The following is a 144,179-nucleotide window of genomic DNA, read 5'->3' as shown; positions in this document are numbered from 1 at the left end:
ATCAAGGACTCATTGGGCGAATCGCTCTGGAACTGAAATCGGAACGCTCACTGACATTTCCCCTATCTGAAAGTCTGATATACGCCGGAAAAATGACTAAGTCCAAAAAAAATAATTTTTTCAACTTTTTTCAATTTTACCCCCGTGGGATATATATTCTACCCACACACCTTTGGAACTCTCCTGGGGTTCCCTCACACATATTATTCTCTCATTTAGTGGATATTTTCCCAAAAAAGTGAAATTTTCAAAAATCCAAAATATTGGCTGAAAACGACTAAATATCAAGGATTCATTGGGCGAATCGCTCTGGAACTGAAATCGAAATGCTCACTGACATTTCCCCTATCTGAAAGTCTGATAAACGCCGGAAAAATGACTAAGTCCAAAAAAATAAATTTTTCAACTTTTTTCAATTTTACCCCCGTGGGATATATATTCTACCCACACACATTTGGAACTCTCCTGGGGTACCCTCACACATATTATTACCTCATTTAGTGGATATTTTCACAAAAAAGTGAAATTTTCAAAAATCCAGAAAATTGGCTGAAAACGACTAAATATCAAGGAGTCATTGGGCGAATCGCTCTGGAACTGAAATCGGAATGCTCACTGACATTTCCCCTATCTGAAAGTCTGATAAACGCGGGAAAAATGACTAAGTCCAAAAAAATAAATTTTTCAACTTTTTTCAATTTTACCCCCGTGGGATATATATTCTACCCACACACATTTGGAACTCTCCTGGGGTACCCTCACACATATTATTCCCTCGTTTAGTGGATATTTTCACAAAAAAGTGAAATTTTCAAAAATCCAAAATATTGGCTGAAAACGACTAAATATCAAGGACTCATTGGGCGAATCACTCTGGAACTCAAATCGGAATGCTCACTGACATTTCCCCTAGCTGAAAGTCTGATAAACGCCGGAAAAATGACTAAGTCCAAAAAAAATTTTTTCCAACTTTTTTCAATTTTACCCCCGTGGGATATATATTCTACCCACACACATTTGGAACTCTCCTGGGGTACCCTCACACATATTATTACCTCATTTAGTGGATATTCGCACAAAAAAGTAAAATTTTCAAAAATCCAAAAAATTGGCTGAAAACGACTAAATAAAAAGGACTCATTGGGCGAATCGCTCTGGAACTGAAATCGGAACGCTCACTGACATTTTCCCTATCTGAAAGTCTGATAAACGCCGGAAAAATGACTAAGTCCAAAAAAAATAATTTTTTCAACTTTTTTCAATTTTACCCCCGTGGGATATATTTTCTACCCACACACCTTTGGAACTCTCCTGGGGTTCCCTCACACATATTATTCTCTCATTTAGTGGATATTTTCACAAAAAAGTGAAATTTTCAAAAATCCAAAATATTGGCTGAAAACGACTAAATATCAAGGACTCATTGGGCGAATCGCTCTGGAACTGAAATCAGAATGCTCACTGACATTTCCCCTATCTGAAAGTCTGATATACGCCGGAAAAATGACTAAGTCCCAAAAAATAAATTTTTCAACTTTTTTCAATTTTACCCCCGTGGGATATATATTCTACCCACACACATTTGGAACTCTCCTGGGGTACCCTCACACATATTATTCCCTCATTTAGTGGATATTTTCGCAAAAAAGTGAAATTTTCAAAAATCCAGAAAATTGGCTGAAAACGACTAAATATCAAGGACTCATTGGGCGAATCGCTCTGGAACTGAAGTCGGAATGCTCACTGACATTTTCCCTATCTGAAAGTCTGATAAACGCCGAAAAATGACTAAGTCCAAAAAAAATAATTTTTTCAACTTTTTTCAATTTTACCCCCGTGGGATATATATTCTACCCACACACATTTGGAACTTTCCTGGGGTACCCTCACACATATTATTCCCTCATTTAGTGGATATTTTCACAAAAAAGTGAAATTTTCAAAAATCCAGAAAATTGGCTGAAAACGACTAAATATCAAGGACTCATTGGGCGAATCGCTCTGGAACTGAAATCAGAATGCTCACTGACATTTCCCCTATCTGAAAGTCTGATATACGCCGGAAAAATGACTAAGTTGAAAAAAAATTTTTTTCAACTTTTTTCAATTTTACCCCCGTGGGATATATATTCTACCCACACACATTTGGAACTCTCCTGGGGTACCCTCACACATATTATTACCTCATTTAGTGGATATTTTCACAAAAAAGTGAAATTTTCAAAAATACAGAAAATTGGCTGAAAACGACTAAATATCAAGGACTCATTGGGCGAATCGATCTGGAACTGAAATCGGAATGCTCACTGACATTTCCCCTATCTGAAAGTCTGATAAACGCCGGAAAAATGACTAAGTCCAAAAAAATAAATTTTTCAACTTTTTTCAATTTTACCCCCGTGGGATATATATTCTACCCACACACATTTGGAACTCTCCTGGGGTACCCTCACACATATTATTACCTCATTTAGTGGATATTTTCACAAAAAAAGTGAAATTTTTAAAAATCCAGAAAATTGGCTGAAAACGACTAAATATCAAGGACTCATTGGGCGAATCGCTCTGGAACTGAAATCGGAACGCTCACTGACATTTTCCCTATCTGAAAGTCTGATAAACGCCGGAAAAATGACTAAGTCCAAAAAAATAAATTTTTTAACTTTTTTCAATTTTACCCCCGTGGGATATATATTCTACCCACACACATTTGGAACTCTCCTGGGGTTTTCTCACACATATTATTCCCTCATTTAGTGGATATTTTCACAAAAAAGTGAAATTTTCAAAAATCCAGAAAATTGGCTGAAAACGACTAAATATCAAGGACTCATTGGGCGAATCGCTCTGGAACTGAAGTCGGAACGCTCACTGACATTTTCCCTATCTGAAAGTCTGATAAACGCCGAAAAATGACTAAGTCCAAAAAAAATAATTTTTTCAACTTTTTTCAATTTTACCCCCGTGGGATATATATTCTACCCACACACATTTGGAACTTTCCTGGGGTACCCTCACACATATTATTCCCTCATTTAGTGGATATTTTCACAAAAAAGTGAAATTTTCAAAAATCCAGAAAATTGGCTGAAAACGACTAAATATCAAGGACTCATTGGGCGAATCGCTCTGGAACTGAAATCAGAATGCTCACTGACATTTCCCCTATCTGAAAGTCTGATATACGCCGGAAAAATGACTAAGTTGAAAAAAAAATTTTTTCAACTTTTTTCAATTTTACCCCCGTGGGATATATATTCTACCCACACACATTTGGAACTCTCCTGGGGTACCCTCACACATATTATTACCTCATTTAGTGGATATTTTCACAAAAAAGTGAAATTTTCAAAAATACAGAAAATTGGCTGAAAACGACTAAATATCAAGGACTCATTGGGCGAATCGATCTGGAACTGAAATCGGAATGCTCACTGACATTTCCCCTATCTGAAAGTCTGATAAACGCCGGAAAAATGACTAAGTCCAAAAAAATAAATTTTTCAACTTTTTTCAATTTTACCCCCGTGGGATATATATTCTACCCACACACATTTGGAACTCTCCTGGGGTACCCTCACACATATTATTACCTCATTTAGTGGATATTTTCACAAAAAAAGTGAAATTTTTAAAAATCCAGAAAATTGGCTGAAAACGACTAAATATCAAGGACTCATTGGGCGAATCGCTCTGGAACTGAAATCGGAACGCTCACTGACATTTTCCCTATCTGAAAGTCTGATAAACGCCGGAAAAATGACTAAGTCCAAAAAAATAAATTTTTTAACTTTTTTCAATTTTACCCCCGTGGGATATATATTCTACCCACACACATTTGGAACTCTCCTGGGGTACCCTCACACATATTATTCCCTCATTTAGTGGATATTTTCGCAAAAAAGTGAAATTTTCAAAAATCCAGAAAATTGGCTGAAAACGACTAAATATCAAGGACTCATTGGGCGAATCGCTCTGGAACTGAAGTCGGAACGCTCACTGACATTTTCCCTATCTGAAAGTCTGATAAACGCCGAAAAATGACTAAGTCCAAAAAAAATAATTTTTTCAACTTTTTTCAATTTTACCCCCGTGGGATATATATTCTACCCACACACATTTGGAACTTTCCTGGGGTACCCTCACACATATTATTCCCTCATTTAGTGGATATTTTCACAAAAAAGTGAAATTTTCAAAAATCCAGAAAATTGGCTGAAAACGACTAAATATCAAGGACTCATTGGGCGAATCGCTCTGGAACTGAAATCAGAATGCTCACTGACATTTCCCCTATCTGAAAGTCTGATATACGCCGGAAAAATGACTAAGTTGAAAAAAAATTTTTTTCAACTTTTTTCAATTTTACCCCCGTGGGATATATATTCTACCCACACACATTTGGAACTCTCCTGGGGTACCCTCACACATATTATTACCTCATTTAGTGGATATTTTCACAAAAAAGTGAAATTTTCAAAAATACAGAAAATTGGCTGAAAACGACTAAATATCAAGGACTCATTGGGCGAATCGATCTGGAACTGAAATCGGAATGCTCACTGACATTTCCCCTATCTGAAAGTCTGATAAACGCCGGAAAAATGACTAAGTCCAAAAAAATAAATTTTTCAACTTTTTTCAATTTTACCCCCGTGGGATATATATTCTACCCACACACATTTGGAACTCTCCTGGGGTACCCTCACACATATTATTACCTCATTTAGTGGATATTTTCACAAAAAAAGTGAAATTTTTAAAAATCCAGAAAATTGGCTGAAAACGACTAAATATCAAGGACTCATTGGGCGAATCGCTCTGGAACTGAAATCGGAACGCTCACTTACATTTTCCCTATCTGAAAGTCTGATAAACGCCGGAAAAATGACTAAGTCCAAAAAAATAAATTTTTTAACTTTTTTCAATTTTACCCCCGTGGGATATATATTCTACCCACACACATTTGGAACTCTCCTGGGGTTTTCTCACACATATTATTCCCTCATTTAGTGGATATTTTCACAAAAAAGTGAAATTTTCAAAAATCCAGAAAATTGGCTGAAAACGACTAAATATCAAGGACTCATTGGGCGAATCGCTCTGGAACTGAAGTCGGAACGCTCACTGACATTTTCCCTATCTGAAAGTCTGATAAACGCCGAAAAATGACTAAGTCCAAAAAAAATAATTTTTTCAACTTTTTTCAATTTTACCCCCGTGGGATATATATTCTACCCACACACATTTGGAACTTTCCTGGGGTACCCTCACACATATTATTCCCTCATTTAGTGGATATTTTCACAAAAAAGTGAAATTTTCAAAAATCCAGAAAATTGGCTGAAAACGACTAAATATCAAGGACTCATTGGGCGAATCGCTCTGGAACTGAAATCAGAATGCTCACTGACATTTCCCCTATCTGAAAGTCTGATATACGCCGGAAAAATGACTAAGTTGAAAAAAAATTTTTTTCAACTTTTTTCAATTTTACCCCCGTGGGATATATATTCTACCCACACACATTTGGAACTCTCCTGGGGTACCCTCACACATATTATTACCTCATTTAGTGGATATTTTCACAAAAAAGTGAAATTTTCAAAAATACAGAAAATTGGCTGAAAACGACTAAATATCAAGGACTCATTGGGCGAATCGATCTGGAACTGAAATCGGAATGCTCACTGACATTTCCCCTATCTGAAAGTCTGATAAACGCCGGAAAAATGACTAAGTCCAAAAAAATAAATTTTTCAACTTTTTTCAATTTTACCCCCGTGGGATATATATTCTACCCACACACATTTGGAACTCTCCTGGGGTACCCTCACACATATTATTACCTCATTTAGTGGATATTTTCACAAAAAAAGTGAAATTTTTAAAAATCCAGAAAATTGGCTGAAAACGACTAAATATCAAGGACTCATTGGGCGAATCGCTCTGGAACTGAAATCGGAACGCTCACTTACATTTTCCCTATCTGAAAGTCTGATAAACGCCGGAAAAATGACTAAGTCCAAAAAAATAAATTTTTTAACTTTTTTCAATTTTACCCCCGTGGGATATATATTCTACCCACACACATTTGGAACTCTCCTGGGGTTTTCTCACACATATTATTCCCTCATTTAGTGGATATTTTCACAAAAAAGTGAAATTTTCAAAAATCCAGAAAATTGGCTGAAAACGACTAAATATCAAGGACTCATTGGGCGAATCGCTCTGGAACTGAAGTCGGAACGCTCACTGACATTTTCCCTATCTGAAAGTCTGATAAACGCCGAAAAATGACTAAGTCCAAAAAAAATAATTTTTTCAACTTTTTTCAATTTTACCCCCGTGGGATATATATTCTACCCACACACATTTGGAACTTTCCTGGGGTACCCTCACACATATTATTCCCTCATTTAGTGGATATTTTCACAAAAAAGTGAAATTTTCAAAAATCCAGAAAATTGGCTGAAAACGACTAAATATCAAGGACTCATTGGGCGAATCGCTCTGGAACTGAAATCAGAATGCTCACTGACATTTCCCCTATCTGAAAGTCTGATATACGCCGGAAAAATGACTAAGTTGAAAAAAAAATTTTTTCAACTTTTTTCAATTTTACCCCCGTGGGATATATATTCTACCCACACACATTTGGAACTCTCCTGGGGTACCCTCACACATATTATTACCTCATTTAGTGGATATTTTCACAAAAAAGTGAAATTTTCAAAAATACAGAAAATTGGCTGAAAACGACTAAATATCAAGGACTCATTGGGCGAATCGATCTGGAACTGAAATCGGAATGCTCACTGACATTTCCCCTATCTGAAAGTCTGATAAACGCCGGAAAAATGACTAAGTCCAAAAAAATAAATTTTTCAACTTTTTTCAATTTTACCCCCGTGGGATATATATTCTACCCACACACATTTGGAACTCTCCTGGGGTACCCTCACACATATTATTACCTCATTTAGTGGATATTTTCACAAAAAAAGTGAAATTTTTAAAAATCCAGAAAATTGGCTGAAAACGACTAAATATCAAGGACTCATTGGGCGAATCGCTCTGGAACTGAAATCGGAACGCTCACTGACATTTTCCCTATCTGAAAGTCTGATAAACGCCGGAAAAATGACTAAGTCCAAAAAAATAAATTTTTTAACTTTTTTCAATTTTACCCCCGTGGGATATATATTCTACCCACACACATTTGGAACTCTCCTGGGGTTCCCTCACACATATTATTCTCTCATTTAGTGGATATTTTCCAAAAAAAGTGAAATTTTCAAAAATCCAAAATATTGGCTGAAAACGACTAAATATCAAGGACTCATTGGGCGAATCGCTCTGGAACTGAAATCGGAATGCTCACTGACATTTCCCCTATCTGAAAGTCTGATAAACGCCGGAAAAATGACTAAGTCCAAAAAAATAAATTTTTCAACTTTTTTCAATTTTACCCCCGTGGGATATATATTCTACCCACACACATTTGGAACTCTCCTGGGGTACCCTCACACATATTATTACCTCATTTAGTGGATATTTTCACAAAAAAGTGAAATTTTCAAAAATCCAGAAAATTGGCTGAAAACGACTAAATATCAAGGAGTCATTGGGCGAATCGCTCTGGAACTGAAATCGGAATGCTCACTGACATTTCCCCTATCTGAAAGTCTGATAAACGCGGGAAAAATGGCTAAGTCCAAAAAAATAAATTTTTCAACTTTTTTCAATTTTACCCCCGTGGGATATATATTTTACCCACACACATTTGGAACTCTCCTGGGGTACTCTCACACATATTATTCCCTCATTTAGTGGATATTTTCACAGAAAAGTGAAATTTTCAAAAATCCAAAATATTGGCTGAAAACGACTAAATATCAAGGACTCATTGGGCGAATCACTCTGGAACTGAAATCGGAATGCTCACTGACATTTTCCCTATCTGAAAGTCTGATAAACGCCGAAAAATGACTAAGTCCAAAAAAAATAATTTTTTCAACTTTTTTAAATTTTACCCCCGTGGGATATATATTCTACCCACACACATTTGGAACTCTCCTGGGGTACCCTCACACATATTATTCCCTCATTTAGTGGATATTTTCACAAAAAAGTGAAATTTTCAAAAATCCAGAAAATTGGCTGAAAACGACTAAATATCAAGGACTCATTGGGCGAATCGCTCTGGAACTGAAATCGGAACGTTCACTGACATTTTCCCTATGTGAAAGTCTGATAAACGCCGGAAAAATGACTAAGTCCAAAAAAAACAATTTTTTCAACTTTTTTCAATTTTACCCCCGTGGGATATATATTCTACCCACACACATTTGGAACTCTCTTGGGGTACCCTCACACATATTGTTCCCTCGTTTAGTGGATATTTTCACAAAAAAGTGAAATTTTCAAAAATCCAAAATATTGACTGAAAACGACTAAATATCAAGGACTCATTGGGCGAATCACTCTGGAACTGAAATCGGAATGCTCACTGACATTTCCCCTATCTGAAAGTCTGATAAACGCCGGAAAAATGACTAAGTCCAAAAAAAATAATTTTTTCAACTTTTTTCAATTTTACCCCCGTGGGATATATTTTCTACCCACACACCTTTGGAACTCTCCTGGGGTTCCCTCACACATATTATTCTCTCATTTAGTGGATATTTTCACAAAAAAGTGAAATTTTCAAAAATCCAAAATATTGGCTGAAAACGACTAAATATCAAGGACTCATTGGGCGAATCGCTCTGGAACTGAAATCAGAATGCTCACTGACATTTCCCCTATCTGAAAGTCTGATATACGCCGGAAAAATGACTAAGTCCCAAAAAATAAATTTTTCAACTTTTTTCAATTTTACCCCCGTGGGATATATATTCTACCCACACACATTTGGAACTCTCCTGGGGTACCCTCACACATATTATTCCCTCATTTAGTGGATATTTTCGCAAAAAAAGTGAAATTTTCAAAAATCCAGAAAATTGGCTGAAAACGACTAAATATCAAGGACTCATTGGGCGAATCGCTCTGGAACTGAAGTCGGAACGCTCACTGACATTTTCCCGATCTGAAAGTCTGATAAACGCCGAAAAATGACTAAGTCCAAAAAAAATAATTTTTTCAACTTTTTTCAATTTTACCCCCGTGGGATATATATTCTACCCACACACATTTGGAACTCTCCTGGGGTACCCTCACACATATTATTCCCTCATTTAGTGGATATTTTCACAAAAAAGTGAAATTTTCAAAAATCCAGAAAATTGGCTGAAAACGACTAAATATCAAGGACTCATTGGGCGAATCGCTCTGGAACTGAAATCAGAATGCTCACTGACATTTCCCCTATCTGAAAGTCTGATATACGCCGGAAAAATGACTAAGTTGAAAAAAAATTTTTTTCAACTTTTTTCAATTTTACCCCCGTGGGATATATATTCTACCCACACACATTTGGAACTCTCCTGGGGTACCCTCACACATATTATTACCTCATTTAGTGGATATTTTCACAAAAAAGTGAAATTTTCAAAAATACAGAAAATTGGCTGAAAACGACTAAATATCAAGGACTCATTGGGCGAATCGATCTGGAACTGAAATCGGAATGCTCACTGACATTTCCCCTATCTGAAAGTCTGATAAACGCCGGAAAAATGACTAAGTCCAAAAAAATAAATTTTTCAACTTTTTTCAATTTTACCCCCGTGGGATATATATTCTACCCACACACATTTGGAACTCTCCTGGGGTACCCTCACACATATTATTCCCTCATTTAGTGGATATTTTCACAAAAAAAGTGAAATTTTCAAAAATCCAGAAAATTGGCTGAAAACGACTAAATATCAAGGACTCATTGGGCGAATCGCTCTGGAACTAAAATCGGAACGCTCACTGACATTTTCCCTATCTGAAAGTCTGATAAACGCCGGAAAAATGACTAAGTCCAAAAAAATAAATTTTTTAACTTTTTTCAATTTTACCCCCGTGGGATATATATTCTACCCACACACATTTGGAACTCTCCTGGGGTTTTCTCACACATATTATTCTCTCATTTAGTGGATATTTTCACAAAAAAGTGAAATTTTCAAAAATCCAAAATATTGGCTGAAAACGACTAAATATCAAGGACTCATTGGGCGAATCGCTCTGGAACTGAAATCGGAATGCTCACTGACATTTCCCCTATCTGAAAGTCTGATAAACGCCGGAAAAATGACTAAGTCCAAAAAAATAAATTTTTCAACTTTTTTCAATTTTACCCCCGTGGGATATATATTCTACCCACACACATTTGGAAATCTCCTGGGGTACCCTCACACATATTATTCCCTCAGTTAGTGGATATTTTCACAAAAAAGTGAAATTTTCAAAAATCCAGAAAATTGGCTGAAAACGACTAAATATCAAGGACTCATTGGGCGAATCGCTCTGGAACTGAAATCGGAACGCTCACTGACATTTCCCCTATCTGAAAGTCTGATATACGCCGGAAAAATGACTAAGTCCAAAAAAAATAATTTTTTCAACTTTTTTCAATTTTACCCCCGTGGGATATATATTCTACCCAAACACCTTTGGAACTCTCCTGGGGTTCCCTCACACATATTATTCTCTCATTTAGTGGATATTTTCCCAAAAAAGTGAAATTTTCAAAAATCCAAAATATTGGCTGAAAACGACTAAATATCAAGGACTCATTGGGCGAATCGCTCTGGAACTGAAATCGAAATGCTCACTGACATTTCCCCTATCTGAAAGTCTGATAAACGCCGGAAAAATGACTAAGTCCAAAAAAATAAATTTTTCAACTTTTTTCAATTTTACCCCCGTGGGATATATATTCTACCCACACACATTTGGAACTCTCCTGGGGTACCCTCACACATATTATTACCTCATTTAGTGGATATTTTCACAAAAAAGAGAAATTTTCAAAAATCCAGAAAATTGGCTGAAAACGACTAAATATCAAGGAGTCATTGGGCGAATCGCTCTGGAACTGAAATCGGAATGCTCACTGACATTTCCCCTATCTGAAAGTCTGATAAACGCGGGAAAAATGACTAAGTCCAAAAAAATAAATTTTTCAACTTTTTTCAATTTTACCCCCGTGGGATATATATTCTACCCACACACATTTGGAACTCTCCTGGGGTACCCTCACACATATTATTCCCTCGTTTAGTGGATATTTTCACAAAAAAGTGAAATTTTCAAAAATCCAAAATATTGGCTGAAAACGACTAAATATCAAGGACTCATTGGGCGAATCACTCTGGAACTCAAATCGGAATGCTCACTGACATTTCCCCTATCTGAAAGTCTGATAAACGCCGGAAAAATGACTAAGTCCAAAAAAAATTTTTTCCAACTTTTTTCAATTTTACCCCCGTGGGATATATATTCTACCCACACACATTTGGAACTCTCCTGGGGTACCCTCACACATATTATTACCTCATTTAGTGGATATTCGCACAAAAAAGTAAAATTTTCAAAAATCCAAAAAATTGGCTGAAAACGACTAAATAAAAAGGACTCATTGGGCGAATCGCTCTGGAACTGAAATCGGAACGCTCACTGACATTTTCCCTATCTGAAAGTCTGATAAATGCCGGAAAAATGACTAAGTCCAAAAAAAATAATTTTTTCAACTTTTTTCAATTTTACCCCCGTGGGATATATTTTCTACCCACACACCTTTGGAACTCTCCTGGGGTTCCCTCACACATATTATTCTCTCATTTAGTGGATATTTTCACAAAAAAGTGAAATTTTCAAAAATCCAAAATATTGGCTGAAAACGACTAAATATCAAGGACTCATTGGGCGAATCGCTCTGGAACTGAAATCAGAATGCTCACTGACATTTCCCCTATCTGAAAGTCTGATATACGCCGGAAAAATGACTAAGTCCCAAAAAATAAATTTTTCAACTTTTTTCAATTTTACCCCCGTGGGATATATATTCTACCCACACACATTTGGAACTCTCCTGGGGTACCCTCACACATATTATTCCCTCATTTAGTGGATATTTTCGCAAAAAAGTGAAATTTTCAAAAATCCAGAAAATTGGCTGAAAACGACTAAATATCAAGGACTCATTGGGCGAATCGCTCTGGAACTGAAGTCGGAACGCTCACTGACATTTTCCCTATCTGAAAGTCTGATAAACGCCGAAAAATGACTAAGTCCAAAAAAAATAATTTTTTCAACTTTTTTCAATTTTACCCCCGTGGGATATATATTCTACCCACACACATTTGGAACTTTCCTGGGGTACCCTCACACATATTATTCCCTCATTTAGTGGATATTTTCACAAAAAAGTGAAATTTTCAAAAATCCAGAAAATTGGCTGAAAACGACTAAATATCAAGGACTCATTGGGCGAATCGCTCTGGAACTGAAATCAGAATGCTCACTGACATTTCCCCTATCTGAAAGTCTGATATACGCCGGAAAAATGACTAAGTTGAAAAAAAAATTTTTTCAACTTTTTTCAATTTTACCCCCGTGGGATATATATTCTACCCACACACATTTGGAACTCTCCTGGTGTACCCTCACACATATTATTACCTCATTTAGTGGATATTTTCACAAAAAAGTGAAATTTTCAAAAATCCAGAAAATTGGCTGAAAACGACTAAATATCAAGGACTGATTGGGCGAATCGCTCTGGAACTGAAATCGGAACGCTCACTGACATTTCCCCTATCTGAAAGTCTGATATACGCCGGAAAAATGACTAAGTCCAAAAAAAATAATTTTTTCAACTTTTTTCAATTTTACCCCCGTGGTATATATATATTCTACCCACACACCTTTGGAACTCTCCTGGGGTTCTCTCACACATATTATTCTCTCATTTAGTGGATATTTTCACAAAAAAGTGAAATTTTCAAAAATCCAAAATATTGGCTGAAAACGACTAAATATCAAGGACTCATTGGGCGAATCGCTCTGGAACTGAAATCGGAATGCTCACTGACATTTCCCCTATCTGAAAGTCTGATAAACGCCGGAAAAATGACTAAGTCCAAAAAAATAAATTTTTCAACTTTTTTCAATTTTACCCCCGTGGGATATATATTCTACCCACACACATTTGGAAATCTCCTGGGGTACCCTCACACATATTATTCCCTCATTTAGTGGATATTTTCACAAAAAAGTGAAATTTTCAAAAATCCAGAAAATTGGCTGAAAACGACTAAATATCAAGGACTCATTGGGCGAATCGCTCTGGAACTGAAATCGGAACGCTCACTGACATTTCCCCTATCTGAAAGTCTGATATACGCCGGAAAAATGACTAAGTCCAAAAAAAATAATTTTTTCAACTTTTTTCAATTTTACCCCCGTGGGATATATATTCTACCCACACACCTTTGGAACTCTCCTGGGGTTCCCTCACACATATTATTCTCTCATTTAGTGGATATTTTCCCAAAAAAGTGAAATTTTCAAAAATCCAAAATATTGGCTGAAAACGACTAAATATCAAGGACTCATTGGGCGAATCGCTCTGGAACTGAAATCGGAATGCTCACTGACATTTCCCCTATCTGAAAGTCTGATAAACGCCGGAAAAATGACTAAGTCCAAAAAAATAAATTTTTCAACTTTTTTCAATTTTACCCCCGTGGGATATATATTCTACCCACACACATTTGGAACTCTCCTGGGGTACCCTCACACATATTATTACCTCATTTAGTGGATATTTTCACAAAAAAGTGAAATTTTCAAAAATCCAGAAAATTGGCTGAAAACGACTAAATATCAAGGAGTCATTGGGCGAATCGCTCTGGAACTGAAATCGGAATGCTCACTGACATTTCCCCTATCTGAAAGTCTGATAAACGCGGGAAAAATGACTAAGTCCAAAAAAATAAATTTTTCAACTTTTTTCAATTTTACCCCCGTGGGATATATATTTTACCCACACACATTTGGAACTCTCCTGGGGTACTCTCACACATATTATTCCCTCATTTAGTGGATATTTTCACAGAAAAGTGAAATTTTCAAAAATCCAAAATATTGGCTGAAAACGACTAAATATCAAGGACTCATTGGGCGAATCGCTCTGGAACTGAAATCGGAACGCTCACTGACATTTCCCCTATCTGAAAGTCTGATTTACGCCGGAAAAATGACGAAGTCCAAAAAATTTTTTTTTCAACTTTTTTCAATTTTACCCCCGTGGGATATATATTCTACCCACACACATTTGGAACTCTCGTGGGGTACCCTCACACATATTATTCCCTCACTTAGTGGATATTTTCACAAAAAAGTGAAATTTTCAAAAATCCAGAAAATTGGCTGAAAATGACTAAATATCAAGGACTCATTGGGCGAATCGCTCTGGAACTGAAATCGGAACGCTCACTGACATTTCCCCTATCTGAAAGTCTGATAAACGCCGAAAAATGACAGTCCAAAAAAAATAATTTTTTCAACTTTTTTCAATTTTACCCCCGTGGGATATATATTCTACCCACACACATTTGGAACTCTCCTGGAGTACCCTCACACATATTATTCCCTCATTTAGTGGATATTTTCACAAAAAAGTGAAATTTTCAAAAATCCAGAAAATTGGCTGAAAACGACTAAATATGAAGGACTCATTGGGCGAATCGCTCTGGAACTGAAATCGGAACGCTCACTGACATTTCCCCTATCTGAAAGTCTGATAAACGCCGGAAAAATGACTAAGTCCAAAAAAATAAATTTTTCAACTTTTTTCAATTTTACCACCGTGGGATATATATTCTACCCACACACATTTGGAACTCTCCTGGGGTACCCTCACACATATTATTTCCTCGTTTAGTGGATATTTCACAAAAAAGTGAAATTTTCAAAAATCCAAAATATTTCCTGAAAACGACTAAATATCAAGGACTCATTGGGCGAATCACTCTGGAACTGAAATCGGAATGCTCACTTACATTTCCCCTATCTGAAAGTCTGATAAACGCGGGAAAAATGACTAAGTCCAAAAAAATAAATTTTTCAACTTTTTTCAATTTTACCCCCGTGGGATATATATTCTACCCACACACATTTGAAACTCTCCTGGGGTACCCTCACACATATTGTTCCCTCGTTTAGTGGATATTTTCACAAAAAAGTGAAATTTTCAAAAATCCAAAATATTGGCTGAAAATGACTAAATATCAAGGACTCATTGGGCGAATCACTCTGGAACTGAAATCGGAATGCTCACTGACATTTCCCCTATCTGAAAGTCTGATAAACGCCGGAAAAATGACTAAGTCCAAAAAAATAAATTTTTTAACTTTTTTCAATTTTACCCCCGTGGGATATATATTCTACCCACACACATTTGGAACTCTCCTGGGGTACCCTCACACATATTATTCCCTCGTTTAGTGGATATTTTCACAAAAAAGTGAAATTTTCAAAAATCCAAAATATTGTCTGAAAACGACTAAATATCAAGGACTCATTGGGCGAATCACTCTGGAACTGAAATCGGAATGCTCACTGACATTTCCCCTATCTGAAAGTCTGATAAACGCCGGAAAAATGACTAAGTCCAAAAAAAATAATTTTTTCAACTTTTTTCAATTTTACCCCTGTGGGATATATATTCTACCCACACACATTTGGAACTCTCCTGGGGTACCCTCACACATATTATTCCCTCATTTAGTGGATATTTTCACAAAAAAGTGAAATTTTCAAAAATCCAGAAAATTGGCTGAAAACGACTAAATATCAAGGACTCATTGGGCGAATCGCTCTGGAACTGAAATCGGAACGCTCACTGACATTTTCCCTATCTGAAAGTCTGATAAACGCCGGAAAAATGACTAAGTCCAAAAAAAATAATTTTTTCAACTTTTTTCAATTTTACCCCCGTGGGATATATATTCTACCCAAACACATTTGGAACTCTCCTGGGGTACCCTCACACATATTATTCCCTCATTTAGTGGATATTTTCACAAAAAAGTGAAATTTTCAAAAATCCAGAAAATTGGCTGAAAACAACTAAATATCAAGGACTCATTGGGCGAATTGCTCTGGAGCTGAAATCGGAATGCTCACTGACATTTTCCCTATCTGAAAGTCTGATAAACGCCGGAAAAATGACTAAGTCCAAAAAAATTTATTTTTTCAACTTTTTTCAATTTTACCCCCTTGGGATATATATTCTACCCAAACACATTTGGAACTCTCCTGGGGTACCCTCACACATATTATTCCCTCATTTAGTGGATATTTTCACAAAAAAGTGAAATTTTCAAAAATCCAGAAAATTGGCTGAAAACGACTAAATATCAAGGACGCATTGGGCGAATCACTCTGGAACTGAAATCGGAACGCTCACTGACATTTTCCCTATCTGAAAGTCTGATAAACGCCGGAAAAATGACTAAGTCCAAAAAAATAAATTTTTTTACTTTTTTCAATTTTACCACCGTGGGATATATATTCTACCCACACACATTTGGAACTCTCCTGGGGTACCCTCACACATATTATTTCCTCGTTTAGTGGATATTTCACAAAAAAGTGAAATTTTCAAAAATCCAAAATATTTCCTGAAAACGACTAAATATCAAGGACTCATTGGGCGAATCACTCTGGAACTGAAATCGGAATGCTCACTTACATTTCCCCTATCTGAAAGTCTGATAAACGCGGGAAAAATGACTAAGTCCAAAAAAATAAATTTTTCAACTTTTTTCAATTTTACCCCCGTGGGATATATATTCTACCCACACACATTTGAAACTCTCCTGGGGTACCCTCACACATATTGTTCCCTCGTTTAGTGGATATTTTCACAAAAAAGTGAAATTTTCAAAAATCCAAAATATTGGCTGAAAATGACTAAATATCAAGGACTCATTGGGCGAATCACTCTGGAACTGAAATCGGAATGCTCACTGACATTTCCCCTATCTGAAAGTCTGATAAACGCCGGAAAAATGACTAAGTCCAAAAAAATAAATTTTTTAACTTTTTTCAATTTTACCCCCGTGGGATATATATTCTACCCACACACATTTGGAACTCTCCTGGGGTACCCTCACACATATTATTCCCTCGTTTAGTGGATATTTTCACAAAAAAGTGAAATTTTCAAAAATCCAAAATATTGTCTGAAAACGACTAAATATCAAGGACTCATTGGGCGAATCACTCTGGAACTGAAATCGGAATGCTCACTGACATTTCCCCTATCTGAAAGTCTGATAAACGCCGGAAAAATGACTAAGTCCAAAAAAAATAATTTTTTCAACTTTTTTCAATTTTACCCCCGTGGGATATATATTCTACCCACACACATTTGGAACTCTCCTGGGGTACCCTCACACATATTATTCCCTCATTTAGTGGATATTTTCACAAAAAAGTGAAATTTTCAAAAATCCAGAAAATTGGCTGAAAACGACTAAATATCAAGGACTCATTGGGCGAATCGCTCTGGAACTGAAATCGGAACGCTCACTGACATTTTCCCTATCTGAAAGTCTGATAAACGCCGGAAAAATGACTAAGTCCAAAAAAAATAATTTTTTCAACTTTTTTCAATTTTACCCCCGTGGGATATATATTCTACCCAAACACATTTGGAACTCTCCTGGGGTACCCTCACACATATTATTCCCTCATTTAGTGGATATTTTCACAAAAAAGTGAAATTTTCAAAAATCCAGAAAATTGGCTGAAAACAACTAAATATCAAGGACTCATTGGGCGAATTGCTCTGGAGCTGAAATCGGAATGCTCACTGACATTTTCCCTATCTGAAAGTCTGATAAACGCCGGAAAAATGACTAAGTCCAAAAAAATTTATTTTTTCAACTTTTTTCAATTTTACCCCCTTGGGATATATATTCTACCCAAACACATTTGGAACTCTCCTGGGGTACCCTCACACATATTATTCCCTCATTTAGTGGATATTTTCACAAAAAAGTGAAATTTTCAAAAATCCAGAAAATTGGCTGAAAACGACTAAATATCAAGGACTCATTGGGCGAATCACTCTGGAACTGAAATCGGAACGCTCACTGACATTTTCCCTATCTGAAAGTCTGATAAACGCCGGAAAAATGACTAAGTCCAAAAAAATAAATTTTTTTACTTTTTTCAATTTTACCCCCGTGGGATATATATTCTACCCACACACATTTGAAACTCTCCTGGGGTACCCTCACACATATTGTTCCCTCGTTTAGTGGATATTTTCACAAAAAAGTGAAATTTTCAAAAATCCAAAATATTGGCTGAAAATGACTAAATATCAAGGACTCATTGGGCGAATCACTCTGGAACTGAAATCGGAATGCTCACTGACATTTCCCCTATCTGAAAGTCTGATAAACGCCGGAAAAATGACTAAGTCCAAAAAAATAAGTTTTTTAACTTTTTTCAATTTTACCCCCGTGGGATATATATTCTACCCACACACATTTGGAACTCTCCTGGGGTACCCTCACACATATTATTCCCTCGTTTAGTGGATATTTTCACAAAAAAGTGAAATTTTCAAAAATCCAAAATATTGGCTGAAAACGACTAAATATCAAGGACTCATTGGGCGAATCACTCTGGAACTGAAATCGGAATGCTCACTGACATTTCCCCTATCTGAAAGTCTGATAAACGCCGGAAAAATGACTAAGTCCAAAAAAAATAATTTTTTCAACTTTTTTCAATTTTACCCCCGTGGGATATATATTCTACCCACACACATTTGGAACTCTCCTGGGGTACCCTCACACATATTATTCCCTCATTTAGTGGATATTTTCACAAAAAAGTGAAATTTTCAAAAATCCAGAAAATTGGCTGAAAACGACTAAATATCAAGGAATCATTGGGCGAATCGCTCTGGAACTGAAATCGGAACGCTCACTGACATTTTCCCTATCTGAAAGTCTGATAAACGCCGGAAAAATGACTAAGTCCAAAAAAAATAATTTTTTCAACTTTTTTCAATTTTACCCCCGTGGGATATATATTCTACCCAAACACATTTGGAACTCTCCTGGGGTACCCTCACACATATTATTCCCTCATTTAGTGGATATTTTCACAAAAAAGTGAAATTTTCAAAAATCCAGAAAATTGGCTGAAAACGACTAAATATCAAGGACTCATTGGGCGAATTGCTCTGGAGCTGAAATCGGAATGCTCACTGACATTTTCCCTATCTGAAAGTCTGATAAATGCCGGAAAAATGACTAAGTCCAAAAAAATTTATTTTTTCAACTTTTTTCAATTTTACCCCCTTGGGATATATATTCTACCCAAACACATTTGGAACTCTCCTGGGGTACCCTCACACATATTATTCCCTCATTTAGTGGATATTTTCACAAAAAAGTGAAATTTTCAAAAATCCAGAAAATTGGCTGAAAACGACTAAATATCAAGGACTCATTGGGCGAATCACTCTGGAACTGAAATCGGAACGCTCACTGACATTTTCCCTATCTGAAAGTCTGATAAACGCCGGAAAAATGACTAAGTCCAAAAAAATAAATTTTTTTACTTTTTTCAATTTTACCCCCGTGGGATATATATTCTACCCACACACATTTGGAACTCTCCTGGGGTACCCTCACACATATTATTCCCTCGTTTAGTGGATATTTTCACAAAAAAGTGAAATTTTCAAAAATCCAAAAAATTGGCTGAAAACGACTAAATTAAAAGGACTCATTGGGCGAATCGCTCTGGAACTGAAATCGGAACACTCACTGACATTTTCCCTATCTGAAAGTCTGATAAACGCCGGAAAAATGACTAAGTCCAAAAAAAATAATTTTTTCAACTTTTTTCAATTTTACCCCCGTGGGATATATTTTCTACCCACACACCTTTGGAACTCTCCTGGGGTTCCCTCACACATATTATTCTCTCATTTAGTGGATATTTTCACAAAAAAGTGAAATTTTCAAAAATCCAAAATATTGGCTGAAAACGACTAAATATCAAGGACTCATTGGGCGAATCGCTCTGGAACTGAAATCGGAATGCTCACTGACATTTCCCCTATCTGAAAGTCTGATAAACGCCGGAAAAATGACTAAGTTCCAAAAAATAAATTTTTCAACTTATTTCAATTTTACCCCCGTGGGATGTATATTCTACCCACACACATTTGGAACTCTCCTGGGGTACCCTCACACATATTATTCCCTCATTTAGTGGATATTTTCACAAAAAAGGGAAATTTTCAAAAATCCAGAAAATTGGCTGAAAACGACTAAATATCAAGGACTCATTGGGCAAATCGCTCTGGAACGGAAATCGGAACGCTCACTGACATTTTCCCTATCTGAAAGTCTGATAAACACCGTAAAAATGACTAAGTCCAAAAAAAATAATTTTTTCAACTTTTTTCAATTTTACCCCCGTGGGATATATATTCTACCCACACACATTTGGAACTCTCCTGGGATACCCTCACACATATTATTCCCTCATTTAGTGGATATTTTCACAAAAAAGTGAAATTTTCAAAAATCCAGAAAATTGGCTGAAAACGACTAAATATCAAGGACTCATTGGGCGAATCGCTCTGGAACTGAAATCGGAACGCTCACTGACATTTTCCCTATCTGAAAGTCTGATAAACGCCGGAAAAATGACTAAGTCCAAAAAAAATAATTTTTTCAACTTTTTTCAATTTTACCCCCGTGGGATATATATTCTACCCAAACACATTTGGAACTCTCCTGGGGTACCCTCACACATATTATTCCCTCATTTAGTGGATATTTTCACAAAAAAGTGAGATTTTCAAAAATCCAGAAAATTGGCTGAAAACGACTAAATATCAAGGACTCATTGGGCGAATTGCTCTGGAGCTGAAATCGGAATGCTCACTGACATTTTCCCTATCTGAAAGTCTGATAAATGCCGGAAAAATGACTAAGTCCAAAAAAATTTATTTTTTCAACTTTTTTCAATTTTACCCCCTTGGGATATATATTCTACCCAAACACATTTGGAACTCTCCTGGGGTACCCTCACACATATTATTCCCTCATTTAGTGGATATTTTCACAAAAAAGTGAAATTTTCAAAAATCCAGAAAATTGGCTGAAAACGACTAAATATCAAGGACTCATTGGGCGAATCGCTCTGGAACTGAAATCGGAACGCTCACTGACATTTTCCCTATCTGAAAGTCTGATAAACGCCGGAAAAATGACTAAGTCCAAAAAAAATAATTTTTTCAACTTTTTTCAATTTTACCCCCGTGGGATATATATTCTACCCAAACACATTTGGAACTCTCCTGGGGTACCCTCACACATATTATTCCCTCATTTAGTGGATATTTTCACAAAAAAGTGAAATTTTCAAAAATCCAGAAAATTGGCTGAAAACGACTAAATATCAAGGACTCATTGGGCGAATTGCTCTGGAGCTGAAATCGGAATGCTCACTGACATTTTCCCTATCTGAAAGTCTGATAAATGCCGGAAAAATGACTAAGTCCAAAAAAATTTATTTTTTCCACTTTTTTCAATTTTACCCCCTTGGGATATATATTCTACCCAAACACATTTGGAACTCTCCTGGGGTACCCTCACACATATTATTCCCTCATTTAGTGGATATTTTCACAAAAAAGTGAAATTTTCAAAAATCCAGAAAATTGGCTGAAAACGACTAAATATCAAGGACTCATTGGGCGAATCACTCTGGAACTGAAATCGGAACGCTCACTGACATTTTCCCTATCTGAAAGTCTGATAAACGCCGGAAAAATGACTAAGTCCAAAAAAATAATTTTTTTTACTTTTTTCAATTTTACCCCCGTGGGATATATATTCTACCCACACACATTTGGAACTCTCCTGGGGTACCCTCACACATATTATTCCCTCGTTTAGTGGATATTTTCACAAAAAAAGTGAAATTTTCAAAAATCCAAAAAATTGGCTGAAAACGACTAAATTAAAAGGACTCATTGGGCGAATCGCTCTGGAACTGAAATCGGAACACTCACTGACATTTTCCCTATCTGAGAGTCTGATAAACGCCGGAAAAATGACTAAGTCCAAAAAAAATAATTTTTTCAACTTTTTTCAATTTTACCCCCGTGGGATATATTTTCTACCCACACACCTTTGGAACTCTCCTGGGGTTCCCTCACACATATTATTCTCTCATTTAGTGGATATTTTCACAAAAAAGTGAAATTTTCAAAAATCCAAAATATTGGCTGAAAACGACTAAATATCAAGGACTCATTGGGCGAATCGCTCTGGAACTGAAATCGGAATGCTCACTGACATTTCCCCTATCTGAAAGTCTGATAAACGCCGGAAAAATGACTAAGTCCCAAAAAATAAATTTTTCAACTTATTTCAATTTTACCCCCGTGGGATGTATATTCTACCCACACACATTTGGAACTCTCCTGGGGTACCCTCACACATATTATTCCCTCATTTAGTGGATATTTTCACAAAAAAGGGAAATTTTCAAAAATCCAGAAAATTGGCTGAAAACGACTAAATATCAAGGACTCATTGGGCAAATCGCTCTGGAACGGAAATCGGAACGCTCACTGACATTTTCCCTATCTGAAAGTCTGATAAACACCGTAAAAATGACTAAGTCCAAAAAAAATAATTTTTTCAACTTTTTTCAATTTTACCCCCGTGGGATATATATTCTACCCACACACATTTGGAACTCTCCTGGGATACCCTCACACATATTATTCCCTCATTTAGTGGATATTTTCACAAAAAAGTGAAATTTTCAAAAATCCAGAAAATTGGCTGAAAACGACTAAATATCAAGGACTCATTGGGCGAATCGCTCTGGAACTGAAATCGGAATGCTCACTGACATTTTCCCTATCTGAAAGTCTGATTTACGCCGGAAAAATGACGAAGTCCAAAAAATTTTTTTTTCAACTTTTTTCAATTTTACCCCCGTGGCATATATATTCTACCCACACACATTTGGAACTCTCGTGGGGTACCCTCACACATATTATTCCCTCATTTAGTGGATATTTTCACAAAAAAGTGAAATTTTCAAAAATCCAGAAAATTGGCTGAAAATGACTAAATATCAAGGACTCATTGGGCGAATCGCTCTGGAACTGAAATCGGAACGCTCACTGACATTTCCCCTATCTGAAAGTCTGATAAATGCCGAAAAATGACAGTCCAAAAAAAATAATTTTTTCAACTTTTTTCAATTTTACCCCCGTGGGATATATATTCTACCCACACACATTTGGAACTCTCCTGGAGTACCCTCACACATATTATTCCCTCATTTAGTGGATATTTTCACAAAAAAGTGAAATTTTCAAAAATCCAGAAAATTGGCTGAAAACGACTAAATATGAAGGACTCATTGGGCGAATCGCTCTGGAACTGAAATCGGAATGCTCACTGACATTTCCCCTATCTGAAAGTCTGATAAACGCGGGAAAAATGACTAAGTCCAAAAAAATAAATTTTTCAACTTTTTTCAATTTTACCCCCGTGGGATATATATTCTACCCACACACATTTGGAACTCTCCTGGGGTACCCTCACACATATTATTACCTCATTTAGTGGATATTTTCACAAAAAAGTGAAATTTTCAAAAATCCAGAAAATTGGCTGAAAACGACTAAATATCAAGGACTCATTGGGCGAATCGCTCTGGAACTGAAATCGGAATGCTCACTGACATTTTCCCTATCTGAAAGTCTGATAAACGCCGGAAAAATGACTAAGTCCAAAAAAATTCATTTTTTCAACTTTTTTCAATTTTACCCCCGTGGGATATATATTCTACCCACACACATTTGGAACTCTCCTGGGGTACCCTCACACATATTATTCCCTCATTTAGTGGATATTTTCACAAAAAAGTCAAATTTTCAAAAATCCAGAAAATTGGCTGAAAACGACTAAATATCAAGGACTCATTGGGCGAATCGCTCTGGAACTGAAATCGTAACGCTCACTGACATTTTCCCTATCTGAAAGTCTGATAAACGCCGGAAAAATGACTAAGTCCAAAAAAATTAATTTTTTCAACTTTTTTCAATTTTACCCCCGTGGGATATATATTCTACCCACACACATTTGGAACTCTCCTGGGGTCCCCTCACACATATTATTCCCTCATTTAGTGGATATTTTCACAAAAAAGTGAAATTTTCAAAAATCCAGAAAATTGGCTGAAAACGACTAAATATCAAGGACTCATTGGGCGAATCGCTCTGGAACTGAAAAAGTAACGCTCACTGACATTTTCCCTATCTGAAAGTCTGATAAACGCCGGAAAAATGACTAAGTCCAAAAAAATTAATTTTTTCAACTTTTTTCAATTTTACCCCCGTGGGATATATATTCTACCCACACACATTTGGAACTCTCCTGGGGTCCCCTCACACATATTATTCCCTCATTTAGTGGATATTTTCACAAAAAAGTGAAATTTTCAAAAATCCAGAAAATTGGCTGAAAACGACTAAATATCAAGGACTCATTGGGCGAATCGCTCTGGAACTGAAATCGGAATGCTCACTGACATTTCCCCTATCTGAAAGTCTGATAAACGCCGGAAAAATGACTAAGTCCAAAAAAATAAATTTTTTTTCTTTTTTCAATTTTACCCCCGTGGGATATATATTCTACCCACACACATTTGGAACTCTCCTGGGGTACCCTCACACATATTATTCCCTCATTTAGTGGATATTTTCACAAAAAAGTGAAATTTTCAAAAATCCAGAAAATTGGCTGAAAACGACTAAATATCAAGGACTCATTGGGCGAATCGCTCTGGAACTGAAATCGGAACGCTCACTGACATTTTCCCTATCTGAAAGTCTGATAAACGCCGGAAAAATGACTAAGTCCAAAAAAATAAATTTTTTTACTTTTTTCAATTTTACCCCCGTGGGATATATATTCTACCCACACACATTTGGAACGCTCCTGGGGTACCCTCACACATATTATTCCCTCATTTAGTTGATATTTTCACAAAAAAGTGAAATTTTCAATAATCCACAAAATTGACTGAAAACGACTAAATATCAAGGAGTCATTGGGCGAATCGCTCTGGAACTGAAATCGGAATGCTCACTTACATTTCCCCTATCTGAAAGTCTGATAAACGCGGGAAAAATGACTAAGTCCAAAAAAATAAATTTTTCAACTTTTTTCAATTTTACCCCCGTGGGATGTATATTCTACCCACACACATTTGGAACTCTCCTGGGGTACCCTCATACATATTATTCCCTCATTTAGTGGATATTTTCACAAAAAAGGGAAATTTTCAAAAATCCAGAAAATTGGCTGAAAACGACTAAATATCAAGGACTCATTGGGCAAATCGCTCTGGAACTGAAATCGGAACGCTCACTGACATTTTCCCTATCTGAAAGTCTGATAAACACCGTAAAAATGACTAAGTCCAAAAAAATTAATTTTTTCAACTTTTTTCAATTTTACCCCCGTGGGATATATATTCTACCCACACACATTTGGAACTCTCCTGGGGTACCCTCACACATATTATTCCCTCATTTAGTGGATATTTTCACAAAAAAGTGAAATTTTCAAAAATCCAGAAAATTGGCTGAAAACGACTAAATATCAAGGACTCATTGGGCGAATCGCTCTGGAACTGAAATCGGAATGCTCACTGACATTTCCCCTATCTGAAAGTCTGATAAACGCCGGAAAAATGACTAAGTCCAAAAAAATAAATTTTTTTTCTTTTTTCAATTTTACCCCCGTGGGATATATATTCTACCCACACACATTTGGAACTCTCCTGGGGTACCCTCACACATATTATTCCCTCATTTAGTGGATATTTTCACAAAAAAGTGAAATTTTCAAAAATCCAGAAAATTGGCTGAAAACGACTAAATATCAAGGACTCATTGGGCGAATCGCTCTGGAACTGAAATCGGAACGCTCACTGACATTTTCCCTATCTGAAAGTCTGATAAACGCCGGAAAAATGACTAAGTCCAAAAAAATAAATTTTTTTACTTTTTTCAATTTTACCCCCGTGGGATATATATTCTACCCACACACATTTGGAACTCTCCTGGGGTACCCTCACACATATTATTCCCTCATTTAGTGGATATTTTCACAAAAAAGTGAAATTTTCAAAAATCCAGAAAATTGGCTGAAAACGACTAAATAAAAATGACTCATTGGGCGAATCGCTCTAGAACTGAAATCGGAACGCTCACTGACATCTCCCCTATCTGAAAGTCTGATAAATGCCGGAAAAATGACTAAGTCCAAAAAAATTTTTTTTCAACTTTTTTCAATTTTACCCCCGTGGGATATATATTCTACCCACACACATTTGGAACGCTCCTGGGGTACCCTCACACATATTATTCCCTCATTTAGTTGATATTTTCACAAAAAAGTGAAATTTTCAATAATCCACAAAATTGGCTGAAAACGACTAAATATCAAGGAGTCATTGGGCGAATCGCTCTGGAACTGAAATCGGAATGCTCACTTACATTTCCCCTATCTGAAAGTCTGATAAACGCGGGAAAAATGACTAAGTCCAAAAAAATAAATTTTTCAACTTTTTTCAATTTTACCCCCGTGGGATGTATATTCTACCCACACACATTTGGAACTCTCCTGGGGTACCCTCATACATATTATTCCCTCATTTAGTGGATATTTTCACAAAAAAGGGAAATTTTCAAAAATCCAGAAAATTGGCTGAAAACGACTAAATATCAAGGACTCATTGGGCAAATCGCTCTGGAACTGAAATCGGAACGCTCACTGACATTTTCCCTATCTGAAAGTCTGATAAACACCGTAAAAATGACTAAGTCCAAAAAAATTAATTTTTTCAACTTTTTTCAATTTTACCCCCGTGGGATATATATTCTACCCACACACATTTGGAACTCTCCTGGGGTACCCTCACACATATTATTCCCTCATTTAGTGGATATTTTCACAAAAAAGTGAAATTTTCAAAAATCCAGAAAATTGGCTGAAAACGACTAAATATCAAGGACTCATTGGGCAAATCGCTCTGGAACTGAAATCGGAACGCTCACTGACATTTTCCCTATTTGAAAGTCTGATAAACACCGTAAAAATGACTAAGTCCAAAAAAATTAATTTTTTCAACTTTTTTCAATTTTACCCCCGTGGGATATATATTCTACCCACACACATTTGGAACTCTCCTGGGGTACCCTCACACATATTATTACCTCATTTAGTGGATATTTTCACAAAAAAGTGAAATTTTCAAAAATCCAGAAAATTGGCTGAAAACGACTAAATATCAAGGACTCATTGGGCGATTCACTCTGGAACTGAAATCGGAATGCTCACTGACATTTTCCCTATCTGAAAGTCTGATAAACGCCGGAAAAATGACTAAGTCCAAAAAAATTAATTTTTTCAACTTTTTTCAATTTTACCCCCGTGGGATATATATTCTACCCACACACATTTGGAACTCTCCTGGGGTACCCTCACACATATTATTCCCTCATTTAGTGGATATTTTCACAAAAAAGTCAAATTTTCAAAAATCCAGAAAATTGGCTGAAAACGACTAAATATCAAGGACTCATTGGGCGAATCGCTCTGGAACTGAAATCGTAACGCTCACTGACATTTTCCCTATCTGAAAGTCTGATAAACGCCGGAAAAATGACTAAGTCCAAAAAAATTAATTTTTTCAACTTTTTTCAATTTTACCCCCGTGGGATATATATTCTACCCACACACATTTGGAACTCTCCTGGGGTCCCCTCACACATATTATTCCCTCATTTAGTGGATATTTTCACAAAAAAGTGAAATTTTCAAAAATCCAGAAAATTGGCTGAAAACGACTAAATATCAAGGACTCATTGGGCGAATCGCTCTGGAACTGAAATCGTAACGCTCACTGACATTTTCCCTATCTGAAAGTCTGATAAACGCCTAAAAAATGACTAAGTCCAAAAAAATTAATTTTTTCAACTTTTTTCAATTTTACCCCCGTGGGATATATATTCTACCCACACACATTTGGAACTCTCCTGGGGTCCCCTCACACATATTATTCCCTCATTTAGTGGATATTTTCACAAAAAAGTGAAATTTTCAAAAATCCAGAAAATTGGCTGAAAACGACTAAATATCAAGGACTCATTGGGCAAATCGCTCTGGAACTGAAATCGGAATGCTCACTGACATTTTCCCTATCTGAAAGTCTGATAAACACCGTAAAAATGACTAAGTCCAAAAAAATTAATTTTTTCAACTTTTTTCAATTTTACCCCCGTGGGATATATATTCTACCCACACACATTTGGAACTCTCCTGGGGTACCCTCACACATATTATTCCCTCATTTAGTGGATATTTTCACAAAAAAGTCAAATTTTCAAAAATCCAGAAAATTGGCTGAAAACGACTAAATATCAAGGACTCATTGGGCGAATCGCTCTGGAACTGAAATCGTAACGCTCACTGACATTTTCCCTATCTGAAAGTCTGATAAACGCCGGAAAAATGACTAAGTCCAAAAAAATTAATTTTTTCAACTTTTTTCAATTTTACCCCCGTGGGATATATATTCTACCCACACACATTTGGAACTCTCCTGGGGTACCCTCACACATATTATTCCCTCATTTAGTGGATATTTTCACAAAAAAGTGAAATTTTCAAAAATCCTGAAAATTGGCTGAAAACGACTAAATATCAAGGACTCATTGGGTGAATCGCTCTGGAACTGAAATCGGAATGCTCACTGACATTTCCCCTATCTGAAAGTCTGATAAACGCCGGAAAAATGACTAAGTCCAAAAAAATAAATTTTTCAACTTTTTTCAATTTTACCCCCGTGGGATGTATATTCTACCCACACACATTTGGAACTCTCCTGGGGTACCCTCACACATATTATTCCCTCATTTAGTGGATATTTTCACAAAAAAGTGAAATTTTCAAAAATCCAGAAAATTGGCTGAAAACGACTAAATATCAAGGACTCATTGGGCAAATCGCTCTGGAACTGAAATCGGAACGCTCACTGACATTTTCCCTATCTGAAAGTCTGATAAACACCGTAAAAATGACTAAGTCCAAAAAAATTAATTTTTTCAACTTTTTTCAATTTTACCCCCGTGGGATATATATTCTACCCACACACATTTGGAACTCTCCTGGGGTACCCTCACACATATTATTCCCTCATTTAGTGGATATTTTCACAAAAAAGTGAAATTTTCAAAAATCCAGAAAATTGGCTAAAAACTACTAAATATCAAGGACTCATTGGGCGAATCGCTCTGGAACTGAAATCGGAATGCTCACTGACATTTCCCCTATCTGAAAGTCTGATAAACGCCGGAAAAATGACTAAGTCCAAAAAAATAAATTTTTTTACTTTTTTCAATTTTACCCCCGTGGGATATATATTCTACCCACACACATTTGGAACTCTCCTGGGGTACCCTCACACATATTATTCCCTCATTTAGTGGATATTTTCACAAAAAAGTGAAATTTTCAAAAATCCAGAAAATTGGCTGAAAACGACTAAATATCAAGGACTCATTGGGCGAATCGCTCTGGAACTGAAATCGGAATGCTCACTGACATTTCCCCTATCTGAAAGTCTGATAAACGCCGGAAAAATGACTAAGTCCAAAAAAATAAATTTTTTAACTTTTTTCAATTTTACCCCCGTGGGATATATATTCTACCCACACACATTTGGAACTCTCCTGGGGTACCCTCACACATATTATTCCCTCATTTAGTGGATATTTTCACAAAAAAGTGAAATTTTCAAAAATCCAGAAAATTGGCTGAAAACGACTAAATATCAAGGACTCATTGGGCGAATCGCTCTGGAACTGAAATCGGAATGCTCACTGACATTTCCCTATCTGAAAGTCTGATAAACGCCGGAAAAATGACTAAGTCCAAAAAAATAAATTTTTCAACCTTTTTCAATTTTACCCCCGTGGGATGTATATTCTACCCACACACATTTGGAACTCTCCTGGGGTACCCTCACACATATTATTCCCTCATTTAGTGGATATTTTCACAAAAAAGTGAAATTTTCAAAAATCCAGAAAATTGGCTGAAAACGACTAAATATCAAGGACTCATTGGGCAAATCGCTCTGGAACTGAAATCGGAACGCTCACTGACATTTTCCCTATCTGAAAGTCTGATAAACACCGTAAAAATGACTAAGTCCAAAAAAATTAATTTTTTCAACTTTTTTCAATTTTACCCCCGTGGGATATATATTCTACCCACACACATTTGGAACTCTCCTGGGGTACCCTCACACATATTATTCCCTCATTTAGTGGATATTTTCACAAAAAAGTCAAATTTTCAAAAATCCAGAAAATTGGCTGAAAACGACTAAATATCAAGGACTCATTGGGCGAATCGCTCTGGAACTGAAATCGGAACGCTCACTGACATTTTCCCTATCTGAAAGTCTGATAAACGCCGGAAAAATGACTAAGTCCAAAAAAATTAATTTTTTCAACTTTTTTCAATTTTACCCCCGTGGGATATATATTCTACCCACACACATTTGGAACTCTCCTGGGGTACCCTCACACATATTATTCCCTCATTTAGTGGATATTTTCACAAAAAAGTCAAATTTTCAAAAATCCAGAAAATTGGCTGAAAACGACTAAAATATCAAGGACTCATTGGGCGAATCGCTCTGGAACTGAAATCGTAACGCTCACTGACATTTTCCCTATCTGAAAGTCTGATAAACGCCGGAAAAATGACTAAGTCCAAAAAAATTAATTTTTTCAACTTTTTTCAATTTTACCCCGTGGGATATATATTCTACCCACACACATTTGGAACTCTCCTGGGGTACCCTCACACATATTATTCCCTCATTTAGTGGATATTTTCACAAAAAGTGAAATTTTCAAAAATCCTGAAAATTGGCTGAAAACGACTAAATATCAAGGACTCATTGGGTGAATCGCTCTGGAACTGAAATCGGAATGCTCACTGACATTTCCCCTATCTGAAAGTCTGATAAACGCCGGAAAAATGACTAAGTCCAAAAAAATAAATTTTTCAACTTTTTTCAATTTTACCCCCGTGGGATGTATATTCTACCCACACACATTTGGAACTCTCCTGGGGTACCCTCACACATATTATTCCCTCATTTAGTGGATATTTTCACAAAAAAGTGAAATTTTCAAAAATCCAGAAAATTGGCTGAAAACGACTAAATATCAAGGACTCATTGGGCAAATCGCTCTGGAACTGAAATCGGAACGCTCACTGACATTTTCCTATCTGAAAGTCTGATAAACACCGTAAAAATGACTAAGTTCAAAAAAATTAATTTTTTCAACTTTTTTCAATTTTACCCCCGTGGGATATATATTCTACCCACACACATTTGGAACTCTCCTGGGGTACCCTCACACATATTATTCCCTCATTTAGTGGATATTTTCACAAAAAAGTGAAATTTTCAAAAATCCAGAAAATTGGCTGAAAACGACTAAATATCAAGGACTCATTGGGCGAATCACTCTGGAACAGAAATCGGAACGCTCACTGACATTTTCCCTCTCTGAAAGTCTGATAAACGCCGGAAAAATGACTAAGTCCAAAAAAATAAATTTTTTTACTTTTTTCAATTTTACCCCCGTGGGATATATATTCTACCCACACACATTTGGAACTCTCCTGGGGTACCCTCACACATATTATTCCCTCATTTAGTGGATATTTTCACAAAAAAGTGAAATTTTCAAAAATCCTGAAAATTGGCTGAAAACGACTAAATATCAAGGACTCATTGGGCGAATCGCTCTGGAACTGAAATCGGAATGCTCACTGACATTTCCCCTATCTGAAAGTCTGATAAACGCCGGAAAAATGACTAAGTCCAAAAAAATAAATTTTTTAACTTTTTTCAATTTTACCCCCGTGGGATATATATTCTAACCACACACATTTGGAACTCTCCTGGGGTACCCTCACACATATTATTCCCTCATTTAGTTGATATTTTCACAAAAAAGTGAAATTTTCAAAAATCCAGAAAATTGGCTGAAAACGACTAAATATCAAGGACTCATTGGGCGAATCGCTCTGGAACTGAAATCAGAACGCTCACTGACATTTTCCCTATCTGAAAGTCTGATAAACGCCGGAAAAATGACTAAGTCCAAAAAAAAATAATTTTTTCAACTTTTTTCAATTTACCCCCGTGGGATATATATTCTACCCACACACATTTGGAACTCTCCTGGGGTACCCTCACACATATTATTCCCTCATTTAGTGGATATTTTCACAAAAAAGTGAAATTTTCAAAAATCCAGAAAATTGGCTGAAAACGACTAAATATCAAGGACTCATTTTGCGAATCGCTCTGGAACTGAAATCGGAATGCTCACTGACATTTCCCCTATCTGAAAGTCTGATAAATGCCGGAAAAATGACTAAGTCCAAAAAAATAAATTTTTCAACTTTTTCAATTTTACCCCCGTGGGATGTATATTCTACCCACACACATTTGGAACTCTCCTGGGGTACCCTCACACATATTATTCCCTCATTTAGTGGATATTTTCACAAAAAAGTGAAATTTTCAAAAATCCAGAAAATTGGCTGAAAACGACTAAATATCAAGGACTCATTGGGCGAATCGCTCTGGAACTGAAATTGGAACGCTCACTGACATTTTCCCTATCTGAAAGTCTGATAAACGCCGGAAAAATGACTAAGTCCAAAAAAATTAATTTTTTCAACTTTTTTCAATTTTACCCCCGTGGGATATATATTCTACCCACACACATTTGGAACTCTCCTGGGGTACCCTCACACATATTATTCCCTCATTTAGTGGATATTTTCACAAAAAAGTGAAATTTTCAAAAATCCAGAAAATTGGCTGAAAACGACTAAATATCAAGGACTCATTGGGCGAATCGCTCTGGAACTGAAATCGGAATGGTCACTGACATTTCCCCTATCTGAAAGTCTGATAAACGCCGGAAAAATGACTAAGTCCAAAAAAATAAATTTTTTTACTTTTTCAATTTTACCCCCGTGGGATATATATTCTACCCACACACATTTGGAACTCTCCTGGGGTACCCTCACACATATTATTCCCTCATTTAGTGGATATTCTCACAAAAAAGTGAAATTTTCAAAAATCCAGAAAATTGGCTGAAAACGACTAAATATCAAGGACTCATTGGGCGAATCGCTCTGGAACTGAAATCGGAACGCTCACTGACATTTTCCCTATCTGAAAGTCTGATAAACGCCGGAAAAATGACTAAGTCCAAAAAAATAAATTTTTTTACTTTTTTCAATTTTACCCCCGTGGGATATATATTCTACCCACACACATTTGGAACTCTCCTGGGGTACCCTCACACATATTATTCCCTCATTTAGTGGATATTTTCACAAAAAAGTGAAATTTTCAAAAATCCTGAAAATTGGCTGAAAACGACTAAATATCAAGGACTCATTGGGCGAATCGCTCTGGAACTGAAATCGGAATGCTCACTGACATTTCCCCTATCTGAAAGTCTGATAAACGCCGGAAAAATGACTAAGTCCAAAAAAATAAATTTTTTAACTTTTTTCAATTTTACCCCCGTGGGATATATATTCTACCCACACACATTTGGAACTCTCCTGGGGTACCCTCACACATATTATTCCCTCATTTAGTTGATATTTTCACAAAAAAGTGAAATTTTCAAAAATCCAGAAAATTGGCTGAAAACGACTAAATATCAAGGACTCATTGGGCGAATCGCTCTGGAACTGAAATCAGAACGCTCACTGACATTTTCCCTATCTGAAAGTCTGATAAACGCCGGAAAAATGACTAAGTCCAAAAAAAATAATTTTTTCAACTTTTTTCAATTTTACCCCCGTGGGATGTATATTCTACCCACACACATTTGGAACTCTCCTGGGGTACCCTCACACATATTATTCCCTCATTTAGTGGATATTTTCACAAAAAAGTGAAATTTTCAAAAATCCAGAAAATTGGCTGAAAACGACTAAATATCAAGGACTCATTGGGCGAATCGCTCTGGAACTGAAATCGGAATGCTCACTGACATTTCCCCTATCTGAAAGTCTGATAAACGCCGGAAAAATGACTAAGTCCAAAAAAATAAATTTTTTTACTTTTTTCAATTTTACCCCCGTGGGATATATATTCTAACCACACACATTTGGAACTCTCCTGGGGTACCCTCACACATATTATTCCCTCATTTAGTGGATATTTTCACAAAAAAGTGAAATTTTCAAAAATCCAGAAAATTGGCTGAAAACGACTAAATATCAAGGACTCATTGGGCAAATCGCTCTGGAACTGAAATCGGAATGCTCACTGACATTTCCCCTATCTGAAAGTCTGATAAACGCCGGAAAAATGACTAAGTCCAAAAAAATAAATTTTTTTACTTTTTTCAATTTTACCCCCGTGGGATATATATTCTACCCACACACATTTGGAACTCTCCTGGGGTACCCTCACACATATTATTCCCTCATTTAGTGGATATTTTCACAAAAAAGTGAAATTTTCAAAAATCCAGAAAATTGGCTGAAAACGACTAAATATCAAGGTCTCATTGGGCGAATCGCTCTGGAACTGAAATCGGAACGCTCACTGACATTTTCCCTATCTGAAAGTCTGATAAACGCCGGAAAAATGACTAAGTCCAAAAAAATAATTTTTTTTACTTTTTTCAATTTTACCCCCGTGGGATATATATTCTACCCACACACATTTGGAACTCTACTGGGGTACCCTCACACATATTATTCCCTCATTTAGTGGATATTTTCACAAAAAAGTGAAATTTTCAAAAATCCTGAAAATTGGCTGAAAACGACTAAATATCAAGGACTCATTGGGCGAATCGCTCTGGAACTGAAATCGGAATGCTCACTGACATTTCCCCTATCTGAAAGTCTGATAAACGCCGGATAAATGACTAAGTCCAAAAAAAATAATTTTTTCAACTTTTTCCAATTTTACCCCCGTGGGATATATATTCTATCCACACACATTTGGAACTCTCCTGGGGTACCCTCACACATATTATTCCCTCATTTAGTGGATATTTTCACAAAAAAGTGAAATTTTCAAAAATCCAGAAAATTGGCTGAAAACGACTAAATATCAAGGACTCATTTTGCGAATCGCTCTGGAACTGAAATCGGAATGCTCACTGACATTTCCCCTATCTGAAAGTCTGATAAATGCCGGAAAAATGACTAAGTCCAAAAAAATAAATTTTTCAACTTTTTTCAATTTTACCCCCGTGGGATATATATTCTACCCACACACATTTGGAACTCTCCTGGGGTACCCTCACACATATTATTCCCTCATTTAGTGGATATTTTCACAAAAAAGTGAAATTTTGAAAAATCCAGAAAATTGGCTGAAAACGACTAAATATCAAGGACTCATTGGGCGAATCGCTCTGGAACTGAAATCGGAATGCTCACTGACATTTCTCCTATCTGAAAGTCTGATAAACGCCGGAAAAATGACTAAGTCCAAAAAAATATTTTTTTTTACTTTTTTCAATTTTACCCCCGTGGGATATATATTCTACCCACACACATTTGGAACTCTCCTGGGGTACCCTCACACATATTATTCCCTCATTTAGTGGATATTTTCACAAAAAAGTGAAATTTTCAAAAATCCTGAAAATTGGCTGAAAACGACTAAATATCAAGGACTCATTGGGCGAATCGCTCTGGAACTGAAATCGGAATGCTCACTGACATTTCCCCTATCTGATAGTCTGATAAATGCCGGAAAAATGACTAAGTCCAAAAAAATAAATTTTTCAACTTTTTTCAATTTTACCCCCGTGGGATATATATTCTACCCACACACATTTGGAACTCTCCTGGGGTACCCTCACACATATTATTCCCTCATTTAGTGGATATTTTCACAAAAAAGTGAAATTTTCAAAAATCCAGAAAATTGGCTGAAAACGACTAAATATCAAGGACTCATTGGGCGAATCGCTCTGGAACTGAAATCGGAACGCTCACTAACATTTTCCCTATCTGAAAGTCTGATAAACGCCGAAAAATAACTAAGTCCAAAAAAAATAATTTTTTCAACTTTTTTCAATTTTACCCCCGCGGGATATATATTCTACCCACACACATTTGGAACTCTCCTGGGGTACCCTCACACATATTATTCCCTCATTTAGTGGATATTTTCACAAAAAAGTGAAATTTTGAAAAATCCAGAAAATTGGCTGAAAACGACTAAATATCAAGGACTCATTGGGCGAATCGCTCTGGAACTGAAATCGGAATGCTCACTGACATTTCTCCTATCTGAAAGTCTGATAAACGCCGGAAAAATGACTAAGTCCAAAAAAATAATTTTTTTTACTTTTTTCAATTTTACCCCCGTGGGATATATATTCTACCCACACACATTTGGAACTCTCCTGGGGTACCCTCACACATATTATTCCCTCATTTAGTGGATATTTTCACAAAAAAGTGAAATTTTCAAAAATCCAGAAAATTGGCTGAAAACGACTAAATATCAAGGACTCATTGGGCGAATCGCTCTGGAACTGAAATCGGAATGCTCACTGACATTTCTCCTATCTGAAAGTCTGATAAACGCCGGAAAAATGACTAAGTCCAAAAAAATAATTTTTTTTACTTTTTTCAATTTTACCCCCGTGGGATATATATTCTACCCACACACATTTGGAACTCTCCTGGGGTACCCTCACACATATTATTCCCTCATTTAGTGGATATTTTCACAAAAAAGTGAAATTTTCAAAAATCCAGAAAATTGGCTGAAAACGACTAAATATCAAGGACTCATTGGGCGAATCGCTCTGGAACTGAAATCGGAATGCTCACTGACATTTCCCCTATCTGAAAGTCTGATAAACGCCGGAAAAATGACTAAGTCCAAAAAAATAAATTTTTTAACTTTTTTCACTTTTACCCCCGTGGGATATATATTCTACATACACACATTTGGAACTCTCCTGGGGTACCCTCAAACATATTATTCCCTCATTTAGTGGATATTTTCACAAAAAAGTGAAATTTTCAAAAATCCAGAAAATTGGCTGAAAACGACTAAATATCAAGGACTCATTGGGCGAATCGCTCTGGAACTGAAATCGGAACGCTCACTGACATTTTCCCTATCTGAAAGTCTGATAAACGCCGGAAAAATGACTAAGTCCAAAAAAATAAATTTTTTTACTTTTTTCAATTTTACCCCCGTGGGATATATATTCTACCCACACACATTTGGAACTCTCCTGGGGTACCCTCACACATATTATTCCCTCATTTAGTGGATATTTTCACAAAAAAGTGAAATTTTCAAAAATCCTGAAAATTGGCTGAAAACGACTAAATATCAAGGACTCATTGGGCGAATCGCTCTGGAACTGAAATCGGAATGCTCACTGACATTTCCCCTATCTGAAAGTCTGATAAACGCCGGAAAAATGACTAAGTCCAAAAAAATAAATTTTTTAACTTTTTTCAATTTTACCCCCGTGGGATATATATTCTACCCACACACATTTGGAACTCTCCTGGGGTACCCTCACACATTTTATTCCCTCATTTAGTTGATATTTTCACAAAAAAGTGAAATTTTCAAAAATCCAGAAAATTGGCTGAAAACGACTAAATATCAAGGACTCATTGGGCGAATCGCTCTGGAACTGAAATCAGAACGCTCACTGACATTTTCCCTATCTGAAAGTCTGATAAACGCCGGAAAAATGACTAAGTCCAAAAAAAATAATTTTTTCAACTTTTTTCAATTTTACCCCCGTGGGATATATATTCTACCCACACACATTTGGAACTCTCCTGGGGTACCCTCACACATATTATTCCCTCATTTAGTGGATATTTTCACAAAAAAGTGAAATTTTGAAAAATCCAGAAAATTGGCTGAAAACGACTAAATATCAAGGACTCATTGGGCGAATCGCTCTGGAACTGAAATCGGAATGCTCACTGACATTTCTCCTATCTGAAAGTCTGATAAACGCCGGAAAAATGACTAAGTCCAAAAAAATAAATTTTTTTACTTTTTTCAATTTTACCCCCGTGGGATATATATTCTACCCACACACATTTGGAACTCTCCTGGGGTACACTCAAACATATTATTCCCTCATTTAGTGGATATTTTCACAAAAAAGTGAAATTTTCAAAAATCCAGAAAATTGGCTGAAAACGACTAAATATCAAGGACTCATTGGGCGAATCGCTCTGGAACTGAAATCGGAACGCTCACTGACATTTTCCCTATCTGAAAGTCTGATAAACGCCGGAAAAATGACTAAGTCCAAAAAAATAAATTTTTTTACTTTTTTCAATTTTACCCCCGTGGGATATATATTCTACCCACACACATTTGGAACTCTCCTGGGGTACCCTCACACATATTATTCCCTCATTTATTGGATATTTTCACAAAAAAGTGAAATTTTCAAAAATCCTGAAAATTGGCTGAAAACGACTAAATATCAAGGACTCATTGGGCGAATCGCTCTGGAACTGAAATCGGAATGCTCACTGACATTTCCCCTATCTGAAAGTCTGATAAACGCCGGAAAAATGACTAAGTCCAAAAAAATAAATTTTTTAACTTTTTTCAATTTTACCCCCGTGGGATATATATTCTACCCACACACATTTGGAACTCTCCTGGGGTACCCTCACACATATTATTCCCTCATTTAGTTGATATTTTCACAAAAAAGTGAAATTTTCAAAAATCCAGAAAATTGGCTGAAAACGACTAAATATCAAGGACTCATTGGGCGAATCGCTCTGGAACTGAAATCAGAACGCTCACTGACATTTTCCCTATCTGAAAGTCTGATAAACGCCGGAAAAATGACTAAGTCCAAAAAAAATAATTTTTTCAACTTTTTTCAATTTTACCCCCGTGGGATATATATTCTAGCCACACACATTTGGAACTCTCCTGGGGTACCCTCACACATATTATTCCCTCATTTAGTGGATATTTTCACAAAAAAGTGAAATTTTCAAAAATCCTGAAAATTGGCTGAAAACGACTAAATATCAAGGACTCATTGGGCGAATCGCTCTGGAACTGAAATCGGAATGCTCACTGACATTTCCCCTATCTGAAAGTCTGATAAACGCCGGAAAAATGACTAAGTCCAAAAAAATTAATTTTTTAACTTTTTTCAATTTTACCCCCGTGGGATATATTTTCTACCCACACACATTTGGAACTCTCCTGGGGTACCCTCACACATATTATTCCCTCATTTAGTGGATATTTTCACAAAAAAAGTGAAATTTTCAAAAATCCAGAAAATTGGCTGAAAACGACTAAATATCAAGGACTCATTGGGCGAATCGCTCTGGAACTGAAATCGGAATGCTCACTGACATTTTCCCTATCTGAAAGTCTGATAAACGCCGGAAAAATGACTAAGTCCAAAAAAATTAATTTTTTCAACTTTTTTCAATTTTACCCCCGTGGGATATATATTCTACCCACACACATTTGGAACTCTCCTGGGGTACCCTCACACATATTATTACCTCATTTAGCGGATATTTTCACAAAAAAGTGAAATTTTCAAAAATCCAGATAATTGGCTGAAAACGACTAAATATCAAGGACTCATTGGGCGAATCGCTCTGGAACTGAAATCGGAATGCTCACTGACATTTTCCCTATCTGAAAGTCTGATAAACGCCGGAAAAATGACTAAGTCCAAAAAAATAAATTTTTTCAACTTTTTTCAATTTTACCCCCGTGGGATATATATTCTACCCACACACATTTGGAACTCTCCTGGGGTACCCTCACACATATTATTCCCTCATTTAGTGGATATTTTCACAAAAAAGTGAAATTTTCAAAAATCCAGAAAATTGGCTGAAAACGACTAAATATCAAGGACTCATTGTGCGAATCGCTCTGGAACTGAAATCGGAACGCTCACTGCCATTTTCCCTATCTGAAAGTCTGATAAACGCCGGAAAAATGACTAAGTCCAAAAAAAATAATTTTTTCAACTTTTTTCAATTTTACCCCCGTGGGATATATATTCTACCCACACACATTTGGAACTCTCCTGGGGTACCCTCACTCATATTATTCCCTCATTTAGTGGATATTTTCACAAAAAAGTGAAATTTTCAAAAATCCAGAAAATTGGCTGAAAACGACTAAATATCAAGGACTCATTGGGCGAATCGCTCTGGAACTGAAATCGGAATGCTCACTGACATTTTCCCTATCTGAAAGTCTGATAAACGCCGGAAAAATGACTAAGTCCAAAAAAATTAATTTTTTTACTTTTTTCAATTTTACCCCCGTGGGATATATATTCTACCCACACACATTTGGAACTCTCCTGGGGTACCCTCACACATATTATTCCCTCATTTAGTGGATATTTTCACAAAAAAGTGAAATTTTCAAAAATCCAGAAAATTGGCTGAAAACGACTAAATATCAAGGACTCATTGGGCGAATCGCTCTGGAACTGAAATCGGAACGCTCACTGACATTTTCCCTATCTGAAAGTCTGATAAACGCCGGAAAAATGACTAAGTCCAAAAAAAATAATTTTTTCAACTTTTTTCAATTTTACCCCCGTGGGATATATATTCTACCCACACACATTTGGAACTCTCCTGGGGTACCCTCACACATATTATTCCCTCATTTAGTGGATATTTTCACAAAAAAGTGAAATTTTCAAAAATCCAGAAAATTGGCTGAAAACGACTAAATATCAAGGACTCATTGGGCGAATCGCTCTGGAACTGAAATCGGAACGCTCACTGACATTTTCCCTATCTGAAAGTCTGATAAACGCCGGAAAAATGACTAAGTCCAAAAAAATAAATTTTTTTACTTTTTTCAATTTTACCCCCGTGGGATATATATTCTACCCACACACATTTGGAAGTCTCCTGGGGTACCCTCACACCTATTATTCCCTCATTTAGTGGATATTTTCACAAAAAAGTGAAATTTTCAAAAATCCTGAAAATTGGCTGAAAACGACTAAATATCAAGGACTCATTGGGCGAATCGCTCTGGAACTGAAATCGGAATGCTCACTGACATTTCCCCTATCTGAAAGTCTGATAAACGACGGAAAAATGACTAAGTCCAAAAAAATAAATTTTTTAACTTTTTTCAATTTTACCCCCGTGGGATATATATTCTACCCACACACATTTGGAACTCTCCTGGGGTACCCTCACACATATTATTCCCTCATTTAGTGGATATTTTCACAAAAAAGTGAAATTTTCAAAAATCCAGAAAATTGGCTGAAAACGACTAAATATCAAGGACTCATTGGGCGAATCACTCTGGAACTGAAATCGGAATGCTCACTGACATTTCCCCTATCTGAAAGTCTGATAAACGCCGGAAAAATGACTAAGTCCAAAAAAATAAATTTTTTTACTTTTTTCAATTTTACCCCCGTGGGATATATATTCTACCCACACACATTTGGAACTCTCCTGGGGTACCCTCACACATATTATTCCCTCATTTAGCGGATATTTTCACAAAAAAGTGAAATTTTCAAAAATCCAGATAATTGGCTGAAAACGACTAAATATCAAGGACTCATTGGGCGAATCGCTCTGGAACTGAAATCGGAATGCTCACTGACATTTTCCCTATCTGAAAGTCTGATAAACGCCGGAAAAATGACTAAGTCCAAAAAAATAAATTTTTTCAACTTTTTTCAATTTTACCCCCGTGGGATATATATTCTACCCACACACATTTGGAACTCTCCTGGGGTACCCTCACACATATTATTCCCTCATTTAGTGGATATTTTCACAAAAAAGTGAAATTTTCAAAAATCCAGAAAATTGGCTGAAAACGACTAAATATCAAGGACTCATTGTGCGAATCGCTCTGGAACTGAAATCGGAACGCTCACTGCCATTTTCCCTATCTGAAAGTCTGATAAACGCCGGAAAAATGACTAAGTCCAAAAAAAATAATTTTTTCAACTTTTTTCAATTTTACCCCCGTGGGATATATATTCTACCCACACACATTTGGAACTCTCCTGGGGTACCCTCACTCATATTATTCCCTCATTTAGTGGATATTTTCACAAAAAAGTGAAATTTTCAAAAATCCAGAAAATTGGCTGAAAACGACTAAATATCAAGGACTCATTGGGCGAATCGCTCTGGAACTGAAATCGGAATGCTCACTGACATTTTCCCTATCTGAAAGTCTGATAAACGCCGGAAAAATGACTAAGTCCAAAAAAATTAATTTTTTTACTTTTTTCAATTTTACCCCCGTGGGATATATATTCTACCCACACACATTTGGAACTCTCCTGGGGTACCCTCACACATATTATTCCCTCATTTAGTGGATATTTTCACAAAAAAGTGAAATTTTCAAAAATCCAGAAAATTGGCTGAAAACGACTAAATATCAAGGACTCATTGGGCGAATCGCTCTGGAACTGAAATCGGAACGCTCACTGACATTTTCCCTATCTGAAAGTCTGATAAACGCCGGAAAAATGACTAAGTCCAAAAAAAATAATTTTTTCAACTTTTTTCAATTTTACCCCCGTGGGATATATATTCTACCCACACACATTTGGAACTCTCCTGGGGTACCCTCACACATATTATTCCCTCATTTAGTGGATATTTTCACAAAAAAGTGAAATTTTCAAAAATCCAGAAAATTGGCTGAAAACGACTAAATATCAAGGACTCATTGGGCGAATCGCTCTGGAACTGAAATCGGAACGCTCACTGACATTTTCCCTATCTGAAAGTCTGATAAACGCCGGAAAAATGACTAAGTCCAAAAAAATAAATTTTTTTACTTTTTTCAATTTTACCCCCGTGGGATATATATTCTACCCACACACATTTGGAAGTCTCCTGGGGTACCCTCACACCTATTATTCCCTCATTTAGTGGATATTTTCACAAAAAAGTGAAATTTTCAAAAATCCTGAAAATTGGCTGAAAACGACTAAATATCAAGGACTCATTGGGCGAATCGCTCTGGAACTGAAATCGGAATGCTCACTGACATTTCCCCTATCTGAAAGTCTGATAAACGACGGAAAAATGACTAAGTCCAAAAAAATAAATTTTTTAACTTTTTTCAATTTTACCCCCGTGGGATATATATTCTACCCACACACATTTGGAACTCTCCTGGGGTACCCTCACACATATTATTCCCTCATTTAGTGGATATTTTCACAAAAAAGTGAAATTTTCAAAAATCCAGAAAATTGGCTGAAAACGACTAAATATCAAGGACTCATTGGGCGAATCACTCTGGAACTGAAATCGGAATGCTCACTGACATTTCCCCTATCTGAAAGTCTGATAAACGCCGGAAAAATGACTAAGTCCAAAAAAATAAATTTTTTTACTTTTTTCAATTTTACCCCCGTGGGATATATATTCTACCCACACACATTTGGAACTCTCCTGGGGTACCCTCACACATATTATTCCCTCATTTAGCGGATATTTTCACAAAAAAGTGAAATTTTCAAAAATCCAGATAATTGGCTGAAAACGACTAAATATCAAGGACTCATTGGGCGAATCGCTCTGGAACTGAAATCGGAATGCTCACTGACATTTTCCCTATCTGAAAGTCTGATAAACGCCGGAAAAATGACTAAGTCCAAAAAAATTAATTTTTTCAACTTTTTTCAATTTTACTCCCGTGGGATATATATTCTACCCACACACATTTGGAACTCTCCTGGGGTACCCTCACACATATTATTCCCTCATTTAGCGGATATTTTCACAAAAAAGTGAAATTTTCAAAAATCCAGATAATTGGCTGAAAACGACTAAATATCAAGGACTCATTGGGCGAATCGCTCTGGAACTGAAATCGGAATGCTCACTGACATTTTCCCTATCTGAAAGTCTGATAAACGCCGTAAAAATGACTAAGTCCAAAAAAATTAATTTTTTCAACTTTTTTCAATTTTACCCCCGTGGGATATATATTCTACCCACACACATTTGGAAGTCTCCTGGGGTACCCTCACACATATTATTCCCTCATTTAGTGGATATTTTCACAAAAAAGTGAAATTTTCAAAAATCCAGAAAATTGGCTGAAAACGACTAAATATCAAGGACTCATTGTGCGAATCGCTCTGGAACTGAAATCGGAACGCTCACTGCCATTTTCCCTATCTGAAAGTCTGATAAACGCCGGAAAAATGACTAAGTCCAAAAAAAATAATTTTTTCAACTTTTTTCAATTTTACCCCCGTGGGATATATATTCTACCCACACACATTTGGAACTCTCCTGGGGTACCCTCACACATATTATTCCCTCATTTAGTGGATATTTTCACAAAAAAGTGAAATTTTCAAAAATCCAGAAAATTGGCTGAAAACGACTAAATATCAAGGACTCATTGGGCGAATCGCTCTGGAACTGAAATCGGAACGCTCACTGACATTTTCCCTATCTGAAAGTCTGATAAACACCGGAAAAATGACTAAGTCCAAAAAAATAAATTTTTTTACTTTTTTCAATTTTACCCCCGTGGGATATATATTCTACCCACACACATTTGGAACTCTCCTGGGGTACCCTCACACATATTATTCCCTCATTTAGTGGATATTTTCACAAAAAAGTGAAATTTTCAAAAATCCAGAAAATTGGCTGAAAACGACTAAATATCAAGGACTCATTGGGCGAATTGCTCTGGAACTGAAATCGGAATGCTCACTGACATTTCCCCTATCTGAAAGTCTGATAAACGCCGGAAAAATGACTAAGTCCAAAAAAATAAATTTTTTAACTTTTTTCAATTTTACCCCCGTGGGATATATATTCTACCCACACACATTTGGAACTCTCCTGGGGTACCCTCACACATATTATTCCCTCATTTAGTGGATATTTTCACAAAAAAGTGAAATTTTCAAAAATCCAGAAAATTGGCTGAAAACGACTAAATATCAAGGACTCATTGGGCGAATCGCTCTGGAACTGAAATCGGAACGCTCACTGACATTTTCCCTATCTGAAAGTCTGATAAACGCCGGAAAAATGACTAAGTCCAAAAAAAATAATTTTTTCAACTTTTTTCAATTTTACCCCCGTGGGATATATATTCTACCCACACACATTTGGAACTCTCCTGGGGTACCCTCACACATATTATTCCCTCATTTAGTGGATATTTTCACAAAAAAGTGAAATTTTCAAAAATCCAGAAAATTGGCTGAAAACGACTAAATATCAAGGACTCATTGGGCGAATCGCTCTGGAACTGAAATCGGAACGCTCACTGACATTTTCCCTATCTGAAAGTCTGATAAACACCGGAAAAATGACTAAGTCCAAAAAAATAAATTTTTTTACTTTTTTCAATTTTACCCCCGTGGGATATATATTCTACCCACACACATTTGGAACTCTCCTGGGGTACCCTCACACATATTATTCCCTCATTTAGTGGATATTTTCACAAAAAAGTGAAATTTTCAAAAATCCAGAAAATTGGCTGAAAACGACTAAATATCAAGGACTCATTGGGCGAATTGCTCTGGAACTGAAATCGGAATGCTCACTGACATTTCCCCTATCTGAAAGTCTGATAAACGCCGGAAAAATGACTAAGTCCAAAAAAATAAATTTTTTTACTTTTTTCAATTTTACCCCCGTGGGATATATATTCTACCCACACACATTTGGAACTCTCCTGGGGTACCCTCACACATATTATTCCCTCATTTAGCGGATATTTTCACAAAAAAGTGAAATTTTCAAAAATCCTGAAAATTGGCTGAAAACGACTAAATATCAAGGACTCATTGGGCGAATCGCTCTGGAACTGAAATCGGAATGCTCACTGACATTTCCCCTATCTGAAAGTCTGATAAACGCCGGAAAAATGACTAAGTCCAAAAAAATAAATTTTTTAACTTTTTTCAATTTTACCCCCGTGGGATATATATTCTACCCACACACATTTGGAACTCTCCTGGGGTACCCTCACACATATTATTCCCTCATTTAGTGGATATTTTCACAAAAAAGTGAAATTTTCAAAAATCCAGAAAATTGGCTGAAAACGACTAAATATCAAGGACTCATTGGGCGAATCGCTCTGGAACTGAAATCGGAACGCTCACTGACATTTTCCCTATCTGAAAGTCTGATAAACGCCGAAAAATAACTAAGTCCAAAAAAAATAATTTTTTCAACTTTTTTCAATTTTACCCCCGCGGGATATATATTCTACCCACACACATTTGGAACTCTCCTGGGGTACCCTCACACATATTATTCCCTCATTTAGTGGATATTTTCACAAAAAAGTGAAATTTTCAAAAATCCAGATAATTGGCTGAAAACGACTAAATATCAAGGACTCATTGGGCGAATCGCTCTGGAACTGAAATCGGAATGCTCACTGACATTTCCCCTATCTGAAAGTCTGATAAACGCCGGAAAAATGACTAAGTCCAAAAAAATAAATTTTTTAACTTTTTTCAATTTTACCCCCGTGGGATATATATTCTACCCACACACATTTGGAACTCTCCTGGGGTACCCTCACACATATTATTCCCTCATTTAGTGGATATTTTCACAAAAAAGTGAAATTTTCAAAAATCCTGAAAATTGGCTGAAAACGACTAAATATCAAGGACTCATTGGGCGAATCACTCTGGAACTGAAATCGGAATGCTCACTGACATTTCCCCTATCTGAAAGTCTGATAAACGCCGGAAAAATGACTAAGTCCAAAAAAATAAATTTTTTAACTTTTTTCAATTTTACCCCCGTGGGATATATATTCTACCCACACACATTTGGAACTCTCCTGGGGTACCCTCACACATATTATTCCCTCATTTAGCGGATATTTTCACAAAAAAGTGAAATTTTCAAAAATCCAGAAAATTGGCTGAAAACGACTAAATATCAAGGACTCATTGGGCGAATCGCTCTGGAACTGAAATCGGAACGCTCACTGACATTTTCCCTATCTGAAAGTCTGATAAACGCCGAAAAATAACTAAGTCCAAAAAAAATAATTTTTTCAACTTTTTTCAATTTTACCCCCGCGGGATATATATTCTACCCACACACATTTGGAACTCTCCTGGGGTACCCTCACACATATTATTCCCTCATTTAGTGGATATTTTCACAAAAAAGTGAAATTTTCAAAAATCCAGATAATTGGCTGAAAACGACTAAATATCAAGGACTCATTGGGCGAATCGCTCTGGAACTGAAATCGGAATGCTCACTGACATTTCCCCTATCTGAAAGTCTGATAAACGCCGGAAAAATGACTAAGTCCAAAAAAATAAATTTTTTAACTTTTTTCAATTTTACCCCCGTGGGATATATATTCTACCCACACACATTTGGAACTCTCCTGGGGTACCCTCACACATATTATTCCCTCATTTAGTGGATATTTTCACAAAAAAGTGAAATTTTCAAAAATCCAGAAAATTGGCTGAAAACGACTAAATATCAAGGACTCATTGGGCGAATCACTCTGGAACTGAAATCGGAATGCTCACTGACATTTCCCCTATCTGAAAGTCTGATAAACGCCGGAAAAATGACTAAGTCCAAAAAAATAAATTTTTTTACTTTTTTCAATTTTACCCCCGTGGGATATATATTCTACCCACACACATTTGGAACTCTCCTGGGGTACCCTCACACATATTATTCCCTCATTTAGCGGATATTTTCACAAAAAAGTGAAATTTTCAAAAATCCAGATAATTGGCTGAAAACGACTAAATATCAAGGACTCATTGGGCGAATCGCTCTGGAACTGAAATCGGAACGCTCACTGACATTTTCCCTATCTGAAAGTCTGATAAACGCCGAAAAATAACTAAGTCCAAAAAAAATAATTTTTTCAACTTTTTTCAATTTTACCCCCGCGGGATATATATTCTACCCACACACATTTGGAACTCTCCTGGGGTACCCTCACACATATTATTCCCTCATTTAGTGGATATTTTCACAAAAAAGTGAAATTTTCAAAAATCCAGAAAATTGGCTGAAAACGACTAAATATCAAGGACTCATTGGGCGAATCGCTCTGGAACTGAAATCGGAATGCTCACTGACATTTCCCCTATCTGAAAGTCTGATAAACGCCGGAAAAATGACTAAGTCCAAAAAAATAAATTTTTTTACTTTTTTCAATTTTACCCCCGTGGGATATATATTCTACCCACACACATTTGGAACTCTCCTGGGGTACCCTCACACATATTATTCCCTCATTTAGTGGATATTTTCACAAAAAAGTGAAATTTTCAAAAATCCTGAAAATTGGCTGAAAACGACTAAATATCAAGGACTCATTGGGCGAATCGCTCTGGAACTGAAATCGGAATGCTCACTGACATTTCCCCTATCTGAAAGTCTGATAAACGCCGGAAAAATGACTAAGTCCAAAAAAATAAATTTTTTAACTTTTTTCAATTTTACCCCCGTGGGATATATATTCTACCCACACACATTTGGAACTCTCCTGGGGTACCCTCACACATATTATTCCCTCATTTAGTGGATATTTTCACAAAAAAGTGAAATTTTCAAAAATCCAGAAAATTGGCTGAAAACGACTAAATATCAAGGACTCATTGGGCGAATCACTCTGGAACTGAAATCGGAATGCTCACTGACATTTCCCCTATCTGAAAGTCTGATAAACGCCGGAAAAATGACTAAGTCCAAAAAAATAAATTTTTTTACTTTTTTCAATTTTACCCCCGTGGGATATATATTCTACCCACACACATTTGGAACTCTCCTGGGGTACCCTCACACATATTATTCCCTCATTTAGCGGATATTTTCACAAAAAAGTGAAATTTTCAAAAATCCAGATAATTGGCTGAAAACGACTAAATATCAAGGACTCATTGGGCGAATCGCTCTGGAACTGAAATCGGAACGCTCACTGACATTTTCCCTATCTGAAAGTCTGATAAACGCCGAAAAATAACTAAGTCCAAAAAAAATAATTTTTTCAACTTTTTTCAATTTTACCCCCGCGGGATATATATTCTACCCACACACATTTGGAACTCTCCTGGGGTACCCTCACACATATTATTCCCTCATTTAGTGGATATTTTCACAAAAAAGTGAAATTTTCAAAAATCCAGAAAATTGGCTGAAAACGACTAAATATCAAGGACTCATTGGGCGAATCGCTCTGGAACTGAAATCGGAATGCTCACTGACATTTCCCCTATCTGAAAGTCTGATAAACGCCGGAAAAATGACTAAGTCCAAAAAAATAAATTTTTTTACTTTTTTCAATTTTACCCCCGTGGGATATATATTCTACCCACACACATTTGGAACTCTCCTGGGGTACCCTCACACATATTATTCCCTCATTTAGTGGATATTTTCACAAAAAAGTGAAATTTTCAAAAATCCTGAAAATTGGCTGAAAACGACTAAATATCAAGGACTCATTGGGCGAATCGCTCTGGAACTGAAATCGGAATGCTCACTGACATTTCCCCTATCTGAAAGTCTGATAAACGCCGGAAAAATGACTAAGTCCAAAAAAATAAATTTTTTAACTTTTTTCAATTTTACCCCCGTGGGATATATATTCTACCCACACACATTTGGAACTCTCCTGGGGTACCCTCACACATATTATTCCCTCATTTAGTGGATATTTTCACAAAAAAAGTGAAATTTTCAAAAATCCAGAAAATTGGCTGAAAACGACTAAATATCAAGGACTCATTGGGCGAATCGCTCTGGAACTGAAATCGGAATGCTCACTGACATTTCCCCTATCTGAAAGTCTGATAAACGCCGGAAAAATGACTAAGTCCAAAAAAATAAATTTTTTAACTTTTTTCAATTTTACCCCCGTGGGATATATATTCTACCCACACACATTTGGAACTCTCCTGGGGTACCCTCACACATATTATTCCCTCATTTAGTGGATATTTTCACAAAAAAGTGAAATTTTCAAAAATCCAGAAAATTGGCTGAAAACGACTAAATATCAAGGACTCATTGGGCGAATCACTCTGGAACTGAAATCGGAATGCTCACTGACATTTCCCCTATCTGAAAGTCTGATAAACGCCGGAAAAATGACTAAGTCCAAAAAAATAAATTTTTTTACTTTTTTCAATTTTACCCCCGTGGGATATATATTCTACCCACACACATTTGGAACTCTCCTGGGGTACCCTCACACATATTATTCCCTCATTTAGCGGATATTTTCACAAAAAAGTGAAATTTTCAAAAATCCAGATAATTGGCTGAAAACGACTAAATATCAAGGACTCATTGGGCGAATCGCTCTGGAACTGAAATCGGAACGCTCACTGACATTTTCCCTATCTGAAAGTCTGATAAACGCCGGAAAAATGACTAAGTCCAAAAAAATTAATTTTTTTACTTTTTTCAATTTTACCCCCGTGGGATATATATTCTACCCACACACATTTGGAACTCTCCTGGGGTACCCTCACACATATTATTCCCTCATTTAGTGGATATTTTCACAAAAAAGTGAAATTTTCAAAAATCCAGAAAATTGGCTGAAAACGACTAAATATCAAGGACTCATTGGGCGAATCGCTCTGGAACTGAAATCGGAACGCTCACTGACATTTTCCCTATCTGAAAGTCTGATAAACGCCGGAAAAATGACTAAGTCCAAAAAAAATAATTTTTTCAACTTTTTTCAATTTTACCCCCGTGGGATATATATTCTACCCACACACATTTGGAACTCTCCTGGGGTACCCTCACACATATTATTCCCTCATTTAGTGGATATTTTCACAAAAAAGTGAAATTTTCAAAAATCCAGAAAATTGGCTGAAAACGACTAAATATCAAGGACTCATTGGGCGAATCGCTCTGGAACTGAAATCGGAACGCTCACTGACATTTTCCCTATCTGAAAGTCTGATAAACGCCGGAAAAATGACTAAGTCCAAAAAAATAAATTTTTTTACTTTTTTCAATTTTACCCCCGTGGGATATATATTCTACCCACACACATTTGGAAGTCTCCTGGGGTACCCTCACACATATTATTCCCTCATTTAGTGGATATTTTCACAAAAAAGTGAAATTTTCAAAAATCCTGAAAATTGGCTGAAAACGACTAAATATCAAGGACTCATTGGGCGAATCGCTCTGGAACTGAAATCGGAATGCTCACTGACATTTCCCCTATCTGAAAGTCTGATAAACGCCGGAAAAATGACTAAGTCCAAAAAAATAAATTTTTTTACTTTTTTCAATTTTACCCCCGTGGGATATATATTCTACCCACACACATTTGGAACTCTCCTGGGGTACCCTCACACATATTATTCCCTCATTTAGCGGATATTTTCACAAAAAAGTGAAATTTTCAAAAATCCAGATAATTGGCTGAAAACGACTAAATATCAAGGACTCATTGGGCGAATCGCTCTGGAACTGAAATCGGAATGCTCACTGACATTTTCCCTATCTGAAAGTCTGATAAACGCCGGAAAAATGACTAAGTCCAAAAAAATTAATTTTTTCAACTTTTTTCAATTTTACCCCCGTGGGATATATATTCTACCCACACACATTTGGAACTCTCCTGGGGTACCCTCACACATATTATTCCCTCATTTAGCGGATATTTTCACAAAAAAGTGAAATTTTCAAAAATCCAGATAATTGGCTGAAAACGACTAAATATCAAGGACTCATTGGGCGAATCGCTCTGGAACTGAAATCGGAATGCTCACTGACATTTTCCCTATCTGAAAGTCTGATAAACGCCGTAAAAATGACTAAGTCCAAAAAAATTAATTTTTTCAACTTTTTTCAATTTTACCCCCGTGGGATATATATTCTACCCACACACATTTGGAAGTCTCCTGGGGTACCCTCACACATATTATTCCCTCATTTAGTGGATATTTTCACAAAAAAGTGAAATTTTCAAAAATCCAGAAAATTGGCTGAAAACGACTAAATATCAAGGACTCATTGTGCGAATCGCTCTGGAACTGAAATCGGAACGCTCACTGCCATTTTCCCTATCTGAAAGTCTGATAAACGCCGGAAAAATGACTAAGTCCAAAAAAAATAATTTTTTCAACTTTTTTCAATTTTACCCCCGTGGGATATATATTCTACCCACACACATTTGGAACTCTCCTGGGGTACCCTCACACATATTATTCCCTCATTTAGTGGATATTTTCACAAAAAAGTGAAATTTTCAAAAATCCTGAAAATTGGCTGAAAACGACTAAATATCAAGGACTCATTGGGCGAATCGCTCTGGAACTGAAATCGGAACGCTCACTGACATTTTCCCTATCTGAAAGTCTGATAAACACCGGAAAAATGACTAAGTCCAAAAAAATAAATTTTTTTACTTTTTTCAATTTTACCCCCGTGGGATATATATTCTACCCACACACATTTGGAACTCTCCTGGGGTACCCTCACACATATTATTCCCTCATTTAGTGGATATTTTCACAAAAAAGTGAAATTTTCAAAAATCCAGAAAATTGGCTGAAAACGACTAAATATCAAGGACTCATTGGGCGAATTGCTCTGGAACTGAAATCGGAATGCTCACTGACATTTCCCCTATCTGAAAGTCTGATAAACGCCGGAAAAATGACTAAGTCCAAAAAAATAAATTTTTTTACTTTTTTCAATTTTACCCCCGTGGGATATATATTCTACCCACACACATTTGGAACTCTCCTGGGGTACCCTCACACATATTATTCCCTCATTTAGCGGATATTTTCACAAAAAAGTGAAATTTTCAAAAATCCTGAAAATTGGCTGAAAACGACTAAATATCAAGGACTCATTGGGCGAATCGCTCTGGAACTGAAATCGGAATGCTCACTGACATTTCCCCTATCTGAAAGTCTGATAAACGCTGGAAAAATGACTAAGTCCAAAAAAATAAATTTTTTAACTTTTTTCAATTTTACCCCCGTGGGATATATATTCTACCCACACACATTTGGAACTCTCCTGGGGTACCCTCACACATATTATTCCCTCATTTAGTGGATATTTTCACAAAAAAGTGAAATTTTCAAAAATCCAGAAAATTGGCTGAAAACGACTAAATATCAAGGACTCATTGGGCGAATCGCTCTGGAACTGAAATCGGAACGCTCACTGACATTTTCCCTATCTGAAAGTCTGATAAACGCCGAAAAATAACTAAGTCCAAAAAAAATAATTTTTTCAACTTTTTTCAATTTTACCCCCGCGGGATATATATTCTACCCACACACATTTGGAACTCTCCTGGGGTACCCTCACACATATTATTCCCTCATTTAGTGGATATTTTCACAAAAAAGTGAAATTTTCAAAAATCCAGATAATTGGCTGAAAACGACTAAATATCAAGGACTCATTGGGCGAATCGCTCTGGAACTGAAATCGGAATGCTCACTGACATTTCCCCTATCTGAAAGTCTGATAAACGCCGGAAAAATGACTAAGTCCAAAAAAATAAATTTTTTAACTTTTTTCAATTTTACCCCCGTGGGATATATATTCTACCCACACACATTTGGAACTCTCCTGGGGTACCCTCACACATATTATTCCCTCATTTAGTGGATATTTTCACAAAAAAGTGAAATTTTCAAAAATCCAGAAAATTGGCTGAAAACGACTAAATATCAAGGACTCATTGGGCGAATCACTCTGGAACTGAAATCGGAATGCTCACTGACATTTCCCCTATCTGAAAGTCTGATAAACGCCGGAAAAATGACTAAGTCCAAAAAAATAAATTTTTTTACTTTTTTCAATTTTACCCCCGTGGGATATATATTCTACCCACACACATTTGGAACTCTCCTGGGGTACCCTCACACATATTATTCCCTCATTTAGCGGATATTTTCACAAAAAAGTGAAATTTTCAAAAATCCAGATAATTGGCTGAAAACGACTAAATATCAAGGACTCATTGGGCGAATCGCTCTGGAACTGAAATCGGAACGCTCACTGACATTTTCCCTATCTGAAAGTCTGATAAACGCCGAAAAATAACTAAGTCCAAAAAAAATAATTTTTTCAACTTTTTTCAATTTTACCCCCGCGGGATATATATTCTACCCACACACATTTGGAACTCTCCTGGGGTACCCTCACACATATTATTCCCTCATTTAGTGGATATTTTCACAAAAAAGTGAAATTTTCAAAAATCCAGAAAATTGGCTGAAAACGACTAAATATCAAGGACTCATTGGGCGAATCGCTCTGGAACTGAAATCGGAATGCTCACTGACATTTCCCCTATCTGAAAGTCTGATAAACGCCGGAAAAATGACTAAGTCCAAAAAAATAAATTTTTTTACTTTTTTCAATTTTACCCCCGTGGGATATATATTCTACCCACACACATTTGGAACTCTCCTGGGGTACCCTCACACATATTATTCCCTCATTTAGTGGATATTTTCACAAAAAAGTGAAATTTTCAAAAATCCTGAAAATTGGCTGAAAACGACTAAATATCAAGGACTCATTGGGCGAATCGCTCTGGAACTGAAATCGGAATGCTCACTGACATTTCCCCTATCTGAAAGTCTGATAAACGCCGGAAAAATGACTAAGTCCAAAAAAATAAATTTTTTAACTTTTTTCAATTTTACCCCCGTGGGATATATATTCTACCCACACACATTTGGAACTCTCCTGGGGTACCCTCACACATATTATTCCCTCATTTAGTGGATATTTTCACAAAAAAAGTGAAATTTTCAAAAATCCAGAAAATTGGCTGAAAACGACTAAATATCAAGGACTCATTGGGCGAATCGCTCTGGAACTGAAATCGGAATGCTCACTGACATTTCCCCTATCTGAAAGTCTGATAAACGCCGGAAAAATGACTAAGTCCAAAAAAATAAATTTTTTAACTTTTTTCAATTTTACCCCCGTGGGATATATATTCTACCCACACACATTTGGAACTCTCCTGGGGTACCCTCACACATATTATTCCCTCATTTAGTGGATATTTTCACAAAAAAGTGAAATTTTCAAAAATCCAGAAAATTGGCTGAAAACGACTAAATATCAAGGACTCATTGGGCGAATCACTCTGGAACTGAAATCGGAATGCTCACTGACATTTCCCCTATCTGAAAGTCTGATAAACGCCGGAAAAATGACTAAGTCCAAAAAAATAAATTTTTTTACTTTTTTCAATTTTACCCCCGTGGGATATATATTCTACCCACACACATTTGGAACTCTCCTGGGGTACCCTCACACATATTATTCCCTCATTTAGCGGATATTTTCACAAAAAAGTGAAATTTTCAAAAATCCAGATAATTGGCTGAAAACGACTAAATATCAAGGACTCATTGGGCGAATCGCTCTGGAACTGAAATCGGAACGCTCACTGACATTTTCCCTATCTGAAAGTCTGATAAACGCCGGAAAAATGACTAAGTCCAAAAAAATTAATTTTTTTACTTTTTTCAATTTTACCCCCGTGGGATATATATTCTACCCACACACATTTGGAACTCTCCTGGGGTACCCTCACACATATTATTCCCTCATTTAGTGGATATTTTCACAAAAAAGTGAAATTTTCAAAAATCCAGAAAATTGGCTGAAAACGACTAAATATCAAGGACTCATTGGGCGAATCGCTCTGGAACTGAAATCGGAACGCTCACTGACATTTTCCCTATCTGAAAGTCTGATAAACGCCGGAAAAATGACTAAGTCCAAAAAAAATAATTTTTTCAACTTTTTTCAATTTTACCCCCGTGGGATATATATTCTACCCACACACATTTGGAACTCTCCTGGGGTACCCTCACACATATTATTCCCTCATTTAGTGGATATTTTCACAAAAAAGTGAAATTTTCAAAAATCCAGAAAATTGGCTGAAAACGACTAAATATCAAGGACTCATTGGGCGAATCGCTCTGGAACTGAAATCGGAACGCTCACTGACATTTTCCCTATCTGAAAGTCTGATAAACGCCGGAAAAATGACTAAGTCCAAAAAAATAAATTTTTTTACTTTTTTCAATTTTACCCCCGTGGGATATATATTCTACCCACACACATTTGGAAGTCTCCTGGGGTACCCTCACACATATTATTCCCTCATTTAGTGGATATTTTCACAAAAAAGTGAAATTTTCAAAAATCCTGAAAATTGGCTGAAAACGACTAAATATCAAGGACTCATTGGGCGAATCGCTCTGGAACTGAAATCGGAATGCTCACTGACATTTCCCCTATCTGAAAGTCTGATAAACGCCGGAAAAATGACTAAGTCCAAAAAAATAAATTTTTTTACTTTTTTCAATTTTACCCCCGTGGGATATATATTCTACCCACACACATTTGGAACTCTCCTGGGGTACCCTCACACATATTATTCCCTCATTTAGCGGATATTTTCACAAAAAAGTGAAATTTTCAAAAATCCAGATAATTGGCTGAAAACGACTAAATATCAAGGACTCATTGGGCGAATCGCTCTGGAACTGAAATCGGAATGCTCACTGACATTTTCCCTATCTGAAAGTCTGATAAACGCCGGAAAAATGACTAAGTCCAAAAAAATTAATTTTTTCAACTTTTTTCAATTTTACCCCCGTGGGATATATATTCTACCCACACACATTTGGAACTCTCCTGGGGTACCCTCACACATATTATTCCCTCATTTAGCGGATATTTTCACAAAAAAGTGAAATTTTCAAAAATCCAGATAATTGGCTGAAAACGACTAAATATCAAGGACTCATTGGGCGAATCGCTCTGGAACTGAAATCGGAATGCTCACTGACATTTTCCCTATCTGAAAGTCTGATAAACGCCGTAAAAATGACTAAGTCCAAAAAAATTAATTTTTTCAACTTTTTTCAATTTTACCCCCGTGGGATATATATTCTACCCACACACATTTGGAAGTCTCCTGGGGTACCCTCACACATATTATTCCCTCATTTAGTGGATATTTTCACAAAAAAGTGAAATTTTCAAAAATCCAGAAAATTGGCTGAAAACGACTAAATATCAAGGACTCATTGTGCGAATCGCTCTGGAACTGAAATCGGAACGCTCACTGCCATTTTCCCTATCTGAAAGTCTGATAAACGCCGGAAAAATGACTAAGTCCAAAAAAAATAATTTTTTCAACTTTTTTCAATTTTACCCCCGTGGGATATATATTCTACCCACACACATTTGGAACTCTCCTGGGGTACCCTCACACATATTATTCCCTCATTTAGTGGATATTTTCACAAAAAAGTGAAATTTTCAAAAATCCTGAAAATTGGCTGAAAACGACTAAATATCAAGGACTCATTGGGCGAATCGCTCTGGAACTGAAATCGGAACGCTCACTGACATTTTCCCTATCTGAAAGTCTGATAAACACCGGAAAAATGACTAAGTCCAAAAAAATAAATTTTTTTACTTTTTTCAATTTTACCCCCGTGGGATATATATTCTACCCACACACATTTGGAACTCTCCTGGGGTACCCTCACACATATTATTCCCTCATTTAGTGGATATTTTCACAAAAAAGTGAAATTTTCAAAAATCCAGAAAATTGGCTGAAAACGACTAAATATCAAGGACTCATTGGGCGAATTGCTCTGGAACTGAAATCGGAATGCTCACTGACATTTCCCCTATCTGAAAGTCTGATAAACGCCGGAAAAATGACTAAGTCCAAAAAAATAAATTTTTTTACTTTTTTCAATTTTACCCCCGTGGGATATATATTCTACCCACACACATTTGGAACTCTCCTGGGGTACCCTCACACATATTATTCCCTCATTTAGCGGATATTTTCACAAAAAAGTGAAATTTTCAAAAATCCTGAAAATTGGCTGAAAACGACTAAATATCAAGGACTCATTGGGCGAATCGCTCTGGAACTGAAATCGGAATGCTCACTGACATTTCCCCTATCTGAAAGTCTGATAAACGCTGGAAAAATGACTAAGTCCAAAAAAATAAATTTTTTAACTTTTTTCAATTTTACCCCCGTGGGATATATATTCTACCCACACACATTTGGAACTCTCCTGGGGTACCCTCACACATATTATTCCCTCATTTAGTGGATATTTTCACAAAAAAGTGAAATTTTCAAAAATCCAGAAAATTGGCTGAAAACGACTAAATATCAAGGACTCATTGGGCGAATCGCTCTGGAACTGAAATCGGAACGCTCACTGACATTTTCCCTATCTGAAAGTCTGATAAACGCCGAAAAATAACTAAGTCCAAAAAAAATAATTTTTTCAACTTTTTTCAATTTTACCCCCGCGGGATATATATTCTACCCACACACATTTGGAACTCTCCTGGGGTACCCTCACACATATTATTCCCTCATTTAGTGGATATTTTCACAAAAAAGTGAAATTTTCAAAAATCCAGATAATTGGCTGAAAACGACTAAATATCAAGGACTCATTGGGCGAATCGCTCTGGAACTGAAATCGGAATGCTCACTGACATTTCCCCTATCTGAAAGTCTGATAAACGCCGGAAAAATGACTAAGTCCAAAAAAATAAATTTTTTAACTTTTTTCAATTTTACCCCCGTGGGATATATATTCTACCCACACACATTTGGAACTCTCCTGGGGTACCCTCACACATATTATTCCCTCATTTAGTGGATATTTTCACAAAAAAGTGAAATTTTCAAAAATCCAGAAAATTGGCTGAAAACGACTAAATATCAAGGACTCATTGGGCGAATCACTCTGGAACTGAAATCGGAATGCTCACTGACATTTCCCCTATCTGAAAGTCTGATAAACGCCGGAAAAATGACTAAGTCCAAAAAAATAAATTTTTTTACTTTTTTCAATTTTACCCCCGTGGGATATATATTCTACCCACACACATTTGGAACTCTCCTGGGGTACCCTCACACATATTATTCCCTCATTTAGCGGATATTTTCACAAAAAAGTGAAATTTTCAAAAATCCAGATAATTGGCTGAAAACGACTAAATATCAAGGACTCATTGGGCGAATCGCTCTGGAACTGAAATCGGAACGCTCACTGACATTTTCCCTATCTGAAAGTCTGATAAACGCCGAAAAATAACTAAGTCCAAAAAAAATAATTTTTTCAACTTTTTTCAATTTTACCCCCGCGGGATATATATTCTACCCACACACATTTGGAACTCTCCTGGGGTACCCTCACACATATTATTCCCTCATTTAGTGGATATTTTCACAAAAAAGTGAAATTTTCAAAAATCCAGAAAATTGGCTGAAAACGACTAAATATCAAGGACTCATTGGGCGAATCGCTCTGGAACTGAAATCGGAATGCTCACTGACATTTCCCCTATCTGAAAGTCTGATAAACGCCGGAAAAATGACTAAGTCCAAAAAAATAAATTTTTTTACTTTTTTCAATTTTACCCCCGTGGGATATATATTCTACCCACACACATTTGGAACTCTCCTGGGGTACCCTCACACATATTATTCCCTCATTTAGTGGATATTTTCACAAAAAAGTGAAATTTTCAAAAATCCTGAAAATTGGCTGAAAACGACTAAATATCAAGGACTCATTGGGCGAATCGCTCTGGAACTGAAATCGGAATGCTCACTGACATTTCCCCTATCTGAAAGTCTGATAAACGCCGGAAAAATGACTAAGTCCAAAAAAATAAATTTTTTAACTTTTTTCAATTTTACCCCCGTGGGATATATATTCTACCCACACACATTTGGAACTCTCCTGGGGTACCCTCACACATATTATTCCCTCATTTAGTGGATATTTTCACAAAAAAAGTGAAATTTTCAAAAATCCAGAAAATTGGCTGAAAACGACTAAATATCAAGGACTCATTGGGCGAATCGCTCTGGAACTGAAATCGGAATGCTCACTGACATTTCCCCTATCTGAAAGTCTGATAAACGCCGGAAAAATGACTAAGTCCAAAAAAATAAATTTTTTAACTTTTTTCAATTTTACCCCCGTGGGATATATATTCTACCCACACACATTTGGAACTCTCCTGGGGTACCCTCACACATATTATTCCCTCATTTAGTGGATATTTTCACAAAAAAGTGAAATTTTCAAAAATCCAGAAAATTGGCTGAAAACGACTAAATATCAAGGACTCATTGGGCGAATCACTCTGGAACTGAAATCGGAATGCTCACTGACATTTCCCCTATCTGAAAGTCTGATAAACGCCGGAAAAATGACTAAGTCCAAAAAAATAAATTTTTTTACTTTTTTCAATTTTACCCCCGTGGGATATATATTCTACCCACACACATTTGGAACTCTCCTGGGGTACCCTCACACATATTATTCCCTCATTTAGCGGATATTTTCACAAAAAAGTGAAATTTTCAAAAATCCAGATAATTGGCTGAAAACGACTAAATATCAAGGACTCATTGGGCGAATCGCTCTGGAACTGAAATCGGAACGCTCACTGACATTTTCCCTATCTGAAAGTCTGATAAACGCCGAAAAATAACTAAGTCCAAAAAAAATAATTTTTTCAACTTTTTTCAATTTTACCCCCGCGGGATATATATTCTACCCACACACATTTGGAACTCTCCTGGGGTACCCTCACACATATTATTCCCTCATTTAGTGGATATTTTCACAAAAAAGTGAAATTTTCAAAAATCCAGAAAATTGGCTGAAAACGACTAAATATCAAGGACTCATTGGGCGAATCGCTCTGGAACTGAAATCGGAATGCTCACTGACATTTCCCCTATCTGAAAGTCTGATAAACGCCGGAAAAATGACTAAGTCCAAAAAAATAAATTTTTTTACTTTTTTCAATTTTACCCCCGTGGGATATATATTCTACCCACACACATTTGGAACTCTCCTGGGGTACCCTCACACATATTATTCCCTCATTTAGTGGATATTTTCACAAAAAAGTGAAATTTTCAAAAATCCTGAAAATTGGCTGAAAACGACTAAATATCAAGGACTCATTGGGCGAATCGCTCTGGAACTGAAATCGGAATGCTCACTGACATTTCCCCTATCTGAAAGTCTGATAAACGCCGGAAAAATGACTAAGTCCAAAAAAATAAATTTTTTAACTTTTTTCAATTTTACCCCCGTGGGATATATATTCTACCCACACACATTTGGAACTCTCCTGGGGTACCCTCACACATATTATTCCCTCATTTAGTGGATATTTTCACAAAAAAGTGAAATTTTCAAAAATCCAGAAAATTGGCTGAAAACGACTAAATATCAAGGACTCATTGGGCGAATCACTCTGGAACTGAAATCGGAATGCTCACTGACATTTCCCCTATCTGAAAGTCTGATAAACGCCGGAAAAATGACTAAGTCCAAAAAAATAAATTTTTTTACTTTTTTCAATTTTACCCCCGTGGGATATATATTCTACCCACACACATTTGGAACTCTCCTGGGGTACCCTCACACATATTATTCCCTCATTTAGCGGATATTTTCACAAAAAAGTGAAATTTTCAAAAATCCAGATAATTGGCTGAAAACGACTAAATATCAAGGACTCATTGGGCGAATCGCTCTGGAACTGAAATCGGAACGCTCACTGACATTTTCCCTATCTGAAAGTCTGATAAACGCCGAAAAATAACTAAGTCCAAAAAAAATAATTTTTTCAACTTTTTTCAATTTTACCCCCGCGGGATATATATTCTACCCACACACATTTGGAACTCTCCTGGGGTACCCTCACACATATTATTCCCTCATTTAGTGGATATTTTCACAAAAAAGTGAAATTTTCAAAAATCCAGAAAATTGGCTGAAAACGACTAAATATCAAGGACTCATTGGGCGAATCGCTCTGGAACTGAAATCGGAATGCTCACTGACATTTCCCCTATCTGAAAGTCTGATAAACGCCGGAAAAATGACTAAGTCCAAAAAAATAAATTTTTTTACTTTTTTCAATTTTACCCCCGTGGGATATATATTCTACCCACACACATTTGGAACTCTCCTGGGGTACCCTCACACATATTATTCCCTCATTTAGTGGATATTTTCACAAAAAAGTGAAATTTTCAAAAATCCTGAAAATTGGCTGAAAACGACTAAATATCAAGGACTCATTGGGCGAATCGCTCTGGAACTGAAATCGGAATGCTCACTGACATTTCCCCTATCTGAAAGTCTGATAAACGCCGGAAAAATGACTAAGTCCAAAAAAATAAATTTTTTAACTTTTTTCAATTTTACCCCCGTGGGATATATATTCTACCCACACACATTTGGAACTCTCCTGGGGTACCCTCACACATATTATTCCCTCATTTAGTGGATATTTTCACAAAAAAAGTGAAATTTTCAAAAATCCAGAAAATTGGCTGAAAACGACTAAATATCAAGGACTCATTGGGCGAATCGCTCTGGAACTGAAATCGGAATGCTCACTGACATTTCCCCTATCTGAAAGTCTGATAAACGCCGGAAAAATGACTAAGTCCAAAAAAATAAATTTTTTAACTTTTTTCAATTTTACCCCCGTGGGATATATATTCTACCCACACACATTTGGAACTCTCCTGGGGTACCCTCACACATATTATTCCCTCATTTAGTGGATATTTTCACAAAAAAGTGAAATTTTCAAAAATCCAGAAAATTGGCTGAAAACGACTAAATATCAAGGACTCATTGGGCGAATCACTCTGGAACTGAAATCGGAATGCTCACTGACATTTCCCCTATCTGAAAGTCTGATAAACGCCGGAAAAATGACTAAGTCCAAAAAAATAAATTTTTTTACTTTTTTCAATTTTACCCCCGTGGGATATATATTCTACCCACACACATTTGGAACTCTCCTGGGGTACCCTCACACATATTATTCCCTCATTTAGCGGATATTTTCACAAAAAAGTGAAATTTTCAAAAATCCAGATAATTGGCTGAAAACGACTAAATATCAAGGACTCATTGGGCGAATCGCTCTGGAACTGAAATCGGAACGCTCACTGACATTTTCCCTATCTGAAAGTCTGATAAACGCCGAAAAATAACTAAGTCCAAAAAAAATAATTTTTTCAACTTTTTTCAATTTTACCCCCGCGGGATATATATTCTACCCACACACATTTGGAACTCTCCTGGGGTACCCTCACACATATTATTCCCTCATTTAGTGGATATTTTCACAAAAAAGTGAAATTTTCAAAAATCCAGAAAATTGGCTGAAAACGACTAAATATCAAGGACTCATTGGGCGAATCGCTCTGGAACTGAAATCGGAATGCTCACTGACATTTCCCCTATCTGAAAGTCTGATAAACGCCGGAAAAATGACTAAGTCCAAAAAAATAAATTTTTTTACTTTTTTCAATTTTACCCCCGTGGGATATATATTCTACCCACACACATTTGGAACTCTCCTGGGGTACCCTCACACATATTATTCCCTCATTTAGTGGATATTTTCACAAAAAAGTGAAATTTTCAAAAATCCTGAAAATTGGCTGAAAACGACTAAATATCAAGGACTCATTGGGCGAATCGCTCTGGAACTGAAATCGGAATGCTCACTGACATTTCCCCTATCTGAAAGTCTGATAAACGCCGGAAAAATGACTAAGTCCAAAAAAATAAATTTTTTAACTTTTTTCAATTTTACCCCCGTGGGATATATATTCTACCCACACACATTTGGAACTCTCCTGGGGTACCCTCACACATATTATTCCCTCATTTAGTGGATATTTTCACAAAAAAAGTGAAATTTTCAAAAATCCAGAAAATTGGCTGAAAACGACTAAATATCAAGGACTCATTGGGCGAATCGCTCTGGAACTGAAATCGGAATGCTCACTGACATTTTCCCTATCTGAAAGTCTGATAAACGCCGGAAAAATGACTAAGTCCAAAAAAATTAATTTTTTCAACTTTTTTCAATTTTACCCCCGTGGGATATATATTCTACCCACACACATTTGGAACTCTCCTGGGGTACCCTCACACATATTATTCCCTCATTTAGCGGATATTTTCACAAAAAAGTGAAATTTTCAAAAATCCAGATAATTGGCTGAAAACGACTAAATATCAAGGACTCATTGGGCGAATCGCTCTGGAACTGAAATCGGAATGCTCACTGACATTTTCCCTATCTGAAAGTCTGATAAACGCCGTAAAAATGACTAAGTCCAAAAAAATTAATTTTTTCAACTTTTTTCAATTTTACCCCCGTGGGATATATATTCTACCCACACACATTTGGAAGTCTCCTGGGGTACCCTCACACATATTATTCCCTCATTTAGTGGATATTTTCACAAAAAAGTGAAATTTTCAAAAATCCAGAAAATTGGCTGAAAACGACTAAATATCAAGGACTCATTGTGCGAATCGCTCTGGAACTGAAATCGGAACGCTCACTGCCATTTTCCCTATCTGAAAGTCTGATAAACGCCGGAAAAATGACTAAGTCCAAAAAAAATAATTTTTTCAACTTTTTTCAATTTTACCCCCGTGGGATATATATTCTACCCACACACATTTGGAACTCTCCTGGGGTACCCTCACACATATTATTCCCTCATTTAGTGGATATTTTCACAAAAAAGTGAAATTTTCAAAAATCCAGAAAATTGGCTGAAAACGACTAAATATCAAGGACTCATTGGGCGAATCGCTCTGGAACTGAAATCGGAACGCTCACTGACATTTTCCCTATCTGAAAGTCTGATAAACACCGGAAAAATGACTAAGTCCAAAAAAATAAATTTTTTTACTTTTTTCAATTTTACCCCCGTGGGATATATATTCTACCCACACACATTTGGAACTCTCCTGGGGTACCCTCACACATATTATTCCCTCATTTAGTGGATATTTTCACAAAAAAGTGAAATTTTCAAAAATCCAGAAAATTGGCTGAAAACGACTAAATATCAAGGACTCATTGGGCGAATTGCTCTGGAACTGAAATCGGAATGCTCACTGACATTTCCCCTATCTGAAAGTCTGATAAACGCCGGAAAAATGACTAAGTCCAAAAAAATAAATTTTTTTACTTTTTTCAATTTGGAACTCTCCTGGGGTACCCTCACACATATTATTCCCTCATTTAGCGGATATTTTCACAAAAAAGTGAAATTTTCAAAAATCCTGAAAATTGGCTGAAAACGACTAAATATCAAGGACTCATTGGGCGAATCGCTCTGGAACTGAAATCGGAATGCTCACTGACATTTCCCCTATCTGAAAGTCTGATAAACGCCGGAAAAATGACTAAGTCCAAAAAAATAAATTTTTTAACTTTCTTCAATTTTACCCCCGTGGGATATATATTCTACCCACACACATTTGGAACTCTCCTGGGGTACCCTCACACATATTATTCCCTCATTTAGTGGATATTTTCACAAAAAAGTGAAATTTTCAAAAATCCAGAAAATTGGCTGAAAACGACTAAATATCAAGGACTCATTGGGCGAATCGCTCTGGAACTGAAATCGGAACGCTCACTGACATTTTCCCTATCTGAAAGTCTGATAAACGCCGAAAAATAACTAAGTCCAAAAAAAATAATTTTTTCAACTTTTTTCAATTTTACCCCCGCGGGATATATATTCTACCCACACACATTTGGAACTCTCCTGGGGTACCCTCACACATATTATTCCCTCAATTAGTGGATATTTCCACAAAAAAGTGAAATTTTCAAAAATCCAGATAATTGGCTGAAAACGACTAAATATCAAGGACTCATTGGGCGAATCGCTCTGGAACTGAAATCGGAATGCTCACTGACATTTCCCCTATCTGAAAGTCTGATAAACGCCGGAAAAATGACTAAGTCCAAAAAAATAAATTTTTTAACTTTTTTCAATTTTACCCCCGTGAGATATATATTCTACCCACACACATTTGGAACTCTCCTGGGGTACCCTCACACATATTATTCCCTCATTTAGTGGATATTTTCACAAAAAAGTGAAATTTTCAAAAATCCAGAAAATTGGCTGAAAACGACTAAATATCAAGGACTCATTGGGCGAATCACTCTGGAACTGAAATCGGAATGCTCACTGACATTTCCCCTATCTGAAAGTCTGATAAACGCCGGAAAAATGACTAAGTCCAAAAAAATAAATTTTTTTACTTTTTTCAATTTTACCCCCGTGGGATATATATTCTACCCACACACATTTGGAACTCTCCTGGGGTACCCTCACACATATTATTCCCTCATTTAGCGGATATTTTCACAAAAAAGTGAAATTTTCAAAAATCCAAATAATTGGCTGAAAACGACTAAATATCAAGGACTCATTGGGCGAATCGCTCTGGAACTGAAATCGGAACGCTCACTGACATTTTCCCTATCTGAAAGTCTGATAAACGCCGAAAAAATGACTAAGTCCAAAAAAATTAATTTTTTCAACTTTTTTCAATTTTACCCCCGTGGGATATATATTCTACCCACACACATTTGGAAGTCTCCTGGGGTACCCTCACACATATTATTCCCTCATTTAGTGGATATTTTCACAAAAAAGTGAAATTTTCAAAAATCCAGAAAATTGGCTGAAAACGACTAAATATCAAGGACTCATTGTGCGAATCGCTCTGGAACTGAAATCGGAACGCTCACTGCCATTTTCCCTATCTGAAAGTCTGATAAACGCCGGAAAAATGACTAAGTCCAAAAAAAATAATTTTTTCAACTTTTTTCAATTTTACCCCCGTGGGATATATATTCTACCCACACACATTTGGAACTCTCCTGGGGTACCCTCACACATATTATTCCCTCATTTAGTGGATATTTTCACAAAAAAGTGAAATTTTCAAAAATCCAGAAAATTGGCTGAAAACGACTAAATATCAAGGACTCATTGGGCGAATCGCTCTGGAACTGAAATCGGAACGCTCACTGACATTTTCCCTATCTGAAAGTCTGATAAACACCGGAAAAATGACTAAGTCCAAAAAAATAAATTTTTTTACTTTTTTCAATTTTACCCCCGTGGGATATATATTCTACCCACACACATTTGGAACTCTCCTGGGGTACCCTCACACATATTATTCCCTCATTTAGTGGATATTTTCACAAAAAAGTGAAATTTTCAAAAATCCAGAAAATTGGCTGAAAACGACTAAATATCAAGGACTCATTGGGCGAATTGCTCTGGAACTGAAATCGGAATGCTCACTGACATTTCCCCTATCTGAAAGTCTGATAAACGCCGGAAAAATGACTAAGTCCAAAAAAATAAATTTTTTTACTTTTTTCAATTTGGAACTCTCCTGGGGTACCCTCACACATATTATTCCCTCATTTAGCGGATATTTTCACAAAAAAGTGAAATTTTCAAAAATCCTGAAAATTGGCTGAAAACGACTAAATATCAAGGACTCATTGGGCGAATCGCTCTGGAACTGAAATCGGAATGCTCACTGACATTTCCCCTATCTGAAAGTCTGATAAACGCCGGAAAAATGACTAAGTCCAAAAAAATAAATTTTTTAACTTTCTTCAATTTTACCCCCGTGGGATATATATTCTACCCACACACATTTGGAACTCTCCTGGGGTACCCTCACACATATTATTCCCTCATTTAGTGGATATTTTCACAAAAAAGTGAAATTTTCAAAAATCCAGAAAATTGGCTGAAAACGACTAAATATCAAGGACTCATTGGGCGAATCGCTCTGGAACTGAAATCGGAACGCTCACTGACATTTTCCCTATCTGAAAGTCTGATAAACGCCGAAAAATAACTAAGTCCAAAAAAAATAATTTTTTCAACTTTTTTCAATTTTACCCCCGCGGGATATATATTCTACCCACACACATTTGGAACTCTCCTGGGGTACCCTCACACATATTATTCCCTCATTTAGTGGATATTTTCACAAAAAAGTGAAATTTTCAAAAATCCAGATAATTGGCTGAAAACGACTAAATATCAAGGACTCATTGGGCGAATCGCTCTGGAACTGAAATCGGAATGCTCACTGACATTTCCCCTATCTGAAAGTCTGATAAACGCCGGAAAAATGACTAAGTCCAAAAAAATAAATTTTTTAACTTTTTTCAATTTTACCCCCGTGGGATATATATTCTACCCACACACATTTGGAACTCTCCTGGGGTACCCTCACACATATTATTCCCTCATTTAGTGGATATTTTCACAAAAAAGTGAAATTTTCAAAAATCCAGAAAATTGGCTGAAAACGACTAAATATCAAGGACTCATTGGGCGAATCACTCTGGAACTGAAATCGGAATGCTCACTGACATTTCCCCTATCTGAAAGTCTGATAAACGCCGGAAAAATGACTAAGTCCAAAAAAATAAATTTTTTTACTTTTTTCAATTTTACCCCCGTGGGATATATATTCTACCCACACACATTTGGAACTCTCCTGGGGTACCCTCACACATATTATTCCCTCATTTAGCGGATATTTTCACAAAAAAGTGAAATTTTCAAAAATCCAGATAATTGGCTGAAAACGACTAAATATCAAGGACTCATTGGGCGAATCGCTCTGGAACTGAAATCGGAACGCTCACTGACATTTTCCCTATCTGAAAGTCTGATAAACGCCGAAAAATAACTAAGTCCAAAAAAAATAATTTTTTCAACTTTTTTCAATTTTACCCCCGCGGGATATATATTCTACCCACACACATTTGGAACTCTCCTGGGGTACCCTCACACATATTATTCCCTCATTTAGTGGATATTTTCACAAAAAAGTGAAATTTTCAAAAATCCAGAAAATTGGCTGAAAACGACTAAATATCAAGGACTCATTGGGCGAATCGCTCTGGAACTGAAATCGGAATGCTCACTGACATTTCCCCTATCTGAAAGTCTGATAAACGCCGGAAAAATGACTAAGTCCAAAAAAATAAATTTTTTTACTTTTTTCAATTTTACCCCCGTGGGATATATATTCTACCCACACACATTTGGAACTCTCCTGGGGTACCCTCACACATATTATTCCCTCATTTAGTGGATATTTTCACAAAAAAGTGAAATTTTCAAAAATCCTGAAAATTGGCTGAAAACGACTAAATATCAAGGACTCATTGGGCGAATCGCTCTGGAACTGAAATCGGAATGCTCACTGACATTTCCCCTATCTGAAAGTCTGATAAACGCCGGAAAAATGACTAAGTCCAAAAAAATAAATTTTTTAACTTTTTTCAATTTTACCCCCGTGGGATATATATTCTACCCACACACATTTGGAACTCTCCTGGGGTACCCTCACACATATTATTCCCTCATTTAGTGGATATTTTCACAAAAAAAGTGAAATTTTCAAAAATCCAGAAAATTGGCTGAAAACGACTAAATATCAAGGACTCATTGGGCGAATCGCTCTGGAACTGAAATCGGAATGCTCACTGACATTTTCCCTATCTGAAAGTCTGATAAACGCCGGAAAAATGACTAAGTCCAAAAAAAATAATTTTTTCAACTTTTTTCAATTTTACCCCCGTGGGATATATATTCTACCCACACACATTTGGAACTCTCCTGGGGTACCCTCACACATATTATTCCCTCATTTAGTGGATATTTTCACAAAAAAGTGAAATTTTCAAAAATCCAGAAAATTGGCTGAAAACGACTAAATATCAAGGACTCATTGGGCGAATCGCTCTGGAACTGAAATCGGAACGCTCACTGACATTTTCCCTATCTGAAAGTCTGATAAACACCGGAAAAATGACTAAGTCCAAAAAAATAAATTTTTTTACTTTTTTCAATTTTACCCCCGTGGGATATATATTCTACCCACACACATTTGGAACTCTCCTGGGGTACCCTCACACATATTATTCCCTCATTTAGTGGATATTTTCACAAAAAAGTGAAATTTTCAAAAATCCAGAAAATTGGCTGAAAACGACTAAATATCAAGGACTCATTGGGCGAATTGCTCTGGAACTGAAATCGGAATGCTCACTGACATTTCCCCTATCTGAAAGTCTGATAAACGCCGGAAAAATGACTAAGTCCAAAAAAATAAATTTTTTTACTTTTTTCAATTTTACCCCCGTGGGATATATATTCTACCCACACACATTTGGAACTCTCCTGGGGTACCCTCACACATATTATTCCCTCATTTAGCGGATATTTTCACAAAAAAGTGAAATTTTCAAAAATCCTGAAAATTGGCTGAAAACGACTAAATATCAAGGACTCATTGGGCGAATCGCTCTGGAACTGAAATCGGAATGCTCACTGACATTTCCCCTATCTGAAAGTCTGATAAACGCCGGAAAAATGACTAAGTCCAAAAAAATAAATTTTTTAACTTTTTTCAATTTTACCCCCGTGGGATATATATTCTACCCACACACATTTGGAACTCTCCTGGGGTACCCTCACACATATTATTCCCTCATTTAGTGGATATTTTCACAAAAAAGTGAAATTTTCAAAAATCCAGAAAATTGGCTGAAAACGACTAAATATCAAGGACTCATTGGGCGAATCGCTCTGGAACTGAAATCGGAACGCTCACTGACATTTTCCCTATCTGAAAGTCTGATAAACGCCGAAAAATAACTAAGTCCAAAAAAAATAATTTTTTCAACTTTTTTCAATTTTACCCCCGCGGGATATATATTCTACCCACACACATTTGGAACTCTCCTGGGGTACGCTCACACATATTATTCCCTCATTTAGTGGATATTTTCACAAAAAAGTGAAATTTTCAAAAATCCAGAAAATTGGCTGAAAACGACTAAATATCAAGGACTCATTGGGCGAATCACTCTGGAACTGAAATCGGAATGCTCACTGACATTTCCCCTATCTGAAAGTCTGATAAACGCCGGAAAAATGACTAAGTCCAAAAAAATAAATTTTTTTACTTTTTTCAATTTTACCCCCGTGGGATATATATTCTACCCACACACATTTGGAACTCTCCTGGGGTACCCTCACACATATTATTCCCTCATTTAGTGGATATTTTCACAAAAAAGTGAAATTTTCAAAAATCCTGAAAATTGGCTGAAAACGACTAAATATCAAGGACTCATTGGGCGAATCGCTCTGGAACTGAAATCGGAATGCTCACTGACATTTCCCCTATCTGAAAGTCTGATAAACGCCGGAAAAATGACTAAGTCCAAAAAAATAAATTTTTTAACTTTTTTCAATTTTACCCCCGTGGGATATATATTCTACCCACACACATTTGGAACTCTCCTGGGGTACCCTCACACATATTATTCCCTCATTTAGTGGATATTTTCACAAAAAAAGTGAAATTTTCAAAAATCCAGAAAATTGGCTGAAAACGACTAAATATCAAGGACTCATTGGGCGAATCGCTCTGGAACTGAAATCGGAATGCTCACTGACATTTTCCCTATCTGAAAGTCTGATAAACGCCGGAAAAATGACTAAGTCCAAAAAAATTAATTTTTTCAACTTTTTTCAATTTTACCCCCGTGGGATATATATTCTACCCACACACATTTGGAACTCTCCTGGGGTACCCTCACACATATTATTCCCTCATTTAGCGGATATTTTCACAAAAAAGTGAAATTTTCAAAAATCCAGATAATTGGCTGAAAACGACTAAATATCAAGGACTCATTGGGCGAATCGCTCTGGAACTGAAATCGGAATGCTCACTGACATTTTCCCTATCTGAAAGTCTGATAAACGCCGGAAAAATGACTAAGTCCAAAAAAATTAATTTTTTCAACTTTTTTCAATTTTACCCCCGTGGGATATATATTCTACCCACACACATTTGGAACTCTCCTGGGGTACCCTCACACATATTATTCCCTCATTTAGTGGATATTTTCACAAAAAAGTGAAATTTTCAAAAATCCAGAAAATTGGCTGAAAACGACTAAATATCAAGGACTCATTGTGCGAATCGCTCTGGAACTGAAATCGGAACGCTCACTGCCATTTTCCCTATCTGAAAGTCTGATAAACGCCGGAAAAATGACTAAGTCCAAAAAAAATAATTTTTTCAACTTTTTTCAATTTTACCCCCGTGGGATATATATTCTACCCACACACATTTGGAACTCTCCTGGGGTACCCTCACACATATTATTCCCTCATTTAGTGGATATTTTCACAAAAAAGTGAAATTTTCAAAAATCCAGAAAATTGGCTGAAAACGACTAAATATCAAGGACTCATTGGGCGAATCGCTCTGGAACTGAAATCGGAACGCTCACTGACATTTTCCCTATCTGAAAGTCTGATAAACGCCGGAAAAATGACTAAGTCCAAAAAAATAAATTTTTTTACTTTTTTCAATTTTACCCCCGTGGGATATATATTCTACCCACAAACATTTGGAACTCTCCTGGGGTACCCTCACACATATTATTCCCTCATTTAGTGGATATTTTCACAAAAAAGTGAAATTTTCAAAAATCCAGAAAATTGGCTGAAAACGACTAAATATCAAGGACTCATTTTGCGAATCGCTCTGGACCTGAAATCGGAACGCTCACTGACATTTTCCCTATCTGAAAGTCTGATAAACGCCGGAAAAATGACTAAGTCCAAAAAAAAAAAATTTTTTCAACTTTTTTCAATTTTACCCCCGTGGGATATATATTCTACCCACACACATTTGGAACTCTCCTGGGGTACCCTCACACATATTATTCCCTCATTTAGTGGATATTTTCACAAAAAAGTGAAATTTTCAAAAATCCAGAAAATTGGCTGAAAACGACTAAATATCAAGGACTCATTGGGCGAATCGCTCTGGAACTGAAATCGGAACGCTCACTGACATTTTCCCTATCTGAAAGTCTGATAAACACCGGAAAAATGACTAAGTCCAAAAAAATAAATTTTTTTACTTTTTTCAATTTTACCCCCGTGGGATATATATTCTACCCACACACATTTGGAACTCTCCTGGGGTACCCTCACACATATTATTCCCTCATTTAGTGGATATTTTCACAAAAAAGTGAAATTTTCAAAAATCCTGAAAATTGGCTGAAAACGACTAAATATCAAGGACTCATTGGGCGAATCGCTCTGGAACTGAAATCGGAATGCTCACTGACATTTCCCCTATCTGAAAGTCTGATAAACGCCGGAAAAATGACTAAGTCCAAAAAAATAATTTTTTTTACTTTTTTCAATTTTACCCCCGTGGGATATATATTCTACCCACACACATTTGGAACTCTCCTGGGGTACCCTCACACATATTATTCACTCATTTAGTGGATATTTTCACAAAAAAGTGAAATTTTCAAAAATCCTGAAAATTGGCTGAAAACGACTAAATATCAAGGACTCATTGGGCGAATCGCTCTGGAACTGAAATCGGAATGCTCACTGACATTTCCCCTATCTGAAAGTCTGATAAACGCCGGAAAAATGACTAAGTCCAAAAAAATAAATTTTTTAACTTTTTTCAATTTTACCCCCGTGGGATATATATTCTACCCACACACATTTGGAACTCTCCTGGGGTACCCTCACACATATTATTCCCTCATTTAGTGGATATTTTCACAAAAAAAGTGAAATTTTCAAAAATCCAGAAAATTGGCTGAAAACGACTAAATATCAAGGACTCATTGGGCGAATCGCTCTGGAACTGAAATCGGAATGCTCACTGACATTTTCCCTATCTGAAAGTCTGATAAACGCCGGAAAAATGACTAAGTCCAAAAAAAATAATTTTTTCAACTTTTTTCAATTTTACCCCCGTGGGATATATATTCTACCCACACACATTTGGAACTCTCCTGGGGTACCCTCACACATATTATTCCCTCATTTAGTGGATATTTTCACAAAAAAGTGAAATTTTCAAAAATCCAGAAAATTGGCTGAAAACGACTAAATATCAAGGACTCATTGGGCGAATCGCTCTGGAACTGAAATCGGAACGCTCACTGACATTTTCCCTATCTGAAAGTCTGATAAACACCGGAAAAATGACTAAGTCCAAAAAAATAAATTTTTTTACTTTTTTCAATTTTACCCCCGTGGGATATATATTCTACCCACACACATTTGGAACTCTCCTGGGGTACCCTCACACATATTATTCCCTCATTTAGTGGATATTTTCACAAAAAAGTGAAATTTTCAAAAATCCAGAAAATTGGCTGAAAACGACTAAATATCAAGGACTCATTGGGCGAATTGCTCTGGAACTGAAATCGGAATGCTCACTGACATTTCCCCTATCTGAAAGTCTGATAAACGCCGGAAAAATGACTAAGTCCAAAAAAATAAATTTTTTTACTTTTTTCAATTTTACCCCCGTGGGATATATATTCTACCCACACACATTTGGAACTCTCCTGGGGTACCCTCACACATATTATTCCCTCATTTAGCGGATATTTTCACAAAAAAGTGAAATTTTCAAAAATCCTGAAAATTGGCTGAAAACGACTAAATATCAAGGACTCATTGGGCGAATCGCTCTGGAACTGAAATCGGAATGCTCACTGACATTTCCCCTATCTGAAAGTCTGATAAACGCCGGAAAAATGACTAAGTCCAAAAAAATAAATTTTTTAACTTTTTTCAATTTTACCCCCGTGGGATATATATTCTACCCACACACATTTGGAACTCTCCTGGGGTACCCTCACACATATTATTCCCTCATTTAGTGGATATTTTCACAAAAAAGTGAAATTTTCAAAAATCCAGAAAATTGGCTGAAAACGACTAAATATCAAGGACTCATTGGGCGAATCGCTCTGGAACTGAAATCGGAACGCTCACTGACATTTTCCCTATCTGAAAGTCTGATAAACGCCGAAAAATAACTAAGTCCAAAAAAAATAATTTTTTCAACTTTTTTCAATTTTACCCCCGCGGGATATATATTCTACCCACACACATTTGGAACTCTCCTGGGGTACGCTCACACATATTATTCCCTCATTTAGTGGATATTTTCACAAAAAAGTGAAATTTTCAAAAATCCAGAAAATTGGCTGAAAACGACTAAATATCAAGGACTCATTGGGCGAATCACTCTGGAACTGAAATCGGAATGCTCACTGACATTTCCCCTATCTGAAAGTCTGATAAACGCCGGAAAAATGACTAAGTCCAAAAAAATAAATTTTTTTACTTTTTTCAATTTTACCCCCGTGGGATATATATTCTACCCACACACATTTGGAACTCTCCTGGGGTACCCTCACACATATTATTCCCTCATTTAGTGGATATTTTCACAAAAAAGTGAAATTTTCAAAAATCCTGAAAATTGGCTGAAAACGACTAAATATCAAGGACTCATTGGGCGAATCGCTCTGGAACTGAAATCGGAATGCTCACTGACATTTCCCCTATCTGAAAGTCTGATAAACGCCGGAAAAATGACTAAGTCCAAAAAAATAAATTTTTTAACTTTTTTCAATTTTACCCCCGTGGGATATATATTCTACCCACACACATTTGGAACTCTCCTGGGGTACCCTCACACATATTATTCCCTCATTTAGTGGATATTTTCACAAAAAAAGTGAAATTTTCAAAAATCCAGAAAATTGGCTGAAAACGACTAAATATCAAGGACTCATTGGGCGAATCGCTCTGGAACTGAAATCGGAATGCTCACTGACATTTTCCCTATCTGAAAGTCTGATAAACGCCGGAAAAATGACTAAGTCCAAAAAAATTAATTTTTTCAACTTTTTTCAATTTTACCCCCGTGGGATATATATTCTACCCACACACATTTGGAACTCTCCTGGGGTACCCTCACACATATTATTCCCTCATTTAGCGGATATTTTCACAAAAAAGTGAAATTTTCAAAAATCCAGATAATTGGCTGAAAACGACTAAATATCAAGGACTCATTGGGCGAATCGCTCTGGAACTGAAATCGGAATGCTCACTGACATTTTCCCTATCTGAAAGTCTGATAAACGCCGGAAAAATGACTAAGTCCAAAAAAATTAATTTTTTCAACTTTTTTCAATTTTACCCCCGTGGGATATATATTCTACCCACACACATTTGGAACTCTCCTGGGGTACCCTCACACATATTATTCCCTCATTTAGTGGATATTTTCACAAAAAAGTGAAATTTTCAAAAATCCAGAAAATTGGCTGAAAACGACTAAATATCAAGGACTCATTGTGCGAATCGCTCTGGAACTGAAATCGGAACGCTCACTGCCATTTTCCCTATCTGAAAGTCTGATAAACGCCGGAAAAATGACTAAGTCCAAAAAAAATAATTTTTTCAACTTTTTTCAATTTTACCCCCGTGGGATATATATTCTACCCACACACATTTGGAACTCTCCTGGGGTACCCTCACACATATTATTCCCTCATTTAGTGGATATTTTCACAAAAAAGTGAAATTTTCAAAAATCCAGAAAATTGGCTGAAAACGACTAAATATCAAGGACTCATTGGGCGAATCGCTCTGGAACTGAAATCGGAACGCTCACTGACATTTTCCCTATCTGAAAGTCTGATAAACGCCGGAAAAATGACTAAGTCCAAAAAAATAAATTTTTTTACTTTTTTCAATTTTACCCCCGTGGGATATATATTCTACCCACAAACATTTGGAACTCTCCTGGGGTACCCTCACACATATTATTCCCTCATTTAGTGGATATTTTCACAAAAAAGTGAAATTTTCAAAAATCCAGAAAATTGGCTGAAAACGACTAAATATCAAGGACTCATTTTGCGAATCGCTCTGGACCTGAAATCGGAACGCTCACTGACATTTTCCCTATCTGAAAGTCTGATAAACGCCGGAAAAATGACTAAGTCCAAAAAAAAAAAATTTTTTCAACTTTTTTCAATTTTACCCCCGTGGGATATATATTCTACCCACACACATTTGGAACTCTCCTGGGGTACCCTCACACATATTATTCCCTCATTTAGTGGATATTTTCACAAAAAAGTGAAATTTTCAAAAATCCAGAAAATTGGCTGAAAACGACTAAATATCAAGGACTCATTGGGCGAATCGCTCTGGAACTGAAATCGGAACGCTCACTGACATTTTCCCTATCTGAAAGTCTGATAAACGCCGGAAAAATGACTAAGTCCAAAAAAAATAATTTTTTCAACTTTTTTCAATTTTACCCCCGTGGGATATATATTCTACCCACACACATTTGGAACTCTCCTGGGGTACCCTCACACATATTATTCCCTCATTTAGTGGATATTTTCACAAAAAAGTGAAATTTTCAAAAATCCAGAAAATTGGCTGAAAACGACTAAATATCAAGGACTCATTGGGCGAATCGCTCTGGAACTGAAATCGGAACGCTCACTGACATTTTCCCTATCTGAAAGTCTGATAAACACCGGAAAAATGACTAAGTCCAAAAAAATAAATTTTTTTACTTTTTTCAATTTTACCCCCGTGGGATATATATTCTACCCACACACATTTGGAACTCTCCTGGGGTACCCTCACACATATTATTCCCTCATTTAGTGGATATTTTCACAAAAAAGTGAAATTTTCAAAAATCCTGAAAATTGGCTGAAAACGACTAAATATCAAGGACTCATTGGGCGAATCGCTCTGGAACTGAAATCGGAATGCTCACTGACATTTCCCCTATCTGAAAGTCTGATAAACGCCGGAAAAATGACTAAGTCCAAAAAAATAATTTTTTTTACTTTTTTCAATTTTACCCCCGTGGGATATATATTCTACCCACACACATTTGGAACTCTCCTGGGGTACCCTCACACATATTATTCACTCATTTAGTGGATATTTTCACAAAAAAGTGAAATTTTCAAAAATCCTGAAAATTGGCTGAAAACGACTAAATATCAAGGACTCATTGGGCGAATCGCTCTGGAACTGAAATCGGAATGCTCACTGACATTTCCCCTATCTGAAAGTCTGATAAACGTCGGAAAAATGACTAAGTCCAAAAAAATTAATTTTTTCAACTTTTTTCAATTTTACCCCCGTGGGATATATATTCTACCCACACACATTTGGAACTCTCCTGGGGTACCCTCACACATATTATTCCCTCATTTAGTGGATATTTTCACAAAAAAAGTGAAATTTTCAAAAATCCAGAAAATTGGCTGAAAACGACTAAATATCAAGGACTCATTGGGCGAATCGCTCTGGAACTGAAATCGGAACGCTCACTGACATTTTCCCTATCTGAAAGTCTGATAAACGCCGGAAAAATGACTAAGTCCAAAAAAAATAATTTTTTCAACTTTTTTCAATTTTACCCCCGTGGGATATATATTCTACCCACACACATTTGGAACTCTCCTGGGGTACCCTCACACATATTATTCCCTCATTTAGTGGATATTTTCACAAAAAAGTGAAATTTTCAAAAATCCAGAAAATTGGCTGAAAACGACTAAATATCAAGGACTCATTGGGCGAATCGCTCTGGAACTGAAATCGGAACGCTCACTGACATTTTCCCTATCTGAAAGTCTGATAAACACCGGAAAAATGACTAAGTCCAAAAAAATAAATTTTTTTACTTTTTTCAATTTTACCCCCGTGGGATATATATTCTACCCACACACATTTGGAACTCTCCTGGGGTACCCTCACACATATTATTCCCTCATTTAGTGGATATTTTCACAAAAAAGTGAAATTTTCAAAAATCCTGAAAATTGGCTGAAAACGACTAAATATCAAGGACTCATTGGGCGAATCGCTCTGGAACTGAAATCGGAATGCTCACTGACATTTCCCCTATCTGAAAGTCTGATAAACGCCGGAAAAATGACTAAGTCCAAAAAAATAATTTTTTTTACTTTTTTCAATTTTACCCCCGTGGGATATATATTCTACCCACACACATTTGGAACTCTCCTGGGGTACCCTCACACATATTATTCACTCATTTAGTGGATATTTTCACAAAAAAGTGAAATTTTCAAAAATCCTGAAAATTGGCTGAAAACGACTAAATATCAAGGACTCATTGGGCGAATCGCTCTGGAACTGAAATCGGAATGCTCACTGACATTTCCCCTATCTGAAAGTCTGATAAACGTCGGAAAAATGACTAAGTCCAAAAAAATTAATTTTTTCAACTTTTTTCAATTTTACCCCCGTGGGATATATATTCTACCCACACACATTTGGAACTCTCCTGGGGTACCCTCACACATATTATTCCCTCATTTAGTGGATATTTTCACAAAAAAAGTGAAATTTTCAAAAATCCAGAAAATTGGCTGAAAACGACTAAATATCAAGGACTCATTGGGCGAATCGCTCTGGAACTGAAATCGGAACGCTCACTGACATTTTCCCTATCTGAAAGTCTGATAAACGCCGGAAAAATGACTAAGTCCAAAAAAATAAATTTTTTTACTTTTTTCAATTTTACCCCCGTGGGATATATATTCTACCCACACACATTTGGAAGTCTCCTGGGGTACCCTCACACATATTATTCCCTCATTTAGTGGATATTTTCACAAAAAAGTGAAATTTTCAAAAATCCAGAAAATTGGCTGAAAACGACTAAATATCAAGGACTCATTGGGCGAATCGCTCTGGAACTGAAATCGGAACGCTCACTGACATTTTACCTATCTGAAAGTCTGATAAACACCGGAAAAATGACTAAGTCCAAAAAAATAAATTTTTTTACTTTTTTCAATTTTACCCCCGTGGGATATATATTCTACCCACACACATTTGGAACTCTCCTGGGGTACCCTCACACATATTATTCCCTCATTTAGTGGATATTTTCACAAAAAAGTGAAATTTTCAAAAATCCAGAAAATTGGCTGAAAACGACTAAATATCAAGGACTCATTGGGCGAATCGCTCTGGAACTGAAATCGGAATGCTCACTGACATTTCCCCTATCTGAAAGTCTGATAAACGCCGGAAAAATGACTAAGTCCAAAAAAATTAATTTTTTTACTTTTTTCAATTTTACCCCCGTGGGATATATATTCTACCCACACACATTTGGAACTCTCCTGGGGTACCCTCACACATATTATTCCCTCATTTAGCGGATATTTTCACAAAAAAGTGAAATTTTCAAAAATCCAGATAATTGGCTGAAAACGACTAAATATCAAGGACTCATTGGGCGAATCGCTCTGGTACTGAAATCGGAATGCTCACTGACATTTTCCCTATCTGAAAGTCTGATAAACGCCGGAAAAATGACTAAGTCCAAAAAAATTAATTTTTTCAACTTTTTTCAATTTTACCCCCGTGGGATATATATTCTACCCACACACATTTGGAACTCTCCTGGGGTACCCTCACACATATTATTCCCTCATTTAGTGGATATTTTCACAAAAAAGTGAAATTTTCAAAAATCCAGAAAATTGGCTGAAAACGACTAAATATCAAGGACTCATTGTGCGAATCGCTCTGGAACTGAAATCGGAACGCTCACTGACATTTTCCCTATCTGAAAGTCTGATAAACGCCGGAAAAATGACAGTCCAAAAAAAATAATTTTTTCAACTTTTTTCAATTTTACCCCCGTGGGATATATATTCTACCCACACACATTTGGAACTCTCCTGGGGTACCCTCACACATATTATTCCCTCATTTAGTGGATATTTTCACAAAAAAAGTGAAATTTTCAAAAATCCAGAAAATTGGCTGAAAACGACTGAATATCAAGGACTCATTGGGCGAATCGCTCTGGAACTGAAATCGGAATGCTCACTGACATTTTCCCTATCTGAAAGTCTGATAAACGCCGGAAAAATGACTAAGTCCAAAAAAATTAATTTTTTCAACTTTTTTCAATTTTACCCCCGTGGGATATATATTCTACCCACACACATTTGGAACTCTCCTGGGGTACCCTCACACATATTATTCCCTCATTTAGTGGATATTTTCACAAAAAAGTGAAATTTTCAAAAATCCAGATAATTGGCTGAAAACGACTAAATATCAAGGACTCATTGGGCGAATCGCTCTGGTACTGAAATCGGAATGCTCACTGACATTTTCCCTATCTGAAAGTCTGATAAACGCCGGAAAAATGACTAAGTCCAAAAAAATTAATTTTTTCAACTTTTTTCAATTTTACCCCCGTGGGATATATATTCTACCCACACACATTTGGAACTCTCCTGGGGTACCCTCACACATATTATTCCCTCATTTAGTGGATATTTTCACAAAAAAGTGAAAATTTCAAAAATCCAGAAAATTGGCTGAAAACGACTAAATATCAAGGACTCATTGTGCGAATCGCTCTGGAGCTGAAATCGGAACGCTCACTGACATTTTCCCTATCTGAAAGTCTGATAAACGCCGGAAAAATGACAGTCCAAAAAAAATAATTTTTTCAACTTTTTTCAATTTTACCCCCGTGGGATATATATTCTACCCACACACATTTGGAACTCTCCTGGGGTACCCTCACACATATTATTCCCTCATTTAGTGGATATTTTCACAAAAAAAGTGAAATTTTCAAAAATCCAGAAAATTGGCTGAAAACGACTGAATATCAAGGACTCATTGGGCGAATCGCTCTGGAACTGAAATCGGAATGCTCACTGACATTTTCCCTATCTGAAAGTCTGATAAACGCCGGAAAAATGACTAAGTCCAAAAAAATTAATTTTTTCAACTTTTTTCAATTTTACCCCCGTGGGATATATATTCTACCCACACACATTTGGAACTCTCCTGGGGTACCCTCACACATATTATTCCCTCATTTAGTGGATATTTTCACAAAAAAGTGAAATTTTCAAAAATCCAGAAAATTGGCTGAAAACGACTAAATATCAAGGACTCATTGGGCGAATCGCTCTGGAACTGAAATCGGAACGCTCACTGACATTTTCCCTATCTGAAAGTCTGATAAACACCGGAAAAATGACTAAGTCCAAAAAAATAAATTTTTTAACTTTTTTCAATTTTACCCCCGTGGGATATATATTCTACCCACACACATTTGGAACTCTCCTGGGGTACCCTCACACATATTATTCCCTCATTTAGTGGATGTTTTCACAAAAAAGTGAAATTTTCAAAAATCCTGAAAATTGGCTGAAAACGACTAAATATCAAGGACTCATTGGGCGAATCGCTCTGGAACTGAAATCGGAATGCTCACTGACATTTCCCCTATCTGAAAGTCTGATAAACGCCGGAAAAATGACTAAGTCCAAAAAAATTAATTTTTTTACTTTTTTCAATTTTACCCCCGTGGGATATATATTCTACCCACACACATTTGGAACTCTCCTGGGGTACCCTCACACATATTATTCCCTCATTTAGTGGATATTTTCACAAAAAAGTGAAATTCTCAAAAATCCAGAAAATTGGCTGAAAACGACTAAATATCAAGGACTCATTGGGCGAATCGCTCTGGAACTGAAATCGGAACGCTCACTGACATTTTCCCTATCTGAAAGTCTGATAAACGCCGGAAAAATGACTAAGTCCAAAAAAAATAATTTTTTCAACTTTTTTCAATTTTACCCCCGTGGGATATATATTCTACCCACACACATTTGGAACTCTCCTGGGGTACCCTCACACATATTATTCCCTCATTTAGTGGATATTTTCACAAAAAAGTGAAATTTTCAAAAATCCAGAAAATTGGCTGAAAACGACTAAATATCAAGGACTCATTGGGCGAATCGCTCTGGAACTGAAATCGGAACGCTCACTGACATTTTCCCTATCTGAAAGTCTGATAAACACCGGAAAAATGACTAAGTCCAAAAAAATAAATTTTTTTACTTTTTTCAATTTTACCCCCGTGGGATATATATTCTACCCACACACATTTGGAACTCTCCTGGGGTACCCTCACACATATTATTCACTCATTTAGTGGATATTTTCACAAAAAAGTGAAATTTTCAAAAATCCTGAAAATTGGCTGAAAACGACTAAATATCAAGGACTCATTGGGCGAATCGCTCTGGAACTGAAATCGGAATGCTCACTGACATTTCCCCTATCTGAAAGTCTGATAAACGCCGGAAAAATGACTAAGTCCAAAAAAATAAATTTTTTTACTTTTTTCAATTTTACCCCCGTGGGATATATATTCTACCCACACACATTTGGAACTCTCCTGGGGTACCCTCACACATATTATTCCCTCATTTAGTGGATATTTTCACAAAAAAGTGAAATTTTCAAAAATCCAGAAAATTGGCTGAAAACGACTAAATATCAAGGACTCATTGGGCGAATCGCTCTGGAACTGAAATCGGAACGCTCACTGACATTTTCCCTATCTGAAAGTCTGATAAACGCCGGAAAAATGACTAAGTCCAAAAAAAATAATTTTTTCAACTTTTTTCAATTTTACCCCCGTGGGATATATATTCTACCCACACACATTTGGAACTCTCCTGGGGTACCCTCACACATATTATTCCCTCATTTAGTGGATATTTTCACAAAAAAGTGAAATTTTCAAAAATCCAGAAAATTGGCTGAAAACGACTAAATATCAAGGACTCATTGGGCGAATCGCTCTGGAACTGAAATCGGAACGCTCACTGACATTTTCCCTATCTGAAAGTCTGATAAACGCCGGAAAAATGACTAAGTCCAAAAAAAATAATTTTTTCAACTTTTTTCAATTTTACCCCCGTGGGATATATATTCTAACCACACACATTTGGAACTCTCCTGGGGTACCCTCACACATATTATTCCCTCATTTAGTGGATATTTTCACAAAAAAGTGAAATTTTCAAAAATCCAGAAAATTGGCTGAAAACGACTAAATATCAAGGACTCATTGGGCGAATCGCTCTGGAACTGAAATCGGAACGCTCACTGACATTTTCCCTATCTGAAAGTCTGATAAACACCGGAAAAATGACTAAGTCCAAAAAAATAAATTTTTTTACTTTTTTCAATTTTACCCCCGTGGGATATATATTCTACCCACACACATTTGGAACTCTCCTGGGGTACCCTCACACATATTATTCCCTCATTTAGTGGATATTTTCACAAAAAAGTGAAATTTTCAAAAATCCTGAAAATTGGCTGAAAACGACTAAATATCAAGGACTCATTGGGCGAATCGCTCTGGAACTGAAATCGGAATGCTCACTGACATTTCCCCTATCTGAAAGTCTGATAAACGCCGGAAAAATGACTAAGTCCAAAAAAATAAATTTTTTTACTTTTTTCAATTTTACCCCCGTGGGATATATATTCTACCCACACACATTTGGAACTCTCCTGGGGTACCCTCACACATATTATTCACTCATTTAGTGGATATTTTCACAAAAAAGTGAAATTTTCAAAAATCCTGAAAATTGGCTGAAAACGACTAAATATCAAGGACTTATTGGGCGAATCGCTCTGGAACTGAAATCGGAATGCTCACTGACATTTCCCCTATCTGAAAGTCTGATAAACGCCGGAAAAATGACTAAGTCCAAAAAAATAAATTTTTTAACTTTTTTCAATTTTACCCCCGTGGGATATATATTCTACCCACACACATTTGGAACTCTCCTGGGGTACCCTCACACATATTATTCCCTCATTTAGTGGATATTTTCACAAAAAAAGTGAAATTTTCAAAAATCCAGAAAATTGGCTGAAAACGACTAAATATCAAGGACTCATTGGGCGAATCGCTCTGGAACTGAAATCGGAATGCTCACTGACATTTTCCCTATCTGAAAGTCTGATAAACGCCGGAAAAATGACTAAGTCCAAAAAAATTAATTTTTTCAACTTTTTTCAATTTTACCCCCGTGGGATATATATTCTACCCACACACATTTGGAACTCTCCTGGGGTACCCTCACACATATTATTCCCTCATTTAGTGGATATTTTCACAAAAAAGTGAAATTTTCAAAAATCCAGAAAATTGGCTAAAAACGACTAAATATCAAGGACTCATTGTGCGAATCGCTCTGGAACTGAAATCGGAACGCTCACTGACATTTTCCCTATCTGAAAGTCTGATAAACGCCGGAAAAATGACTAAGTCCAAAAAAAATAATTTTTTCAACTTTTTTCAATTTTACCCCCGTGGGATATATATTCTACCCACACACATTTGGAACTCTCCTGGGGTACCCTCACACATATTATTCCCTCATTTAGTGGATATTTTCACAAAAAAGTGAAATTTTCAAAAATCCAGAAAATTGGCTGAAAACGACTAAATATCAAGGACTCATTGGGCGAATCACTCTGGAACTGAAATCGGAACGCTCACTGACATTTTCCCTATCTGAAAGTCTGATAAACGCCGGAAAAATGACTAAGTCCAAAAAAATAAATTTTTTTACTTTTTTCAATTTTACCCCCGTGGGATATATATTCTACCCACACACATTTGGAAGTCTCCTGGGGTACCCTCACACATATTATTCCCTCATTTAGTGGATATTTTCACAAAAAAGTGAAATTTTCAAAAATCCAGAAAATTGGCTGAAAACGACTAAATATCAAGGACTCATTGGGCGAATCGCTCTGGAACTGAAATCGGAACGCTCACTGACATTTTCCCTATCTGAAAGTCTGATAAACACCGGAAAAATGACTAAGTCCAAAAAAATAAATTTTTTTACTTTTTTCAATTTTACCCCCGTGGGATATATATTCTACCCACACACATTTGGAACTCTCCTGGGGTACCCTCACACATATTATTCCCTCATTTAGTGGATATTTTCACAAAAAAGTGAAATTTTCAAAAATCCAGAAAATTGGCTGAAAACGACTAAATATCAAGGACTCATTGGGCGAATCGCTCTGGAACTGAAATCGGAATGCTCACTGACATTTCCCCTATCTGAAAGTCTGATAAACGCCGGAAAAATGACTAAGTCCAAAAAAATTAATTTTTTTACTTTTTTCAATTTTACCCCCGTGGGATATATATTCTACCCACACACATTTGGAACTCTCCTGGGGTACCCTCACACATATTATTCCCTCATTTAGCGGATATTTTCACAAAAAAGTGAAATTTTCAAAAATCCAGATAATTGGCTGAAAACGACTAAATATCAAGGACTCATTGGGCGAATCGCTCTGGAACTGAAATCGGAATGCTCACTGACATTTTCCCTATCTGAAAGTCTGATAAACGCCGGAAAAATGACTAAGTCCAAAAAAATTAATTTTTTCAACTTTTTTCAATTTTACCCCCGTGGGATATATATTCTACCCACACACATTTGGAACTCTCCTGGGGTACCCTCACACATATTATTCCCTCATTTAGTGGATATTTTCACAAAAAAGTGAAATTTTCAAAAATCCAGAAAATTGGCTGAAAACGACTAAATATCAAGGACTCATTGTGCGAATCGCTCTGGAACTGAAATCGGAACGCTCACTGACATTTTCCCTATCTGAAAGTCTGATAAACGACGGAAAAATGACAGTCCAAAAAAAATAATTTTTTCAACTTTTTTCAATTTTACCCCCGTGGGATATATATTCTACCCACACACATTTGGAACTCTCCTGGGGTACCCTCACACATATTATTCCCTCATTTAGTGGATATTTTCACAAAAAAAGTGAAATTTTCAAAAATCCAGAAAATTGGCTGAAAACGACTGAATATCAAGGACTCATTGGGCGAATCGCTCTGGAACTGAAATCGGAATGCTCACTGACATTTCCCCTATCTGAAAGTCTGATAAACGCCGGAAAAATGACTAAGTCCAAAAAAATAAATTTTTTTACTTTTTTCAATTTTACCCCCGTGGGATATATATTCTACCCACACACATTTGGAACTCTCCTGGGGTACCCTCACACATATTATTCACTCATTTAGTGGATATTTTCACAAAAAAGTGAAATTTTCAAAAATCCTTAAAATTGGCTGAAAACGACTAAATATCAAGGACTCATTGGGCGAATCGCTCTGGAACTGAAATCGGAATGCTCACTGACATTTCCCCTATCTGAAAGTCTGATAAACGCCGGAAAAATGACTAAGTCCAAAAAAATAAATTTTTTTACTTTTTTCAATTTTACCCCCGTGGGATATATATTCTACCCACACACATTTGGAACTCTCCTGGGGTACCCTCACACATATTATTCCCTCATTTAGTGGATATTTTCACAAAAAAGTGAAATTTTCAAAAATCCAGAAAATTGGCTGAAAACGACTAAATATCAAGGACTCATTGGGCGAATCGCTCTGGAACTGAAATCGGAACGCTCACTGACATTTTCCCTATCTGAAAGTCTGATAAACGCCGGAAAAATGACTAAGTCCAAAAAAAATAATTTTTTCAACTTTTTTCAATTTTACCCCCGTGGGATATATATTCTACCCACACACATTTGGAACTCTCCTGGGGTACCCTCACACATATTATTCCCTCATTTAGTGGATATTTTCACAAAAAAGTGAAATTTTCAAAAATCCAGAAAATTGGCTGAAAACGACTAAATATCAAGGACTCATTGGGCGAATCGCTCTGGAACTGAAATCGGAACGCTCACTGACATTTTCCCTATCTGAAAGTCTGATAAACGCCGGAAAAATGACTAAGTCCAAAAAAAATAATTTTTTCAACTTTTTTCAATTTTACCCCCGTGGGATATATATTCTACCCACACACATTTGGAACTCTCCTGGGGTACCCTCACACATATTATTCCCTCATTTAGTGGATATTTTCACAAAAAAGTGAAATTTTCAAAAATCCAGAAAATTGGCTGAAAACGACTAAATATCAAGGACTCATTGGGCGAATCGCTCTGGAACTGAAATCGGAACGCTCACTGACATTTTCCCTATCTGAAAGTCTGATAAACACCGGAAAAATGACTAAGTCCAAAAAAATAAATTTTTTTACTTTTTTCAATTTTACCCCCGTGGGATATATATTCTACCCACACACATTTGGAACTCTCCTGGGGTACCCTCACACATATTATTCCCTCATTTAGTGGATATTTTCACAAAAAAGTGAAATTTTCAAAAATCCTGAAAATTGGCTGAAAACGACTAAATATCAAGGACTCATTGGGCGAATCGCTCTGGAACTGAAATCGGAATGCTCACTGACATTTCCCCTATCTGAAAGTCTGATAAACGCCGGAAAAATGACTAAGTCCAAAAAAATAAATTTTTTTACTTTTTTCAATTTTACCCCCGTGGGATATATATTCTACCCACACACATTTGGAACTCTCCTGGGGTACCCTCACACATATTATTCACTCATTTAGTGGATATTTTCACAAAAAAGTGAAATTTTCAAAAATCCTGAAAATTGGCTGAAAACGACTAAATATCAAGGACTTATTGGGCGAATCGCTCTGGAACTGAAATCGGAATGCTCACTGACATTTCCCCTATCTGAAAGTCTGATAAACGCCGGAAAAATGACTAAGTCCAAAAAAATAAATTTTTTAACTTTTTTCAATTTTACCCCCGTGGGATATATATTCTACCCACACACATTTGGAACTCTCCTGGGGTACCCTCACACATATTATTCCCTCATTTAGTGGATATTTTCACAAAAAAAGTGAAATTTTCAAAAATCCAGAAAATTGGCTGAAAACGACTAAATATCAAGGACTCATTGGGCGAATCGCTCTGGAACTGAAATCGGAATGCTCACTGACATTTTCCCTATCTGAAAGTCTGATAAACGCCGGAAAAATGACTAAGTCCAAAAAAATTAATTTTTTCAACTTTTTTCAATTTTACCCCCGTGGGATATATATTCTACCCACACACATTTGGAACTCTCCTGGGGTACCCTCACACATATTATTCCCTCATTTAGTGGATATTTTCACAAAAAAGTGAAATTTTCAAAAATCCAGAAAATTGGCTAAAAACGACTAAATATCAAGGACTCATTGTGCGAATCGCTCTGGAACTGAAATCGGAACGCTCACTGACATTTTCCCTATCTGAAAGTCTGATAAACGCCGGAAAAATGACTAAGTCCAAAAAAAATAATTTTTTCAACTTTTTTCAATTTTACCCCCGTGGGATATATATTCTACCCACACACATTTGGAACTCTCCTGGGGTACCCTCACACATATTATTCCCTCATTTAGTGGATATTTTCACAAAAAAGTGAAATTTTCAAAAATCCAGAAAATTGGCTGAAAACGACTAAATATCAAGGACTCATTGGGCGAATCGCTCTGGAACTGAAATCGGAATGCTCACTGACATTTCCCCTATCTGAAAGTCTGATAAACGCCGGAAAAATGACTAAGTCCAAAAAAATTAATTTTTTTACTTTTTTCAATTTTACCCCCGTGGGATATATATTCTACCCACACACATTTGGAACTCTCCTGGGGTACCCTCACACATATTATTCCCTCATTTAGCGGATATTTTCACAAAAAAGTGAAATTTTCAAAAATCCAGATAATTGGCTGAAAACGACTAAATATCAAGGACTCATTGGGCGAATCGCTCTGGAACTGAAATCGGAATGCTCACTGACATTTTCCCTATCTGAAAGTCTGATAAACGCCGGAAAAATGACTAAGTCCAAAAAAATTAATTTTTTCAACTTTTTTCAATTTTACCCCCGTGGGATATATATTCTACCCACACACATTTGGAACTCTCCTGGGGTACCCTCACACATATTATTCCCACATTTAGTGGATATTTTCACAAAAAAGTGAAATTTTCAAAAATCCAGAAAATTGGCTGAAAACGACTAAATATCAAGGACTCATTGTGCGAATCGCTCTGGAACTGAAATCGGAACGCTCACTGACATTTTCCCTATCTGAAAGTCTGATAAACGCCGGAAAAATGACAGTCCAAAAAAAATAATTTTTTCAACTTTTTTCAATTTTACCCCCGTGGGATATATATTCTACCCACACACATTTGGAACTCTCCTGGGGTACCCTCACACATATTATTCCCTCATTTAGTGGATATTTTCACAAAAAAAGTGAAATTTTCAAAAATCCAGAAAATTGGCTGAAAACGACTGAATATCAAGGACTCATTGGGCGAATTGCTCTGGAACTGAAATCGGAATGCTCACTGACATTTTCCCTATCTGAAAGTCTGATAAACGCCGGAAAAATGACTAAGTCCAAAAAAATTAATTTTTTCAACTTTTTTCAATTTTACCCCCGTGGGATATATATTCTACCCACACACATTTGGAACTCTCCTGGGGTACCCTCACACATATTATTCCCTCATTTAGTGGATATTTTCACAAAAAAGTGAAATTTTCAAAAATCCAGAAAATTGGCTGAAAACGACTAAATATCAAGGACTCATTGGGCGAATCGCTCTGGAACTGAAATCGGAACGCTCACTGACATTTTCCCTATCTGAAAGTCTGATAAACACCGGAAAAATGACTAAGTCCAAAAAAATAAATTTTTTTACTTTTTTCAATTTTACCCCCGTGGGATATATATTCTACCCACACACATTTGGAAGTCTCCTGGGGTACCCTCACACATATTATTCCCTCATTTAGTGGATATTTTCACAAAAAAGTGAAATTTTCAAAAATCCAGAAAATTGGCTGAAAACGACTAAATATCAAGGACTCATTGGGCGAATCGCTCTGGAACTGAAATCGGAACGCTCACTGACATTTTCCCTATCTGAAAGTCTGATAAACACCGGAAAAATGACTAAGTCCAAAAAAATAAATTTTTTTACTTTTTTCAATTTTACCCCCGTGGGATATATATTCTACCCACACACATTTGGAACTCTCCTGGGGTACCCTCACACATATTATTCCCTCATTTAGTGGATATTTTCACAAAAAAGTGAAATTTTCAAAAATCCAGAAAATTGGCTGAAAACGACTAAATATCAAGGACTCATTGGGCGAATCGCTCTGGAACTGAAATCGGAATGCTCACTGACATTTCCCCTATCTGAAAGTCTGATAAACGCCGGAAAAATGACTAAGTCCAAAAAAATTAATTTTTTTACTTTTTTCAATTTTACCCCCGTGGGATATATATTCTACCCACACACATTTGGAACTCTCCTGGGGTACCCTCACACATATTATTCCCTCATTTAGCGGATATTTTCACAAAAAAGTGAAATTTTCAAAAATCCAGATAATTGGCTGAAAACGACTAAATATCAAGGACTCATTGTGCGAATCGCTCTGGAACTGAAATCGGAACGCTCACTGACATTTTCCCTATCTGAAAGTCTGATAAACGCCGGAAAAATGACAGTCCAAAAAAAATAATTTTTTCAACTTTTTTCAATTTTACCCCCGTGGGATATATATTCTACCCACACACATTTGGAACTCTCCTGGGGTACCCTCACACATATTATTCCCTCATTTAGTGGATATTTTCACAAAAAAAGTGAAATTTTCAAAAATCCAGAAAATTGGCTGAAAACGACTGAATATCAAGGACTCATTGGGCGAATCGCTCTGGAACTGAAATCGGAATGCTCACTGACATTTTCCCTATCTGAAAGTCTGATAAACGCCGGAAAAATGACTAAGTCCAAAAAAATTAATTTTTTCAACTTTTTTCAATTTTACCCCCGTGGGATATATATTCTACCCACACACATTTGGAACTCTCCTGGGGTACCCTCACACATATTATTCCCTCATTTAGTGGATATTTTCACAAAAAAGTGAAATTTTCAAAAATCCAGAAAATTGGCTGAAAACGACTAAATATCAAGGACTCATTGGGCGAATCGCTCTGGAACTGAAATCGGAACGCTCACTGACATTTTCCCTATCTGAAAGTCTGATAAACACCGGAAAAATGACTAAGTCCAAAAAAATAAATTTTTTTACTTTTTTCAATTTTACCCCCGTGGGATATATATTCTACCCACACACATTTGGAACTCTCCTGGGGTACCCTCACACATATTATTCCCTCATTTAGTGGATATTTTCACAAAAAAGTGAAATTTTCAAAAATCCAGAAAATTGGCTGAAAACGACTAAATATCAAGGACTCATTGGGCGAATCGCTCTGGAACTGAAATCGGAATGCTCACTGACATTTCCCCTATCTGAAAGTCTGATAAACGCCGGAAAAATGACTAAGTCCAAAAAAATTAATTTTTTTACTTTTTTCAATTTTACCCCCGTGGGATATATATTCTACCCACACACATTTGGAACTCTCCTGGGGTACCCTCACACATATTATTCCCTCATTTAGCGGATATTTTCACAAAAAAGTGAAATTTTCAAAAATCCAGATAATTGGCTGAAAACGACTAAATATCAAGGACTCATTGGGCGAATCGCTCTGGAACTGAAATCGGAATGCTCACTGACATTTTCCCTATCTGAAAGTCTGATAAACGCCGGAAAAATGACTAAGTCCAAAAAAATTATTTTTTTCAACTTTTTTCAATTTTACCCCCGTGGGATATATATTCTACCCACACACATTTGGAACTCTCCTGGGGTACCCTCACACATATTATTCCCTCATTTAGTGGATATTTTCACAAAAAAGTGAAATTTTCAAAAATCCAGAAAATTGGCTGAAAACGACTAAATATCAAGGACTCATTGTGCGAATCGCTCTGGAACTGAAATCGGAACGCTCACTGACATTTTCCCTATCTGAAAGTCTGATAAACGCCGGAAAAATGACAGTCCAAAAAAAATAATTTTTTCAACTTTTTTCAATTTTACCCCCGTGGGATATATATTCTACCCACACACATTTGGAACTCTCCTGGGGTACCCTCACACATATTATTCCCTCATTTAGTGGATATTTTCACAAAAAAGTGAAATTTTCAAAAATCCAGAAAATTGGCTGAAAACGACTAAATATCAAGGACTCATTGGGCGAATCGCTCTGGAACTGAAATCGGAACGCTCACTGACATTTTCCCTATCTGAAAGTCTGATAAACACCGGAAAAATGACTAAGTCCAAAAAAATAAATTTTTTTACTTTTTTCAATTTTACCCCCGTGGGATATATATTCTACCCACACACATTTGGAACTCTCCTGGGGTACCCTCACACATATTATTCCCTCATTTAGTGGATATTTTCACAAAAAAGTGAAATTTTCAAAAATCCTGAAAATTGGCTGAAAACGACTAAATATCAAGGACTCATTGGGCGAATCGCTCTGGAACTGAAATCGGAATGCTCACTGACATTTCCCCTATCTGAAAGTCTGATAAACGCCGGAAAAATGACTAAGTCCAAAAAAATAAATTTTTTTACTTTTTTCAATTTTTACCCCCGTGGGATATATATTCTACCCACACACATTTGGAACTCTCCTGGGGTACCCTCACACATATTATTCCCTCATTTAGTGGATATTTTCACAAAAAAAGTGAAATTTTCAAAAATCCAGAAAATTGGCTGAAAACGACTAAATATCAAGGACTCATTGGGCGAATCGCTCTGGAACTGAAATCGGAACGCTCACTGACATTTTCCCTATCTGAAAGTCTGATAAACGCCGGAAAAATGACTAAGTCCAAAAAAATAAATTTTTTTACTTTTTTCAATTTTACCCCCGTGGGATATATATTCTACCCACACACATTTGGAACTCTCCTGGGGTACCCTCACACATATTATTCCCTCATTTAGTGGATATTTTCACAAAAAAGTGAAATTTTCAAAAATCCTGAAAATTGGCTGAAAACGACTAAATATCAAGGACTCATTGGGCGAATCGCTCTGGAACTGAAATCGGAATGCTCACTGACATTTCCCCTATCTGAAAGTCTGATAAACGCCGGAAAAATGACTAAGTCCAAAAAAATTAATTTTTTTACTTTTTTCAATTTTACCCCCGTGGGATATATATTCTACCCACACACATTTGGAACTCTCCTGGGGTACCCTCACACATATTATTCCCTCATTTAGCGGATATTTTCACAAAAAAGTGAAATTTTCAAAAATCCAGATAATTGGCTGAAAACGACTAAATATCAAGGACTCATTGGGCGAATCGCTCTGGAACTGAAATCAGAATGCTCACTGACATTTTCCCTATCTGAAAGTCTGATAAACGCCGGAAAAATGACTAAGTCCAAAAAAATTAATTTTTTCAACTTTTTTCAATTTTACCCCCGTGGGATATATATTCTACCCACACACATTTGGAACTCTCCTGGGGTACCCTCACACATATTATTCCCTCATTTAGTGGATATTTTCACAAAAAAGTGAAATTTTCAAAAATCCAGAAAATTGGCTGAAAACGACTAAATATCAAGGACTCATTGTGCGAATCGCTCTGGAACTGAAATCGGAACGCTCACTGACATTTTCCCTATCTGAAAGTCTGATAAACGCCGGAAAAATGACAGTCCAAAAAAAATAATTTTTTCAACTTTTTTCAATTTTACCCCCGTGGGATATATATTCTACCCACACACATTTGGAACTCTCCTGGGGTACCCTCACACATATTATTCCCTCATTTAGTGGATATTTTCACAAAAAAAGTGAAATTTTCAAAAATCCAGAAAATTGGCTGAAAACGACTGAATATCAAGGACTCATTGGGCGAATCGCTCTGGAACTGAAATCGGAATGCTCACTGACATTTTCCCTATCTGAAAGTCTGATAAACGCCGGAAAAATGACTAAGTCCAAAAAAATTAATTTTTTCAACTTTTTTCAATTTTACCCCCGTGGGATATATATTCTACCCACACACATTTGGAACTCTCCTGGGGTACCCTCACACATATTATTCCCTCATTTAGTGGATATTTTCACAAAAAAGTGAAATTTTCAAAAATCCAGAAAATTGGCTGAAAACGACTAAATATCAAGGACTCATTGGGCGAATCGCTCTGGAACTGAAATCGGAACGCTCACTGACATTTTCCCTATCTGAAAGTCTGATAAACACCGGAAAAATGACTAAGTCCAAAAAAATAAATTTTTTTACTTTTTTCAATTTTACCCCCGTGGGATATATATTCTACCCACACACATTTGGAACTCTCCTGGGGTACCCTCACACATATTATTCCCTCATTTAGTGGATATTTTCACAAAAAAGTGAAATTTTCAAAAATCCAGAAAATTGGCTGAAAACGACTAAATATCAAGGACTCATTGGGCGAATCGCTCTGGAACTGAAATCGGAACGCTCACTGACATTTTCCCTATCTGAAAGTCTGATAAACGCCGGAAAAATGACTAAGTCCAAAAAAATAAATTTTTTTACTTTTTTCAATTTTACCCCCGTGGGATATATATTCTACCCACACACATTTGGAACTCTCCTGGGGTACCCTCACACATATTATTCACTCATTTAGTGGATATTTTCACAAAAAAGTGAAATTTTCAAAAATCCTGAAAATTGGCTGAAAACGACTAAATATCAAGGACTCATTGGGCGAATCGCTCTGGAACTGAAATCGGAATGCTCACTGACATTTCCCCTATCTGAAAGTCTGATAAACGCCGGAAAAATGACTAAGTCCAAAAAAATAAATTTTTTTACTTTTTTCAATTTTACCCCCGTGGGATATATATTCTACCCACACACATTTGGAACTCTCCTGGGGTACCCTCACACATATTATTCCCTCATTTAGTGGATATTTTCACAAAAAAGTGAAATTTTCAAAAATCCAGAAAATTGGCTGAAAACGACTAAATATCAAGGACTCATTGGGCGAATCGCTCTGGAACTGAAATCGGAACGCTCACTGACATTTTCCCTATCTGAAAGTCTGATAAACGCCGGAAAAATGACTAAGTCCAAAAAAAATAATTTTTTCAACTTTTTTCAATTTTACCCCCGTGGGATATATATTCTACCCACACACATTTGGAACTCTCCTGGGGTACCCTCACACATATTATTCCCTCATTTAGTGGATATTTTCACAAAAAAGTGAAATTTTCAAAAATCCAGAAAATTGGCTGAAAACGACTAAATATCAAGGACTCATTGGGCGAATCGCTCTGGAACTGAAATCGGAACGCTCACTGACATTTTCCCTATCTGAAAGTCTGATAAACGCCGGAAAAATGACTAAGTCCAAAAAAAATAATTTTTTCAACTTTTTTCAATTTTACCCCCGTGGGATATATATTCTACCCACACACATTTGGAACTCTCCTGGGGTACCCTCACACATATTATTCCCTCATTTAGTGGATATTTTCACAAAAAAGTGAAATTTTCAAAAATCCAGAAAATTGGCTGAAAACGACTAAATATCAAGGACTCATTGGGCGAATCGCTCTGGAACTGAAATCGGAACGCTCACTGACATTTTCCCTATCTGAAAGTCTGATAAACACCGGAAAAATGACTAAGTCCAAAAAAATAAATTTTTTTACTTTTTTCAATTTTACCCCCGTGGGATATATATTCTACCCACACACATTTGGAACTCTCCTGGGGTACCCTCACACATATTATTCCCTCATTTAGTGGATATTTTCACAAAAAAGTGAAATTTTCAAAAATCCTGAAAATTGGCTGAAAACGACTAAATATCAAGGACTCATTGGGCGAATCGCTCTGGAACTGAAATCGGAATGCTCACTGACATTTCCCCTATCTGAAAGTCTGATAAACGCCGGAAAAATGACTAAGTCCAAAAAAATAAATTTTTTTACTTTTTTCAATTTTACCCCCGTGGGATATATATTCTACCCACACACATTTGGAACTCTCCTGGGGTACCCTCACACATATTATTCACTCATTTAGTGGATATTTTCACAAAAAAGTGAAATTTTCAAAAATCCTGAAAATTGGCAGAAAACGACTAAATATCAAGGACTTATTGGGCGAATCGCTCTGGAACTGAAATCGGAATGCTCACTGACATTTCCCCTATCTGAAAGTCTGATAAACGCCGGAAAAATGACTAAGTCCAAAAAAATAAATTTTTTAACTTTTTTCAATTTTACCCCCGTGGGATATATATTCTACCCACACACATTTGGAACTCTCCTGGGGTACCCTCACACATATTATTCCCTCATTTAGTGGATATTTTCACAAAAAAAGTGAAATTTTCAAAAATCCAGAAAATTGGCTGAAAACGACTAAATATCAAGGACTCATTGGGCGAATCGCTCTGGAACTGAAATCGGAATGCTCACTGACATTTTCCCTATCTGAAAGTCTGATAAACGCCGGAAAAATGACTAAGTCCAAAAAAATTAATTTTTTCAACTTTTTTCAATTTTACCCCCGTGGGATATATATTCTACCCACACACATTTGGAACTCTCCTGGGGTACCCTCACACATATTATTCCCTCATTTAGTGGATATTTTCACAAAAAAGTGAAATTTTCAAAAATCCAGAAAATTGGCTAAAAACGACTAAATATCAAGGACTCATTGTGCGAATCGCTCTGGAACTGAAATCGGAACGCTCACTGACATTTTCCCTATCTGAAAGTCTGATAAACGCCGGAAAAATGACTAAGTCCAAAAAAAATAATTTTTTCAACTTTTTTCAATTTTACCCCCGTGGGATATATATTCTACCCACACACATTTGGAACTCTCCTGGGGTACCCTCACACATATTATTCCCTCATTTAGTGGATATTTTCACAAAAAAGTGAAATTTTCAAAAATCCAGAAAATTGGCTGAAAACGACTAAATATCAAGGACTCATTGGGCGAATCACTCTGGAACTGAAATCGGAACGCTCACTGACATTTTCCCTATCTGAAAGTCTGATAAACGCCGGAAAAATGACTAAGTCCAAAAAAATAAATTTTTTTACTTTTTTCAATTTTACCCCCGTGGGATATATATTCTACCCACACACATTTGGAAGTCTCCTGGGGTACCCTCACACATATTATTCCCTCATTTAGTGGATATTTTCACAAAAAAGTGAAATTTTCAAAAATCCAGAAAATTGGCTGAAAACGACTAAATATCAAGGACTCATTGGGCGAATCGCTCTGGAACTGAAATCGGAATGCTCACTGACATTTTCCCTATCTGAAAGTCTGATAAACGCCGGAAAAATGACTAAGTCCAAAAAAATTAATTTTTTCAACTTTTTTCAATTTTACCCCCGTGGGATATATATTCTACCCACACACATTTGGAACTCTCCTGGGGTACCCTCACACATATTATTCCCTCATTTAGTGGATATTTTCACAAAAAAGTGAAATTTTCAAAAATCCAGAAAATTGGCTGAAAACGACTAAATATCAAGGACTCATTGTGCGAATCGCTCTGGAACTGAAATCGGAACGCTCACTGACATTTTCCCTATCTGAAAGTCTGATAAACGCCGGAAAAATGACAGTCCAAAAAAAATAATTTTTTCAACTTTTTTCAATTTTACCCCCGTGGGATATATATTCTACCCACACACATTTGGAACTCTCCTGGGGTACCCTCACACATATTATTCCCTCATTTAGTGGATATTTTCACAAAAAAAGTGAAATTTTCAAAAATCCAGAAAATTGGCTGAAAACGACTGAATATCAAGGACTCATTGGGCGAATCGCTCTGGAACTGAAATCGGAATGCTCACTGACATTTTCCCTATCTGAAAGTCTGATAAACGCCGGAAAAATGACTAAGTCCAAAAAAATTAATTTTTTCAACTTTTTTCAATTTTACCCCCGTGGGATATATATTCTACCCACACACATTTGGAACTCTCCTGGGGTACCCTCACACATATTATTCCCTCATTTAGTGGATATTTTCACAAAAAAGTGAAATTTTCAAAAATCCAGAAAATTGGCTGAAAACGACTAAATATCAAGGACTCATTGGGCGAATCGCTCTGCAACTGAAATCGGAACGCTCACTGACATTTTCCCTATCTGAAAGTCTGATAAACACCGGAAAAATGACTAAGTCCAAAAAAATAAATTTTTTTACTTTTTTCAATTTTACCCCCGTGGGATATATATTCTACCCACACACATTTGGAACTCTCCTGGGGTACCCTCACACATATTATTCCCTCATTTAGTGGATATTTTCACAAAAAAGTGAAATTTTCAAAAATCCTGAAAATTGGCTGAAAACGACTAAATATCAAGGACTCATTGGGCGAATCGCTCTGGAACTGAAATCGGAATGCTCACTGACATTTCCCCTATCTGAAAGTCTGATAAACGCCGGAAAAATGACTAAGTCCAAAAAAATAAATTTTTTTACTTTTTTCAATTTTACCCCCGTGGGATATATATTCTACCCACACACATTTGGAACTCTCCTGGGGTACCCTCACACATATTATTCACTCATTTAGTGGATATTTTCACAAAAAAGTGAAATTTTCAAAAATCCTGAAAATTGGCTGAAAACGACTAAATATCAAGGACTCATTGGGCAAATCGCTCTGGAACTGAAATCGGAATGCTCACTGACATTTCCCCTATCTGAAAGTCTGATAAACGCCGGAAAAATGACTAAGTCCAAAAAAATAATTTTTTCAACTTTTTTCAATTTTACCCCCGTGGGATATATATTCTACCCACACACATTTGGAACTCTCCTGGGGTACCCTCACACATATTATTCCCTCATTTAGTGGATATTTTCACAAAAAAGTGAAATTTTCAAAAATCCAGAAAATTGGCTGAAAACGACTAAATATCAAGGACTCATTGGGCGAATCGCTCTGGAACTGAAATCGGAACGCTCACTGACATTTCCCCTATCTGAAAGTCTGATAAACGCCGGAAAAATGACTAAGTCCAAAAAAATAAATTTTTTTACTTTTTTCAATTTTACCCCCGTGGGATATATATTCTACCCACACACATTTGGAACTCTCCTGGGGTACCCTCACACATATTATTCACTCATTTAGTGGATATTTTCACAAAAAAGTGAAATTTTCAAAAATCCTGAAAATTGGCTGAAAACGACTAAATATCAAGGACTTATTGGGCGAATCGCTCTGGAACTGAAATCGGAATGCTCACTGACATTTCCCCTATCTGAAAGTCTGATAAACGCCGGAAAAATGACTAAGTCCAAAAAAATAAATTTTTTAACTTTTTTCAATTTTACCCCCGTGGGATATATATTCTACCCACACACATTTGGAACTCTCCTGGGGTACCCTCACACATATTATTCCCTCATTTAGTGGATATTTTCACAAAAAAAGTGAAATTTTCAAAAATCCAGAAAATTGGCTGAAAACGACTAAATATCAAGGACTCATTGGGCGAATCGCTCTGGAACTGAAATCGGAATGCTCACTGACATTTTCCCTATCTGAAAGTCTGATAAACGCCGGAAAAATGACTAAGTCCAAAAAAATTAATTTTTTCAACTTTTTTCAATTTTACCCCCGTGGGATATATATTCTACCCACACACATTTGGAACTCTCCTGGGGTACCCTCACACATATTATTCCCTCATTTAGTGGATATTTTCACAAAAAAGTGAAATTTTCAAAAATCCAGAAAATTGGCTAAAAACGACTAAATATCAAGGACTCATTGTGCGAATCGCTCTGGAACTGAAATCGGAACGCTCACTGACATTTTCCCTATCTGAAAGTCTGATAAACGCCGGAAAAATGACTAAGTCCAAAAAAAATAATTTTTTCAACTTTTTTCAATTTTACCCCCGTGGGATATATATTCTACCCACACACATTTGGAACTCTCCTGGGGTACCCTCACACATATTATTCCCTCATTTAGTGGATATTTTCACAAAAAAGTGAAATTTTCAAAAATCCAGAAAATTGGCTGAAAACGACTAAATATCAAGGACTCATTGGGCGAATCACTCTGGAACTGAAATCGGAACGCTCACTGACATTTTCCCTATCTGAAAGTCTGATAAACGCCGGAAAAATGACTAAGTCCAAAAAAATAAATTTTTTTACTTTTTTCAATTTTACCCCCGTGGGATATATATTCTACCCACACACATTTGGAAGTCTCCTGGGGTACCCTCACACATATTATTCCCTCATTTAGTGGATATTTTCACAAAAAAGTGAAATTTTCAAAAATCCAGAAAATTGGCTGAAAACGACTAAATATCAAGGACTCATTGGGCGAATCGCTCTGGAACTGAAATCGGAACGCTCACTGACATTTTCCCTATCTGAAAGTCTGATAAACACCGGAAAAATGACTAAGTCCAAAAAAATAAATTTTTTTACTTTTTTCAATTTTACCCCCGTGGGATATATATTCTACCCACACACATTTGGAACTCTCCTGGGGTACCCTCACACATATTATTCCCTCATTTAGTGGATATTTTCACAAAAAAGTGAAATTTTCAAAAATCCAGAAAATTGGCTGAAAACGACTAAATATCAAGGACTCATTGGGCGAATCGCTCTGGAACTGAAATCGGAATGCTCACTGACATTTCCCCTATCTGAAAGTCTGATAAACGCCGGAAAAATGACTAAGTCCAAAAAAATTAATTTTTTTACTTTTTTCAATTTTACCCCCGTGGGATATATATTCTACCCACACACATTTGGAACTCTCCTGGGGTACCCTCACACATATTATTCCCTCATTTAGCGGATATTTTCACAAAAAAGTGAAATTTTCAAAAATCCAGATAATTGGCTGAAAACGACTAAATATCAAGGACTCATTGGGCGAATCGCTCTGGAACTGAAATCGGAATGCTCACTGACATTTTCCCTATCTGAAAGTCTGATAAACGCCGGAAAAATGACTAAGTCCAAAAAAATTAATTTTTTCAACTTTTTTCAATTTTACCCCCGTGGGATATATATTCTACCCACACACATTTGGAACTCTCCTGGGGTACCCTCACACATATTATTCCCTCATTTAGTGGATATTTTCACAAAAAAGTGAAATTTTCAAAAATCCAGAAAATTGGCTGAAAACGACTAAATATCAAGGACTCATTGTGCGAATCGCTCTGGAACTGAAATCGGAACGCTCACTGACATTTTCCCTATCTGAAAGTCTGATAAACGCCGGAAAAATGACAGTCCAAAAAAAATAATTTTTTCAACTTTTTTCAATTTTACCCCCGTGGGATATATATTCTACCCACACACATTTGGAACTCTCCTGGGGTACCCTCACACATATTATTCCCTCATTTAGTGGATATTTTCACAAAAAAAGTGAAATTTTCAAAAATCCAGAAAATTGGCTGAAAACGACTGAATATCAAGGACTCATTGGGCGAATCGCTCTGGAACTGAAATCGGAATGCTCACTGACATTTTCCCTATCTGAAAGTCTGATAAACGCCGGAAAAATGACTAAGTCCAAAAAAATTAATTTTTTCAACTTTTTTCAATTTTACCCCCGTGGGATATATATTCTACCCACACACATTTGGAACTCTCCTGGGGTACCCTCACACATATTATTCCCTCATTTAGTGGATATTTTCACAAAAAAGTGAAATTTTCAAAAATCCAGAAAATTGGCTGAAAACGACTAAATATCAAGGACTCATTGGGCGAATCGCTCTGGAACTGAAATCGGAACGCTCACTGACATTTTCCCTATCTGAAAGTCTGATAAACACCGGAAAAATGACTAAGTCCAAAAAAATAAATTTTTTTACTTTTTTCAATTTTACCCCCGTGGGATATATATTCTACCCACACACATTTGGAACTCTCCTGGGGTACCCTCACACATATTATTCCCTCATTTAGTGGATATTTTCACAAAAAAGTGAAATTTTCAAAAATCCTGAAAATTGGCTGAAAACGACTAAATATCAAGGACTCATTGGGCGAATCGCTCTGGAACTGAAATCGGAATGCTCACTGACATTTCCCCTATCTGAAAGTCTGATAAACGCCGGAAAAATGACTAAGTCCAAAAAAATAAATTTTTTTACTTTTTTCAATTTTTACCCCCGTGGGATATATATTCTACCCACACACATTTGGAACTCTCCTGGGGTACCCTCACACATATTATTCCCTCATTTAGTGGATATTTTCACAAAAAAAGTGAAATTTTCAAAAATCCAGAAAATTGGCTGAAAACGACTAAATATCAAGGACTCATTGGGCGAATCGCTCTGGAACTGAAATCGGAACGCTCACTGACATTTTCCCTATCTGAAAGTCTGATAAACGCCGGAAAAATGACTAAGTCCAAAAAAATAAATTTTTTTACTTTTTTCAATTTTACCCCCGTGGGATATATATTCTACCCACACACATTTGGAAGTCTCCTGGGGTACCCTCACACATATTATTCCCTCATTTAGTGGATATTTTCACAAAAAAGTGAAATTTTCAAAAATCCAGAAAATTGGCTGAAAACGACTAAATATCAAGGACTCATTGGGCGAATCACTCTGGAACTGAAATCGGAACGCTCACTGACATTTTCCCTATCTGAAAGTCTGATAAACGCCGGAAAAATGACTAAGTCCAAAAAAATAAATTTTTTTACTTTTTTCAATTTTACCCCCGTGGGATATATATTCTACCCACACACATTTGGAAGTCTCCTGGGGTACCCTCACACATATTATTCCCTCATTTAGTGGATATTTTCACAAAAAAGTGAAATTTTCAAAAATCCAGAAAATTGGCTGAAAACGACTAAATATCAAGGACTCATTGGGCGAATCGCTCTGGAACTGAAATCGGAACGCTCACTGACATTTTCCCTATCTGAAAGTCTGATAAACACCGGAAAAATGACTAAGTCCAAAAAAATAAATTTTTTTACTTTTTTCAATTTTACCCCCGTGGGATATATATTCTACCCACACACATTTGGAACTCTCCTGGGGTACCCTCACACATATTATTCCCTCATTTAGTGGATATTTTCACAAAAAAGTGAAATTTTCAAAAATCCAGAAAATTGGCTGAAAACGACTAAATATCAAGGACTCATTGGGCGAATCGCTCTGGAACTGAAATCGGAATGCTCACTGACATTTCCCCTATCTGAAAGTCTGATAAACGCCGGAAAAATGACTAAGTCCAAAAAAATTAATTTTTTTACTTTTTTCAATTTTACCCCCGTGGGATATATATTCTACCCACACACATTTGGAACTCTCCTGGGGTACCCTCACACATATTATTCCCTCATTTAGCGGATATTTTCACAAAAAAGTGAAATTTTCAAAAATCCAGATAATTGGCTGAAAACGACTAAATATCAAGGACTCATTGGGCGAATCGCTCTGGAACTGAAATCGGAATGCTCACTGACATTTTCCCTATCTGAAAGTCTGATAAACGCCGGAAAAATGACTAAGTCCAAAAAAATTAATTTTTTCAACTTTTTTCAATTTTACCCCCGTGGGATATATATTCTACCCACACACATTTGGAACTCTCCTGGGGTACCCTCACACATATTATTCCCTCATTTAGTGGATATTTTCACAAAAAAGTGAAATTTTCAAAAATCCAGAAAATTGGCTGAAAACGACTAAATATCAAGGACTCATTGTGCGAATCGCTCTGGAACTGAAATCGGAACGCTCACTGACATTTTCCCTATCTGAAAGTCTGATAAACGCCGGAAAAATGACAGTCCAAAAAAAATAATTTTTTCAACTTTTTTCAATTTTACCCCCGTGGGATATATATTCTACCCACACACATTTGGAACTCTCCTGGGGTACCCTCACACATATTATTCCCTCATTTAGTGGATATTTTCACAAAAAAAGTGAAATTTTCAAAAATCCAGAAAATTGGCTGAAAACGACTGAATATCAAGGACTCATTGGGCGAATCGCTCTGGAACTGAAATCGGAATGCTCACTGACATTTTCCCTATCTGAAAGTCTGATAAACGCCGGAAAAATGACTAAGTCCAAAAAAATTAATTTTTTCAACTTTTTTCAATTTTACCCCCATGGGATATATATTCTACCCACACACATTTGGAACTCTCCTGGGGTACCCTCACACATATTATTCCCTCATTTAGTGGATATTTTCACAAAAAAGTGAAATTTTCAAAAATCCAGAAAATTGGCTGAAAACGACTAAATATCAAGGACTCATTGGGCGAATCGCTCTGGAACTGAAATCGGAACGCTCACTGACATTTTCCCTATCTGAAAGTCTGATAAACACCGGAAAAATGACTAAGTCCAAAAAAATAAATTTTTTTACTTTTTTCAATTTTACCCCCGTGGGATATATATTCTACCCACACACATTTGGAACTCTCCTGGGGTACCCTCACACATATTATTCCCTCATTTAGTGGATATTTTCACAAAAAAGTGAAATTTTCAAAAATCCTGAAAATTGGCTGAAAACGACTAAATATCAAGGACTCATTGGGCGAATCGCTCTGGAACTGAAATCGGAATGCTCACTGACATTTCCCCTATCTGAAAGTCTGATAAACGCCGGAAAAATGACTAAGTCCAAAAAAATAAATTTTTTTACTTTTTTCAATTTTTACCCCCGTGGGATATATATTCTACCCACACACATTTGGAACTCTCCTGGGGTACCCTCACACATATTATTCCCTCATTTAGTGGATATTTTCACAAAAAAAGTGAAATTTTCAAAAATCCAGAAAATTGGCTGAAAACGACTAAATATCAAGGACTCATTGGGCGAATCGCTCTGGAACTGAAATCGGAACGCTCACTGACATTTTCCCTATCTGAAAGTCTGATAAACGCCGGAAAAATGACTAAGTCCAAAAAAATAAATTTTTTTACTTTTTTCAATTTTACCCCCGTGGGATATATATTCTACCCACACACATTTGGAAGTCTCCTGGGGTACCCTCACACATATTATTCCCTCATTTAGTGGATATTTTCACAAAAAAGTGAAATTTTCAAAAATCCAGAAAATTGGCTGAAAACGACTAAATATCAAGGACTCACTGGGCGAATCGCTCTGGAACTGAAATCGGAACGCTCACTGACATTTTCCCTATCTGAAAGTCTGATAAACACCGGAAAAATGACTAAGTCCAAAAAAATAAATTTTTTTACTTTTTTCAATTTTACCCCCGTGGGATATATATTCTACCCACACACATTTGGAACTCTCCTGGGGTACCCTCACACATATTATTCCCTCATTTAGTGGATATTTTCACAAAAAAGTGAAATTTTCAAAAATCCAGAAAATTGGCTGAAAACGACTAAATATCAAGGACTCATTGTGCGAATCGCTCTGGAACTGAAATCGGAACGCTCACTGACATTTTCCCTATCTGAAAGTCTGATAAACGCCGGAAAAATGACAGTCCAAAAAAAATAATTTTTTCAACTTTTTTCAATTTTACCCCCGTGGGATATATATTCTACCCACACACATTTGGAACTCTCCTGGGGTACCCTCACACATATTATTCCCTCATTTAGTGGATATTTTCACAAAAAAAGTGAAATTTTCAAAAATCCAGAAAATTGGCTGAAAACGACTGAATATCAAGGACTCATTGGGCGAATCGCTCTGGAACTGAAATCGGAATGCTCACTGACATTTTCCCTATCTGAAAGTCTGATAAACGCCGGAAAAATGACTAAGTCCAAAAAAATTAATTTTTTCAACTTTTTTCAATTTTACCCCCGTGGGATATATATTCTACCCACACACATTTGGAACTCTCCTGGGGTACCCTCACACATATTATTCCCTCATTTAGTGGATATTTTCACAAAAAAGTGAAATTTTCAAAAATCCAGAAAATTGGCTGAAAACGACTAAATATCAAGGACTCATTGGGCGAATCGCTCTGGAACTGAAATCGGAATGCTCACTGACATTTTCCCTATCTGAAAGTCTGATAAACACCGGAAAAATGACTAAGTCCAAAAAAATAAATTTTTTTACTTTTTTCAATTTTACCCCCGTGGGATATATATTCTACCCACACACATTTGGAACTCTCCTGGGGTACCCTCACACATATTATTCCCTCATTTAGTGGATATTTTCACAAAAAAGTGAAATTTTCAAAAATCCTGAAAATTGGCTGAAAACGACTAAATATCAAGGACTCATTGGGCGAATCGCTCTGGAACTGAAATCGGAATGCTCACTGACATTTCCCCTATCTGAAAGTCTGATAAACGCCGGAAAAATGACTAAGTCCAAAAAAATAAATTTTTTTACTTTTTTCAATTTTACCCCCGTGGGATATATATTCTACCCACACACATTTGGAACTCTCCTGGGGTACCCTCACACATATTATTCCCTCATTTAGTGGATATTTTCACAAAAAAAGTGAAATTTTCAAAAATCCAGAAAATTGGCTGAAAACGACTGAATATCAAGGACTCATTGGGCGAATCGCTCTGGAACTGAAATCGGAATGCTCACTGACATTTTCCCTATCTGAAAGTCTGATAAACGCCGGAAAAATGACTAAGTCCAAAAAAATTAATTTTTTCAACTTTTTTCAATTTTACCCCCGTGGGATATATATTCTACCCACACACATTTGGAACTCTCCTGGGGTACCCTCACACATATTATTCCCTCATTTAGCGGATATTTTCACAAAAAAGTGAAATTTTCAAAAATCCAGATAATTGGCTGAAAACGACTAAATATCAAGGACTCATTGGGCGAATCGCTCTGGAACTGAAATCGGAATGCTCACTGACATTTTCCCTATCTGAAAGTCTGATAAACGCCGGAAAAATGACTAAGTCCAAAAAAATTAATTTTTTCAACTTTTTTCAATTTTACCCCCGTGGGATATATATTCTACCCACACACATTTGGAACTCTCCTGGGGTACCCTCACACATATTATTCCCTCATTTAGTGGATATTTTCACAAAAAAGTGAAATTTTCAAAAATCCAGAAAATTGGCTGAAAACGACTAAATATCAAGGACTCATTGTGCGAATCGCTCTGGAGCTGAAATCGGAACGCTCACTGACATTTCCCCTATCTGAAAGTCTGATAAACGCCGGAAAAATGACTAAGTCCAAAAAAATTAATTTTTTTACTTTTTTCAATTTTACCCCCGTGGGATATATATTCTACCCACACACATTTGGAACTCTCCTGGGGTACCCTCACACATATTATTCCCTCATTTAGCGGATATTTTCACAAAAAAGTGAAATTTTCAAAAATCCAGAAAATTGGCTGAAAACGACTAAATATCAAGGACTCATTGTGCGAATCGCTCTGGAACTGAAATCGGAACGCTCACTGACATTTTCCCTATCTGAAAGTCTGATAAACGCCGGAAAAATGACAGTCCAAAAAAAATAATTTTTTCAACTTTTTTCAATTTTACCCCCGTGGGATATATATTCTACCCACACACATTTGGAACTCTCCTGGGGTACCCTCACACATATTATTCCCTCATTTAGTGGATATTTTCACAAAAAAAGTGAAATTTTCAAAAATCCAGAAAATTGGCTGAAAACGACTGAATATCAAGGACTCATTGGGCGAATCGCTCTGGAACTGAAATCGGAATGCTCACTGACATTTTCCCTATCTGAAAGTCTGATAAACGCCGGAAAAATGACTAAGTCCAAAAAAATTAATTTTTTCAACTTTTTTCAATTTTACCCCCGTGGGATATATATTCTACCCACACACATTTGGAACTCTCCTGGGGTACCCTCACACATATTATTCCCTCATTTAGTGGATATTTTCACAAAAAAGTGAAATTTTCAAAAATCCAGAAAATTGGCTGAAAACGACTAAATATCAAGGACTCATTGGGCGAATCGCTCTGGAACTGAAATCGGAACGCTCACTGACATTTTCCCTATCTGAAAGTCTGATAAACACCGGAAAAATGACTAAGTCCAAAAAAATAAATTTTTTTACTTTTTTCAATTTTACCCCCGTGGGATATATATTCTACCCACACACATTTGGAACTCTCCTGGGGTACCCTCACACATATTATTCCCTCATTTAGTGGATATTTTCACAAAAAAGTGAAATTTTCAAAAATCCTGAAAATTGGCTGAAAACGACTAAATATCAAGGACTCATTGGGCGAATCGCTCTGGAACTGAAATCGGAATGCTCACTGACATTTCCCCTATCTGAAAGTCTGATAAACGCCGGAAAAATGACTAAGTCCAAAAAAATAAATTTTTTTACTTTTTTCAATTTTACCCCCGTGGGATATATATTCTACCCACACACATTTGGAACTCTCCTGGGGTACCCTCACACATATTATTCCCTCATTTAGTGGATATTTTCACAAAAAAAGTGAAATTTTCAAAAATCCAGAAAATTGGCTGAAAACGACTGAATATCAAGGACTCATTGGGCGAATCGCTCTGGAACTGAAATCGGAATGCTCACTGACATTTTCCCTATCTGAAAGTCTGATAAACGCCGGAAAAATGACTAAGTCCAAAAAAATTAATTTTTTCAACTTTTTTCAATTTTACCCCCGTGGGATATATATTCTACCCACACACATTTGGAACTCTCCTGGGGTACCCTCACACATATTATTCCCTCATTTAGCGGATATTTTCACAAAAAAGTGAAATTTTCAAAAATCCAGATAATTGGCTGAAAACGACTAAATATCAAGGACTCATTGGGCGAATCGCTCTGGAACTGAAATCGGAATGCTCACTGACATTTTCCCTATCTGAAAGTCTGATAAACGCCGGAAAAATGACTAAGTCCAAAAAAATGAATTTTTTCAACTTTTTTCAATTTTACCCCCGTGGGATATATATTCTACCCACACACATTTGGAACTCTCCTGGGGTACCCTCACACATATTATTCCCTCATTTAGTGGATATTTTCACAAAAAAGTGAAATTTTCAAAAATCCAGAAAATTGGCTGAAAACGACTAAATATCAAGGACTCATTGGGCGAATCGCTCTGGAACTGAAATCGGAACGCTCACTGACATTTTCCCTATCTGAAAGTCTGATAAACGCCAGAAAAATGACTAAGTCCAAAAAAAATAATTTTTTCAACTTTTTTCAATTTTACCCCCGTGGGATATATATTCTACCCACACACATTTGGAACTCTCCTGGGGTACCCTCACACATATTATTCCCTCATTTAGTGGATATTTTCACAAAAAAGTGAAATTTTCAAAAATCCAGAAAATTGGCTGAAAACGACTAAATATCAAGGACTCATTGGGCGAATCACTCTGGAACTGAAATCGGAACGCTCACTGACATTTTCCCTATCTGAAAGTCTGATAAACGCCGGAAAAATGACTAAGTCCAAAAAAATAAATTTTTTTACTTTTTTCAATTTTACCCCCGTGGGATATATATTCTACCCACACACATTTGGAACTCTCCTGGGGTACCCTCACACATATTATTCCCTCATTTAGTGGATATTTTCACAAAAAAGTGAAATTTTCAAAAATCCAGAAAATTGGCTGAAAACGACTAAATATCAAGGACTCATTTTGCGAATCGCTCTGGAACTGAAATCGGAATGCTCACTGACATTTTCCCTATCTGAAAGTCTGATAAACGCCGGAAAAATGACTAAGTCCAAACAAATAAATTTTTTTACTTTTTTCAATTTTACCCCCGTGGGATATATATTCTACCCACACACATTTGGAACTCTCCTGGGGTACCCTCACACATATTATTCCCTCATTTAGTGGATATTTTCACAAAAAAGTGAAATTTTCAAAAATCCAGAAAATTGGCTGAAAACGACTAAATATCAAGGACTCATTGGGCGAATCGCTCTGGAACTGAAATCGGAACGCTCACTGACATTTTCCCTATCTGAAAGTCTGATAAACGCCGGAAAAATGACTAAGTCCAAAAAAAATAATTTTTTCAACTTTTTTCAATTTTACCCCCGTGGGATATATATTCTACCCACACACATTTGGAACTCTCCTGGGGTACCCTCACACATATTATTCCCTCATTTAGTGGATATTTTCACAAAAAAAGTGAAATTTTCAAAAATCCAGAAAATTGGCTGAAAACGACTGAATATCAAGGACTCATTGGGCGAATCGCTCTGGAACTGAAATTGGAATGCTCACTGACATTTTCCCTATCTGAAAGTCTGATAAACGCCGGAAAAATGACTAAGTCCAAAAAAATTAATTTTTTCAACTTTTTTCAATTTTACCCCCGTGGGATATATATTCTACCCACACACATTTGGAACTCTCCTGGGGTACCCTCACACATATTATTCCCTCATTTAGTGGATATTTTCACAAAAAAGTGAAATTTTCAAAAATCCAGAAAATTGGCTGAAAACGACTAAATATCAAGGACTCATTGTGCGAATCGCTCTGGAACTGAAATCGGAACGCTCACTGACATTTTCCCTATCTGAAAGTCTGATAAACGCCGGAAAAATGACTAAGTCCAAAAAAAATAATTTTTTCAACTTTTTTCAATTTTACCCCCGTGGGATATATATTCTACCCACACACATTTGGAACTCTCCTGGGGTACCCTCACACATATTATTCCCTCATTTAGTGGATATTTTCACAAAAAAGTGAAATTTTCAAAAATCCAGAAAATTGGCTGAAAACGACTAAATATCAAGGACTCATTGGGCGAATCGCTCTGGAACTGAAATCGGAACGCTCACTGACATTTTCCCTATCTGAAAGTCTGATAAACGCCGGAAAAATGACTAAGTCCAAAAAAATAAATTTTTTTACTTTTTTCAATTTTACCCCCGTGGGATATATATTCTACCCACACACATTTGGAACTCTCCTGGGGTACCCTCACACATATTATTCCCTCATTTAGTGGATATTTTCACAAAAAAGTGAAATTTTCAAAAATCCAGAAAATTGGCTGAAAACGACTAAATATCAAGGACTCATTTTGCGAATCGCTCTGGAACTGAAATCGGAATGCTCACTGACATTTTCCCTATCTGAAAGTCTGATAAACGCCGGAAAAATGACTAAGTCCAAACAAATAAATTTTTTTACTTTTTTCAATTTTACCCCCGTGGGATATATATTCTACCCACACACATTTGGAACTCTCCTGGGGTACCCTCACACATATTATTCCCTCATTTAGTGGATATTTTCACAAAAAAGTGAAATTTTCAAAAATCCAGAAAATTGGCTGAAAACGACTAAATATCAAGGACTCATTGGGCGAATCGCTCTGGAACTGAAATCGGAACGCTCACTGACATTTTCCCTATCTGAAAGTCTGATAAACGCCGGAAAAATGACTAAGTCCAAAAAAAATAATTTTTTCAACTTTTTTCAATTTTACCCCCGTGGGATATATATTCTACCCACACACATTTGGAACTCTCCTGGGGTACCCTCACACATATTATTCCCTCATTTAGTGGATATTTTCACAAAAAAGTGAAATTTTCAAAAATCCAGAAAATTGGCTGAAAACGACTAAATATCAAGGACTCATTGGGCGAATCGCTCTGGAACTGAAATCGGAATGCTCACTGACATTTCCCCTATCTGAAAGTCTGATAAACGCCGGAAAAATGACTAAGTCCAAAAAAATAAATTTTTTAACTTTTTTCAATTTTACCCCCGTGGGATATATATTCTACCCACACACATTTGGAACTCTCCTGGGGTACCCTCACACATATTATTCCCTCATTTAGTGGATATTTTCACAAAAAAGTGAAATTTTCAAAAATCCAGAAAATTGGCTGAAAACGACTAAATATCAAGGACTCATTGGGCGAATCGCTCTGGAACTGAAATCAGAACGCTCACTGACATTTTCCCTATCTGAAAGTCTGATAAACACCGGAAAAATGACTAAGTCCAAAAAAATAAATTTTTTTACTTTTTTCAATTTTACCCCCGTGGGATATATATTCTACCCACACACATTTGGAACTCTCCTGGGGTACCCTCACACATATTATTCCCTCATTTAGTGGATATTTTCACAAAAAAGTGAAATTTTCAAAAATCCAGAAAATTGGCTGAAAACGACTAAATATCAAGGACTCATTTTGCGAATCGCTCTGGAACTGAAATCGGAACGCTCACTGACATTTTCCCTATCTGAAAGTCTGATAAACGCCGGAAAAATGACTAAGTCCAAAAAAATAAATTTTTTTACTTTTTTCAATTTTACCCCCGTGGGATATATATTCTACCCACACACATTTGGAACTCTCCTGGGGTACCCTCACACATATTATTCCCTCATTTAGCGGATATTTTCACAAAAAAGTGAAATTTTCAAAAATCCAGATAATTGGCTGAAAACGACTAAATATCAAGGACTCATTGGGCGAATCGCTCTGGAACTGAAATCGGAATGCTCACTGACATTTTCCCTATCTGAAAGTCTGATAAACGCCGGAAAAATGACTAAGTCCAAAAAAATTAATTTTTTCAACTTTTTTCAATTTTACCCCCGTGGGATATATATTCTACCCACACACATTTGGAACTCTCCTGGGGTACCCTCACACATATTATTCCCTCATTTAGTGGATATTTTCACAAAAAAGTGAAATTTTCAAAAATCCAGAAAATTGGCTGAAAACGACTAAATATCAAGGACTCATTGGGCGAATCGCTCTGGAACTGAAATCGGAACGCTCACTGACATTTTCCCTATCTGAAAGTCTGATAAACGCCGGAAAAATGACTAAGTCCAAAAAAATAATTTTTTTTACTTTTTTCAATTTTACCCCCGTGGGATATATATTCTACCCACACACATTTGGAACTCTCCTGGGGTACCCTCACACATATTATTCCCTCATTTAGTGGATATTTTCACAAAAAAGTGAAATTTTCAAAAATCCAGAAAATTGGCTGAAAACGACTAAATATCAAGGACTCATTGGGCGAATCGCTCTGGAACTGAAATCGGAACGCTCACTGACATTTTCCCTATCTGAAAGTCTGATAAACGCCGGAAAAATGACTAAGTCCAAAAAAAATAATTTTTTCAACTTTTTTCAATTTTACCCCCGTGGGATATATATTCTACCCACACACATTTGGAACTCTCCTGGGGTACCCTCACACATATTATTCCCTCATTTAGTGGATATTTTCACAAAAAAGTGAAATTTTCAAAAATCCAGAAAATTGGCTGAAAACGACTAACTATCAAGGACTCATTGGGCGAATCACTCTGGAACTGAAATCGGAATGCTCACTGACATTTCCCCTATCTGAAAGTCTGATAAACGCCGGAAAAATGACTAAGTCCAAAAAAATAAATTTTTTCAACTTTTTTCAATTTTACCCCCGTGGGATATATATTCTACCCACACACATTTGGAACTCTCCTGGGGTACCCTCACACATATTATTCCCTCATTTAGTGGATATTTTCACAAAAAAGTGAAATTTTCAAAAATTCAGAAAATTGGCTGAAAACGACTAAATATCAAGGACTCATTTTGCGAATCGCTCTGGAACTGAAATCGGAATGTTCACTGACATTTCCCCTATCTGAAAGTCTGATAAACGCCGAAAAATGACTAAGTCCAAAAAAAAAAATTTTTTCAACTTTTTTCAATTTTACCCCCGTGGGATATATATTCTACCCACACACATTTGGAACTCTCCTGGGGTACCCTCACACATATTATTCCCTCATTTAGTGGATATTTTCACAAAAAAAGTGAAATTTTCAAAAATCCAGAAAATTGGCTGAAAACGACTGAATATCAAGGACTCATTGGGCGAATCGCTCTGGAACTGAAATTGGAATGCTCACTGACATTTTCCCTATCTGAAAGTCTGATAAACGCCGGAAAAATGACTAAGTCCAAAAAAATTAATTTTTTCAACTTTTTTCAATTTTACCCCCGTGGGATATATATTCTACCCACACACATTTGGAACTCTCCTGGGGTACCCTCACACATATTATTCCCTCATTTAGCGGATATTTTCACAAAAAAGTGAAATTTTCAAAAATCCAGATAATTGGCTGAAAACGACTAAATATCAAGGACTCATTGGGCGAATCGCTCTGGAACTGAAATCGGAATGCTCACTGACATTTTCCCTATCTGAAAGTCTGATAAACGCCGGAAAAATGACTAAGTCCAAAAAAATTAATTTTTTCAACTTTTTTCAATTTTACCCCCGTGGGATATATATTCTACCCACACACATTTGGAACTCTCCTGGGGTACCCTCACACATATTATTCCCTCATTTAGTGGATATTTTCACAAAAAAGTGAAATTTTCAAAAATCCAGAAAATTGGCTGAAAACGACTAAATATCAAGGACTCATTGTGCGAATCGCTCTGGAACTGAAATCGGAACGCTCACTGACATTTTCCCTATCTGAAAGTCTGATAAACGCCGGAAAAATGACTAAGTCCAAAAAAAATAATTTTTTCAACTTTTTTCAATTTTACCCCCGTGGGATATATATTCTACCCACACACATTTGGAACTCTCCTGGGGTACCCTCACACATATTATTCCCTCATTTAGTGGATATTTTCACAAAAAAGTGAAATTTTCAAAAATCCAGAAAATTGGCTGAAAACGACTAAATATCAAGGACTCATTGGGCGAATCGCTCTGGAACTGAAATCGGAATGCTCACTGACATTTTCCCTATCTGAAAGTCTGATAAACGCCGGAAAAATGACTAAGTCCAAAAAAATAAATTTTTTAACTTTTTTCAATTTTACCCCCGTGGGATATATATTCTACCCACACACATTTGGAACTCTCCTGGGGTACCCTCACACATATTATTCCCTCATTTAGTGGATATTTTCACAAAAAAGTGAAATTTTCAAAAATCCAGAAAATTGGCTGAAAACGACTAAATATCAAGGACTCATTGTGCGAATCGCTCTGGAACTGAAATCGGAACGCTCACTGACATTTTCCCTATCTGAAAGTCTGATAAACGCCGGAAAAATGACTAAGTCCAAAAAAAATAATTTTTTCAACTTTTTTCAATTTTACCCCCGTGGGATATATATTCTACCCACACACATTTGGAACTCTCCTGGGGTACCCTCACACATATTATTCCCTCATTTAGTGGATATTTTCACAAAAAAGTGAAATTTTCAAAAATCCAGAAAATTGGCTGAAAACGACTAAATATCAAGGACTCATTGGGCGAATCGCTCTGGAACTGAAATCGGAACGCTCACTGACATTTTCCCTATCTGAAAGTCTGATAAACACCGGAAAAATGACTAAGTCCAAAAAAATAAATTTTTTTACTTTTTTCAATTTTACCCCCGTGGGATATATATTCTACCCACACACATTTGGAACTCTCCTGGGGTACCCTCACACATATTATTCCCTCATTTAGTGGATATTTTCACAAAAAAGTGAAATTTTCAAAAATCCAGAAAATTGGCTGAAAACGACTAAATATCAAGGACTCATTTTGCGAATCGCTCTGGAACTGAAATCGGAACGCTCACTGACATTTTCCCTATCTGAAAGTCTGATAAACGCCGGAAAAATGACTAAGTCCAAAAAAATAAATTTTTTTACTTTTTTCAATTTTACCCCCGTGGGATATATATTCTACCCACACACATTTGGAACTCTCCTGGGGTACCCTCACACATATTATTCCCTCATTTAGCGGATATTTTCACAAAAAAGTGAAATTTTCAAAAATCCAGATAATTGGCTGAAAACGACTAAATATCAAGGACTCATTGGGCGAATCGCTCTGGAACTGAAATCGGAATGCTCACTGACATTTTCCCTATCTGAAAGTCTGATAAACGCCGGAAAAATGACTAAGTCCAAAAAAATTAATTTTTTCAACTTTTTTCAATTTTACCCCCGTGGGATATATATTCTACCCACACACATTTGGAACTCTCCTGGGGTACCCTCACACATATTATTCCCTCATTTAGTGGATATTTTCACAAAAAAGTGAAATTTTCAAAAATCCAGAAAATTGGCTGAAAACGACTAAATATCAAGGACTCATTGGGCGAATCGCTCTGGAACTGAAATCGGAACGGTCACTGACATTTTCCCTATCTGAAAGTCTGATAAACGCCGGAAAAATGACTAAGTCCAAAAAAATAATTTTTTTTACTTTTTTCAATTTTACCCCCGTGGGATATATATTCTACCCACACACATTTGGAACTCTCCTGGGGTACCCTCACACATATTATTCCCTCATTTAGTGGATATTTTCACAAAAAAGTGAAATTTTCAAAAATCCAGAAAATTGGCTGAAAACGACTAAATATCAAGGACTCATTGGGCGAATCGCTCTGGAACTGAAATCGGAATGCTCACTGACATTTTCCCTATCTGAAAGTCTGATAAACGCCGGAAAAATGACTAAGTCCAAAAAAAATAATTTTTTCAACTTTTTTCAATTTTACCCCCGTGGGATATATATTCTACCCACACACATTTGGAACTCTCCTGGGGTACCCTCACACATATTATTCCCTCATTTAGTGGATATTTTCACAAAAAAGTGAAATTTTCAAAAATCCAGAAAATTGGCTGAAAACGACTAAATATCAAGGACTCATTGGGCGAATCGCTCTGGAACTGAAATCGGAACGCTCACTGACATTTTCCCTATCTGAAAGTCTGATAAACGCCGGAAAAATGACTAAGTCCAAAAAAATAATTTTTTTTACTTTTTTCAATTTTACCCCCGTGGGATATATATTCTACCCACACACATTTGGAACTCTCCTGGGGTACCCTCACACATATTATTCCCTCATTTAGTGGATATTTTCACAAAAAAGTGAAATTTTCAAAAATCCAGAAAATTGGCTGAAAACGACTAAATATCAAGGACTCATTGGGCGAATCGCTCTGGAACTGAAATCGGAACGCTCACTGACATTTTCCCTATCTGAAAGTCTGATAAACGCCGGAAAAATGACTAAGTCCAAAAAAAATAATTTTTTCAACTTTTTTCAATTTTACCCCCGTGGGATATATATTCTACCCACACACATTTGGAACTCTCCTGGGGTACCCTCACACATATTATTCCCTCATTTAGTGGATATTTTCACAAAAAAGTGAAATTTTCAAAAATCCAGAAAATTGGCTGAAAACGACTAACTATCAAGGACTCATTGGGCGAATCACTCTGGAACTGAAATCGGAATGCTCACTGACATTTCCCCTATCTGAAAGTCTGATAAACGCCGGAAAAATGACTAAGTCCAAAAAAATAAATTTTTTCAACTTTTTTCAATTTTACCCCCGTGGGATATATATTCTACCCACACACATTTGGAACTCTCCTGGGGTACCCTCACACATATTATTCCCTCATTTAGTGGATATTTTCACAAAAAAGTGAAATTTTCAAAAATTCAGAAAATTGGCTGAAAACGACTAAATATCAAGGACTCATTTTGCGAATCGCTCTGGAACTGAAGTCGGAATGTTCACTGACATTTCCCCTATCTGAAAGTCTGATAAACGCCGAAAAATGACTAAGTCCAAAAAAAAAAATTTTTTCAACTTTTTTCAATTTTACCCCCGTGGGATATATATTCTACCCACACACATTTGGAACTCTCCTGGGGTACCCTCACACATATTATTCCCTCATTTAGTGGATATTTTCACAAAAAAAGTGAAATTTTCAAAAATCCAGAAAATTGGCTGAAAACGACTGAATATCAAGGACTCATTGGGCGAATCGCTCTGGAACTGAAATTGGAATGCTCACTGACATTTTCCCTATCTGAAAGTCTGATAAACGCCGGAAAAATGACTAAGTCCAAAAAAATTAATTTTTTCAACTTTTTTCAATTTTACCCCCGTGGGATATATATTCTACCCACACACATTTGGAACTCTCCTGGGGTACCCTCACACATATTATTCCCTCATTTAGCGGATATTTTCACAAAAAAGTGAAATTTTCAAAAATCCAGATAATTGGCTGAAAACGACTAAATATCAAGGACTCATTGGGCGAATCGCTCTGGAACTGAAATCGGAATGCTCACTGACATTTTCCCTATCTGAAAGTCTGATAAACGCCGGAAAAATGACTAAGTCCAAAAAAATTAATTTTTTCAACTTTTTTCAATTTTACCCCCGTGGGATATATATTCTACCCACACACATTTGGAACTCTCCTGGGGTACCCTCACACATATTATTCCCTCATTTAGTGGATATTTTCACAAAAAAGTGAAATTTTCAAAAATCCAGAAAATTGGCTGAAAACGACTAAATATCAAGGACTCATTGTGCGAATCGCTCTGGAACTGAAATCGGAACGCTCACTGACATTTTCCCTATCTGAAAGTCTGATAAACGCCGGAAAAATGACTAAGTCCAAAAAAAATAATTTTTTCAACTTTTTTCAATTTTACCCCCGTGGGATATATATTCTACCCACACACATTTGGAACTCTCCTGGGGTACCCTCACACATATTATTCCCTCATTTAGTGGATATTTTCACAAAAAAGTGAAATTTTCAAAAATCCAGAAAATTGGCTGAAAACGACTAAATATCAAGGACTCATTGGGCGAATCGCTCTGGAACTGAAATCGGAACGCTCACTGACATTTTCCCTATCTGAAAGTCTGATAAACGCCGGAAAAATGACTAAGTCCAAAAAAATAATTTTTTTTACTTTTTTCAATTTTACCCCCGTGGGATATATATTCTACCCACACACATTTGGAACTCTCCTGGGGTACCCTCACACATATTATTCCCTCATTTAGTGGATATTTTCACAAAAAAGTGAAATTTTCAAAAATCCAGAAAATTGGCTGAAAACGACTAAATATCAAGGACTCATTTTGCGAATCGCTCTGGAACTGAAATCGGAATGCTCACTGACATTTTCCCTATCTGAAAGTCTGATAAACGCCGGAAAAATGACTAAGTCCAAACAAATAAATTTTTTTACTTTTTTCAATTTTACCCCCGTGGGATATATATTCTACCCACACACATTTGGAACTCTCCTGGGGTACCCTCACACATATTATTCCCTCATTTAGTGGATATTTTCACCAAAAAGTGAAATTTTCAAAAATCCAGAAAATTGGCTGAAAACGACTAAATATCAAGGACTCATTGGGCGAATCGCTCTGGAACTGAAATCGGAACGCTCACTGACATTTTCCCTATCTGAAAGTCTGATAAACGCCGGAAAAATGACTAAGTCCAAAAAAAATAATTTTTTCAACTTTTTTCAATTTTACCCCCGTGGGATATATATTCTACCCACACACATTTGGAACTCTCCTGGGGTACCCTCACACATATTATTCCCTCATTTAGTGGATATTTTCACAAAAAAGTGAAATTTTCAAAAATCCAGAAAATTGGCTGAAAACGACTAAATATCAAGGACTCATTGGGCGAATCGCTCTGGAACTGAAATCGGAATGCTCACTGACATTTCCCCTATCTGAAAGTCTGATAAACGCCGGAAAAATGACTAAGTCCAAAAAAATAAATTTTTTAACTTTTTTCAATTTTACCCCCGTGGGATATATATTCTACCCACACACATTTGGAACTCTCCTGGGGTACCCTCACACATATTATTCCCTCATTTAGTGGATATTTTCACAAAAAAGTGAAATTTTCAAAAATCCAGAAAATTGGCTGAAAACGACTAAATATCAAGGACTCATTGTGCGAATCGCTCTGGAACTGAAATCGGAACGCTCACTGACATTTTCCCTATCTGAAAGTCTGATAAACGCCGGAAAAATGACTAAGTCCAAAAAAAATAATTTTTTCAACTTTTTTCAATTTTACCCCCGTGGGATATATATTCTACCCACACACATTTGGAACTCTCCTGGGGTACCCTCACACATATTATTCCCTCATTTAGTGGATATTTTCACAAAAAAGTGAAATTTTCAAAAATCCAGAAAATTGGCTGAAAACGACTAAATATCAAGGACTCATTGGGCGAATCGCTCTGGAACTGAAATCGGAACGCTCACTGACATTTTCCCTATCTGAAAGTCTGATAAACGCCGGAAAAATGACTAAGTCCAAAAAAATAAATTTTTTAACTTTTTTCAATTTTACCCCCGTGGGATATATATTCTACCCACACACATTTGGAACTCTCCTGGGGTACCCTCACACATATTATTCCCTCATTTAGTGGATATTTTCACAAAAAAGTGAAATTTTCAAAAATCCAGAAAATTGGCTGAAAACGACTAAATATCAAGGACTCATTGTGCGAATCGCTCTGGAACTGAAATCGGAACGCTCACTGACATTTTCCCTATCTGAAAGTCTGATAAACGCCGGAAAAATGACTAAGTCCAAAAAAAATAATTTTTTCAACTTTTTTCAATTTTACCCCCGTGGGATATATATTCTACCCACACACATTTGGAACTCTCCTGGGGTACCCTCACACATATTATTCCCTCATTTAGTGGATATTTTCACAAAAAAGTGAAATTTTCAAAAATCCAGAAAATTGGCTGAAAACGACTAAATATCAAGGACTCATTGGGCGAATCGCTCTGGAACTGAAATCGGAACGCTCACTGACATTTTCCCTATCTGAAAGTCTGATAAACACCGGAAAAATGACTAAGTCCAAAAAAATAAATTTTTTTACTTTTTTCAATTTTACCCCCGTGGGATATATATTCTACCCACACACATTTGGAACTCTCCTGGGGTACCCTCACACATATTATTCCCTCATTTAGTGGATATTTTCACAAAAAAGTGAAATTTTCAAAAATCCAGAAAATTGGCTGAAAACGACTAAATATCAAGGACTCATTTTGCGAATCGCTCTGGAACTGAAATCGGAACGCTCACTGACATTTTCCCTATCTGAAAGTCTGATAAACGCCGGAAAAATGACTAAGTCCAAAAAAATAAATTTTTTTACTTTTTTCAATTTTACCCCCGTGGGATATATATTCTACCCACACACATTTGGAACTCTCCTGGGGTACCCTCACACATATTATTCCCTCATTTAGCGGATATTTTCACAAAAAAGTGAAATTTTCAAAAATCCAGATAATTGGCTGAAAACGACTAAATATCAAGGACTCATTGGGCGAATCGCTCTGGAACTGAAATCGGAATGCTCACTGACATTTTCCCTATCTGAAAGTCTGATAAACGCCGGAAAAATGACTAAGTCCAAAAAAATTAATTTTTTCAACTTTTTTCAATTTTACCCCCGTGGGATATATATTCTACCCACACACATTTGGAACTCTCCTGGGGTACCCTCACACATATTATTCCCTCATTTAGTGGATATTTTCACAAAAAAGTGAAATTTTCAAAAATCCAGAAAATTGGCTGAAAACGACTAAATATCAAGGACTCATTGGGCGAATCGCTCTGGAACTGAAATCGGAACGCTCACTGACATTTTCCCTATCTGAAAGTCTGATAAACGCCGGAAAAATGACTAAGTCCAAAAAAATAATTTTTTTTACTTTTTTCAATTTTACCCCCGTGGGATATATATTCTACCCACACACATTTGGAACTCTCCTGGGGTACCCTCACACATATTATTCCCTCATTTAGTGGATATTTTCACAAAAAAGTGAAATTTTCAAAAATCCAGAAAATTGGCTGAAAACGACTAAATATCAAGGACTCATTTTGCGAATCGCTCTGGAACTGAAATCGGAATGCTCACTGACATTTTCCCTATCTGAAAGTCTGATAAACGCCGGAAAAATGACTAAGTCCAAACAAATAAATTTTTTTACTTTTTTCAATTTTACCCCCGTGGGATATATATTCTACCCACACACATTTGGAACTCTCCTGGGGTACCCTCACACATATTATTCCCTCATTTAGTGGATATTTTCACCAAAAAGTGAAATTTTCAAAAATCCAGAAAATTGGCTGAAAACGACTAAATATCAAGGACTCATTGGGCGAATCGCTCTGGAACTGAAATCGGAACGCTCACTGACATTTTCCCTATCTGAAAGTCTGATAAACGCCGGAAAAATGACTAAGTCCAAAAAAAATAATTTTTTCAACTTTTTTCAATTTTACCCCCGTGGGATATATATTCTACCCACACACATTTGGAACTCTCCTGGGGTACCCTCACACATATTATTCCCTCATTTAGTGGATATTTTCACAAAAAAGTGAAATTTTCAAAAATCCAGAAAATTGGCTGAAAACGACTAAATATCAAGGACTCATTGGGCGAATCGCTCTGGAACTGAAATCGGAATGCTCACTGACATTTCCCCTATCTGAAAGTCTGATAAACGCCGGAAAAATGACTAAGTCCAAAAAAATAAATTTTTTAACTTTTTTCAATTTTACCCCCGTGGGATATATATTCTACCCACACACATTTGGAACTCTCCTGGGGTACCCTCACACATATTATTCCCTCATTTAGTGGATATTTTCACAAAAAAGTGAAATTTTCAAAAATCCAGAAAATTGGCTGAAAACGACTAAATATCAAGGACTCATTGTGCGAATCGCTCTGGAACTGAAATCGGAACGCTCACTGACATTTTCCCTATCTGAAAGTCTGATAAACGCCGGAAAAATGACTAAGTCCAAAAAAAATAATTTTTTCAACTTTTTTCAATTTTACCCCCGTGGGATATATATTCTACCCACACACATTTGGAACTCTCCTGGGGTACCCTCACACATATTATTCCCTCATTTAGTGGATATTTTCACAAAAAAGTGAAATTTTCAAAAATCCAGAAAATTGGCTGAAAACGACTAAATATCAAGGACTCATTGGGCGAATCGCTCTGGAACTGAAATCGGAACGCTCACTGACATTTTCCCTATCTGAAAGTCTGATAAACGCCGGAAAAATGACTAAGTCCAAAAAAATAAATTTTTTAACTTTTTTCAATTTTACCCCCGTGGGATATATATTCTACCCACACACATTTGGAACTCTCCTGGGGTACCCTCACACATATTATTCCCTCATTTAGTGGATATTTTCACAAAAAAGTGAAATTTTCAAAAATCCAGAAAATTGGCTGAAAACGACTAAATATCAAGGACTCATTGTGCGAATCGCTCTGGAACTGAAATCGGAACGCTCACTGACATTTTCCCTATCTGAAAGTCTGATAAACGCCGGAAAAATGACTAAGTCCAAAAAAAATAATTTTTTCAACTTTTTTCAATTTTACCCCCGTGGGATATATATTCTACCCACACACATTTGGAACTCTCCTGGGGTACCCTCACACATATTATTCCCTCATTTAGTGGATATTTTCACAAAAAAGTGAAATTTTCAAAAATCCAGAAAATTGGCTGAAAACGACTAAATATCAAGGACTCATTGGGCGAATCGCTCTGGAACTGAAATCGGAACGCTCACTGACATTTTCCCTATCTGAAAGTCTGATAAACACCGGAAAAATGACTAAGTCCAAAAAAATAAATTTTTTTACTTTTTTCAATTTTACCCCCGTGGGATATATATTCTACCCACACACATTTGGAACTCTCCTGGGGTACCCTCACACATATTATTCCCTCATTTAGTGGATATTTTCACAAAAAAGTGAAATTTTCAAAAATCCAGAAAATTGGCTGAAAACGACTAAATATCAAGGACTCATTTTGCGAATCGCTCTGGAACTGAAATCGGAACGCTCACTGACATTTTCCCTATCTGAAAGTCTGATAAACGCCGGAAAAATGACTAAGTCCAAAAAAATAAATTTTTTTACTTTTTTCAATTTTACCCCCGTGGGATATATATTCTACCCACACACATTTGGAACTCTCCTGGGGTACCCTCACACATATTATTCCCTCATTTAGCGGATATTTTCACAAAAAAGTGAAATTTTCAAAAATCCAGATAATTGGCTGAAAACGACTAAATATCAAGGACTCATTGGGCGAATCGCTCTGGAACTGAAATCGGAATGCTCACTGACATTTTCCCTATCTGAAAGTCTGATAAACGCCGGAAAAATGACTAAGTCCAAAAAAATTAATTTTTTCAACTTTTTTCAATTTTACCCCCGTGGGATATATATTCTACCCACACACATTTGGAACTCTCCTGGGGTACCCTCACACATATTATTCCCTCATTTAGTGGATATTTTCACAAAAAAGTGAAATTTTCAAAAATCCAGAAAATTGGCTGAAAACGACTAAATATCAAGGACTCATTGGGCGAATCGCTCTGGAACTGAAATCGGAACGCTCACTGACATTTTCCCTATCTGAAAGTCTGATAAACGCCGGAAAAATGACTAAGTCCAAAAAAAATAATTTTTTCAACTTTTTTCAATTTTACCCCCGTGGGATATATATTCTACCCACACACATTTGGAACTCTCCTGGGGTACCCTCACACATATTATTCCCTCATTTAGTGGATATTTTCACAAAAAAGTGAAATTTTCAAAAATCCAGAAAATTGGCTGAAAACGACTAAATATCAAGGACTCATTGGGCGAATCGCTCTGGAACTGAAATCGGAACGCTCACTGACATTTTCCCTATCTGAAAGTCTGATAAACGCCGGAAAAATGACTAAGTCCAAAAAAATTAATTTTTTCAACTTTTTTCAATTTTACCCCCGTGGGATATATATTCTACCCACACACATTTGGAACTCTCCTGGGGTACCCTCACACATATTATTCCCTCATTTAGTGGATATTTTCACAAAAAAGTGAAATTTTCAAAAATCCTGAAAATTGGCTGAAAACGACTAAATATCAAGGACTCATTGGGCGAATCGCTCTGGAACTGAAATCGGAATGCTCACTGACATTTCCCCTATCTGAAATTCTGATAAACGCCGGAAAAATGACTAAGTCCAAAAAAATAAATTTTTTTACTTTTTTCAATTTTACCCCCGTGGGATATATATTCTACCCACACACATTTGGAACTCTCCTGGGGTACCCTCACACATATTATTCCCTCATTTAGTGGATATTTTCACAAAAAAGTGAAATTTTCAAACATCCAGAAAATTGGCTGAAAACGACTAAATATCAAGGACTCATTTTGCGAATCGCTCTGGAACTGAAATCGGAACGCTCACTGACATTTTCCCTATCTGAAAGTCTGATAAACGCCGGAAAAATGACTAAGTCCAAAAAAAATAATTTTTTCAACTTTTTTCAATTTTACCCCCGTGGGATATATATTCTACCCACACACATTTGGAACTCTCCTGGGGTACCCTCACACATATTATTCCCTCATTTAGTGGATATTTTCACAAAAAAGTGAAATTTTCAAAAATCCAGAAAATTGGCTGAAAACGACTAAATATCAAGGACTCATTTTGCGAATCGCTCTGGAACTGAAATCGGAACGCTCACTGACATTTTCCCTATCTGAAAGTCTGATAAACGCCGAAAAATGACTAAGTCCAAAAAAAATAATTTTTTCAACTTTTTTCAATTTTACCCCCGCGGGATATATATTCTACCCACACACATTTGGAACTCTCCTGGGGTACCCTCACACATATTATTCCCTCATTTAGTGGATATTTTCACAAAAAAGTGAAATTTTCAAAAATCCAGAAAATTGGCTGAAAACGACTAAATATCAAGGACTCATTTTGCGAATCGCTCTGGAACTGAAATCGGAATGCTCACTGACATTTCCCCTATCTGAAAGTCTGATAAACGCCGGAAAAATGACTAAGTCCAAAAAAATAAATTTTTTTACTTTTTTCAATTTTACCCCCGTGGGATATATATTCTACCCACACACATTTGGAACTCTCCTGGGGTACCCTCACACATATTATTCCCTCATTTAGTGGATATTTTCACAAAAAAGTGAAATTTTCAAAAATCCAGAAAATTGGCTGAAAACGACTAAATATCAAGGACTCATTTTGCGAATCGCTCTGGAACTGAAATCGGAACGCTCACTGACATTTTCCCTATCTGAAAGTCTGATAAACGCCGGAAAAATGACTAAGTCCAAAAAAATAATTTTTTTTACTTTTTTCAATTTTACCCCCGTGGGATATATATTCTACCCACACACATTTGGAACTCTCCTGGGGTACCCTCACACATATTATTCCCTCATTTAGTGGATATTTTCACGAAAAAGTGAAATTTTCAAAAATCCAGAAAATTGGCTGAAAACGACTAAATATCAAGGACTCATTGGGCGAATCGCTCTGGAACTGAAATCGGAACGCTCACTGACATTTTCCCTATCTGAAAGTCTGATAAACGCCGAAAAATGACTAAGTCCAAAAAAAATAATTTTTTCAACTTTTTTCAATTTTACCCCCGCGGGATATATATTCTACCCACACACATTTGGAACTCTCCTGGGGTACCCTCACACATATTATTCCCTCATTTAGTGGATATTTTCACAAAAAAGTGAAATTTTCAAAAATCCAGAAAATTGGCTGAAAACGACTAAATATCAAGGACTCATTTTGCGAATCGCTCTGGAACTGAAATCGGAACGCTCACTGACATTTTCCCTATCTGAAAGTCTGATAAACGCCGGAAAAATGACTAAGTCCAAAAAAATAAATTTTTTTACTTTTTTCAATATTACCCCCGTGGGATATATATTCTACCCACACACATTTGGAACTCTCCTGGGGTACCCTCACACATATTATTCCCTCATTTAGTGGATATTTTCACAAAAAAGTGAAATTTTCAAAAATCCAGAAAATTGGCTGAAAACGACTAAATATCAAGGACTCATTGGGCGAATCGCTCTGGAACTGAAATCGGAACGCTCACTGACATTTTCCCTATCTGAAAGTCTGATAAACGCCGGAAAAATGACTAAGTCCAAAAAAAATAATTTTTTCAACTTTTTTCAATTTTACCCCCGTGGGATATATATTCTACCCACACACATTTGGAACTCTCCTGGGGTACCCTCACACATATTATTCCCTCATTTAGTGGATATTTTCACAAAAAAGTGAAATTTTCAAAAATCCAGAAAATTGGCTGAAAACGAATAAATATCAAGGACTCATTGGTGGAATCGCTCTGGAACTGAAATCGGAACGCTCACTGACATTTTCCCTATCTGAAAGTCTGATAAACGCCGGAAAAATGACTAAGTCCAAAAAAATAATTTTTTTTACTTTTTTCAATTTTACCCCCGTGGGATATATATTCTACCCACACACATTTGGAACTCTCCTGGGGTACCCTCACACATATTATTCCCTCATTTAGTGGATATTTTCACGAAAAAGTGAAATTTTCAAAAATCCAGAAAATTGGCTGAAAACGACTAAATATCAAGGACTCATTGGGCGAATCGCTCTGGAACTGAAATCGGAACGCTCACTGACATTTTCCCTATCTGAAAGTCTGATAAACGCCGAAAAATGACTAAGTCCAAAAAAAATAATTTTTTCAACTTTTTTCAATTTTACCCCCGCGGGATATATATTCTACCCACACACATTTGGAACTCTCCTGGGGTACCCTCACACATATTATTCCCTCATTTAGTGGATATTTTCACAAAAAAGTGAAATTTTCAAAAATTCAGAAAATTGGCTGAAAACGACTAAATATCAAGGACACATTTTGCGAATCGCTCTGGAACTGAAATCGGAATGCTCACTGACATTTCCCCTATCTGAAAGTCTAATAAACGCCGAAAAATGACTAAGTCCAAAAAAAATAATTTTTTCAACTTTTTTCAATTTTACCCCCGTGGGATATATATTCTACCCACACACATTTGGAACTCTCCTGGGGAACCCTCACACATATTATTCCCTCATTTAGTGGATATTTTCACAAAAAAGTGAAATTTTCAAAAATCCAGATAATTGGCTGAAAACGACTAAATATCAAGGATTCATTGGGCGAATCGCTCTGGAACTGAAATCGGAACGCTCACTGACATTTTCCCTATCTGAAAGTCTGATAAACGCCGGAAAAATGACAGTTCAAAAAAATTAATTTTTTCAACTTTTTTCAATTTTACCCCCGTGGGATATATATTCTACCCACACACATTTGGAACTCTCCTGGGGTACCCTCACACATATTATTCCCTCATTTAGTGGATATTTTCACAAAAAAGTGAAATTTTCAAAAATCGAGAAAATTGGCTGAAAACGACTAAATATCAAGGACTCATTGGGCGAATCGCTCTGGAACTGAAATCGGAACGCTCACTGACATTTTCCCTATCTGAAAGTCTGATAAACGCCGAAAAATGACTAAGTCCAAAAAAATAAATTTTTTTACTTTTTTCAATTTTACCCCCGTGGGATATATATTCTACCCACACACATTTGGAACTCTCCTGGGGTACCCTCACACATATTATTCCCTCATTTAGTGGATATTTTCACAAAAAAGTGAAATTTTCAAAAATCCTGAAAATTGGCTGAAAACGACTAAATATCAAGGACTCATTGGGCGAATCGCTCTGGAACTGAAATCGGAATGCTCACTGACATTTCCCCTATCTGAAAGTCTGATAAACGCCGGAAAAATGACTAAGTCCAAAAAAATAAATTTTTTAACTTTTTTCAATTTTACCCCCGTGGGATATATATTCTACCCACACACATTTGGAACTCTCCTGGGGTACCCTCACACATATTATTCCCTCATTTAGTGGATATTTTCACAAAAAAGTGAAATTTTGAAAAATCCAGAAAATTGGCTGAAAACGACTAAATATCAAGGACTCATTGGGCGAATCGTTCTGGAACTGAAATCGGAACGCTCACTGACATTTTCCCTATCTGAAAGTCTGATAAACGCCGGAAAAATGACTAAGTCCAAAAAAATAAATTTTTTAACTTTTTTCAATTTTACCCCCGTGGGATATATATTCTACCCACACACATTTGGAACTCTCCTGGGGTACCCTCACACATATTATTCCCTCATTTAGTGGATATTTTCACAAAAAAGTGAAATTTTGAAAAATCCAGAAAATTGGCTGAAAACGACTAAATATCAAGGACTCATTGGGCGAATCGTTCTGGAACTGAAATCGGAACGCTCACTGACATTTTCCCTATCTGAAAGTCTGATAAACGCCGGAAAAATGACTAAGTCCAAAAAAATAAATTTTTTCAACTTTTTTCAATTTTACCCCGTGGGATATATATTCTACCCACACACATTTGGAACTCTCCTGGGGTACCCTCACACATATTATTCCCTCATTTAGTGGATATTTTCACAAAAAAGTGAAATTTTCAAAAATCCAGAAAATTGGCTGAAAACGACTAAATATCAAGGACTCATTGGGCGAATCGCTCTGGAACTGAAATCGGAACGCTCACTGACATTTTCCCTATCTGAAAGTCTGATAAACGCCGGAAAAATGACTAAGTCCAAAAAAAATAATTTTTTCAACTTTTTTCAATTTTACCCCCGTGGGATATATATTCTACCCACACACATTTGGAACTCTCCTGGGGTACCCTCACACATATTATTCCCTCATTTAGTGGATATTTTCACAAAAAAGTGAAATTTTCAAAAATCCAGATAATTGGCTGAAAACGACTACATATCAAGGACTCATTGGGCGAATCGCTCTGGAACTGAAATCGGAATGCTCACTGACATTTTCCCTATCTGAAAGTCTGATAAACGCCGGAAAAATGACTAAGTCCAAAAAAATAAATTTTTTTACTTTTTTCAATTTTACCCCCGTGGGATATATATTCTACCCACACACATTTGGAACTCTCCTGGGGTACCCTCACACATATTATTCCCTCATTTAGTGGATATTTTCACAAAAAAGTGAAATTTTGAAAAATCCAGAAAATTGGCTGAAAACGACTAAATATCAAGGACTCATTGGGCGAATCGCTCTGGAACTGAAATCGGAACGCTCACTGACATTTTCCCTATCTGAAAGTCTGATAAACGCCGAAAAATGACTAAGTCCAAAAAAAATAATTTTTTCAACTTTTTTCAATTTTACCCCCGCGGGATATATATTCTACCCACACACATTTGGAACTCTCCTGGGGTACCCTCACACATATTATTCCCTCATTTAGTGGATATTTTCACAAAAAAGTGAAATTTTCAAAAATCCAGATAATTGGCTGAAAACGACTAAATATCAAGGACTCATTGGGCGAATCGCTCTGGAACTGAAATCGGAATGCTCACTGACATTTTCCCTATCTGAAAGTCTGATAAACGCCGGAAAAATGACTAAGTCCAAAAAAATTAATTTTTTCAACTTTTTTCAATTTTACCCCGTGGGATATATATTCTACCCACAAACATTTGGAACTCTCCTGGGGTACCCTCACACATATTATTCCCTCATTTAGTGGATATTTTCACAAAAAAGTGAAATTTTCAAAAATCCAGAAAATTGGCTGAAAACGACTAAATATCAAGGACTCATTTGGCGAATCGCTCTGGAACTGAAATCGGAATGCTCACTGACATTTCCCCTATCTGAAAGTCTGATAAACGCCGGAAAAATTACTAAGTCCAAAAAAATAAATTTTTCAACTTTTTTCAATTTTACCCCCGTGGGATATATATTCTACCCACACACATTTGGAACTCTCCTGGGGTACCCTCACACATATTATTCCCTCATTTAGTGGATATTTTCACAAAAAAGTGAAATTTTCAAAAATCCAGAAAATTGGCTGAAAACGACTAAATATCAAGGACTTATTTTGCGAATCGCTCTGGAACTGAAATCGGAATGCTCACTGACATTTCCCCTATCTGAAAGTCTTATAAACGCCGAAAAATGACTAAGTCCAAAAAAAATAATTTTTTCAACTTTTTTCAATTTTACCCCCGTGGGATATATATTCTACCCACACACATTTAGAACTCTCCTGGGGTACCCTCACACATATTATTCCCTCATTTAGTGGATATTTTCACAAAAAAGTGAAATTTTCAAAAATCCAGATAATTGGCTGAAAACGACTAAACATCAAGGACTCATTGGGCGAATCGCTCTGGAACTGAAATCGGAATGCTCACTGACATTTTCCCTATCTGAAAGTCTGATAAACGCCGGAAAAATGACTAAGTCCAAAAAAATTAATTTTTTCAACTTTTTTCAATTTTACCCCCGTGGGATATATATTCTACCCACACACATTTGGAACTCTCCTGGGGTACCCTCACACATATTATTCCCTCATTTAGTGGATATTTTCACAAAAAAGTGAAATTTTCAAAAATCCAGAAAATTGGCTGAAAACGACTAAATATCAAGGACTCATTGGGCGAATCGCTCTGGAACTGAAATCGGAACGCTCACTGACATTTTCCCTATCTGAAAGTCTGATAAACGCCGAAAAATGACTAAGTCCAAAAAAAATAATTTTTTCAACTTTTTTCAATTTTACCCCCGCGGGATATATATTCTACCCACACACATTTGGAACTCTCCTGGGGTACCCTCACACATATTATTCCCTCATTTAGTGGATATTTTCACAAAAAAGTGAAATTTTCAAAAATCCAGAAAATTGGCTGAAAACGACTAAATATCAAGGACTCATTTGGCGAATCGCTCTGGAACTGAAATCGGAATGCTCACTGACATTTCCCCTGTCTGAAAGTCTGATAAACGCCGGAAAAATGACTAAGTCCAAAAAAATAAATTTTTCAACTTTTTTCAATTTTACCCCTGTGGGATATATATTCTACCCACACACATTTGGAACTCTCCTGGGGTACCCTCACACATATTATTCCCTCATTTAGTGGATATTTTCACAAAAAAGTGAAATTTTCAAAAATCCAGAAAATTGGCTGAAAACGACTAAATATCAAGGACTCATTTTGCGAATCGCTCTGGAACTGAAATCGGAATGCTCACTGACATTTCCCCTATCTGAAAGTCTGATAAACGCCGGAAAAATGACTAAGTCCAAAAAAATAAATTTTTTAACTTTTTTCAATTTTACCCCCGTGGGATATATATTCTACCCACACACATTTGGAACTCTCCTGGGGGTACCCTCACACATATTATTCCCTCATTTAGTGGATATTTTCACAAAAAAGTGAAATTTTCAAAAATCCAGAAAATTGGCTGAAAACGACTAAATATCAAGGACTCATTTTGCGAATCGCTCTGGAACTGAAATCGGAATGCTCACTGACATTTCCCCTATCTGAAAGTCTGATAAACGCCGGAAAAATGACTAAGTCCAAAAAAATAAATTTTTCAACTTTTTTCAATTTTACCCCCGTGGGATATATATTCTACCCACACACATTTGGAACTCTCCTGGGGTACCCTCACACATATTATTCCCTCATTTAGTGGATATTTTCACAAAAAAGTGAAATTTTCAAAAATCCAGATAATTGGCTGAAAACGACTAAACATCAAGGACTCATTGGGCGAATCGCTCTGGAACTGAAATCGGAACGCTCACTGACATTTTCCCTATCTGAAAGTCTGATAAACGCCGGAAAAATGACTAAGTCCAAAAAAATAAATTTTTTTACTTTTTTCAATTTTACCCCCGTGGGATATATATTCTACCCACACACATTTGGAACTCTCCTGGGGTACCCTCACACATATTATTCCCTCATTTAGTGGATATTTTCACAAAAAAGTGAAATTTTGAAAAATCCAGAAAATTGGCTGAAAACGACTAAATATCAAGGACTCATTGGGCGAATCGCTCTGGAACTGAAATCGGAATGCTCACTGACATTTTCCCTATCTGAAAGTCTGATAAACGCCGAAAAATGACTAAGTCCAAAAAAAATAATTTTTTCAACTTTTTTCAATTTTACCCCCGCGGGATATATATTCTACCCACACACATTTGGAACTCTCCTGGGGTACCCTCACACATATTATTCCCTCATTTAGTGGATATTTTCACAAAAAAGTGAAATTTTCAAAAATCCAGATAATTGGCTGAAAACGACTAAATATCAAGGACTCATTGGGCGAATCGCTCTGGAACTGAAATCGGAATGCTCACTGACATTTTCCCTATCTGAAAGTCTGATAAACGCCGGAAAAATGACTAAGTCCAAAAAAATTAATTTTTTCAACTTTTTTCAATTTTACCCCGTGGGATATATATTCTACCCACAAACATTTGGAACTCTCCTGGGGTACCCTCACACATATTATTCCCTCATTTAGTGGATATTTTCACAAAAAAGTGAAATTTTCAAAAATCCAGAAAATTGGCTGAAAACGACTAAATATCAAGGACTCATTTGGCGAATCGCTCTGGAACTGAAATCGGAATGCTCACTGACATTTCCCCTATCTGAAAGTCTGATAAACGCCGGAAAAATTACTAAGTCCAAAAAAATAAATTTTTCAACTTTTTTCAATTTTACCCCCGTGGGATATATATTCTACCCACACACATTTGGAACTCTCCTGGGGTACCCTCACACATATTATTCCCTCATTTAGTGGATATTTTCACAAAAAAGTGAAATTTTCAAAAATCCAGAAAATTGGCTGAAAACGACTAAATATCAAGGACTTATTTTGCGAATCGCTCTGGAACTGAAATCGGAATGCTCACTGACATTTCCCCTATCTGAAAGTCTTATAAACGCCGAAAAATGACTAAGTCCAAAAAAAATAATTTTTTCAACTTTTTTCAATTTTACCCCCGTGGGATATATATTCTACCCACACACATTTAGAACTCTCCTGGGGTACCCTCACACATATTATTCCCTCATTTAGTGGATATTTTCACAAAAAAGTGAAATTTTCAAAAATCCAGATAATTGGCTGAAAACGACTAAACATCAAGGACTCATTGGGCGAATCGCTCTGGAACTGAAATCGGAATGCTCACTGACATTTTCCCTATCTGAAAGTCTGATAAACGCCGGAAAAATGACTAAGTCCAAAAAAATTAATTTTTTCAACTTTTTTCAATTTTACCCCCGTGGGATATATATTCTACCCACACACATTTGGAACTCTCCTGGGGTACCCTCACACATATTATTCCCTCATTTAGTGGATATTTTCACAAAAAAGTGAAATTTTCAAAAATCCAGAAAATTGGCTGAAAACGACTAAATATCAAGGACTCATTGGGCGAATCGCTCTGGAACTGAAATCGGAACGCTCACTGACATTTTCCCTATCTGAAAGTCTGATAAACGCCGAAAAATGACTAAGTCCAAAAAAAATAATTTTTTCAACTTTTTTCAATTTTACCCCCGCGGGATATATATTCTACCCACACACATTTGGAACTCTCCTGGGGTACCCTCACACATATTATTCCCTCATTTAGTGGATATTTTCACAAAAAAGTGAAATTTTCAAAAATCCAGAAAATTGGCTGAAAACGACTAAATATCAAGGACTCATTTGGCGAATCGCTCTGGAACTGAAATCGGAATGCTCACTGACATTTCCCCTATCTGAAAGTCTGATAAACGCCGGAAAAATGACTAAGTCCAAAAAAATAAATTTTTCAACTTTTTTCAATTTTACCCCTGTGGGATATATATTCTACCCACACACATTTGGAACTCTCCTGGGGTACCCTCACACATATTATTCCCTCATTTAGTGGATATTTTCACAAAAAAGTGAAATTTTCAAAAATCCAGAAAATTGGCTGAAAACGACTAAATATCAAGGACTCATTTTGCGAATCGCTCTGGAACTGAAATCGGAATGCTCACTGACATTTCCCCTATCTGAAAGTCTGATAAACGCCGGAAAAATGACTAAGTCCAAAAAAATAAATTTTTTAACTTTTTTCAATTTTACCCCCGTGGGATATATATTCTACCCACACACATTTGGAACTCTCCTGGGGGTACCCTCACACATATTATTCCCTCATTTAGTGGATATTTTCACAAAAAAGTGAAATTTTCAAAAATCCAGAAAATTGGCTGAAAACGACTAAATATCAAGGACTCATTTTGCGAATCGCTCTGGAACTGAAATCGGAATGCTCACTGACATTTCCCCTATCTGAAAGTCTGATAAACGCCGGAAAAATGACTAAGTCCAAAAAAATAAATTTTTCAACTTTTTTCAATTTTACCCCCGTGGGATATATATTCTACCCACACACATTTGGAACTCTCCTGGGGTACCCTCACACATATTATTCCCTCATTTAGTGGATATTTTCACAAAAAAGTGAAATTTTCAAAAATCCAGATAATTGGCTGAAAACGACTAAACATCAAGGACTCATTGGGCGAATCGCTCTGGAACTGAAATCGGAACGCTCACTGACATTTTCCCTATCTGAAAGTCTGATAAACGCCGGAAAAATGACTAAGTCCAAAAAAATTAATTTTTTCAACTTTTTTCAATTTTACCCCCGTGGGATATATATTCTACCCAGACACATTTGGAACTCTCCTGGGGTACCCTCACACATATTATTCCCTCATTTAGTGGATATTTTCACAAAAAAGTGAAATTTTCAAAAATCCAGATAATTGGCTGAAAACGACTAAATATCAAGGACTCATTGGGCGAATCGCTCTGGAACTGAAATCGGAACGCTCACTGACATTTTCCCTATCTGAAAGTCTGATAAACGCCGGAAAAATGACTAAGTCCAAAAAAATTAATTTTTTCAACTTTTTTCAATTTTACCCCCGTGGGATATATATTCTACCCAGACACATTTGGAACTCTCCTGGGGTACCCTCACACATATTATTCCCTCATTTAGTGGATATTTTCACAAAAAAGTGAAATTTTCAAAAATCCAGATAATTGGCTGAAAACGACTAAATATCAAGGACTCATTGGGCGAATCGCTCTGGAACTGAAATCGGAACGCTCACTGACATTTTCCCTATCTGAAAGTCTGATAAACGCCGGAAAAATGACTAAGTCAAAAAAAATTAATTTTTTCAACTTTTTTCAATTTTACCCCCGTGGGATATATATTCTACCCACACACATTTGGAACTCTCCTGGGGTACCCTCACACATATTATTCCCTCATTTAGTGGATATTTTCACAAAAAAGTGAAATTTTCAAAAATCAAGAAAATTGGCTGAAAACGACTAAATATCAAGGACTCATTGGGCGAATCGCTCTGGAACTGAAATCGGAATGCTCACTGACATTTCCCCTATCTGAAAGTCTGATAAACGCCGGAAAAATGACTAAGTCCAAAAAAATAAATTTTTCAACTTTTTTCAATTTTACCCCCGTGGGATATATATTCTACCCACACACATTTGGAACTCTCCTGGGGTACCCTCACACATATTATTCCCTCATTTAGTGGATATTTTCACAAAAAAGTGAAATTTTCAAAAATCCAGAAAATTGGCTGAAAACGACTAAATATCAAGGACTCATTGGGCGAATCGCTCTGGAACTGAAATCGGAATGCTCACTGACATTTCCCCTATCTGAAAGTCTGATAAATGCCGGAAAACTGACTAAGTCCAAAAAAATAAATTTTTTCAACTTTTTTCAATTTTACCCCCGTGGGATATATATTCTACCCATACACATTTGGAACTCTCCTGGGGTACCCTCACACATATTTTTCCCTCATTTAGTGGATATTTTCACAAAAAAGTGAAATTTTCAAAAATCCAGAAAATTGGCTGAAAACGACTAAATATCAAGGACTCATTGGGCGAATCACTCTGGAACTGAAATCGGAACGCTCACTGACATTTTCCCTATCTGAAAGTCTGATAAACGCCAAAAAATGACTAAGTCCAAAAAAAATAATTTTTTCAACTTTTTTCAATTTTACACCCGTGGGATATATATTCTACCCACACATATTTGGAACTCTCCTGGGGTACCCTCACACATATTATTCCCTCATTTAGTGGATATTTTCACAAAAAAGTGAAATTTTCAAAAATCCAGATAATTGGCTGAAAACGACTAAATATCAAGGACTCATTGGGCGAATCGCTCTGGAACTGAAATCGGAACGCTCACTGACATTTTCCCTATCTGAAAGTCTGATAAACGCCGGAAAAATGACTAAGTCCAAAAAAATTAATTTTTTCAACTTTTTTCAATTTTACCCCCGTGGGATATATATTCTACCCACACACATTTGGAACTCTCCTGGGGTACCCTCACACATATTATTCCCTCATTTAGTGGATATTTTCACAAAAAAGTGAAATTTTCAAAAATCCAGATAATTGGCTGAAAACGACTAAATATCAAGGACTCATTGGGCGAATCGCTCTGGAACTGAAATCGGAACGCTCACTGACATTTTCCCTATCTGAAAGTCTGATAAACGCCGGAAAAATGACTAAGTCCAAAAAAATTAATTTTTTCAACTTTTTTCAATTTTACCCCCATGGGATATATATTCTACCCACACACATTTGGAACTCTCCTGGGGTACCCTCACACATATTATTCCCTCATTTAGTGGATATTTTCACAAAAAAGTGAAATTTTCAAAAATCCAGAAAATTGGCTGAAAACGACTAAATATTAAGGACTCATTGGGCGAATCGCTCTGGAACTGAAATCGGAATGCTCACTGACATTTCCCCTATCTGAAAGTCTGATAAACGCCGGAAAAATGACTAAGTCCAAAAAAATAAATTTTTTAACTTTTTTCAATTTTACCCCCGTGGGATATATATTCTACCCACACACATTTGGAACTCTCCTGGGGTACCCTCACACATATTATTCCCTCATTTAGTGGATATTTTCACAAAAAAGTGAAATTTTCAAAAATCCTGAAAATTGGCTGAAAACGACTAAATATCAAGGACTCATTGGGCGAATCGCTCTGGAACTGAAATCGGAATGCTCACTGACATTTCCCCTATCTGAAAGTCTGATATACGCCGGAAAAATGACTAAGTCCAAAAAAATAAATTTTTCAACTTTTTTCAATTTTACCCCCGTGGGATATATATTCTACCCACACACATTTGGAACTCTCCTGGGGTACCCTCACACATATTATTCCCTCATTTAGTGGATATTTTCACAAAAAAGTGAAATTTTCAAAAATCCAGAAAATTGGCTGAAAACGACTAAATATCAAGGACTCATTGGGCGAATCACTCTGGAACTGAAATCGGAACGCTCACTGACATTCTCCCTATCTGAAAGTCTGATAAATGCCGAAAAATGACTAAGTCCAAAAAAATTAATTTTTTCAACTTTTTTCAATTTTACCCCCGTGGGATATATATTCTACCCACACACATTTGGAACTCTCCTGGGGTACCCTCACACATATTATTCCCTCATTTAGTGGATATTTTCACAAAAAAGTGAAATTTTCAAAAATCCTGAAAATTGGCTGAAAACGACTAAATATCAAGGACTCATTGGGCGAATCGCTCTGGAACTGAAATCAGAATGCTCACTGACATTTCCCCTATCTGAAAGTCTGATAAACGCCGGAAAAATGACTAAGTCCAAAAAAATAAATTTTTCAACTTTTTTCAATTTTACCCCCGTGGGATATATATTCTACCCACACACATTTGGAACTCTCCTGGGGTACCCTCACACATATTATTCCCTCATTTAGTGGATATTTTCACAAAAAAGTGAAATTTTCAAAAATCCAGAAAATTGGCTGAAAACGACTAAATATCAAGGACTCATTGGGCGAATCGCTCTGGAACTGAAATCGCAACGCTCACTGACATTTTCCCTATCTGAAAGTCTGATAAACGCCGGAAAAATGACTAAGTCCAAAAAAATAAATTTTTTAACTTTTTTCAATTTTACCCCCGTGGGATATATATTCTACCCACACACATTTGGAACTCTCCTGGGGTACCCTCACACATATTATTCCCTCATTTAGTGGATATTTTCACAAAAAAGTGAAATTTTCAAAAATCCTGAAAATTGGCTGAAAACGACTAAATATCAAGGACTCATTGGGCGAATCGCTCTGGAACTGAAATTGGAATGCTCACTGACATTTCCCCTATCTGAAAGTCTGATATACGCCGGAAAAATGACTAAGTCCAAAAAAATAAATTTTTCAACTTTTTTCAATTTTACCCCCGTGGGATATATATTCTACCCACACACATTTGGAACTCTCCTGGGGTACCCTCACACATATTATTCCCTCATTTAGTGGATATTTTCACAAAAAAGTGAAATTTTCAAAAATCCAGAAAATTGGCTGAAAACGACTAAATATCAAGGACTCATTGGGCGAATCACTCTGGAACTGAAATCGGAATGCTCACTGACATTCTCCCTATCTGAAAGTCTGATAAATGCCGAAAAATGACTAAGTCCAAAAAAATTAATTTTTTCAACTTTTTTCAATTTTACCCCCGTGGGATATATATTCTACCCACACACATTTGGAACTCTCCTGGGGTACCCTCACACATATTATTCCCTCATTTAGTGGATATTTTCACAAAAAAGTGAAATTTTCAAAAATCCTGAAAATTGGCTGAAAACGACTAAATATCAAGGACTCATTGGGCGAATCGCTCTGGAACTGAAATCAGAATGCTCACTGACATTTCCCCTATCTGAAAGTCTGATAAACGCCGGAAAAATGACTAAGTCCAAAAAAATAAATTTTTCAACTTTTTTCAATTTTACCCCCGTGGGATATATATTCTACCCACACACATTTGGAACTCTCCTGGGGTACCCTCACACATATTATTCCCTCAGTTAGTGGATATTTTCACAAAAAAGTGAAATTTTCAAAAATCCAGAAAATTGGCTGAAAACGACTAAATATCAAGGACTCATTGGGCGAATCGCTCTGGAACTGAAATCGCAACGCTCACTGACATTTTCCCTATCTGAAAGTCTGATAAACGCCGGAAAAATGACTAAGTCCAAAAAAAATAATTTTTTCAACTTTTTTCAATTTTACCCCTGTGGGATATATATTTCTACCCACACACATTTGGAACTCTCCTGGGGTACCCTCACACATATTATTCCCTCATTTAGTGGATATTTTCACAAAAAAGTGAAATTTTCAAAAATCCAGAAAATTGGCTGAAAACGACTAAATATCAAGGACTCATTGGGCGAATCGCTCTGGAACTGAAATCGGAATGCTCACTGACATTTCCCCTATCTGAAAGTCTGATAAACGCCGGAAAAATGACTAAGTCCAAAAAAATAAATTTTTCAACTTTTTTCAATTTTACCCCCGTGGGATATATATTCTACCCACACACATTTGGAACTCTCCTGGGGTACCCTCACACATATTATTCCCTCATTTAGTGGATATTTTCACAAAAAAGTGAAATTTTCAAAAATCCAGAAAATTGGCTGAAAACGACTAAATATCAAGGACTCATTGGGCGAATCGCTCTGGGACTGAAATCGGAATGCTCACTGACATTTCCCCTATCTGAAAGTCTGATAAACGCCGGAAAAATGACTAAGTCCAAAAAAATAAATTTTTCAACTTTTTTCAATTTTACCCCCGTGGGATATATATTCTACCCACACACATTTGGAACTCTCCTGGGGTACCCTCACACATATTATTCCCTCATTTAGTGGATATTTTCACAAAAAAGTGAAATTTTCAAAAATCCAGAAAATTGGCTGAAAACGACTAAATATCAAGGACTCATTGGGCGAATCGCTCTGGGACTGAAATCGGAATGCTCACTGACATTTCCCCTATCTGAAAGTCTGATAAACGCCGGAAAAATGACTAAGTCCAAAAAAATAAATTTTTTTACTTTTTTCAATTTTACCCCCGTGGGATATATATTCTACCGACACACATTTGGAACTCTCCTGGGGTACCCTCACACATATTATTCCCTCATTTAGTGGATATTTTCACAAAAAAGTGAAATTTTCAAAAATCCAGAAAATTGGCTGAAAACGACTAAATATCAAGGACTCATTGGGCGAATCGCTCTGGAACTGAAATCGGAACGCTCACTGACATTTTCCCTATCTGAAAGTCTGATAAACGCCGAAAAATGACTAAGTCCAAAAAAAATAATTTTTTCAACTTTTTTCAATTTTACCCCCGCGGGATATATATTCTACCCACACACATTTGGAACTCTCCTGGGGTACCCTCACACATATTATTCCCTCATTTAGTGGATATTTTCACAAAAAAGTGAAATTTTCAAAAATCCAGATAATTGGCTGAAAACGACTAAATATCAAGGACTCATTGGGCGAATCGCTCTGGAACTGAAATCGGAATGCTCACTGACATTTCCCCTATCTGAAAGTCTGATAAACGCCGGAAAAATGACTAAGTCCAAAAAAATAAATTTTTCAACTTTTTTCAATTTTACCCCCGTGGGATATATATTCTACCCACACACATTTGGAACTCTCCTCGGGTACCCTCACACATATTATTCCCTCATTTAGTGGATATTTTCACAAAAAAGTGAAATTTTCAAAAATCCAGATAATTGGCTGAAAACGACTAAATATCAAGGACTCATTGGGCGAATCGCTCTGGAACTGAAATCGGAATGCTCACTGACATTTTCCCTATCTGAAAGTCTGATAAACGCCGGAAAAATGACTAAGTCCAAAAAAATTAATTTTTTCAACTTTTTTCAATTTTACCCCCGTGGGATATATATTCTACCCACACACATTTGGAACTCTCCTGGGGGTACCCTCACACATATTATTCCCTCATTTAGTGGATATTTTCACAAAAAAGTGAAATTTTCAAAAATCCAGAAAATTGGCTGAAAACGACTAAATATCAAGGACTCATTTTGCGAATCGCTCTGGAACTGAAATCGGAATGCTCACTGACATTTCCCCTATCTGAAAGTCTGATAAACGCCGGAAAAATGACTAAGTCCAAAAAAATAAATTTTTCAACTTTTTTCAATTTTACCCCCGTGGGATATATATTCTACCCACACACATTTGGAACTCTCCTGGGGTACCCTCACACATATTATTCCCTCATTTAGTGGATATTTTCACAAAAAAGTGAAATTTTCAAAAATCCAGAAAATTGGCGGAAAACGACTAAATATCAAGGACTCATTGGGCGAATCGCTCTGGAACTGAAATCGGAACGCTCACTGACATTTTCCCTTTCTGAAAGTCTGATAAACGCCGAAAAATGACTAAGTCCAAAAAAAATAATTTTTTCAACTTTTTTCAATTTTACCCCCGTGGGATATATATTCTACCCACACACATTTGGAACTCTCCTGGGGTACCCTCACACATATTATTCCCTCATTTAGTGGATATTTTCACAAAAAAGTGAAATTTTCAAAAATCCAGAAAATTGGCGGAAAACGACTAAATATCAAGGACTCATTGGGCGAATCGCTCTGGAACTGAAATCGGAACGCTCACTGACATTTTCCCTTTCTGAAAGTCTGATAAACGCCGAAAAATGACTAAGTCCAAAAAAAATAATTTTTTCAACTTTTTTCAATTTTACCCCCGTGGGATATATATTCTACCCACACACATTTGGAACTCTCCTGGGGTACCCTCACACATATTATTCCCTCATTTAGTGGATATTTTCACAAAAAAGTGAAATTTTCAAAAATCCAGATAATTGGCTGAAAACGACTAAACATCAAGGACTCATTGGGCGAATCGCTCTGGAACTGAAATCGGAATGCTCACTGACATTTTCCCTATCTGAAAGTCTGATAAACGCCGGAAAAATGACTAAGTCCAAAAAAATTAATTTTTCAACTTTTTTCAATTTTACCCCCGTGGGATATATATTCTACCCACACACATTTGGAACTCTCCTGGGGTACCCTCACACATATTATTCCCTCATTTAGTGGATATTTTCACAAAAAAGTGAAATTTTCAAAAATCCAGATAATTGGCTGAAAACGACTAAATATCAAGGACTCATTGGGCGAATCGCTCTGGAACTGAAATCGGAATGCTCACTGACATTTTCCCTATCTGAAAGTCTGATAAACGCCGGAAAAATGACTAAGTCCAAAAAAATTAATTTTTTCAACTTTTTTCAATTTTACCCCCGTGGGATATATATTCTACCCACACACATTTGGAACTCTCCTGGGGGTACCCTCACACATATTATTCCCTCATTTAGTGGATATTTTCACAAAAAAGTGAAATTTTCA

This window comes from Phyllobates terribilis, unplaced genomic scaffold, assembly GCF_046119375.1.
Source record: "Phyllobates terribilis strain yellow unplaced genomic scaffold, ASM4611937v1 Scaffold_12__6_contigs__length_324123572, whole genome shotgun sequence".
Lineage (NCBI taxonomy): Eukaryota > Metazoa > Chordata > Amphibia > Anura > Dendrobatidae > Phyllobates > Phyllobates terribilis.
This window is presented reverse-complemented; position numbering follows the sequence as displayed.